We start from the raw sequence: 139737 nt of genomic DNA on the forward strand, positions 1-139737 counted from the left end.
TGGATCCGGAGGCTGTGGCACAGCGGGGGCTGAGGCACCCAGCGTGTGCCGATGGATCACACGAGCCCGGGAGCGGCGGATGCGGGGTGCGAGGGTGGGGTACCCCGGGCTCAGCGGCGCTGCGAGCTGCCGGAGAGAAACCAAAGCTCTGGAAGCAGCGGGATCCCAGCGTGGAAGGCGTCACCTTCCCCCGGGTGTGACTGGAGCGGTGTGTTGGGTGACTGAGGTGGCAGGGGAGCTTTGCACAAAGCACAAGGGGCCGTGTGGCCGCTGCCTTTCTGTGGGAGCTGCTCCTTTTTTGGGGTATCTGCTCACCCCAGTGCAGCCCCGGGGTCCCACGGGTGGCACCGCAGCGAACCCATCAGCGCCCGCACAACGGCCTGGGCTCGGAAAGGGAAAAAGAAGCAAAGAGGAGAGGAGTGTACCCGAGCTGGGGCAGAACGACCCCCGGGCAGCCCCTGCCGTGTGCCGGGGGCGCTCAGTGGGACCCTGCTCGGAGCCGCTCCCTTTGCAGCCGCCCACATCTGGCTCCCCGCCAGGCGACACAATTTTGGGGCGCTTCCCATCTGGCCACATCATTACCAGTGGCACCTCCTGGCACACGGGGCTGAACTTGGAGGGGAGGGAAGGCACCTTGGGGCCCACCCTGTTAACCCTTTCCTGGAGGCGGCTGGCTCGTTTCCAGGCTGCCCACGCTGTCCCTGGGCTCGGGGCCATTCCCCAGCGGGGCCGTGTTATTGCAGCAGGGCTCCCCGGCAAGATCAACGCTCCCGGCCCGGCCGCACAGCACGGCACAGGAATTCCCGGGGCTTGGCCGCGCTGTTTGCTTTCGGCACAACCCCGAGGCGCAGCAGCGCTTAATACAAATATTTGTGTGGGTAGTGGGAAAAAAATAATCCAACCAAATAAAAAAGAAAAGGAAATAAACAAGAAAAGGGGGAAAAAAATAGAAATGGAAAGGAAGAAAGGAAAGGAAAAAGCGAAAGGAGAAAGGAAAGGGAAGGAGGAAATGGCAGGGAAAAGATAGGGGAAAAGGAGAGGAAAACGGAAAGGAAAAAGGAGAGGAAGAAGGAAAATAAAGAAAGCAAGCAACCCAAAGGTCGTGCTGAAAGAGGCCAGAGGCGAAGGGACGCGGACCGCGGGGGGGTCACCGGCTGCTGCCCCAGCCCGGGGGTGGCGGGGGCCGGGGCGAGGCCGGCGGGGGCAGCTCCGGGGGAGGAGGCGAGCGCGGCCGTCGGTGCGCGTTGGGCGGAGCCCGGCCCCTCCCGGTGCGGCCCCGCCTCGCCCATCCCCGCCCATCCCCGAGCATCCCGCACCTGTTGCCGGCCGCTCCCCGCCGGGCTCCCCGCGGTGCCGCCCGGTGCCGGCATGCGGAGCTCCGGAGCGGCCCGCGGGCTGCCGCGGCTGCGGGGCGCGCCGTGATGGGCGGCGGGCAGCGGCCCCGGCAGCGGCCCCGGCAGCGGCCCCGGCAGCGGGACGGCGGCGCTGGCTCTGCCCGAGGCCGGCAGCCCCCGGGCCGTGCCCCCGGCAGCTCGGGGCTCCCATGCTCTGCCCCGCCTCGCCGCTCCGGGCCCCCGCGCCGCCGCGCCGATGCCGTTCTCGGGCGAGGAGCGGAGCCTGCAGGGGATCTACAAACCGGCGGGGCCGGCCGAGGGGCGGCCGGTCTGCTCCGAGTGCTACACCAACAGCTCCTTCGTCTACGACGATGGCAGCGCCCACAGGTACCGGGGTACCCACAGGTAGCGGGTGCGGGGCCGGGGAGGGTCCCCGGGGCTGCGGTCCTGCTGGAGCCCCTTCCCCTCCCGGGGGCAGCCGGCGGGACCCCCGTCCCCATCCCCACCGCTCTCCCCGTGCCCTGAGGCTGGAGGAAAGTTTCTGCGGCACTTCCAGGCCTGGCCGGGGTCCCTGCGAGTGCCCCTGTGGGCGCAGCCCCTGGTCGGGAGCTGCCCGTGTACGGGGAGGGGGCGCTTGGAGACCCCCGAGCAGTCACAGCTTGCACGGGAAGAGGCTCCGTGCTGATCCCTCTGCCGAGCCCAGCACGGACCGAGGCTGCGCTCCGGGGTGTGAGGGTGAGGCAGTGCTCGGCTGAGCCCCGGAGCCCCCAAAGCCGAGGGGCTAAAATACACCCAGGAAAAAGGCACATTCCCGTAGGTGCTGCCCAGCCCATTTTTGGGCTGGTTCTGTGCCAGAGTTACAATGTCCAGTGTGAGGGAGGGGCTGCTGTGTGGAGGGGAAGAGCTGCTTGAGGTCAGGGGGACTCAGTGCCACCATCCTCTTGTGCCTGACAGCAGCATCTGTTTCTCACAAGTAGTCCTTGCTGAAGTACCCCAATTTTTCCTGAAAAATGCTGTGTATTGTCATTGTTCTGATTAAATTTACTAGTATGGCTCTTCTGACTGTCACACTCATCAAATGCCAGCTGTAGTGTGCAGATGAATTGTGTGTATCAATTCATGCTTGGCAGATAAGAACCTTAGCTGGGTTTGTGCCCTGGGCTGCCCAGCTGGGATTTTCTATGTCTTCATTTGCTTGCCGTGATTTAGGGAAAAGATCTTTTTATTCCAAAAAACCTGAATGAAAAAAAAGAAGAAGCAGTCTGTTCTTTAACTCTCAGTACATTGCCACTGAGTGGGCAATTAATAAAATCCCCGAATATTGTTTTTTAGGGTTAAGACCCCCGTTATTACCTTCTCTCTGTCAGTGACACGATGCCCAGTGCATCCAAGGCTCCGTGGTCCCTCAGGACCCCCAACTCTGGGTAACACCACTTTGGGCACAGCAGGGTGGTGCTTTTCCCAGCCCTCAAACTGCCTCATTTTGCAGCTGTGCTTGTTGTGTCTGCAGAAATGACACCCTTGAGGAGGTTATTGTGTCTGTGAAGATCAGGGATCTGGTTGGAGACAACATCTCCCGGAGGTTTCCAGCTCCAAGTTTACGGGAAGATGAGGAGTTGCTCCTCATTACTGGCACTGCAGCCCTGCCCAGGGTCATTTATCCTCATCTAATGCACTACAAAATCCTTGCCCAAACGTCCTCCTGCCTGTCTCTTTCAATCTGGATAGAGGAACTTGGTTTCCTAATTATTGCTCTACAGCTCGATGTGTTTCTAACCCCCTCAGGCTCCGGAGAGGTTGAAATGCCTTTGCTTTCCATGGCTTGTCTTGCCTGCCCTTGTGCTCAGCCCTTTGCTGCCCTTCTGGAGATGTTAAACAAGCTGCCTGGAGCCCTCAGGACTCGGCAGTTTCCCCAGCTCAGAGCAGACTGGTGCCTAATGCACTTTTTCAGAGCTGATCAGTGAAGAAGCAGAAAAGGGCTCCTACAGGCTGAGGAGAAAGGGCAGGAGCACAGTGAGCACCATCAGGGCTGATCTCTTGTTTGCTTTCCTCTTCTGCAGCCCAGGCTGGGGGCTGAAATCCTGGCAAGGGATGATCATCCACATTTACCCACCTGCTGCCTCTCAACCTCTGCCTGCTTGCAGAGTTTCTCCCTCCCCTCCTCTCCAGGCTGCCGTGGGGTTTGTGCACAGCCCTTGGGCAGACCAGGGCTCAGCAGTCTGACACCATCCTCTTGTCTCCTCTCTGTCACTCCCAGGTGTGGGGCTGGAGGTGTGACGGCAGACAAGCAGAGCTGTCACCAGGGGTGTGTGAGAGCCAGGATAGAGCAGCAAAGATGTGGAACACGTTCACTGAGCCTCCTGCTAAATGTTCAAGGGACCTCAGCTGGGCTGACCCTACTGAAATAAGTGGAAAGCTCAATTATCCCTTCACTTAGCAAATCTAGAGCTGGTTTAAAAGCTGTTAAAGAGGAAAATCCATCTTCTCGGTTTCCTGAGTGTGGAGATGTGTGTGGGAACGTCTGTGAACTTCCTTCTGGCCCTCTTTATAAGGGGACAATGGTCTTGAAAGTCCCCCCCAGGCAGAAAGCAAAGGGTTAATTGTAAAAGCACTTGAGAGTTTGTTTGGAGAGTAAATACACATTTCTGGCACCCAGAGGGTACAAAGAGCCTAAATTTCACTTTTCTACCTCGTGGGAAATCTGGATAAATGTTTGCACAAGGATCCAGCCTGTCACTTTGGGGAACTGAGGATTTCCTCCGGCCAGCGGCTGCGCTTCCTTGCCCATGTAAGGGCACTGCGGGCACGAGTGATGGATGGGCAGCCAGATGGAAGGACTCACACAAAAATATCCTGCCCGAGTCAGAGAGAGGCAGGCATGGGTGGGAGGAGGCTCGGATTTTCCATCCCCTGCCTCCTATGGCTGGTCTGAGAAGGAGAAGCTGGAAGGCGGCGGCGCACCTGGAGCAGCTGCTTGGGAAGGTCATGGCTGTGCCTTAGACGTACGTGGCTTTTCTCCTGTCTGCTCTAAATGGATCTCCTGGGGGATCTGTGTGGCTGCTGCTGTTTGCAGCCCGTGGGAGCAGGGATTTGGGGGTGGGATGTGGAGGGAAGGTGGGTCCCAGCTGCTCCAGTGCCACAGAGGCTGAGCTTGGGGGCAGGACAGCAGCAGCCTGCCAGGCTCAGGATGTTCCTGTGCAATGTCAGCTCCAGGGGGCTGCGTTTGGCATGGGCTGTGCTCAGGGTGGTCTTACGGCCCTAGAAATCACAGCAAGATTTGGAGCAGTGACAGCCAAGTTAAAAATGCCCATAGGCACCTTCTGCCATGGGTTAAAACCTCTGCCTGAGTCCAAGGGCAGGAGAAAAGAAAAAAAGCATTGATTGAATGGGATTCTTGCCAAGTGTGAGCACTCATCCAGGCCCAGGATGGCTCTCCCATGGCTTCTCCTGCTAATCTTTAGATGAGTCCAAGGAACTGTCTCAGTTTAGCACAAGGATGGTCCCTGCAGCTGACAGCCTGTTGTTATCTCTAAAGTTTTCAATTTTCTGGAAATGAACGAGAAGATGCTTCTTTGGCAGAGCTTGCACTGAAGCAGACTCTGTAGCTAATTAGTAATCAGTTCCTCCAGGCGAGATTACTAGCCTGGACATTTATCAGCTTCCAGAAAGTCAGCCTTGTGGATTGCAACAACTGTTGCTTTGGCTGCCCATGGGCATCCAGGCCTTGCTGTTCCAGGAGAAATTGCCACAGGCAGCCATAGAACTACAGGGCCAAACATCCTGTATTTTCTGGGTGTTTGTGCAGCAGAGATGAGATCAAATTCTGCTCTTGTTTTCCTCAGGTGGTTAGGAAAGGGAAGTATGAGGCTCTGGACTGCTGAAGGGGAGAACCCACCAGCACACCAGGCTCAGTGGGAAGAGGTTTTGGGACCCTTCCCCACTGTTCTGTTCCTAAAAGAACTCTCAGTGTGCTGAATGTCCTCCTTAGGAGCTGCCCTTGGGCTCTGGCACGGCTGTGTCACCCTTCACTGGAGAACAGCAAAGTAGGTCACTGCCTGTGCTCAGGGCTCTCTCTGCTCTGCAAAAATATTTACAGCATCTATTTGAATCCTCCCAGTCCTCCTGCAGCAACCTCTCCCTGACCCCCACGCCTGGTTCCCGAGGGCTGCACGCAATTTGTTTTGGAGCCTGTGAAGGTTTCTCTTGCATCCCTGCCAGGCTGGGCTGGAGTGTGGAACATCTCATTCATCCTTCTCATGAATAAAAGCAGGCCAGGAGCCAGGCAGGCCCTGAGCACAGGTGCCTCTGGCCTGGTGTCCTTTGAAAGTGCCCAGTGGCAGAAACTGAAGGAGGGAAGGTTTAGATGGGATCTGAGGAAGAAATCCTTCCCTGGGAGGGGCTGGCACAGGGTGCCCAGAGCAGCTGTGGGTGCCCCTGGATGCCTGGAAGTGCCCAAGGCCAGGCTGGATGGGGCTGGAGCAGCCTGGGACGATGGGAGGTGTCCCTGCCATGGGAACGAGGTGGGATTTCCAACCCAAAGCATTGTTTGAGTCCTTGGCAGGGACAGAGGGCAGGACAGAGCAGCCCTTCCCAGGGCTGGAGGTTGTACCAGTGGCTGGCTGGATGCTTCCCTAGGGATTCACCTGCTCCCTCTTGAAGCCATTGGTGCTTTCTGCTTCCCAAAGAAGCTGGGAGCTCTGGGATGTGGCTGCTCTGGGACAGAACACGCTGCTGTTCCTCTCAGCTGCTGCCCTGTGGTTCCCCTGTGCAGCTCCTGTGATGTTCTTGCTCCCTGGTTCTCCTCTCTGATTTTATCTCCTTCTCATCACATCTCTTTCCAGGCTGGAGACTCTTCCTGATGTATTTGGCCTTGCCTTGCATAAAACTCTTTATAACCCACAGCTGTCTCTGGTGCCCTTCATCTCTGAGGAGGGGAGCCAGAAGTGTGTGTGTGACTCCATATTGGGCTTATCTGCAATGAAAATCCTTAAAATTTGGGGTTGTGACCACCACTGAGAGCTGTTTGCTTTGTGGCATCATCTGCTGTGACTCTGGCTCTTTCCTGAGAGCTGATTTGCAGACCTCTCTGTGCCTGTGTGGGAAGATGATCACACCCTTCTCCCTTTGGATCAGTTGGAATTTATTGATGTTAATTTTTGTCTGACATTTTATCACCAGGTCGGTCAGTGCCACTGTTTACAGTCTGGCTTGGCTGCACTGGATAATTTGCAGTCATCCCCATCCCTTCTGAGGCCATGCAAGGAGAGCCTTGTGGGACCCACTGATGTTTTCTTCATCGTTCCCTCTCTGTCTCCTGCCTTCCAACCCAGGAGACACCTTCCCTTCATCCCATCACATCCTGGCCTGGCAGGTGTGGTGACAAATCTGCCTCTTGGGGTTTACTTCGGCAAGACTTTGTATTTTTCAACAGTGTGAAAAGATTCTTCCTCCTCCCACGTCCCTCTATTATCTTCTGCTTCCATAGCAGGGACTGTTCTGCAGGAGTCTGGAGCATAAAGAAGTTTTTTTCTCCACGCTCCAACCCTTGCTGCTTGTGGCAGGTTGGGGCTAGGCAGAAGGGAGGATTTTCCCAGCAGTTTATTAGCAAGAATTAGCACTTTCCTGATCTTGAAGCCTTTTTATTTTCACATGAGCTTGAAAACTACTTGGCACTGACAAAGGTGGCAGAGGATGTAACAGCTTGGGGTGGGGAGGAGTGGGATATTGCCAGGATTGTGTCCCTTGGGATCACAGACACAGGCAAGAGTGCAGGGTTGGCCATTGGCTCTCCAGGAACAGCCCTGGAGGTTGTGGAAAGGGAATTGTTCTCTTTTTAGTTCAATAATCTGTTTAGGTTTAAGATTTGTGGTGGTGGGTTGGTGTGAATCATGAGCCTGGTGTTATCCCTGTGTGCTGCAGCACCTTGTCACTAGAGGCTGGGTGGTTTTCCTGAGGAATCTGGTGTGCACAGCCTCCAAAATTCCCAGTGGGACTGGCAGAGGGGTTGTTTCTCCAGCAGAGAGTCCTGGTTGCTTCATTTCTTGAGTACTGGGGTTGACTCAGCTTTTAAAAGAATTTGTGTGTGCTCCCAGAGCTGGGACAGGCAGAAAAAGAGGTGATCCCTTGCTGGGAAAGGGCTGGACACTCTGGAAAACCTGCTCCTCACAAACAGCTCCCACAGCAGAGATGGGACCTGGTGCCATCCATAAATAGCCCTGGGGATTGCTGAGGCAGGAATTCCTGGGCAGGGTTGGTGACCTTGGCTCTGCAGGCTGAGTTTGGGATTTCCCCTTCTCCAGAGGCTGTTCCTGGATGAGATGCTGGGAATGAGGCCCTCGGGGCCCTTTGCCCAAGGACGTTGGGATGGGGAGCAGAGCTGTGTCCTTTAGCCAAGCAGGCTCGGTGTGTTGTGCTGCAAGTGATCAGCTGAGCTAATTTGCATTTCATTTGCATATATACACAGTAGAACAGGCTGGTTGCAAGTTATAGAACCACAGAAGGATTTGGGCTGAGGGAACCTTAAAGATCATCCAGTTCCAACCCACTGCCATGGTCAGGGAACATTCCATAGAAATTCTTCCCCAATTTGCCCTAAACCAGAACAACCACGTAGCTCAGGTTGGTTCCACCAGACCTTGCACTACTCCAGGCTGGTTTTTCTTATTAAAGAGATGAGGAGGCCCCAGCCCAGGCCTGAGGAGTGGGAGCTGGTCCTTTCACCTGCCAGGAATGTGCAGGATTTGCTTTTCCTCCCTCATTTTCCCGGTGTTAGCTGGGCTTTGCAGTCACCAGGCACATCAGCATGGTGTGAAAGGCTTTGTTTCATGAAAGGCATGGTGTGTTTGCCTTTGTGCTGGGGAACCCCCCAGCACTGCCAGCCCTTCCAGAAGGGATCTCTGGAAAAAGGGGATGCCTGTGGCTCGCTCTCACTGGATCTCTCCCCCCTGGGAGGGCCAGCAATGGGAAATTTCACTGGGGCTGGGGATGCTGAGCTGCCACTCGTGTGCTCCACGTGCTGCTGTGGGGTCAGAGAAGAGGGAAAAGGCCTCCTGTGCCTCCTGAGCTCTACCCTGCCACTCAAAAACTTTGTGTACACGGGGCCAGGAGGGATGGGGGGATGTGGGGCTCAACTGCTAATGCAGGGCTGTCGAGTGAGAAGAGCGGCTCTGGACCTGGAAGTGACAATTTCTACTTTTATCTTCTAGAAAATAGCATTTGCCAGCAGGGAAAGGCTTGTGGAGCTTTGCACTGACTCACTCTTCCTGTTCATTTTCCACGTGGAGCTTTGCACTGACTCACTCTTCCTGTTCATTTTCCACGTGAAACACACAAAATGCTAATTTCTCCGTGAGGCCTGTGGTGCTAAATTGCCTGTGCTTGTTGGAAGCGAAGCGATGGATGGATTTGTCACAGGGCTCGGTGCTTCTGGAGAAGTTCTGAGCAGCAGCAGCAGCTCCTGACGTGGACAGTCCAGCTGTCTGTGGAGATGAGAATTTGGATGCAGGGATTTAATCTGGGAGACTGAGAGCTTCATACATTGTGAGTGCGTGTACATCGAGAGATGTGTGAGTGCATGTTCTGCAGCTGTTGTACCCAAAACCAGGACTTGAGCCAAAGCTGCTCAAGCTACATGGAAATAATGACTTGGGTGTTGGGATGGGCCTGTTCACTTCCCTCAGAGCTCTTTAAACTCTTTGAATCAAGAAATTATTAAATTATTAAACCCACAACCATTGTAGGAATGCTGCTGTCTCAATGAGTGGTGACCGTGAGTCCCTGTGAGACCTCTGGGGAGGGAGAGGGGATGGTGGGATGAGAATTTGGAGCTCTTCCTCAACAAGCCAGTTCAGAACCATCAATGACTTGGCTGCTGCTCACAGAGAGAGGTGCTGGCAGAGGAAACAGCTCTGAAAGGAGCACCCCAGCTCTTCCATGGGGGTGTCCCTGCAGGGCTGGGAGGGAGGGCGATGCCTGGGCAGGGGGATGCTGCGCTGGTGTGTGGTGGGACCTGTCCTGCACATGTGCTCAGCCACACACGTGTGCAGAGCTGCTGCCTTCCCTCCCTCCCTGCCTGCTCCTTGCCCTCTCCTCGGCTGTGCTGTGCCAGCTCTGCCACCCCTCCCTGCCAAAAGCGGTGCCAGCCCTGCTGCAGGGGCTCTGAGGGAGGGATGTGCTGCCTTCCAGCCCGGCTCTGGGGACCAAACCTGTGTCCCCACGCACTCCAGCCATTAGGAGACCCCACAGGGATGTCACTCAGAGGGGGAAAAATCCCCAAATCAAAAAGAGAGGGCAGAACAACTGTAACCTGGTAACCAGAAGAGCTGTGGGAGGAGAAACAAACACGAGATGATTGTATATATTTAAATAACTATAGGAAAAGAAAGGGCAGCATTTCCTGAATGGTTTGGTTCCCTGGAGAGGCTCGGAGAGCCTGGTGGTGGCTGGGCTTGCCGAGGATGGGCCAAGATGCAGGAGCAGACTGTGCAGCCATGGCTGGGTCAGGGAGGGCAGGACCTGGCAGAGCCCTCGCTGTCCTGGAGCAGCCTGGCCCCAAGGAGCCTCTGGAGGAGGATCCCAGCCCTTCAATGCAGATACTCTCACCCTGCCATGGTCTGGGCCAGCAGAGAGCAGCTGGAGGCTCCTGCCCAGCCAGGGCCTCTTTGCTGCCCAAAGCTTGGCTTCTGCCAGCAGATTGTGTCCTGTGTCGGTGCCAACAGCAAGAGAAAGGTCAGACCCCGTGTGTGATTCCTGCTCCACTGGTTCAGCCAGGAATTGTCCTTTCCATCCCCTTGGAGGTGACAGGAGGCACAGCAGCAGCTGCCCGTGGTGTTGCAGGGAGTGCTGGGTCCCAAAAGCTGAAGAGAAGTGGCTTTGCCTGAGGAGGGGATGTTGGTGCTGGACACGAGGCACTCGCTTTCCTGGCAGCACATCCAGACTCCCTGGCCATGCTCCTGGGGGAAGGATGGAGTTGGAACAGATGGCTGCCAGCAGGACCTTGTGCCTCTGGCTTGTTTGACAGCTTGGAGTGGGAGAGGAGAGGTTCAGACTGGAGGTTATGCAAGAACTTGCCCCAAATGTAATTCACCTGTTCTGTGTGCACACCCCAGGCCTCAGGAGGAGAGGAAGAGCGTGTCCTCCAGTAACTCCTGGTGCTGCCAGAGCAGAGGCACCACTGAGAGCTCTGCAGCTCCTGCTGGTGCCTGGCAGGTCTGGGCAGTTCCATCCCACAGCACCAGTGTGGGGTCTGGGATGACCCAGGCGGTTTGGGACTGGTTTGTGGTGGGAAGCAGGAAGATGCTCTGTGGTTTTTGTGGTGTGCAGCGTGCAAGGAAGCAGAGGAGGAACTTGGCTTGTGTCCTTCCTCTTCTTTGACAGACAGTTAAAAATAATAATGGAAATCCTAATATTCATTAAAAGAAGCTCCCTGTATGTGAATTTTCCTCTGAGGCAAGGCTGCCTCTTGGCTGTGGGGACCTGCCCAGCTCTGAGGAGCTCCAGTGGCACCACAGAGCCCCACTGAGCTCTGGTTTTGTGCCGGCATTTCCATCCCCGGGGCACGGAGCAGTGAGGCTCCCCTGAGTGTTTAGTTCAATAATCTGTTTAGGTTTAAGATTTGTGGTGGTGGGTTGGTGTGAATCATGAGCCTGGTGTTATCCCTGTGTGCTGCAGCACCTTGTCACTAGAGGCTGGGTGGTTTTCCTGAGGAATCTGGTGTGCACAGCCTCCAAAATTCCCAGTGGGACTGGCAGAGGGGTTGTTTCTCCAGCAGAGAGTCCTGGTTGCTTCATTTCTTGAGTACTGGGGTTGACTCAGCTTTTAAAAGAATTTGTGTGTGTTCCCAGAGCTGGGACAGGCAGAAAAAGAGGTGATCCCTTGCTGGGAAAGGGCTGGACACTCTGGAAAACCTGCTCCTCACAAACAGCTCCCACAGCAGAGGGAGCAGCGAGGGAAGGACGTGGCTGGGCCCAGCCCAGGCACTGGAAAGGTTTGGAGGATCCCAAGGCAGTGCTGCCCTGGAGCTCCTGTGTTTGCTGAGCAGTGCTGGGTCCTGCTGGGCTTCCACAGCTCCAGGGTTCCCAGGGCTGTGTCCCCTCCCCACGGCTGCGGGGAGCTGGCCAAGCTGGGGGAGAGACGCTGCCGTAGCCAGAGAGTGGAAGAGTGTTGAGGTTTCCATATGCTGATTGCAGAGCTCTTTTTTAGTGGTACATGGTTCTGGAGGAAGGAAGGAAAGGGATGATAAAAATAAAGCTGCAGATCTGTATTTAGCTATCAACCACTCCATAGTTGGTTTTTTTTTTTATTTATTTTTTTTGGTAGTATTTGAAGACTATGCAATAAATGAGCTTGTTCATGAATTTTTTATTTTATACCACTACAGCTTTGAAGAAGCAGCCAGGTTGCTGTGGTATTTCCATAGCTCAGGATCCCTGTGTCTGGGAGGAGAGGTTGTAAATCCTCAGTGCCAGTGTCAGGAGATTTGTGTGCAGTGCAGGAGCACTTTTCTCTAAGACGTCGATGTGCAACATCCCAAAGTCACCGTGCAATTGATAAAGACATTTTAAGAAACAAGTGAATGCAGTATTTCTTCTAGTGAAGCTTCATCCAGAATAAACAAATGTGCCAAAATTTTAAAATTCTGAATGATGTTGTATGCAAGAATAAGAGAAAATGCATTTGAAGTGTAGCTGCTACTGCCAATGGGAGAAGAAACTCAGATGCAAATAGCAGAAATTGTGTTTCCAGAGCTACTGATATAATTGGATTTTACTACAGCATTTCTAAATACTGATAGAGGACAGTGGTAAATATTTGCTTTGTTTCATGATCTGAGTCCAGGAGAGATGGATTCATTGAGCTGGAAAAGAATCACGTGGAATTAAAAAAGGCAAGCAGCACCCAAACCCCAAAGGATGAGTGTTTGATATCCAGGAGAACGGCTGGGAATAGCTGTGAGCATCCACAGCTCCCAGAGGGTGCAGGGTGAGGATGGCCCTGCCTGTCCAGACCCACAGGAGCTGTGGAGTGTCAGACAGGGTGGCAGCTGTGGGTAAAGGTGCCCTTTCCACATGGCAGGCTGTTTGTCCATGGCTGTGCAGCCTCTGGGAAAGGAAACAAGGTGCTCCTTTAAACAGGCACTTCATAATCACTGGAGAGCACTGGGTGTGACAGTCTCCTTCAAATGCAATTATAATCACCCCCATTTGGAGCCAGGCACCTGGCTCCCCACTTTAAACCATGCTTATAATAAGAGAGTGGATAATTTTTAAAAATTGCACTTTCTCACACTGAAATTTGAGTTTCAGAATGCTGTCCTGATGGCCTAGAAACAGCGTGTTTTGGCCTAATTCATCACAGTTAAGCTCTAAGAGGAAAGATGTAATTGTGGCTTCTTTTTATTTATTTATTTATTTAAATTTTTTTTGTGCTGAATGTTGAATCCTCCTTTGCAACATGAGCTAGAGGTGGTCAGCAAACTTTGGTATTTCTATGGCTTGATCCGGAGGGAGTGTTTGAGTTGACAGGAGTTTGGCTTGATTTATCTTAAAGACCAAGTTTTGGATCAATGAGTAGCATAGAATAACCTCCCTGGTGCCCAAGGCCCTGCACAGATGCATTAGTCAGTGCAGAGCCTTGGCTGCACCGTGCACATGGCAGCTAAAAGGAACTGAAAAGCTCTGAGGGGGATAGAATTAAGTGGCAAATAACATCAATGAGAACCATCTGAAGGGCTGGGCTGTCTTCTGGGGCTGTGTTCAGCAGAAATTCTGCATGCCGATTGCTCTTCTGGAAACTCGGGAACAACAGCTGAGCAGGACTTTGGAATCTGGTCAGCTGGGAGCTGATTTACAGGGGCGTGAGTTGTTAAAGATAGAAGATGATCTGAGGAGCCTCAGCTCCCATCCCTGCAGCAAATCCCTGGATATGTGCTCGGTGCCAGTTCAGCATCCAGCTGCTGGGAGCTCTTTTGCCTGTCTTTAGCTTGTGCAGGGTGTACTGGGGGAAAAGCTGTGGGAAGCTGCTGGGGATGAGTTGGAGAGGCTTTGGATGAGACTCTTGGAAGCAAGTCAGATGGGAGCTGGAGTCTTTCAGCTGTTTGCTGCCTCACACACCAAAGTTCCATGTGAGGGACAAGGAATCGGCTCAGAGGCACCACTTCTCCTTTCCAAGCCCTCCCTGTCCTCCCCTCTTCCCACAAAGAGCCTGTGAAACCGGTGCTCCTGTCATGGCATGGATGAGTTTCACTGATGGAGCCGAACCAGAAAGGATCAAGCCCTGGGGCGCTGCCTTTGGGGTCTCTGCAATCGATGGCTTTGCTGCTTTGTGAAGTTTCAGTTCAACCCCAGCGTGCTGTGATGGGCAGCTCGAGCTGAAGTGTGCAGCAGGGGTGTACCCACGTTCTGGCTGATAAATGTGCTTTGAGAAAAGAGACCAGAGAAAGCCCTTAACCCTCTGAAATAACCTCCTGAGAGCTGGTGGGGTTTAATCTCCTCTCTGCCACACGCAGCTGCCTTTGAGCCATCACCTTGTGTCTCTCCCAGGCACTGCCATCCCCCGCCCCTGATCGGAGGCACCGGCGTGCCAAGGGACGGGTGATGTATCCTCCCGGCCACGACACTTGGCAGCTGGACAGGCGACTGAGTCATCAGCCTTCGCGGTTTCTCATTTAATCCTGGGGTTGTTCAGATGATTTAAGTGCCAGCAGCCCAGAGAGGAGGTTGTGCTTCTGCTTCCAGCACGGTTGTGGAGCCATCGCCTCGCCTGCCTCTCATCCCTACTTTTCGTGGCGGGGGGAGGCTGGGGGTGGATCTGGGTTTGGCCGTCAGCTCTCGGTTATCTTGCGAGCAGTTTTATTTCCTCCCGGCTATTCGGCTTTTCCATTGGCTCCTCTTGCTCTCCGTCGCTCGCCTGCTGAGCAGCAAATGTCCTGTGCCCGGCGCCGCTGTGCGGGGCGCTCCGGGGGACCCTGCCCTGGCCGCCGGTGCTGAGCCGGGGGAGCCCCGAGCCACCCATGCCCCCGGGGGGAGCGCTCTGCCGGGGGGGCACGGCCGCCTGCCCCGCAATGTAATCGCGGCCGGGGGGTGCGGGAGCGGCGGGGCCGGCCCCGGAGGAGGTGCCGGGGCTGGCGGCGGGGGCGGGCGGGGCAGGGCTCCCCCTTGGCCCCCCCATTGCCGCTATCCCCTTCTCTCCCGCAGGCTCTCGTCGCCCGGCGGCTGCGGCGGCGGGGACGGCGGCGGGAGCCGCAAGAGCGGGGTCATTCTGGACATCGCCTCCCTGAAGATGACGGAGCTGGAGTCCGAGGTGCTGCCTCTGCCGCCTCGGTACCGCTTCCGCGATCTGCTGCTGGGGGACCAGTCCTTCCAGAGCGACGACAGGTTCGGGGCGCGCCGCGGGGACGGCGGGGCGGAGGGCGCGGGGACACCGAGCCGCCGGGAGGGACACACGGACCTGGGACTCTGCCCGAGCATGGGGACACGCACCTGGGGCGGGGGGACACGGCCGGGACCCTCCGGCAGCGGCGGGAGGGGACGCGGAGCTCTCCGCGGTGCTGCGGGGCCGGAGCCGCCCGGCGCGGAGCTCTCCGCGGTGCTGCCGGCGGCGCTGGGCTCGGAGCTCGGGGTACGGCGGTGACCGGAGCCTGCGGGCGCTGGGGTGTGCTGGAGCATCCAGCGGAGTGTGGGACCGCTGGGATGTGCGGCGGGTGGAGGCCACGGGTGCCTCAGAGAGCGGCACGGGAAACATCTGGGTGCTCTGGGGCGCTGGATGTGCCGGGAGGTTTGGATGTGCTGAGAGGTTTGGATGTCCTGGAAGGTTTGGGTGTCCTGGAAGGTTTGGGTGTCCTGGGAGACGTGGATATCCTGGGAGACGTGGATATCCTGGGAGATGTGGATGTCCTGGGAGATGTGGATATCCTGGGCGATGTGGATGTCCTGGGAGGTTTGGATGTCCTGGGAGACGTGGATGTCCTGGGAGATGTGGATGTCCTGGGAGATGTGGATGTCCTGGGAGATGTGGATGTCCTGGGAGATGTGGATATCCTGGGAGGTTTGGATATCCTGGGAGGTTTGGATGTCCTGGGAGGTTTGGATGTCCTGGGAGGTCTGTGTGTGCTGGGCCAGCAGACTCTGAGCCCTGTGGGCAGCTTGCTGTATCCTGCAGTCCCATCAGGGGCTGGCAAGCAGGAGAAAGGACCGAGGTCGGGGAGAGGTGTGGAACAGTGAGGGGCTGCTGGGACTCCACCGTGGGTGAAATTTGGGCTGACAACCATTTATTTAGGAGGGACGGCTGCTCCAGGCTGCTCTCGGATGCTGTGTTGGCAGCAGGGTAACTCTGAAGAGCTGCTGGGGTTGTGCTGCCGCTCTCCTTTCCCTGGGCTGACCAGAGGAATGGCCTTTCTGTGCTCAGCAGCAGCCTGCTGTTCCTGCCTGGCTGGGATTTATCCCCAGGCTGAGTGGGAATACAGGGAATGCCATGAGTGGCAAGAAAATTCCATGGGCAGAGCAGCTAAATTAAGAGGAACAAGCACCTTCCCTTCAACTCTGTTCATATCATAAATACCCAGGAGCTGCTGTGCTAATGGGGAACCAGATTTTTATCTTTCCCCACTAATTAATTGCGTGATGCAAACAGAGAGAGATGTAATTTTTGTTGGAAAAAAACCTGGTTAGTCCTTGACTAGCTGCTGTGTGCTTGGTACACCTGCATCAAGGCTTTTGTGCATCTCTCTTAAAAGATAATTTCTTTTTTTTAAATATGTACAAGTATCATGCAAAAAAAAAAAAAAAAAAAAAAAAAGAAAAAAAGAAAAAAGAAAAAAAAAAGAATTTGGCTTTGAGGCTGTGAATGTGGGTTTTACAAATGTTCTCTATAAGTGTTCCTAACTTTTATCGCTGCATAAAATTGATCTGGCTCAAAAATGAGTCTGTGATCCTGGAGGTTTTAAAGCCCAGATTTCCTTAACAGACACTTAAACATTAATATAGTTTTATGACACCAAGTGAGAAGTTAACATTAAATTCTCACTGCAGAAAATGTCTGGGTTTCAGAATGATTGTGATATGGCTCATTTGGTCAAGTTTGAAGGTTTAATAGTTTTCATATTTGAGTATTTGAAAACATCAGAAATATGGAAGATGGCAATTGCAGATCGTGTTCTTTCTGTATTTCTCTGGTTACACCCCTTAACCTTCATTTTCCTCTAGATTTGAGTCTTTCTGATTCAGCATCTCTCTTTAATTTTAATGCGGAGATACTCTGGGTTGTTTTGTTAATTCATTATCCCCGTTTCTCAAGAATTCATTAGCCTTGTTTCTCAAGATATCTCAGTTTCACTGGCTTTGTGCCTTTTGCTTGAGTTGCTTGATTTCCCCTTCGTCTGGAAAATACTGATAATTTCATTGCGTTTGGGAATGCAGATCTCTGAGCCCACATTTGCTGTTCACTGCAGTCCACTTGACTTCTCTGGGAGCTGAGCTGAGCTGTGGGCTTTGGGAAATGTTGCTCTTAGGCCTAAATTCCAGTCCAAGTCATTAATAATCGTGGGACCTTGTGGCTGAATCAAGCTCGCTGGAGTAATTATGACTAGTTGATTAGTCTGCTCCAAACCCACTGAATCAGGAGCTGATTTAGGCTGGCGAAGATGAGAAAAAGATGAGAAAAAGATGAGAAGCAGAAAGACTTTTTGGCTTAGCTGTGTTTGTGGATGATAAGCAGCTCAGCGTTGTGCTCTGAAGGGTTTTGTTACAGGGCTGAGGAAAATTCCCCCACTTAAACCCTGCGGGAACCACGAGTGGTAAAATAGAGCTCGTTGGACTCAGAGATGTAACACTGGAGGAAAACACCCTGATAATGCTGAATATCTCATTTATTTGTAGCAGGAATGCTTAAAACATTATTGTCTTGAGTATCTGCTTTTGAGCATTACCCTGGGATGAGTGTGCTGCGGGAAGTGAGGAGGTTTCTGGGGTCAGCAAAGACTAAAAGGATCGGAGGCCAAAGGGGAGCCTGGGCTTTGCTGCTTCTGGAGAATTAAAAGTGTTCCTGTTAGAGATGAATTAGTGCATCCTCGTCACAGAGGATGCTGAAGAGACACCAAGCCTGGGCTGAGGTAAGGGAATGAGGTAATGCTGGAGCTTGAGGAGATGAGAGCTCGTTGGAACAAGTAGATAATTAGAGAGCTGTGGTACAGCAGCAGGAGAGTAGGTCCAGATAACCTCTGGAACCAAAGGAACTGATCAGCGAATGTGAGGTGGAATGGGTAAATCAGGCTGCTCCTAATTTGCTTTTGTTTTTGCAATGTGAAAGATGAACGCAGTTGATCTGAGCAGGGCTTGCTCTTTGGCAGGTGGACTGATTGACAGGAGAATTAAAATAACACTTTGAACGTCCTGTGGTGGATGCAATAAATTGGCCAGGAAGCAGATAGGAAACGGCTGACTGGGAATGGAATGTGGGAGGAAAATGAATTTGTGAAACAGAGAGAGAAAAGCCTAATGACAAGCAAATCTAGAGTTGTCAAGTCCAAGTGCTACTTCCAGGATCATCTTACTCATCTTCGGAACTCACTCCCACGAGATGGTGGAAGGCTTTGGGCTTAGCTGTATTTAAATTCTGGGTTTGACATTTCTGCCAGGCAGGTCTTTGGGTTAGAGAAACAGGATTAGGTGTCATTCAGCTCCGAATTCCCAAAGGGTGCAAACTGCTCTCAGCACAAGGATCTGACTGACAGGGACTGGGAGGTGATTTTTCCTTTGGGGAGGGAAGGTTCTCTTTGGCAGCCTTGCAGTCGCCTCCGTTGTCTGGCATTAGTCTTGCCTGGTTCAGAAGTTTCTTTCCCATTTGGAAGGTGCTGTTCATGTCAATACTGGGAGAAAAATGGATTTGTTCTGCTTGCTTATGGCAGCACTGCACTTCTTATGTCCCTGATGCTTTGCGGACATGAAGGCACCCGGAGCCTCTGGGATACACCAGCAAAGGCTGAGCTTGAGATGCTGAGCCTGTAACCGAGAGAAGATGAAGAACTGGGGGCACAAACACTGCTGGGACATTTTCACATTCCTGGTGCTCTGGGCATGGGGATCCTCTGTCCATGGAGCTGGGGGAAGGGAGCAGGGGCTGAGCACAGCAGCCCCTCAGAGCTGGGGCTGCCAGCGAGGCTCCTGTTCTGAAGTGATGCTGCAAGTGCTGATTAAAGGCAGCTGAGAAAGCACATCTGCTGCATGGATAAATATTGTTTCATACCCCAAGCTGTGGCATCCCTTTGATGTTTGCTGTCCTGACTATGGCAGTTTTTGATCTCCTGCATTCTCTTTTCTTGGACAGTGCTGACAGCTGGGTTGGGGCACGTATAAAAAAAGCCCATAAATAAAATTAAACTGTATCTCAGAAAAGTGTCATTAGGAGCTTATTTGTTGCCTCATTTAAATAGTCTGAATGCTTTCCAGAAAATCATCGTCAGAAGCCACAGTCCTATTTACAGGAGCGAGAAGTAATGGATGTCACTTTGATTAAGTGCATTTTTCTGAGGCTAATTATCAGCAAAAAATCATTTTGATGGATGAGAATGTTTGGAAAAGCTGCTTGTGCAGAAGAATGCAGTAACTTCTCTATAAAATTTTAACATCTCCTATTTAAAATCAAAGATATTTTGGATGTTGCATAACCAAGAAAAGAGGATTTTGACAACTGGGGCCGATTCTTTTGAGTTTCTGTTTACAGTTTCTTTAGAGTCTGACAACTTCTTTGTCTGTGACCTGACATCTGGTCATCGTTTCTTTAATTTGTCACTAAGTGATGGCTCTGAATCTTAGGTCAGATTATGTTTGGCATGAGCAAAGTGAAGTGCTGCAATATCAGCCTTGGAGGATCTTTTCCCTGCAGTTTTCATGCTAACATGCCCCAAGTGACTTCCTCATCAAAATGCATCATTACATTAATGGAGCTGGGTAGTTTTGTGTTCCCGAGGCAGGTTCCTTGAATATGTCTGTGGCTGAATCCTCACTTCATTGCTATTTGATTTAATGGGCAATTTTCCTCATTTTATTTGGAAGATGCAGATGCCAATTTGAAAATTCCAATTTGTATCCAGAAGTTAGAGACATTTATTTCTGTGCTGGTGAGGTAATGGCCAATATTTTAAGTCAGTGCAAAGTCTGCTCAGGCTGTAGCATGTGTGCCAGTGAAGGTTTGTACCTGGAATTAGGAGATTCAGCTCTGGAGCCTGCGTGCCACAAAATTCTGCTGGTGAAGGCTCTTCATCCCCCAGCAGTCTGACCCCTTGCTTGTGGATGGATATTATTGCTAATATCCATTCCCTCAGCAATGGTGTTTAGACTCATTTCCACCATCCCTGGGTGCAGAATCTCTCAAGGGACAACTCAGTGGTGATGCCTGAACAAACCAAGTAACAAATTCCACTGGTGAAGGTGGTGGGATCCCATACAGGAGCTCAGGAGTGCCCGTGTGGCTAGGGGAATTGAATTGCTTCTCCTCTGCTTTTGCCACCTGGCAAAGCAAAACCAAACCAGTTATTAATTGGATTAGGCTGTTTCCCTGAGTCAAGGCTTTGTCAGGAGGTTTCTGTGTGACAGCACAAACAGGAGTTTGCCCCTGCCAGCCCAGCCAGCCTGTGCCAGGAGCCATCCGTGTGTGCTCCCCCTGGGGACATCGCTGTGTGTTCCTATTGGGGACATCCCAGCTCCTGCTGGGGACATCCCTGCTCCTGCTGGGGACATCCCTGTGTGCCCCTGCTGGGGACATCCCTGTGTGCCCCTGCTGGGGACATCCCTGTGTGCCCCTGCTGGGGACATCCCTGCACCTGCTGGGGACATCCCTGTGTGCCCCTGCTGGGGACATCCCTGTGTGCTCCTGCTGGGGACATCCCTGCTCCTGCTGGGGACATCCCAGCTCCTGCTGGGGACATCCCTGCTCCCGCTGGGGACATCCCTGTGTGCCCCTGCTGGGGACATCCCTGCTCCTGCTGGGGACATCCCTGCTCCTGCTGGGGACATCCCTGTGTGCCCCTGCTGGGGACATCCCTGCTTCTGCTGGGGACATCCCTGTGTGCCCCTGCTGGGGACATCCCTGTGTGCCCCTGCTGGGGACATCCCTGTGTGCTCCTGCTGGGGACATCCCTGCTCCTGCTGGGGACATCCCAGCTCCTGCTGGGGACATCCCTGCTCCCGCTGGGGACATCCCTGTGTGCTCCTGCTGGGGACATCCCTGCTCCTGCTGGGGACATCCCTGCACCTGCTGGGGACATCCCTGCTCCTGCTGGGGACATCCCTGCTCCTGCTGGGGACATCCCAGCTCCTGCTGGGGACATCCCTGCTCCTGCTGGGGACATCCCAGCTCCTGCTGGGGCCATCCCAGTGTGTTCCTGTTGGAACCATCCCTGTGTGCTCCTGTTGGGGACATCCCTGCTCCTGTTGGAACCATCCCTGTGTGCTCCTGCTGGGGACATCCCTGCTCCTGTTGGGGACATCCCTGCTCCCACTGGGGCCATCCCTGTGTGCTCCTGCTCCCCAGCCAGGGAGCACGGCCAGGCAGGCTCGTGGCACGTGCAGGTGCAGCCCTTCCTGGGGCAGATGCCAACAGCTCTGCTGTGCCAGCCAAGGCTGTGGACAGGACTAAATTCAGTCCCTGGATCCATCTAAGTCATGGAGAAGCTGCTGGGCAGGAGCAGCAGGCTGGACACACCGTGCTCCTCCAGAGAGCTCATTCCTGCTCCTGGATCAAATGAGAACGAGCATCCCAAGCCTCCAGTCATCCCCACAGCTCTTATGGAACACGGTGTGGCAGGTCTAGAGCAGCAGAGCTTTGAGCAGGGCAGGGAAACCTCCCAGGGCAGTGCTGGTGTTCCTAAATCTGCTGCTGGCCCCATTTGCCCCTGACACGGGGGAGTAACCACAAAACCCTCCTTGCACAGCCCTGCACAGTGTGGGCACCTCCTCTCCAGCAGCTCCTCACCCCTAACAGAGGCAAGACCAACATATGCTGCCACTGGATTCCTCAGCCCAGCTCCAGCTGGGATATACCAGGATGAAGGGCATTGGAAGCCTGAGGCAGCTTTATAAAATTGATTTGGGTTTTCTTCTGTTTGCAGGTTTTTTTTAATGATAGCATTCTTAATTGAGGTTTGTTTTTCCAGTTGTTCTGGAAGGCTGCAGATTCCCAACACTGTGTCTTAATTACAGTGCTGCTTGGAGCTTTTCTTAATTGATGTTTCCTCACAGCTATTGGTGTGCTCTTGTGTCTTCATCTTAAGGCAGGTACCCCTGGACATTAGCAGAAGTATTAGGGAAAGTTATGAAAGTAATAGAGCAAAGAAGAAATGCTGTTCTCTTGTAATTATAACTATTATTTTATTTTAAAAAATTGCCATTGCTTTTTTCCAGGGATATTGTTTTCACTGTCAGCAGTGGGCCCTTGCTTGCAATAAAAGTAAGTGCACGTAGCAGGCTGGTGGAATGAGCAGAGGTACCCCTGGAGTGCTGTCATGTATGGCTGTGCCTTGAGGAAAAGGAAGAACAACATTGATTTTCAGTTATTTAGTGCAATTTAACACTGTGGACTCAAATTTCCATCCCTCCCTGGGGTGGTTTTCTTTTCCCACTTATTTACTTTCCCTTTGGTTTCTTTTCTATTTACTGGGGAAACGGGCTTGGAAGAGAAAGCAGAGTTTCAAGGTGTTGAAGGTGTCTGAGTGAAGAGGAGAGCACGAGCAAGGGCTCTGCAGGTGCTCCGTGAGGTGAGCACGTTCCCAGGGCAGCCTAACCTTGGAAATTCATGGAAAATTAAACACATGGGTAAAATGAATTTTGTTTTCCTCCCCTCAACCAGTTGTACAGCACACACTGAACTGAAAAATGTCCTGGCAAGCGGAGTGCAGAGGGGTGTGAGAAGCGCTGGAGTTTTGGTTCTGCTGTGGTTACCTGGGGCAGAGCTCCCTCCTCGTGTTCCTGGTGTGCCACCAAAGCCTGGTGGGGCATCGCTGGTGGCTCCTGCTGTGGCCCTGGTGCATCTCTCTGCTCCTTGGAGCTCCTGTGCCACCTCAGCCTGCTGGGAAAGGGCAGGGAGCAGCTCCCACAGGAGAGCCAGGGGAGGTGGTTGGATGTCAAACCTTGGCTGAGATCTGCCAGGGTTTCCTTAGCATGGGGATGTATCAGGAGTGTGAGTCTGTGTCCACAGACCTGCTGATGTTTGTCAGCACAGCAAAGCTCTGTGCCTGCAGGAATCCCCAGGAGTGTTGTGCTGCTTTAGGTGAGGCTGCAAGGTCGGGCTGAGACCAAAGTGTCACCACTGCTGTAGTGACAGCACGAGAAACAACTTGGCAGCTGTAGCTGTAATTGCAGAGAATGCATTAAATTTTACTGCTGTGTTTTCCCACCACTTTCTCTCATCACAGTTGCATCTTTGTTCCCAAGGGAAATGATTTATCACTGTTCTGAAGGTGGTGCTCATTGCTTTTCCTCTGCACAACCTGTTCAGCTCCTGACTGTGTGCAGGGAGCATCAGGGCTCGGTCATCCCTGGCTCTCAACCTTGGGGGATACAGAGGTTCCAGTCCCTCTGTACCCAGCCCTGTCCTGGTGCCAGCCCTGCTCAGGTGTGAGCTGCTCTCCCTCAGACCCCTGCGTGCCCGTGGGAAAAGAGATCACCAGCACAGCCTGAATAACTTGGTTAGTGAGTGCTCCTGTACATGCTCCTGTGAGGCATCTCACCTCACTGCAGTCTGTGCAGCAGAGGGGCTTAGACAGGAATAAAAGGCTGGAATCTGAATCCAAACATCTCTGATTCTGAGAAGTCTCACCAACAGACAGGACCAATCCTTTACTGTCTCCTATTTTAGCACTGCTCATCGAGAGAGATGAGAACACGTTGCCAGTGAAGCCCTGCAGCGAGCGCAGATTTCCCTGCCATGCTGCATTTGCCTCTGCTCCACTGGCACTTGTCTGGATCCATAGCAGAGATGAAGGTGTTCACTGGCAAATAAAATACCTCATCTTGCTCCTGACTGACAGCTCAGAGTGGGTCACACAGTGCAAGGCTCTTGCCAGCTGCTCTTGGGTTGCCCTGCAAGGATTGGCACTGCAGCCTCCCAGTCCCCAAACCTGGAGATTTCTTCTATTATCAGTCCATTAATTTTCTCCATTGCTGCAATTAAAAAAAGATAAAATATTTTTCAGAAAGTTCAGAGTTTAAACTCCATTGCTACATCACACTTTGTATAAATTAATAGCATTGAATTTCATCGGCTCCGTGACCTCATTTCCTCTCTTTGTGAAGCTTTTTGTTGCTGTTTTAGCAAATCTATGGCTGGCTGTTTTACTGCAGGGAGATGATCAAAGTCCAGCCTGCTGGAGCAGGCAGGTCCCTGTGGTGACAGTCTGTGGGGAGGTGGCAGACTCTGCTCTCTGTTCTGTCCCCACAACCTCATTGACGATGTCTTAAGATCTGCCCTGCGTAGCCAGAGGGCTGGAAGGAGGTTTTCAGGGTTGCAAATCCCCTGGCAGGTTCGGCATTTCCCCTTTAATTATTCTAGGTAATAAATAATTGATAATGAAGAAGTTTGTGGTGATAGAGTTGAAACTTAAGGCCTTGGTGAGACAGAAATGCCACAGATGTTAGCACATTACCAGCAGATTAGAGGAATGTTTTCCAACATTCAGGATTTTCCAAACTTCTCAAACTCAGAAAACTTCTCCTTTAAAGCTGGAGTAGTGGGTGAAGCAATGCTTGCAAGCATTTTGAAGAGTTATTTTCTGTTCTAAAACGACATCAGCCATGTGGTGCAGGGGCAGACGTGCTCTGTGAGGGCCATCCTCGGCTTTCTGGGAGAACTCCAGGAGCTTTGAGTTGGCTTTGCCTCTCTGGACTTGCACCGGGGCCACAATTGCTTGGTCTTGCTTCTGTCCTCCTCCAGATAGACCATCTGCTCGTGTTCCTTCAGGAGACAGCCTGGAGCTGTTTGCTGACAGCCAAACAGGACATGGAAGTGGTGTTTTGGGAGAGGAAGGTGGGGAGCAAATGTTGTGGATGGGCACTTTTGTGTTCTGCAACTTCAGGATCATGTCCAGAGAAGCTACAGGAACCAGCATGGGACAGGAACGAGACAGGCTTCTGTTCATGAAACCATTTATTCAGCATGGGAACAAACTCAGATTCAGAGACACAGAGCCCAAACAAAGGCAGGGTGGGGGGTTTTGGAGGACAGAACCCTTGAGGGTCTCCACCTTTGAGGGTGGAGTTCAGGGTTAGGGACCACAAGAAACACAGCAAGGGAGAAACCCCAGGGACTCAAACCCCATCAGAACTCCTGGGGCACCCTTCACCAGGGGTCTGGGGTGGAACAGCTTCATCCAGGGCTCACACTGCCCATCCTCCAGAGCAGGGGGTCAAAATTCACACTGTCCGGGCTTACAGCCATGTCTCCACTTTAACAATGCTTATCTAAAACTGAATCTTTGCCTTCCTGAGGCACCTCACAGCAGAGCACAGCACCTCGGGGCTGGGACATCTCTTTGGTCAGTCCCAAGGGGCTGGGTGCCAGCCCTCAGTTTAGGGGTGAAGGTTTCTGCAGGCAGATGTGTTTTCTGCATGGCAGGGTGCCTCTCCCTGCTGTTTCCCCTGGGTTTTTCCCATGGAATTCCCTGTAGGCATGGAGAGGGTGCATCCCCATCCCCATGGCCTGGCTGTGCTCCCTGCAGCAGCGTGTGGGTGTGCAGCGATGGCTGACGCCATGTACAGGCCGCAGCCCGCCAGGTTCAGAGCCAGGCCAGGCCACGGGCACAGCCTGAGGGAAGGGAGGGAGGAAGGAGGGAATGTGGGCAAGAAGAACAGCATTTGTGAGGTCAGCAGGGTAACATGGAGTGAAACAGCCAGGAATTGACTGGGGGAGGTGACTGGCTGAAGTGTGGTGAGGGGGGACACAGCCAGGTGTCCCTCGAAGCTGAGAGCTTCAGCCACATCTTCCCTTTGTCAGCCACATCTTCCCTTTATCAGCCACATCTTCCCTTTGTCAGCCACATCTTCCCTTTGTCAGCCACATCTTCCCTTTGTCAACCCCATCTTCCCATTGTCAGCCACACCCTTTGTCAGCCACATCTTCCCTTTGTCAGCCACATCTTCCCATTGTCAGCCACATCTTCCCATTGTCAGCCACATCTTCCCATTGTTAGCCACATTTTCCCTTTGTCAGCCACACCCATTGTCAGCCACATCTTCCCTTTGTCAGCCACATCTTCCCATTGTCAGCCACATCTTCCCTTTGTGGCACTGCTGTTTTGATGAACTAAAACCTTGCCTGAGCTAAGGAATAATGAGGGTTGTTGGAGTCAGAGGTACAGAGTGTGTGCCCTTGTCTCTGGTACCTGGCTCTGACATCCAAGAAAACACTGAATTTCATCTAACACCGTGAAAACAACTGTTAGAGTTAAATAGAAAAATTAAAAGTGTGAGTGTGTAAATTAGAGAGTTTTCTTAAGTCACTGGGTGAAAAAGTTAATTTAGAGTTTAAACTAGTTTAGAGAACAGAAGACAAGATGGAGGATTTAGGGTGTTGTCTCTTGTCCTTCTTCCTTCTTCATCTTCATCTTCTAGAAGTTTTTGGGTAGAAATAAGTGATTGGATAGAGAATGCTGCAGTGCAGCACACAGGTGTTGGGTCATTGGGTCGCTAAGGAAAATAATTTACGTATCTATTGTTAATTGGGTGAAAATAAGTATAAAGATAAAAGAGTTATGTATTTTGAGGCCATTCTGTGCTTTTCAAGCCATTTTGAGCCAGGAGATGGTGGATTGAACTTGAGCAGAAAGTCTGGGGAAAACCTGCCAAGTCTTTTGATAATATATTAATAAACACAAGTAACAAGAGCCTAACGAGCCTTTGGAGTATCCTTCCTGACACAGAACCAAGATAAGTGAAACTCCCCGTGAGGGAGTATCCCAGAGGAACTCAGCCCTGAAAAGACTGAGAAGGAGCCACAAGGGTTGGGTTTGTACCTGCAGAAATATCCTGGTTTTGCTCGGTGGAGCTGGGCTCTGGTGAGCTGCTGGCTGCCCTGGTGCTGTGCCACCATGTCACTGTGCCACAATGTCACTGTGCCACCATGTCACTGTGCCACCATGTCACTGTGCCACAATATCACTGTGCCACCTTGTCACTGTGCCACCATGTCACTGTGCCACCATGTCACTGTGCCACAATGTCACTGTGCCACAATATCACTGTGCCACCATGTCACTGTGCCACAATGTCACTGTGCCACCATGTCACTGTGCCACCTTGTCACTGTGCCACCATGTCACTGTGCCACTGTGCCACTGTGCCACCATGTCACTGTGCCACCATGTCACTGTGCCACAATGTCACTGTGCCACCATGTCACTGTGCCACCTTGTCACTGTGCCACTGTGCCCTCATGTGTGGGGCTGGAGCTCCCTGGCACCAGGGCTGCTGCAGGGTGAGGAGCAGGGCGAGGACTGAGGGAGCTGGGGTTGTTCAGTCTGGAGAAAAGGAGACTCAGAGGTGACCTTATCACTCTCTACAGCTCCTGAAAGGTGGTTGTAGGCAGGTGAGGTTGGCCTCTTTCACCAGGCAGCCACTGACAGAACGAGAGGACACAATCTCAGGCTGTGCTAAGGGAAATATAGGTTGGATATAGTGAAAAAATTTTCACTGAATGAATAATAAAGTACTGGAATGGCCTGCCCGGGGAGGTGGTGGAGTCACCATCCCTGGATGTGTTCAAAAAAAGACTGGATGTGGCACTGGGTGCCATGGTTTAGTTGAGGTGTCAGGGCATGGGTTGGACTCAATGAACTTGGAGGTCTCTTCCAACCCAGTGATTCTGTGAATTCTGTTGAATTCTCTTGACTGTTCCCTCAGGAACCTTCTGCCCCTCAGAGAGGGGTTTGTGTCCCTGGATGGGTTCTGGGTGTCACACAAAGCGATGGAGAAGATCGCGGGCGCTCCCTGTGCTCAGAGCACACCTGCTGTCACAGGGGTGAGCCTCTCAGACACAAACTGTCCCTGTCACGGGGCTGCCAGTCTGTCTGTCTGTCCCTCTCTCTGCCCCGCTGCCATGGCTTTGCTGAGCAGCTTTTCACATTGCTGCTGTCACCAGTTCCTTTGTCACGGGTGATTTTTGCTGCTCCTCTGCCATCTCACTGTGGAGGGGCCCTCTGGAGGCCAGCGCACACATCACTCCTGTCCAACTCCTCCACAAATCCAGGCAAATTGGCATTTTCTTATGCTCTCCAGGACCCTCTGTTGTCACCTGTCTCTGAGCTTTTGGTTGTAGCTTTATGTGAAGCTGGCTGCTGCGAGGCGTCTGTCTCTGAGATGCTGGATACGCTGTCTGTGGGGTGTAGGGGAGTGAGGTGTGGGTCTGTCTGTGTCTCCTGTCCATGGGGTGTAAGGGAGCGAGGTGTGGGTCTGTCCACATCTCCTGTCCAAGCAGACACCCATGGCCACCCTGCTGAGGCTGGAAGCCGGGATCCTCCACCCAGCGAGGGTCCTGAGGGTCCTGCTGCCATCCTCCTCTCCACACCTCCCAAACTCTTGGAGTTTAACATGGATCTGCAGGTCGAATCCTCCCTTCCTCGTGTGATGCTGGCTCCTCTTGCCGTGTGAGGGACCCCCAGGCTCCTCCAAGCTGGTCCTGCTTTGCAGAGGGCTGGGATGGGCTCCTCTTGCCGGGATGGGCTTTGTCCCTCTCCTGCACGGCTGGGGATGGACACGGGCACTGCGTGCTCTCAGCCTCCCCTCCGACAGCAGGATTCTTACAAAAGCTTCACTGCAAGGTGAGGCCACCCCAAGCACATCCTCCGGTGCTGAGCGTGCCTGGCACCCGCGGTTTGCTGCGTTTGGCTGCGGTGATGCTCCCTGTTCCCACGGGGAGTTCCCAGCTCATTCCCATTCCCGGCCCGTCGGGCTGGTGTTTCCCCCATCCCGGAGCGCTGGGGCTCGGCAGGAGCCGTGGGGGAGGCTGCGGCTGTGTTTGGATTAGACACTGCCGTGCTTCCTGCAGCCCACGCAGCCTCCAGAGCAGCCGAGTGCGGCTCTGCAAATTTAGCAGCTCCCTCCATGCAGGGAGCTCTGGCTCTGTGGGCAGAGGCTCCGAGCTCTGCCTGCTTCTCTCCCGATGTGCCATCAGCAAAGTCATCACCGACCCTCAGCTTTGCCGCAGCGGGGTTCTGGCTCCGGATCGCTGCGAGAGGATTTGGGGAGCTGTGAAACCACCACAGCTCCCCAAAAAATCCCGGCTGCTGCTCGCAGCCCTCCGTGAGCCGGGTCAGGGCCGCTGTGACTGCAGCCCTGGGTGACAGGGAGCAGCCGGAGCAGGAGGCTCCGGGCAGGTATGTGCCACCTCCCTGGTGGCAGGAGCTGTCAGGGAAAAGGTCTCCTCTGTCTAGGAGAGAGGAATATTTCTGGGGAGCAGGTGGTGAAGATATTTAGCAAATGTCAGCTTGAGACCTTGCCATCCTGTGGGCAGGAGCGACATTGCTGAGAAATGTGTTATCCTGTCAGAAAAGCAGCAAAAAAAATCCCCCAGTGAAATGTTTACGAGCGAGGCAGGGCTTTGCCAAAAGTGGGCGTTTTTCCAGCACGGAGCCTCACGGAGCCCGAGCTCCTGGGAGCTGTGGGAATCCTGCTCCAGCTCACATCACTCTTACCACCAGTTCGAGCATCTGGCTGAGTCGCTCTGCCTTAGTTCTGAACGCCTCAATCACTCCCCAGAGCAATTTAACTCGAGAGTTTCACTGGCACAGTGGTGCTGCCTTGTAGGTGAGCAAAAAGCAGTTTAAACAGAAAAGGGTCCTGCAGATGGGTGCCAAATACAGCTTTTTGAAGCCAAAAATCTGCATAAAACTCCTTTCAGGCAAACTCTGCCTGTGGTGGAATTGCAGAGACCGAGGGAATCTTGTTTGCCCAGTGTCCAGTATCAATGTGTGAAGTGTGTAATTGTGTCTGGGCTGAGAGCTCCGTATGGGAGCACTGTTTGAAAATGTTCTCATTTAATAAAATGGGTGATAATTAGCTCTTAGACGAGGCTTTAATTGGAATAATTGGCATGGACACTCGTGTGTTAATTTAGTTTGGTGTTTCTAATGCACAGTCACGGTGTTTGTTCAAGGACAGAAGTGGGATTAGGTGGTGCCCGTATTTCTCAGCAGAAGCTGCAGCTGAGCTCTGGGAAGGCATTTATTGGAGGAAGCTGCTCAGTTACTGCTCTTGGAGTTGCATTTTGGAGATGGATTTGCTTCATTACAGTTTGATGCAATCACAACCACGCTGCTGAGTCGAGGCCTTCTCTGACACTTCAGTTCCCACTTCAGATGATTTAGGATTGGTCTTTGTGCTGATCTGGAGCAGCTCCAGCTCCTTGGCACAGGGGCATTCCTGTCCTGAGCTGCTCGCACACACGTGTGCAGGAATGTGCTCACTCGTGAGCCAGCACACAAGGAAGGGGAAGTTCATGTTCTCTATCCAGCCTTTCATCCCTACTTCTCTCAAGCCTCTCAAAATCCATCACTTCCAGGTCAGTAAATCAGCACCATGAGGTTTTTCTGTGTGGGGAAAGATTTTACAGTCTCTTTCCAGCATGGAGATGTCTCAAGCTGTCAGCTCAGAGCTGTTCTTCAGGGACTGCCATGAGTTGGATGCTCTGCTGCAGGAGCTCCTGCTCTGTGGGGTCACTGAGAGTGTGAGATGGTGACATAAAACCATTACAGCTCCTCAGCCTCTTCCAGAGCTGTAGTTTAACAATTTTTCCTTTCCATCTTCCTCTGAGATGCTTTTATAAGTTTGGTATTGTCACTTTGTTTGGCTTCTTCCCACACAGCAACTGCACTTAGAACTGCCCAGTGCTGATGGGGAGATTTATTGCCAGCAGCAATTGTGCGAAAATTGAGAGGAAAAACAATTTCTAGGCAGCTTTTGTTACGGCCTCTAATGGGAAATATTTCCTTCGCACTAAGAACATGTAAATGGTTTTAGTGCCGGATGCTGTGCTCTGTGCCTCAGAAATGCTCAGCCTTCCAGGGTTCAGCAGCACAAATGTTTCTGTTTGCAGACATGTGCCCACTGAGAATGCACAAGGGCTGAATTCCTTTCCAACGGTGAGAGTTTAAAAAAACACCACAAAAACTCTGACAAAGAGCAAAGCTTGGATCTCAGAGCCTGGGGAGAGGAGCGAGGGTCGGGATTTCAGCGGGAGGGAGGAGGCAAAGAAGGGAATGAATGCTCTCCTCTGCAGCAGGGAATTGTGAGAGACTGAGATGAGAGGCTGGGTGAGTCCGTGTCCTCTTCCCTTGCTGTGTTTGGATGTGCTGGTGGAATCCCCTGCTCCCTGTCAGAGGAGGATGATCCACAAGAGGCACAGCGAGTGCTGCAGTTCCAGCATGGGTTGGTGAGCACAGGAGAGCACCAAGAACCACTCTGGGACCTCACAGCTGCTTTTCCTGAGAAACTTTGGAGAACTGGAACAATTACCCAAATCTTTAATGCCCCTTTCCACCCCTAAGCTTTTTTTTTTGCTCTGTTTCCCACAGGCAGATTTTAGGGAGAGAAAGGAGTACAGCTGAACGTGCTGGTGAAGATATTAATCATGATATAATTCAATTTTAATTCCATTAGACACCTTTAGTGATCAGGGAGTTTCTCACTTGGTTTAATCGACTCTTTTCCAGATGATGAAGCTGCAAGATCTGGCATTTGTTATAAATGTCTGTTTATTAAACCATCTTTCGTCCTAAAAGCCTTTGCCTGGCCAGGATGGATATAAATGGAGAGGATGATGATGCCAGTTTAGTCTTTAAGGAGACACTGTGTAAAAAATTGCAGCCTTTTCTTTTTGATTTCTTTGTGTCTTTACATGAGAGATGAGAGCAGGCCAAGGCATTGTTTTGCTGCGCTTTTTACTGTAAATGTTCAGGGCAGCCAAGGTCTGTGAAACAGCATTTGCTGTCACACCAGCTCCTGGAGTGGAAATTCCCTTTCCAGCAGATGATTTGGTCATGGCAGTTGAACCAAAAGCTGATGAGCAGACAAGGGCAACGGTGGATAATATTTTAAAATCCTTTTGTGGCTTTAGCTCACCTTTGGCTCCTGCCCTGGCTCAGCTCTGAGAAGTGTGATGCACCTCTGGGGAGAATTCCGGAGGGTTTTGTGCAAAACTTCCTGGATCCTCTTCCCTCAGGGCCACAGTTTCACACATCCCTGCCTTTTTAATGCCTCGGGGCTGACCCCTGATTTTGGCTGGATGTGGAAAGTGAGACCCTTTTTGTCACATCCACGACAGCACCTGTGTGACTTGGGCATTGCAGTCACCTGACTGCAGGTGACACTGAACATATCACCTGGCTGTGAACACATCACCTGGCTGTGAACACATCACCTGGCTGCAGGTGACACTGAACATATCACTGGGCTGTGAACACATCACCTGGCTGTGAACACATCACCTGCCTGCAGGTGACACTGAACATATCACTGGGCTGTGAACACATCACCTGGCTCTGAACACAGCACCTGCCTGCAGGTAACTCTGAACACATCACCTGGCTCTGAACACAGCACCTGCCTGCAGGTAACTCTGAACACATCACCTGCCTGCAGGTGACTCTGAACACATCACCTGCCTGCAGGGCCTCCTGGCTCACAGCAGAACCCTACAGTGTGTTGTTGATGGGTAAGCAAATTTTTCCTCATTGAAGTTAAAATAAGAAACGTTCTTGGAGATCAATGGTCTGGTACAACCCCCTGTTCTAGTCCTTCCCACACAGCCTGATGAGGCTGTCACAGACTCCATGGAGTTCATGCCTCATTTCTGCAGCACACTGTGAATTCCTCTTTATGGGGACTTGCCATTTTCTCGGTCTTATATAATGCATTACAAAAAGAATGCTGAGAGAAATGAAAAAATGTATGGGAAATGGTACCTGGCATCATCCAGAGACCCTGGGGAGGGTTATTACCATGAGACATAATTGGCAGTGCTGATGGAGAGCCCCAAAGCCAAAATTTCTTCTTTGAATGTCAATCATCTTTTTTTTTCTTGGATTTTTTTAGAAGTTTTATGCAAGTTTTCAGATGCTAAAATTCTCCACATTTTTCAGTGCAAACCCTTAGCACCATTTAATAAGCAGACACTGCTCTGCATCACATTACAATTTCAATACTTTAAAAGCAAAGCTGCTGCAAGAACATCATGAAAAAAAAAAAAGAAAAAAAAAAAAAGAAGTCTTGGAATCCTTTAAAACTGCAGAGTGGGAATCACTCTGGCATTTTGCAAATCCCTGTGAAATTGCTTCCTGGTGAGCTGTGCCAGGCGGCTCAGAGGTGTTTGCAGCAGCGAGGAGCTGCCTGTGCCTCCGGAATGCCGCGGTGCCGTCTCCATCCGGAGCATCCCCGGCTCCTCCAGGCGCTCTGCTGCTGGGCACGGAACCAGATTCCAGAAGGGTTCGGGAGAGGTGCGTGGGGAGCAAGAGGCGCCTCTCCAGCTCTCGCCGCCTGTCACATCCCCTGGGAGAAGCTGGGGTGAATCCCGGGGGCGCAGGGTGTCCCCTGGAGCTGGCTGTGATGGAGAGGTGCCGCAGGGGCAGTGGCTGCTGCCTGGCCTGGGATGCCCAGAGCATTCCTGTCCTTTCTCCAGGTGCTGCCTCAGCCTCCTGCAGCAGCAGGACACCAAATCCCAGCCTCGAAAGCACCCGCGGGGCTCGGGCCCCGCGAAGGGAAGGGATTGCCTCGGTCATTCTGCCGTGGATTTGCTGCTCCTGCTGTGCCCCAGCTCGGGCACGGAGCCTCTCCTGCCCCGCTCCCCCTACGGGCATCGCCAGCGGCACCCGGGGGCATTTCCCAGGCGTCTGCGGATTCCCGCTGGGAAAGCGCTTCACAAATGCTTGAAGCCATAAACATTTATGGTGCAAAGATCATTCCTGCTGGGAGGCAGCAGCTGCTGGCAGGGGCGGGCATTTCCCCCCAGCTCCTCCCGGCCGGGTTTGGGTGCTTTGGGTGCTGCCCTGTTTCCTCCCCAGCTCCTCCCGGCCGTGTTTGGGTGTTTTGGGGGCTGCCCTGTTTCCTCTCCAGCTCCTCCCGGTTAGATTTGGGTGTTTTGGGGGCTGCCCTGTTTCCTCCCCAGCTCCTCCCGGCCGTGTTTGGGTGTTTTGGGTGCTGCCCTGCCTCCTCCCCAGCTCCTCCCGGCCGTGTTTGGGTGTTTTGGGGGCTGCCCTGTTTCCTCCCCAGCTCCTCCCGGCCGTGTTTGGGTGTTTTGGGGGCTGCCCTGTTTCCTCCCCAGCTCCTCCCGGCCGTGTTTGGGTGTTTTGGGGGCTGCCCTTCTCACGCTCACTCTCGCTCGGGGCCGCTGCCCAGCCCGGCTCTGCCTGGGGGAGGACCCGGCGCCGCTCTCGTTCCATCCTGGGAGATGAGAGTGACCCCGTTATGTACTCACCTGGAAAAGTGACTTGGCCGTGCCTCATTACTGTGCTCTGCCTTGAGATTTTCATGCTTCCCTTGCAGATATATATTTAGATTTTACCCGAGGGTTTTGAATTTCCTCGCTGGTTTGAGCAGCTGCGACAGGTACACACTTACCTTCCCTTTTTCCTCCGGCCATTTTAACCTGCCATCGGCTTTGTTAAGGAGCCGGGAAGAGACTGGGAGTCACTGAAAAGCTCCAGGGTCTCACTGCTCTGCCTGTGAGGCTGTCAAAAGCAGCCAGGAGCGGGAGCCGTGTCGGCAGCATCGTGCCTTTGTAGGGAGATTTGTTCAGCAGCTGCTCGGGCGTGCTCTATTTCTCCTTTCCCTGCTAAGCAGTCCCGAGTTGCCACACTGGGTTTGCAGCTTTCATGTTCGTCGCTGATGAGCCACACTTAGAGAGGTAAAAATGGCTTTGCAAAGGCTGCGATGACAGTTCTGGGATTCAGCGTGAGGCTCCAGCGCCGCAGTTACATAAAGGCTGCTCCTGCTCCCGGGGACCTGGCGAGGCACCCGGGGAAGGGGACCTGCCCTCCCCGCTCCCCGCCAGCCAGAACGAGGGGTTTTGTTTGGGAATCCCCCCGTCCATGTGCAGCGAGCAGGGCACGGCTGAGGGGCACCAGCTGAGCCCCGGCACCGGGAGCAGCCTCGTGGCTCAGGGTGGGAGGGAGGTTCCAGGACACTGCTCCTATTGCTGGGCAGTTCCTGCAGTCCTGGGCCCTCTCTCCTAAACCCTGACATTTGGAAGTTGTTAACATTTGAAGTGTTTCTGCAGAGTACACTGGGAAGAGGAGAGAAATCAAAGGCTCTTCTGGTATCAGCCCGTCCCCCTCTGGGCTCACAGCCTGCCTGCAAGCTCTGGATGTGTTTTCTTGCTTTACATAATTTTTCCATCTCTCTCCATCAGCCCAGCTCTTCAAAGGCTTCCTTCTGTTTCCAGCTCTCTTGCAGCTGCTAAATATGCTCTCCTTCGTGCTTTCCAAAGTGTTCCTCCTTCCCCAAAACTCCATTGCTCCAGTTTATTGGAGCAGTCTCCCAAACTCTGCTGAGGAATTGCTGGGTGATGCAGAAGCTGCTGCCTGGTGCTGTTTGGTTCAGCTGCCAAGGCTAAATAGGGAAAGTGAGGGAATAAAACACAGGCAGTGAATTTCTGCCTGTGCCATGCAAATCTTCCTGGTCTCTGCTGTGGCCCCACTTGGCCAAAGCTTTGTGCAGATGGCGTGGGATGGTGTCAGTGAATATCGCTGTTCCCCCGCTCCAGGCTCTTTCCTGGTGGGTTTATTCTTTGTCAGGTTGCCAAGGACCCCCCAGAAATGCAGTGGGGATGGAGCAGCCCCCCAGGCCCACCGTGGTGGGAGCTGATCCCCCAGAGATCCTTGGAGGTGAGTCCCCTCCAAAGGTGGCTGTGGCTGGGACTCCGGGATGGAGGGAGGGAATTTGGTACCATTGTGATTTTGGCAGGAACACTCAGCCCAACTGCTGTCCCAGCCAGATGCTGTGATGACAGAAACCCCTGCAGTTTGTGAACTTTTCCTGAAATGCTTTTAATGACAGTTTAATAATAACACTTAGTGCTCGCTACAGAGCTTCTCACCCCTGGAACCGAAGCGCTTTCCTGAGAAGGGTAAGGACCATTATCCCCCGTGCTCGCAGGGGGGAATAGCTGCTTTTATTTGTCAGCCTAATTATAACAAGTGGAATTAATCAACTTTTCATATGAATGGTGTTGCTTTTTAAAGACAAATGTCAGAAAGGAGTCCTAGAGACAAAGGAGAGCTCCAAGTGGTGTAGATCCATCTGATGGCTTCTCAGGGAACTCGTCAGAGCCTGTGGTGCAAAGGCATTAACCCTGCCAAGGCAGAGTGAGGAGGGAAAGGCGAGGCAGGGCAGGGCACGGTGTGGGTTTGCTGGTGCTCTGGGTCCTGCTGAGGGGGTGTTTCTGAAAGCTGCTGCTGCCCTGACACAACCCTGCTGTGTGTGATTCCCTCTGCCTTTCCCCTCTCCAGCTGCTCAAAGCCCCATTCCTTGGGAACATTCTCCCAGCTCCTGAGTGTCCCCTGATTCTTAGTGCACTCTGTGGAGTGCATGGAGAAATTCCATTGAAATAATTACTTTAGTAATTGATTAGTTTCGTAGTGGGAGGACTCAAAGAGGCCATAGCCTCTTCCTGTATAGTCACTGAGCTTTGGGCTTTTTCCCCCTTCTCTCTGTCCTGCTCTACGTCCTCCTGGTGCTCTCTCCAGCCTGCAGGGAAAAGGACAGGTTCTTGTTCTGAGCAGGGGAGTGGAGGCTTGTTTTGGCTGGGGCCTCTTGGTGTGGCAGTAATGGGCAGTGAGTAACAGAGCTCAGTGAATGCAGCAGGGAGAGTCCCTGAGCTGCTTTCTGTGAGCTGCCCTGCTGCTCACAGCCCATTACCCAGCAGATTCACCTCAAAAGCAGCCAAAATCCTGGGAAATCCTCCCATTATCTTTGGCACTCAGCTGCTGAGGGTCTCTGCTCGCAGGGATGGAGGAGGCAGGACCCAGCACCCCTGGGGACAGAGGGCACAGTCAAGGCAGGACACGTTTGCAAATGCTTTGAATTGCAAAGTGCAGCCAGGGCCTTCCCCAGCTCTGAGCATCTCCAGGAGCACCAGTCCCACAGCCCTGAGCATCTCCAGCAGCACCAGCCCCACAGGATCCGTGTCTCTCCCATGGGGATCAGTCCCTGAGCAGCTCCAGCAGCACCAGCCCCACGGGATCCGTGTCTCTCCCATGGGGATCAGTCCCTGAGCAGCTCCAGGAGCAGCAGCCCCATGGGATCCGTGTCTCTCCCACGGGGATCAGCCCCAGGACAGCCCCAGCTCACCTGGATGCTCCTCTCTGGGAGTGGCAGGTAGGAATCATCCTCCCCCCCAGCTTTCTGCAGCCCCCCAGGCAGGATTTGATCCTCTGTGTAGTTTAAATTTCATCTTTGGCTCCCCCAGCAGTGCTGAGCTCCTGCTCCCCTGCCAGGGGCCGTGGGCCAGGGAGGACCTTCCTCTCCAGGCTAATGGAAAAAAAATGGAGAGAAGTTTTTTTTTAATTGACTCGGGATCAATAGATAAAAGTATTTCCTAGGCACTTTTATTAATAAATACTTACATCCTTGCTGCCCAGGGAGGGTTCCTGGGCATCTGCTGGGTATTCTAATACCCACAGTCTGAGTTAATCAATGTATTGGTACTGAATGTTTGACTGTAAAAGCAGCTGGAGCTCTTTGGGTTCAGATCTCTCCCTAACTGTAATTCCAGAAGCTGATGGACAGTCAAAAATCCTGGCAGGGGGACCTGTTTTGTTGGGAAAAGAGTCCTTGGGGCACTCTTGAGCAGGGTGAGGGGATTCTGGCTGTCTCAGAGGGCTCTGAGGGTGTCCATGCACCACATCCCTGTGTGTGGGAGCAGCTCTGGCACTGCACATGGATGGAAAGGCCAAGTTCTACACAGAGAGGATGAAGCACCAACATTTTTTATTTTCTTTTTTTTTTTTTTTTTTCCTTTTTGGCAAATTTACTATTTTCACTGAGAAAAATGTCAGAGGAAAAAACATTCTGGTGAGGAAGCAGAAGCTCCTTTTTCTGTGATTTTAACTTCCCATTGGGACAGAGAACCATTAGTAAATAGAGAAAAAAAACATCAAATTTTTAGATTTCCTCAGAAGCTTGGACATTTCCAGCTCTGCTGCAGAGGGATGTTTCAGCTGGTGTTTTTTGTGGCTTGGCTGTAGGATCCTCGGTGGGATGGAGGGGTGGCTTTTGCAGGGCTCTGCCTGAGCCTTGGCAACCTCCAAACATTGGCAGCTTTCAAAAAGCAATTTTGCAGAGTGCCTGGTGACAATGTAGGGCATTCCCTGGTGACTCCGGGGCAGAGGTGGTGCGTGTGCACTTGGTGAAAAACACTTCAGCAAGAGGCTGTGCCAGGCAGCTTTGTGCATTTAGCTGAGTATTAGCAGCCCTCTGAAGTTTATCGAGCTGCTAATGTCATGCTGTGACATTTGTTGGGGTCCTGAAATACAGGAGGTGTTTGTGGCAGTAATAAATTACGTGGGACCTTGGTGTTATTAAATAAAGGGAGGTCAGGGTTGCTCTGCAAAGACACAGAAACACAGAGGGGCTGTGCAGGGAAAGGTGATTTTCCTAGAGCTGCTTGCCAAGAGTGTCCAGGGGTTCCTGGAGAGATAATAATGAGCATTAATGGATTTTCAGCTCAGAGTCCCTGGAGTTAACACTTTATTTGTATGAACACAGCCCCTCCTTAGAGCAGCAGCTCTGATAACGTTTCCTGTGAGGTTCTGACTGCTCATGAGCACAAGCTCTTCTTCCAAAGTGTGTTTTCCCCCCCAGGTTAGTTTTTGTGGGTTTGGAATGATCTTTGCAGAGCTGATGCCTTTCAAGATTTTTAAATACATTAGCCTGTCTTTCCTCAAGGAGGTCCTGCAAACTAAAACCTGGGGTTGTATCTCAACAGAGCAGGTTTGTTTGCCAGGAGATGGGAAAAACTCAACCTCTTCCTGTATCATCAACTACTTCTAATGGACAGGGTGATGCTGTATTATTAATAAGTTGGATATGTGAATAAAGGGAGTTTTGGCAGTTGGGGCTGAAGGCGGCCTGGATAAAAGGGAGAATATTTAACAATGCAGTTGTTGTGGATTCAATTAAGAGCAATGAAGAATCTGCTTCCTTCTTAATCTCATTTTCCAAAATATGCAATATTTCCCTGCAAGTGCTGCTCAGCAATTCCCAGCCATCCCTCTGGCCCCCAGCACAGCAGTGGTCTCGGCATAATGTAGATGCTGAAATGAGAAATCAGCACTTTGTAATGGCTCTCAAACTAAAATTAAACATCCATTTCCTGGCTTGCAGTCAGATGGTTGGCATTCAGCTGGCCCAGGGAGTGTTTCTGGACCAGAGGAATTCTTATTTGGGCTTTGATGTTACCGAGGTTGTGTTTTGTTGGTTTTCCCCTCCTGGATTCCCTGGGAGGATGTGCTGTACACACAAGGTGCTGGATGTGGAGCTCGCTGCCGTGTCCCCTGGGCAGAAGAGCAGAGGATGTGTCCCTGCAGAGCTGGCTCAGGTGACACAGCCACGGTTCTTTCTAGGAACAGCTGTTCCCAGCCAGAGGGAGCGTGCTGGGTCTACTGGATGTACTGGGCTGCCTTTGCTCGGAGCTCCTGCCTCTCTCCTCCTCCCACTGCTCTTTGTGACACAGCAGCACTCTGGCACTGTCAGGGCTGGCAGGGGAGAGGCTGCTGAGCTCTGGGTCTCCAGGTGAGGCAGGGATTGCATTGCTGAGGGGGGAATGTTCTCCTGGCAGAGGCACAGCAGAGGAGCTGCTCTGGCTCAGGGCAGGGCTCCGAGTCACTCTGAGGGACCAGCCGGGCTCGCCGAGGTTCTGTTCAGCATCGAGCGGCCTCATTTCCCCTCCAGGAGGAGAATGGTTGCTCAGACCCACAGCCCTGGCTGCAGTTTCTCATGACCTGGTGTCAGATCCTTCCTCTCCCTCTGGTTTTCCTGTCCTGGTTTGTGTTTAAGTGCTTGACAGAAAAGGCGACTTCATGGAGAGGCTGCTGTGGGCAGGATCTGAGTTCCTTGAGGGGCTCTTTGATCTGCTTTTTGTCACCTTCTGCACAGCACAAGTATGACAGGAGAGTTTATATTTTCTGTTAAAATTCCCCAGGTCTTTCCCTAATCCCTCTTCTGTTCCTGCTTCTGTGTGAGGGCATTAGTGCTGAGATGAATAACTTAAGCCTAAACCCCTTTCCACATCTAATCTCAAGCCTAAAATTAATGTTCCCCTGCAATTTGGAATACAATAGAATGTAGAATTCATCCAAAAAGAGACACCTGATTGCTCCATCCCAGTGGCTCTGTGGTCCAGGAGGATTTATCAGGGCACACTCCAACCCAAAGGGCTGACAGATTATATTCGGTGTTTGAGGACCACACCCTGAAGTAAAGAGATGTGGAGCAATAAATGGAAGAGTCTGAATCAAACCATGAAAGCAGAAAGGAATGACTTGGGTGGAAAATGAATGTATTGAGCTAATGAATCATTTTGAGGCAAAACAAGAAATTAAATGTACGCTGAAAGCTGGCACATTAAGAAAAGGGCTGCGGGTTTTTATCCAGTTTGCATTTCAAAATGCTGAAATGAAGTATGTCGGATGGTGAAATCCCATTAAGAAATAACGCTGTGAGAAGGGAAACCAGGATTTGGTTAACAGGAAATGAGGATTTTGCTTTTCCTCCCAGAGCAGCCGGGAACTGCCCTTGTGCCATGGGGCAAAAGATGGTTGGGTTCTGATCTCTGGGGCAAGAGCAGAGGGCAGAGCTCAGCGTGCCTGACAGCTCCTGGCAGGAGAGAGGAAACCAAGGACCGGCCTTTTCTCCCCAGAATTTGGCCCAGGACGGTGATTCTGGGTGTTCTGACAGCCTGGCAGGGGGATGGAAGGTGTGCTTAGGGCATGGAGCTGTGCCAGAGGGAGTTGTCAGCTTTTCATTCTGAAAGGAAAGTCCTTTGGATCCCAGAATTCTCATTCCAGGGCAGCTCCTGCCCTGCTCTCCCAGCCAGCCTTCTCACAGCTGCATCTCCCAGGCTCTGGGAAGACCCTTCCAGTCAATACCTTGACTTTTTTGTACAAAAACATTTAAAGGAATCCTGTGCTGGAGCCCGATTATTCACTTTGGTTTAGGTCACGGCATGGTGACCATCAGTGAATTTATTCTTTATTTCCAGCCTGTGAAGGGTCAGCAGGCTCTGCAGTGGGGCTGGGCCATGGGGCAGCACTGTGGGATGTGTTGGCAGGGCTTGGGCTGGGCTTGGCGTGTTGGGGTGACACCAGGAGCTGGGTGGCCTCGAGGAGCCACCTCTGTCCGTGGTGCTGAGCCCTGTGCCCCAGCCGGGCCGTGGGGCCTTCAAGATGTTTTTGGTTCCTGGCTGCCATCAAACACGAGCTGGAGCAGCTCTGGGCCGGTGGCATTCCCAAAACAGGGAAGGATACTCAGTCCTTTCCCCCCACTCCTTTCCAATCCCACCTGTGCACTCAGGTGTTATCTCCAGCTCAGCTCTCCCCCGGCCACAGCCAATTCCCTTTTCTGCTGGGTATCTCGAGAAATCCATGCCAAGAGTGTGGAAGGAGCAGCAGCTTTTGCTGTCACCTGCAGAGGGAAGAGTGGGTCACTCTGGGACAGGTAAGGTGCACCTGGCCAGGTGAGCGGGATCTGAGCCCTGCTGGCCACTCTGAGGGAGCAGCAGGGAGCTCCTCTCCGCTCGGTTCACAGCGGGAGCGTTTGGGAGGGGACCGAGCTCTGCTGCTTTGTGTCTGAGAGAGCCAAACCTGCTGAGTCTGTTCCCTGGCACGCAGTCTGCACGCTGCTCTGTACACACAGGAATAAGATAAAATAGCTTCCTCCTCCTCATGTTGCTACCGAAAAACAGCGATGGGGAAAGAAAATAATCCTTCAGCCCCTGCCCTGCCTGTGGTGATAAGAGCGGTGCAATCCTCCTTTTGGAGCCAGGCAAGGCAATTTCATTATTTAGCAAACAAAGCCCTTTCAGAGATTTCTGCATTGTGGACGTTTTCTCGGCGGTTTTGCACCAAATCTGTTGCGGCAGCAAGGCCAGAGAGTTTGCCTTGACTCCCCTCACTACCAAAATAAATGTTCAGGGCAGGATTGTTCCACTGAGCAGCCGTGACTGGGGAGAGAGAAGAAGGAAGGAGATGGTACGTGCCGACAGCTCTAAACTGATTGCGGTGAGGATTGCTATGTATGAGAGAGTTCAGGGGGGAAAGAGGAGGAAGTCACAGAGGCAGCCGAGGCTCGCAGGATGGCAAGAGCCAAGCTGAAGAATTCCCCTTCAGAGAGCAATTCCCGTGTCAAAACTGTCCCACCGGCGACGACAGAAGATGTCCACGGGGTGAGCCCCTTGTTACCGTCTCGGAGGATGGGATCCATGGGGAGTGATGTCGGACAAAGGTATTGCAGGACTGCAGTGGTGCGTGGGGAGGCTGGGTGGGGGAGGCAGCACCCTTTATCTTTCAAATGAGAGGGAAAGGATTAGTGCCTCCACGGGCTGGAGGGGTGGTGGATCAAATCCTTCGGATAGCCGCGTTAAAGAGCCACGCCAGCTCCAAAGTTGTGTTATGAAATAGGGAGCTGGAGCAGAAGGAAACTAGTTCCTTTAAATTTTTTATAGGTTCTTTTTTGATTTTTGATTTTTTTTTAATATGTCTAAAGCGTGTCTGACCATGGGGCTGCCACACACCACTGGTAACTTGCACTGCACCTTCCCTGTGCAGTATAAACCCCAAGCTTATTTACACTGCTAACACCACAGCACGCACTGTACATAAGCACCATGTTTGTATGGCAGGAGAGATGCTCGCCCCCCCCCATCTGAGCAATAATTTATTTGTAACTGCAATAAAAAAAAAAAAAGATTAAAAAAAAAAAAATGCTGGCATAGGAAATGCTGCAGCCTTCCTGCAAGCACACAGCTGAGAGCACAGCGAGGAAGGAGCTGTTTTTCAGGAGGATGAGAACGCTTTGCGCTGCACTGGGATTTCAGTGATTCAGAAGGAGCCAGGTCCCCTAGTTACGATGAGGATGCAAATGTCACTAATTCAGTTCTTGTTCTGTTCGTTCCATTTTCTGTCTCATTCTTCTCCTCCATCTACCCAGCCTTTCAGCCCATCCCTGCTGCCTCACCTGTGACTGTGTACTGTATGTCTTCTAGGATGTAATTTGGTGCAAATGAGCACGGTAGGAAAGCTCCTGCTCAGGGGGAATTTTACTTGCTTGGCTTTAGACTGGAATGAATTCATGCCTCAGCTTCTGCCTCTTGGCATATCTGGGGGGAGGCTGGCACGGAGCCAGGACCAGCAGCTGTGGTGCCCGCCGGGGAAGCCGAGGAGGGAGGTGTGTGCTGGGGAGCCCGAGCCGTGCCGGGCACATGCTTCAGTCTCCAGGTCTGGGAGGCAGAGTCCTGGCACACCGGGGAGCTGCGAGTGCATCCCTGGCACGCGGTGCCAGCGCTCCAGATGGCACCGGTGCCGGGGCTCTGGTGAGCAAACACTGGGAGCTGGTGGGGCGCTGCCTCTGCCTCTGCCAGGCGAGGGCTCACACGTGTGAAGGCTGAGAATGGGCATCATGGGGCTAAATCCCTGCAGCTGCTGTGGCCTCAGCATGTTTTGACAGTCTGGGTCTGCTCCCAGTGCTGGTCAGGCTGTTTGTGGTCTGGTTTTGTGCCTTGCTTTCATTGCTGCAAAAAACAGATACCAAAGCTGGACCTGTCCTGGGGGTACCTGAATCTCTGAGGGCAAAGCCTTTGGAGCGAGGCTGCTTCCTCTCTGTGCTCTTCCAAGTTGTGGTGGTGTCCCCTCAGGACAGGGTCAGTGCTCAAACCAGGTGTGTAGGGGCCAGAAAAATACAACTGGGAGACTGCTACAAACTCATTCCACTGATCAGCAGTGGTTAAACATGCAAGAGGGGCTTCTCCTTTTTGGCACCCAGGGGCCCCAGACCTTCATCCCAGGGCTGATCCTCCTTGTCTTTTGTGGGAGCACAGCATAAAGTAGGGATGCTGCAAGGATTCTTGGAGCAATTCCAAAAATCGCATTGCTACGGTGTTTTGGTGGACCCTCGAGAGGAGGTGCTGCATAAAGACCAAATTATCTGGGTTTCACTGGAATTTTAAGTGATTTGCTGCAGTCCTGTTGTAAGAGAATGCTGCTGTGAGGTAGAGAAGTTGGTGGAGCACTTTGACACCCCTGTGGCAGCGGGCAGAGCCCTGCAATCCCCACTGCCAGGATCTCCTCCTCCCCTGGGCACTGCGTCCCAACAATGAGCTGGCAATTCAAATTGAGATTTCTGCACTTCTCTTCCACTGCTGCAGCAAAGGCAGGGAGATTGGTTTGGAAATGAGGAACAGGGAGTTTGAGATGCTTCGTGTCTCCCAAAGCCAGACTCAAGCAGCGTTACCAAGTTAGCAGTTCCTGGGAGCTGGGAGTGAATTTCCAGGTGATGGTGGAAGGAGATGTGTGTTACAGGGTGTTCTCAGGATGCAAATGATCCCTCCTGGTGATTGAAGCCGGGGAAATTTATTCTCACCTACTTTATTTACCTCCTTACTCTGTCTCTGAGTCATTGCAGCATCTCAAAGCTTTTAGGGGTTCCCAGTCAAAACAGGAGGAAAGGATTTGAATTCATCTGAGGGAAAACCACTCCACAGCTTGGGAGTAAAAAGGGGAATTCAGGACTTCCCCTGGGCATTCAGGGCAGGGATATTTTCCTGTGTCTGGTGACCTGCAGGTGAGATGGGACCAGCCCAGGTGCCCATGTGGAAGTATCCTCCACCAAAGAGGCTTGGAGTTATTTCTGTGTGCCAGGGACTGCTGTGAGATGGGGATGGAACTGGGAGCCTCCTGTCCAGGGAGGGCTGAGCTGCAGAACAGTGACTGGAACCAGCCAGGTGTTTCCAGAGGCAGGTTTGTCCCTTGTGCTGGGGGGGGATTTGAGGGGGAAAGGTGTGAAGGGAAGCAGAGCTCCACAGAGCACTCTGTGTTTGGGCAGGACATGCAAACATCTGTTTGCATCTCATTTCACGGAGCACTGATCTCCCTGTAGCACCCGAGATGTGGGTTTAAAAACACAAATAAAGGTTTTTACAAGATAACCATGTCCTGTTTGTGCAGCTCTGCTGGAAGCAGGGGAAGCTCTGACCACTGCCTGTCCCAGGGCACGCTGTGACTCCGGAGGGATTGCAAACATTCCCGTTTGGTGTCTGCTTTGGACGCTCTGCCCCAGCCCTTGGCAGGGCTCTGGGTCCCCTCCCTGCCCTGTGGCCCCCCCGACCTCCTTCAGTTGTGTTTGTTGAGCTTCTGATAACAGAATTGTGAGCTGCTGAGGTTTGGGAGGGAGATTAGCATTGCAGAAGAGCTGGGATTGGAGAGGACCTGGAGGGCTCTGCTCCAAATCTGGACTGGCTTTAAAGTTGTCCCAGCTGGCTCAGGACCAGTCCTGCTGGGTTTTGAACATCTCACTGGACATTTCTCAGTTTCTTTGGGTGCCAGGTTCAGGTTTGATCATTCTCTGGGTGAATAATTTTTCCTTCACTGTATTTGGTACCTGTTCCCTCTTGTCCTTTCACGGGGTGTCCCAGAGGAGCCTGGCTGCTCCTTTCCCCTCAGGCAGCCCAAGGCAGCAGCTGGATCCTTCCCTCCCTTTCCTTCTCCTTCAGGCTGCTCCCACCCCCTGCAGCCTTGCCTCGTCTCTCAGCTGGAGATATTTTTGGCAGGAATAAATGGGACTGTGCTTCAGCCCTGTTCCAGTCAACAAGGTGGCTGGAGTCTCCTCGGTGGGAAAGAGCTCTGCTAGGCTGAGTTTAACACCAGGTTCCTGGAGGTAAAGCACTCCAGAGAGTGAGGAATTCACCCAAATGTGTCTGAAAATAGAATTTCTGACCAATGGATGGAACAGGCCTGATATTAACAAACAGGACTTGCTAAATGTGTTTTTTTTGCCTGACACTTGTGCACCAATGAACCACAGAAAAGTCCAGTCTGGCCAATGAAACCACTACAGCTGCTCAGTCCTTGCAGGAGCTCTCCAGGTGATGCTCTCCACAGGACACATTTTTAACATTTCTTTAACATAAGCTTTTTCCAGCAGAGCCCTTTCAGAGCCTCTCTCTGTCCTCAGCCAATGCCATGTGCTGGTTTGCTGCCTCAGCTCTGGGTGAGAGGCTTTTGTGCAGCAGAAACGCTGTGCCAGGAACATCCCCTGAGTGAGGTTTGCCCACCCCTGCCCTGCTCCATCCTTGGCTCTTCTGCTGCTCCTCTCCTGGCTGGGGATGAGGGTTTGTACTGGAGATGTGAGCAGGGCTAAGGCTGGAGGTGCTGGGATGCTGTGCTAGTGCTGCTCTCACTGAGAGGGGCTGTCAGTGACACTTTGGGAGGGAGGACAGGGGTCAGCATGGCTGGGGGAGCCCTTCTGGAGGATCTGGAAGGGAATCTGGGGGATCCAACAGGCTTTGCTTCTGAAGCACTTTGGCTGTGATGTGCTTTGCTCCGCTGGGCAGCCCTGGCTGGGTGTGTTTTTGGGGGTGTCTCTGGATGGAGGGCACTGGGTTTGTTTGCCTGCTGATCTCTGCCCACACTGCAGCATCTCCCAGCCTTGCCCTGGCCGTACCCAGCCCACGGGCTGCTCTCAGCGCTGGGTCCAAGCACCCAGCCCTCCTGTCCCTGGGGAGGGCTGAGCATCCCCCCTCCTGCCAGCCTTGGATGAGCTTCCCTTGGGCTCTTCTTCTGTCAGGCCGGTCCAGTGGCACTGCTCGGGCTTCTGGGTGTTTCTCTGGGGGCTGCTGAAGCTGCTATCAGGGTGGGATGGTGCTGGGAGCTCAGGTAAGGTCAGGGGATGGTGCAGGGAGCTCAGGTGCTGTCAGGGTGGGATGGTGCAGGGAGCTCAGGTGATGTCAGGGTGGGATGGTGCAGGGAGCTCAGGTGATGTCAGGGGATGGTGCAGGGAGCTCAGGTGATGTCAGGGGATGGTGCAGGGAGTTTGGGTGCTGTCAGGGGATGGTGCAGGGAGTTTGGGTGCTGTCAGGGGATGGTGCAGGGAGTTTGGGTGCTGTCAGGGGATGGTGCAGGGAGCTCAGGTGCTGTCAGGGGATGGTGCAGGGAGTTTGGGTGCTGTCAGGGGATGGTGCAGGGAGTTTGGGTGCTGTCAGGGGATGGTGCTGGGAGCTCGGGTGCTGTCAGGGGATGGTGCTGGGAGCTCAGGTGATGTCAGGGTGGGATGGTGCAGGGAGTTTGGGTGCTGGGCTCAGCTCTCATCACGGCACAGCTTGATGTGATGGTCAGGGCATGTCCAACTGCACTGGGAACGGAGAGAAGCACGACACAAATATCTCTTGAGCTGAACAGGAGAATGAGGTTTATTACCTCAGATCTTCTTTTATAGAGCGATATGTGAAAGTCCAGAAAGGTAAAACTCTTCCTGGTCAGTGAACCATCACCATCATCGGTCAGTGGTGTACAGCACCCCCTGACTAAGCAACACCTGCAGATTGTTGTGCTTTACCAAGGTCTCTTTAGATTCTTTCTCATGCTTTCCCAGGCCAGAGTGAGAAGCCTGTGTGACTTAATTTTACACAGGCTCTGTTCTCCCTGCCTGCTTTCAGCATCCACAGGGCCACACTCTCAGATGCCGCTGGCAGCACAGGGAGCTGCCATCCTTCACACCGAGCAGAGCCCTCCATCAGCACCAGCAGTCTCACCCTGGCCTGCAGAGTCTGGCCTTCATCCTGCTTCTTTTCCTTTCCCCAGAGCTGCTGGAAGTGCCCCAAAGTGCTGGAACAGCCCTGAGCTCTGCTCATCCTCCTGCTTCTGCAGCTGTTCCTGTGCACAGGGACAGTGCTGACAGCAGCGTGTCCCCTCCAGGGCCCGGCCCTGAGCTCCCTGAGCTTTTGGGTGTGTTTGTGGCTGCTCCTGTGCCTGTGGGGCTCCTCTCCCAGCTCCAGGCCCGCTCTGGCAGGAGGTGTTTGCCCTGTGCCACCCCAGGGCTGGGAGCTGAGCTTTGGGAGTGCTGAGCTCTCCTCCCACGGCTCGCAGGGAGCGCAGAGGAGCTCGGTGCCCTACATAGCCCTGACAGGCAGACACGATCCTCACCTAAGGATGCCACACTCGGCACTCACACTTGGGCTTCTGCTCTGTTTATTTTAGGCTCCTCATTCCCATCAGGTCCCATCAGGGCACAGGGATTAGCATGTTCCTCCCCCAGGGGAGGCTTTCCTGCTTGCTCTAACAGTGCATGGCCCTCTGAGCGGGCCATGAGGGTCCGTGCCACGCCAGGGCCTCTTATCTCACCTCCAAACTTGTCCACAGTCCCTCCCCCACAAGGATCAGTCACTTGTCAGGACTGCAGGGACTCATTTAGCTCATTAGCAAAGGCAGGAGCTGTGTCAGAGCATCTGCAGGCCCTCTTTGCCCAGGCTTGGCAGTGCCTGCCCTCTCCATCTACCTGAAAGGAGCTTGTAGCCACGTGAGATTGGTCTCTTCTTCCAAGAAACAATCACTAGGACAAGAGGAAATGGCCTCAAGTTGTGCCAGGGGAGATTTAGGTTGGTTTGGGGGGAAAATTTCTTTACCAAAAGGGTTGTCCAGCCCTGCCAGAGGTGGAGTCCCCATCCCCGGAGGGATCTGAATGATGTGTGGTTGTGGTGTTTGGGGACACGGCTTAGTGGTGTGCTTGGCAGTGCTGAGAGTATGCTTTGATGATCTTAGAGGTCTTTTCCAACCTCAATGGATCTGTGGCTGATGCTGGGAGAGGCACAACTTTCTGGAAGGTATCTCCAGGCCAGGCTGGACACTGGGCTGGGAACAGCCTGTCCGGCTGCAGCGAGCGCCGCTGCGGCTCTGGCACTGCTCCTGCTGCTTTCCAAACTTTATGTGTTTGAGTTGTGATATGGCTTTTGCAGAGGAATGCCAAGGAAAAGTACTCCTGTGATTAAAGCAGCACCCTGGGGAGGCAGCCGAGCCTGAGCTGAGCTGTCTCCTGCCCGGGCACCTGCTCCGGGGCCAGCAGTGGCAGAGCCTGTCCGGGTGGCACCTCTGCAGCTGTCTGTGAGCTCCTGGTGGCTTTTCCAGGTGCCCACCAGCACAGCTGGCTGAGTTCCTCCACACCAGGGGAGCTGGAGGCTCAAGTCCCTTCCCTGGGGTCATCTCTGCTCCATCCCCCAGCCGGGAAGGGGAGCTGCCCTTCCCTCCCCTCTCACACAGGTTTGTGAGCAGACGTGTGCCTCTTCCTCTCGCTTTCCCCTTCCTCTTGCTCGTTCCTTCTCCCCCTCTTTACTTTCTTTTTTCATCTCCTCCCATCTGTCCTTCTCACATCAGGCTATTTTGGGCTGAGTTTCTCACTGTCAATATGGTAGGAACCGTGGTGCAGCTCCTGTCTCTAGAGGATGAACACTGCTTTGGGAAGCCTCCCCAGGCTCTTACCTTGCTTGGCTCACATTCACCCCCCTGCCTTGACCCTCTCTTGAAGGCATTTTGAGATCAGGGTGGAAAAGCATTAAATCCTGCCCAGAGCCAGGGGACAAAGTCATCAGATTTAATACCTTTCCACCTCAGTCTTGAAATGCCTCTGAGCCTTGCAAGTGGTTATTAAAGCAGCCTGAAGCCAAGAGTGGTGTTGGCAGGTCATTACTTGTGTCTGTAACTTCCAGAGGCTTCAAGTCAAGGCATGAATTTTTTGTTGCTTTGTTTTGTCCATTTGGAAATGATGGCTGTAAATTGAATAGGAAATGCACCACCAGAAGTGAATTTTTAATGTCCTTAATTTACCAAAAATTCAGGAGACAGTGGTGAAGGCGCAGAGTTTGCTGGGAAGGAGGAGCAGGTCCCTGTGTGAGCTGGGCTGAGCTGCTGCTGAGCTTCTCTTCTCCCTCCCTCTGAGCATCCTGGAGCCCTTGAAACACAGGGACAGCATTTAGCCTCAAATTACCAGCACGAGGCACACGAGCTAAGTGCCACCCAGATCCTGCAGTGCCCTGGCAGAGCTGGGGGAGAGCTGGGGCTGGCTGCCTTCCCCCAAGAGAAGGGAATTGCTGCCCCATTTCTTGGGGTACTGGAGCCCAGGGGTGCTGTGCACATCCCTGCCCAGCTCAGCTTTGCTGGGAGGTGCTGGAGCCAGAGCTGAGGAGGCAGGATGAGGTGGAAGGTGCTGCTCAGCCTCCAGCATGGGTGGGCAGGTGATTGCTCTCTCTTTTACATAAGCAAGCTTTATTATGGCTTTGTTCTAATAATAAATGTGCCTTTGTCTCTTCACCTTCTAATAAAACCTTCCCCTTTTGTAAGGGGCTGCAGCTTGAAAGGTGGGGGCAGACCTATCTCTGAGGCAGCCAAGAAGTTCCTTCCCCCTCTGCTCCTCTCCTTTCTCCCACCCTTCCCTGCTCTGCTCTCCTGTCTGGGAGGTGCTGCTGGTGCCAGCCTGGCACCGTGGTTTGTGCTTGGCAGCACCAGGACAAGGGGCCTCAGTTTCCCCTGCCTGGGGACAGCTCTGCTCTCCCAGCCCTGGATCCTGGAGGGGAGCAAAGGTCGTTTCTCTGCCTGTGCCGTCCTTGTTTTCCATGGGAATGGGATGAGCCGAGGTTTGTCTGCTCTCGTGGAGCCAGATCTGGATGAAATAAAAAGGTCAATTTGAAGTAGATTATCTTAAACACATTAAAAGCCAGCGTAACCTTTCTGACTCCATTAAGTGGCTTTAGTTCTGTATATTGTAAATCACTATTAAAGCCTTTTTGGGATCTGGAAAATGGTTGTTTTCCAGATGAGATTTCAAATGATTTTTAGTTTTCTTCGAGAAATCTCTATATTTTCTCAACAATTCAACTGTTGGTGAGAATTTGGGTGCCTGGTGGGAAGCAGGAGAGGTTTCAGTGGGACACCTCAAATAATTTCTTCCCTCTGTGAGCAGCACAACAAAGTTCACTCATTTGGGAGCCAAAAGCACCTTTTTGTCACCAAAAAAAGGGTTATTTTATTGCATGTGCTTTAACCAAGGCACAGAGTGGCCAAAGCCACCCTTGGGGAAGTTCATGTCTGTCCATGACTTTAGAATCCCTTTTGTTTGTGGTGCCTCCATGTGAGTGAGGTGTTTATCTGAGGTGTTTATTCTCCTCCTGAGCCCGTGGCTTTGGGGGGAGGAATCCTGGGAATCTCCCTGGCTCATCCCAGTTCTCCAGAACCTTCATCTTCTGCAGGGCCCCATTGATCTGTGTGGTTTTGTGCCTTTGCTGCTTGGCTTTCAGGAGGGCTGCTGTGCAGCTGGAATTAGCTCCTGTTCCTCCACCCTTCCCGGCTGCCAGCTGGCACCAGATTAGGAGAAAACCAAATCATTTGCTGATTCTTTCCCCATAAACATCTCTGTGAGGCAGAAAAGGCCACTGCTCCAAACCAAAGGCAGGCGGAGGGGCCCGAGCAGCCCCTGCTGCTAACGTGGGATAATCCAATTTAGCTGGAGGGAGCCTGAGCTGGCAGAGCTCTGCTCTGCAGCTGGAGAAAATCCGGGATGCTGGGCAGGAATAAATGCCAGGGCTGCTCCAAGCACAGCCCAGCTGTAGAGCCACCCCAGGGCTCGTTCTTGCTGCGAGAGGTGGCACAAGGAACTGCTTTGGTGTCAATTCACTTCATGCTCCAGGAGGAGCTTTGCTTGCAGGAGAAAGCTGGAAATGAGCAGGGAAGCGGGGGAAGATGGCAGGAGGTGAGCCCAGAGAAGAAGAGGCTCTGGGGAGATCCTACAGCACTCTCCAGTACCTAAAGGGCTGCAAAAGAGCTGGAGAAGGACTTTGGATAAGGGCCTGGAGTGACAGGACAAGGGGGAATGGCTTCACACCGACAGAAAGCAGGGCTAGATTAAATATTGGGGATAAATCCTTCCCTGGGAGGATGAGGAGGCCCTGGCACAGGGGACCCCATCTCTGGGAATGTCCAAGGCCAGGCTGGACAGGGCTTGGATCCACCTGAGACAGAGGAAGGAGCAATGAGCTCCTCCCCAGCCTCTGCACAGACCAGAGCCCAGGAGTAGGAGCAAAATAAATCCTGTCCCAGGGAGGCTGCTCCTCGTAGCTGAGGGATGGATCAGCTTCCTCTGGGCTCCCATTTCTGCTGAAATGTGAATTTATTGCTTTTATTTAGTCTGAACTGTGCCGGAGTGCTGCAGACTCGTAAAGCAAAAGCAAAATGCAAGAAAAATCTTTATGGTCTGCAGCAGCCCCCTTGGCTTTGGTGTTTCCTGGTGTCCCTGGCTCACAGAAAATAAGGGAAGGAGAGAGGGCCCTGCTGGGACAGGGAAGGGCCCAGGCTCAGATGATGATGGGCACCCAGGGCCATCCCAGGGGTGTCTTGATGACAGCATCATTTTTGCAGGGGAATTTTTTGCTTTGCAGCTGTAATCGCTGTGTTTGATAACCCTGTGCTCTCTGTCTGTCTGTCTGTCTGTCTGTGGGATGTACAGTACACGAGCACAGGCCCTTTGCCTCCCACCCCCTCTTGTTTTTCTCTGTGATCTTCCTCCCCTTGCCTTGAACCCCTCATCACCCTCATCATTCCTCTCTATTATTTGATTTGATTTTTGGTTTATTTTTTATTCTATTTACTTTTCCCTTCTCTGCTCATCACTCATGTCTGTAAAAGCAGCCCAGGAGAGGCACAATGAGTTCCTGAAAGCACCAATCCTTCAAAGTCTCATTTCTCAGCGCCAAGTGCGGCACCAATTAGAGGCAGAGCAGCGACGCAATTTGTGAGAATCATTAAAAAGGAAAATAAAAAAGGCATAAAACAGGCACAAAACCTGGTTTTATCCATGGAGCCAAGTCCTTAAAGGGGCTGTAATTGGCAAAGCCACCAGAGCATCACTGGGAGCTGAGCAGGGACATGTCCCAGGCGTGGTGTGACCTCGGCTGAGAGCTCGGGTGGCCTCTTGTCCGGGCTGGCATTCCCGGTTTGGAACTGGTTTGGAACCAGTTTGGAGCCGGTTTGGAGCCGGTTTGGAGCTGGGGGCTGTGCATTCCCTCACCCTCTGTGCTGCTCTCGCTCTTAGGCCTCACGCCGAGGATTTCAGCGTGGATTCCTCCTTCTCACAGTAAGTTCTCCGCGGGCGTTCCCGGTGCCGCGGGGAGGGACAAGGGACCGTGGCTTGCCCTGGGGAAAAGCCAACCCTGCTCTCCAGAGGGCAAAATCCCCTTGGAGTTTGGGGTGCTTGGTGCACATGGTGAGCTGAGTTTTTTGCTGCTGAGCACAGTGGTTAACCTTGGCTCTAAATTACTGTGGATAAAGAGGGTGATCCATCCATGGAAGTGTTCCTGGATGGAAGGGGTTTGGAACAAGCTGGTCCAGTGGAATTGTCCCTGTCCCTGGCTGGAACCAGATGACCTTTAAAGGTCCCTTCCAAGCCAAACCAGTCAGTGGTTCCATGATTTTCCTGCTTTTAAGGGAACTGATAAACACAGTATTTGCCCTGCAGTGCTCTCAGGGAGTTTTGTATGGGAGCAGCAAATCCTTCTGCAGTGATTCCCACCATGGGGAGGATTCTCTGCTCCCAGGGACAGACAAGTTTCTTGAGGAAGAATTGATAGCAGCAAATTGGCAATTATCCATTAACGATGAGCTCCATGCACAGCCCTAATTAAACAATGTAGATTCATCAGCACAAGCAATTACAGGAGCAGACTCGTGAGTGTCAGTCTCCAATGTTGCAAAACAAATAGGCCAAAGGAAACACAGCCTGTCATCATCCCATTGCTGCTTCCCTTCTGGGGTTTGAACCTTTAGTAAAAGTGCAATTCTTTTACTGAGAAGCAAGTTGTGCCACTGCCCAGCCATGAGCAGCATCCAAACCTTGGGTGGGAGGTGCTGCCCATCCTGGGAGTGTCCATGGCCAGGTTGGATGGGGCTTGGAGCAGCCTGGGATAGTGGAAAGTGTCCCTGCCCATGGCAGGGGGTGGAACAGGGTGAACTTTAAGGTCCTTCCAGCTCAAGGTATTCTATTATCTTCAGCTTGAAGCCCTGAGCATGTCCCTGATTTCTCCATAGTTTGGTGCCTGGAAATGAGCTCTGCAACTGCTGAACACAGTTGGAGAGGGATTACAGCTGCCTTCAGGGAATGAGGAATCGATAAAAATCCCATTTCCATTGCAATGTCCTCCCTAATAAAAAATTATAAATATCTATATAATATGAACTAAAAGTCAAGCAGGAGATTTCTTTCACATCTCTTCAGGCCAGTGAAGCCCTTCCTGCAGTCTGTGTCAGCCCTTGTCCCACTGGCACACGAGGGTTTGTGGGATGAGTTCAGCGCATGGTGCGAGATAAATGGCCCTGGAGGCCAAACCTACTCTTGGGCAGGGTTTTTCCTGTTGTGACTGCTTGGAATTTGCTTTTCATCCCCAAAAATAAGACTGCAGCATTGCTGCTGGAGCCAGGATGACATTACCTGCACCCAGCTGGGTTTAATTTGCTGCAGAGTGGTTTGCAATATCAATTCTTTCTTTGGGCAAAAAAATCACGCTCCACGATAAAAGAGGAGATATTTTTCGGATTGATTCCCATGGTAAATGCATGAAACCTTGAAGAAATGAGTCTTTGGGCTTGAGGGCCAAGATGTGGCACAGCATCCTGGCTCCCTGGGCAGTGTTTATTGATGTGGGACTCGATTCTGCTGATCATGGTCTGTGAGGAGCCTCGGCATGTGCTGTGCCAGGGAAACTCATTCCTGGTGCTGCAGGGGCCAGTGGTGACAACTGCCTTTCCACAGGGCTGTGGCTGTGCCAGGGTGGCTGTGGCTGTGCCAGGGTGGCTGTGACAGTGCCAGGGTGGCTGTGATGGTGCCAGGGTGGCTGTGACAGTGCCACAGTGGCTGTGACAGTGCCAGGGTGGCTGTGATGGTGCCACAGTGGCTGTGCCAGTGCCATGGTGGCTGTGCCATGGTAGCTGTGACAGTGCCATGGTGGCTGTGACAGTGCTGTGGTGGCTGTGCCATGGTAGTTGTGACAGTGCCATGGTGGCTGTGATGGTGGCACAGTGGTTGTGATGGTGGCACAGTGGTTGTGACAGTTCCATGGTGGCTGTGACAGTGCCATCGTGGCTGTGACAGTTCCATGGTGGCTGTGACAGTGCCATGGTGGCAGTGCCATGGTGGCTGTGATGGTGGCACAGTGGCTGTGACAGTGCCATGGTGGCTGTGGCAGTGCTGTGGTGGCTGTGCCATTGTAGTTGTGACAGTGCCATGGTGGCTGTGCCAGTGCCTGTCACAGGCTGATGTGGGACCTGCTGAGCACCTCGGGGCCGGGTGCTGCTGTGATCCGTGAGGATCACCTGGGATTCTGGGATGAAGGGGAGAGCAGCTCCAGTGTTGCACCCTCTGAGGGATGTGAGATGAGAAAATTCACTAAAAGTGGGCAGATGTGCCCTGTTTGCAGTGCTTGGCCTTTTGGACCCTGCCAGAGGTGTCCCCAGTGCTGTCCTGTACCTCCCTCAGGACCTGAGATCCCCTCGAGAGAGGAATCCCCGCTCTCCCCTTCCCTCCCCGGATCAGCAGCGCTGCCATGGAGGGCTCTGTCCCCAAAGTGGGGACAGGCAGCCCCAGCTCCCCGTCCCTCCCTGCCTCCTTCGGGCTTTCCTGTTTGAAAACACGCCCGAGACTGGCGGCAGGAGCTGCTGCAGAGGGAGAGCTCCGCTGCCGGCCGAGGATGCTCTGGGGAAGCCGAGACATTCCCGGGGGCGAGGGGAGCGTGTCCAGCCGCCCTGGGCTTGTGGCACGGCATCGATCCTGCCAGGAGGGCTCAATCCAAGCATCCCCCGGCCCATGGGGCAGGAGAAGCCCCTGGAGCCGATCCCCGGCCCGGTTTGAAGCCGTTCAGCCCTGCCGAAAGCACAGCCTTTCTCCTCCTTTGAGTAATTGTTCAATTACTGCTTATTGAGCGCGGGGGCAGCTCGTTCCGTCTCTGCCTTTGGCAGGCGCCCAGGCTGTCTGTGCACACAGCTGTACAGCTATTCCCATTCCCACTGCCCTTCCCATTCCCAAAGGCTGCTCTGGGAGCGGCTCCGGGAGCTGGGCAGGGCTGGAGCTGCCCCCGTCCCCTGCTCACCCCGGAGGATGGAGGAGGATGGTGAACACAGGGCACAGAGCTCAGCCCGTGTCACCCATCTCTCTGTACCCGTGTCCAAACCCCCGTTAGCATCAGGAAAATGGTCGGGAAAAAAGGCAAAACGTCCCAAAGGGAATCAGGAGCTGGCGGGGTATTTCCAGCCCCAGCCTGGCAGGTTTTGTGCTTTATTCGGGAAGGATTTTGGCTCTGCTCAGGTTCCAGCTGGCACCGGCAGCTCCCGCTGCTGAGCACGGTGCCTTCAGAGCATCCTGCCCAGCGTCTGCTGCTCCTCAGGGTGCTGGGAGAGGAAATGCTGCAGACCCGCACTGCCAGCCCTGCTCCTCACCTTCCTCTGAGCTGGCTCTGGTAGCCACAGCCCATCCCCAGGGAGCCCAGGTGGGCCAGCAGCGCATTTCTGTAATCCCAGCCTGGCTGCAGCCACATTTCTGTGTGTTTGGTGCAGGTGGGTTTGCATGGAGGGTGCAGAGCTGCTCCCTGGGCTGAGCTGGAGTGGAGGGGTGAAGTGGGGTCTCACTTGAGCTGCCATGGCAGAGGTGGGTGCTGGCACCCGCCAGATTGCAGAGATTTCTGGGGGTTTACTGGTTTGTTTGTTATAAAAAAATTAATCTGAAGCATCTAGTTTGCATCCTGCTACATGATGGCAGAAAATTCTTGGGAAGTTTCCTGGGACTAGAAATTGTCCCAGGCTGGATGGGCATGGGAGCAGCCTGGTCTAGTGGAGGGGGTCGGAATGAGATGAGCTTTAAGGTCCCTTCCAACCCAACCCATCCTGGAATTGTATCAACACCAGCATTTCCCACCCAGGGGAGTGTGAGGGGAAGGAATGCAGCTGTGGGGAGAGGCTGGGGCTTTTTTCCTTACCAAGAGCCTTATTTATTTGAAGAGACATTTCTCATGGCAAGAAGTGTCTGATATAAAATCCAGCAAAGCCACCCTGGGAAGCCAAGTCCTTCTGCAGAAAGGAGCAGGGGGGCTCTGGGCAGGTCCTGGGGCAGGGCTGGCAGCTCCCTCCCTTGTCTGGGGATTTTGGGGCACTTTCAGCTTTCAGGCCAGGGCCAGGGACTGCCACAGGCTGTGGGGACTGGAGGGAGCTGCCTGTGCCCCACTGCTGGTGTAAGTGTCCCGTGGATGCAGAATTTGGGGGGTATCTCCACCTCCCCATCCCTATATGAGTTCATATTTTTGTGTTTTCTTCCTTTTTAAGAGAGCTGTCCCAGCTCCCTGGGGAAATGGGAAGTATGGAGCAGGGGCTGTGCTCCTCAGTGTCTATTTTAATGCCAGTGGGCTGAGATGTGCTCGTCCTGGCCTTTCATCCTGCACTTTTTCCAACAAACTATTGTGTCTTTTTTTGGGAACTCATCGTCTTACAACAAATTGCCTCTAATCTTAGATTAATAAAGTACAATAAATAACCCAGCGAAGAAAACGAAGTCGCTCAGGCATGATGAAGTGCATAATAGCAGTAATTACACTTCCAGGCAGAGGGGTTGGAACTAAACTTGTACCAGGATCGTTGTTTGCATGGGCTGGGGGGGTTCAGTGAGGGAGAGGAGGGGAGCTGTGGGCTGCCTGTGGAGCTGCTGACCCTTGGAGTGGCCTGGAATGGGCTGGCACCAGGATGCTCAGACAGTGGGGATGAGGTGGGAAGGATGCTCCAGGTGGGAAGGATATTCCAGGTGGGAAGGATGCTCCAGGTGGAAGGGATACTCTAGGTGGAAGGGATGCTCCAGGTGGGAAGGATGCTCCAGGTGGGAAGGATACTCTAGGTGGGAAGGATGCTCCAGGTGGGAAGGATGCTCCAGGTGTAAGGGATGCTCCAGGTGGAAGGGATGCTCCAGGTGGGAAGGATGCTCCAGGTGGGAAGGATGCTCCAGGTGTAAGGGATGCTCCAGGTGGAAGGGATACTCCAGGTGGGAAGGATGCTCCAGGTGGGAAGGATGCTCCAGGTGGAAGGGATGCTCCAGGTGTAAGGGATACTCCAGGTGTAAGGGATGCTCCAGGTGGGAAGGATGCTCCAGGTGGGAAGGATGCTCCAGGTGTAAGGGATACTCCAGGTGGGAAGGATACTCCAGGTGGGAAGGATGCCCAGCCATGGCAGCAGGGAGGGGACACTGAGCACCCCGTCCTGGCTGAGCTGCTGTGAAGGCAGAGCTGTCACGCTGTGTTTTGGGGTGGTAATAATGCAGTCAGAGTTTTGCCTGAATTTTATTTGCAGTTAACTTCCTGACAATGAAATTAAAGGGTATGTTTTAAATGATATCATCTCCTTCCCTCAGCTGGAAATGGAGTAGGAGCTTTGATACTTTGGGCTGGTGCTGCAGCCTGGGAAGAGCCATCCCTCATTCAGCTGTGGGGTGCTGGATTCACCTGCAGAGTGGGACCCCCACAGAGATCTGGGGCTCAGCCTTGGCAGGTTGTCTGCACAGGAACCTGTTCCTTCCACATTCTTTTATTTCTTCATTTCTTTGCAGTGTTAAACACCTTGTTCCCCCCTGTCAAGACATGGCTTTTTTGTTGCTTTGTTGTTTTTTCCAGTGCTCCTTCTTCCTGCAGCCATCAGGATGGATGAACACGTGGGTTACTTCTTCATAAAAAGTTAGATCTAATCATTTAGTCCTTTTATCCATCAGCAATTACAGTCCTTGTCTCGAGGTGGGCAGATCAGTGAACCATCTGTCTGGTGACAGAGATTTATTTTGCTGTTTGTTGCTTTGATACAAGACAAATGTCAGGCAGAGGAATCGTGCTCCCTGAAGTCTCCGGCTCCTCAAGGCGCTTAATCCTCGGGGACTCTGATGAATGGGGTGCTGCTGTTGGAGCTGAAAGCCAGTTCCCAGCACTTCCTGGGCATTTTTAATAAGGAGAAGGAGCAATTATCTTGCGTGCAGGGTTGTGAGCAGTTGTGACAGCTGATTTATGCCCTGGCACAGAAAAATGATTTGCCGAGTCTGGCTCTGGGAACGATTAATTTTAACACGTGTAAAGGCTGAGCTTGGAGGCTCTGCATTAACGCTGTTGGCTCCTGGAGCATCGTGCTGATGAGCCAGGGCTTGGAAATTCTCCTGCTCTCTCCCTGCAGTGGGGTCTGGGTTTGTCCCCCCTGCTCCCTTCTTGTGGTGACCACGGACCCGGTGTGGTGCAGAGCCCCTCTGGCCACCCCTTGTGCCGGGATGAGGATCCGAGCAATGAGGATCCCGTGAATCCCCTTCCCAATCCGCTGCCTGATCAGCTGGGCGTGAGCTCTCGGTGAAGATTTATCCCTCCCGATAAATCAGGATCCAGCGGCAGCGCTGAGCCGGAGCCGGGATGGAGCGGGATGGAGGGGGATGGAGCGGGATGGAGGGGGATGGAGGGAGATGGAGCGGGATGGAGCGGGATGGAGCGAGATGGAGCGGGATGGAGCAGGATGGAGCGGGATGACAGCGATTGTCCCCGGGAATTCGCTCACCTCCATCCGTGCCCGGCTCCGGAACGCGCCCGGTTAATGAGGGCTCCGTGACCTCTTGCAAGCAGTTAAAAAAGGATTAATAACAGGAGAACTTCCTTGGGACTTGCTGAATACAGCGGGTAGGGGAAGCGATTGCCAGTTCGCATTTAACTCCTTTATGGCCGGTAAGGAGCAGATTTTGGCTCGGTGTAAAGGCGAGGCAGGAGGAGCCGCTCGCGTTTCACTCAGCAGGAGCGGAGAGATTTGGGGTGATGAATAAATGACTTTACAAAGTGCCACGAGAGGCGGTGGCGGATGAGCTGAGCTGGGACCGGTTTTTCCCGCAGGCCCTTCATCCCCTATCCCAGAGCCCTCTGAGAGGAGCCTCCAGCCCCGGGGAGCTTTTCTCCCATCCCCACGGCCGTGGGCATCCAGCTGGGATGTGAGGCTGGCAGGGGGCTGGCAGGGGTCTCTGGGGAGGCAGGAGAACCCAAGGGAGGCGTGGATGGGGCATTTCCAGATTCACCTCCCTGGCAGGTGACTCCCTGTCCTGGCACCGTCCCCGTGCCAGGGGTCACCACCCCGGACCCCGAGCGGTGTCTGGAGTTGGTTGTCAGCTCCTGGGTTTTTCTGGAATGACCAAGTGTCATTCCATTGTGGTATCTTAGCAACAAAGGGAAATTTTCTCCTTTCAGAGCGGAATTGTTTCTTAGCAGCTTCCATGCTGAGCGTTTCTCCTCCTCAGGCAGAGGCAGGGCATGGACAGAGCCAGGACATCCTGGGGACCTTGGGGACACGGTCCTCGCCAGCTCCTGCTCTGCTGCAGCTGGAGCAGATGGAACGGGGGGAGGCTGCTCCAAGGCCGCCGCTTTTCTGGGAGCTTTTGGACGTTGTGGAGTGCGTGTGAAAGGAGAAGTTTGTGGCTCTGCCGTCACCTGGCTGTGTGTGAGCGAAAGCCAAGCCCCGGGCCCCCGGCAGAGCTGGCCCCGGGGGTCACCCCGGCTGCTTTGGTGCTCCCTGGGGCTCCCGGCTGCTGCTGCCGCTGCTTTGGGGCTGCGGGAAGCGCCGGGAGCCCGAGGCGAGCCTGGGGTGACCCGGCCGGGATCGGGGACAGAGGGGCTCCGGCTCTGCCCTGGCACCGCACTGACGGACCCCTCTGGGGGCTTTCCCCGCAGGGTGCAGGTCGAGTTCTACGTGAATGAGAACACCTTCAAGGAGCGGCTGAAGCTGTTCTTCATCAAAAACCAGCGATCCAGTGAGTTCTCCGCGCACGGACCGCGCTGGAGCCCTGCCCGAGCCGGGAGAGCCGCGCTCTGTCCTGTGCCATGAGAAGCCATTGCCATCTGCTGGTGGCCTTGTCCCCGCGTGTCCCCAGCCCGGGGACTCTGGGGACTCTTGTTTGGGTGTCCCCGGCCCGGTTTGGGGGGTGCTTTGCATGGGGAGGAGAAGCTGCCCCCTGCCACCTCCGCTCCCTGGGGACAGCGCCACAAGCTGCCTGGGAGCAGGGTGGGGGACACGGAGCAAATGTCCCCATCACAGGCTGGCTGCGCTTCCCTGAGGCTGTGGGGACAGCCAGGCCAGGCTGTGTTACCCACTCCCCCTCCAGCCACCGGGATTAGTCTCCACTTGACTAATGGTGTTTTTATTTTCTTTCTCTGAGATGTCATTAGCTGTCTGGAGGGGGCCTGCTCGTTAATTTATAAATTCGCATTTTCTATTCCTGCCTGCATCCTGTTGTCTTGTTAAAAAGCTGGAGCGCAGCACAGCAGGGCGCCCACGGGGAAGTTTTTAATGAAAATGTGATGAATTTCTCACTTGTAGTTTGAGTAATAACCCCGTGAACCGGCTGGGGAGGCAGAGTGGATAAAGCAGCAGCTTTTCCTGGCCATCCCTGCTCCTGCAAGCTGCTTTTAATGCGGTCAGTGCTGGTGTGGTGCCTTTAAATGCCTGCTAATGAGGGGGACACGCTCCAGCAGCTCCTCTCACACCTATCGGGGTCAGCAAGGAGCTGACTCATGGTTCTTTATTTCTGAGCTGATCTCTTGTGTTCTGACAGCGGGCAGGACACGTGGAGCCCTGGGCAGCCCTGCTGACCTGGGGCTGTGCAGAACCTGTGGGGCTGCCCAGGATGCTCAGGGTTACCCGGGGTGTTTGGGGTCCATGGGGTGCTCGGGGTGCCCGGGAATGCTGCCCCATCCCTGCTCCCCTCCACCACAGGCCTGAGGATTCGGCTCTTCAACTTCTCCCTGAAGCTGCTCACGTGCCTCCTGTACATCGTGCGTGTCCTGCTCGACAACCCCGAGGAGGGCATCGGCTGGTGAGTGTCCCCAGAGCCCCCAGAGCCCCCAGCCCACCCCAGGCAGGGCTCAGTGTGGGTGCAGCGGGTGTGAGGATGGGTTTTCTCCTCCCTGCTGTTAGAATTGGTACTTGAACAAAACTTCCCAGGCTGGGAGCCCCTGCTCAAACCCTGGGTGTGGGGGTATCTGCTTGCCCTGAGCAGTGCATGGTGGAAAAATTCAGGTCGTGTTCACTTCCAAATTCTGTCTGACTCTGTCAGGGGCCTTCAGACACAGGTGAGAGCTCAGTGACTCCAGGGCATCACCATGCAAATATTTCCTGAAGGCTGAGGCCCTTGACGACATAAACACTAAATCCCATTTAAGCATGTGAGAGGGAAATCCTCTGTGCTGTGTGAATCCTTGAGGTGATGGATGATTCCCCACATCAGCTTTGTGCTGGAATTCAGTATAAGCCTATTTTTAATGTGTCCTTGCTTCGTTTAGCTCATGTACAATGTGGGTTTGGTTTTTTTTTCCAAGAGGTTGGAGAATTGGTGATTTGATTTTCTCCTTGTAAAGGCTGCAGACTACCAGGCACATCTGCACATTCTGAAAGTGCTTTCGGACCTGTGAGAATGAAGCAGGGCACAGATGCTCACCCTTGAGAGGTTTAGCACGGCTGCAGCTCAGGGAATTCCATTTTCCTGAGGCTGGCCAGCAGGACCACATCCCTCACAGCGAGGCAGGGACAGCTTGGCTCGGTGCTGCCTGCCTGGCAGGGTGCTGGGGGCCCAGCCAGCCCTGTCCCAGAAGCAGCAGCTCAGCAGTTTTTGTTAATTGTAACCTGGTAATTCCCAGTTCCCAACTCCCTGCAGCCCTGTGCCAGGGAGGATCAGAGTTCCACAGCATCTCTGGTAGGGGCTGAAGCACCTGAGGGGTTTTATCCTCCAGTAATGAGATGTTCAAGGCTGCCTGGGTGAGAGTTTTCCTGTGCAAAGCCCTGGCTATAGGAATCAGGGTGTCTGGATCCATGGAAATGTTGTCCAGTGATCCCAGGGAGTCAATCCCAGCATCCCTGTTCCCCCACTGACTGCTTTTCCCTGCTCTTTCTCTCCCAGCTGGGAATGCGAAAAGCAGAATTACACAGCGTTCAACCAGTCCACGAACATAAACTGGTGAGTGTGGAGCTGCTCCAGGGCTTTGGCTCAGCTCTGCCAGGATGTGGGAGCAAAGGGATGGAGGTGGCTGCTGCTGGCAGCTGCCTGAGGCCAATTCTTGGTCGTGGGGCTGCTCGAGGGATGTGGAGCAGCATCCCAGAATCAAATCCATTGGCAAGAGCCGGTGTCTGCACCCTTGGGAGTGGCTCATTTCCAGTGCAGGGGCTGCTCGAGCAAACTGTGCAGGAGGGAGCTCCTGAAGCAGCCAGGCCTTGGGACTGCATTCAGCAGGGGATGAAGACCCTGGCAGCTGGGCCACAGCTTTCAGATCCCCTCTGGGCTCTCTTTGCAGGTCCCACATCTTTTGGGTGGACAGAAAAACCCCTCTGTGGGCCGTGCAGGTGAGCAGCCCTTGCTGGGTGTGCAGGAGCCCAGGGGAGCTGGGCTGGGAGCTCTGCCCCAGCTCTGATCCCCCCCAGGGGCTCCCCGGGGCAGGGGGGGCTCGGCGAGCTCTGATCCGCTGCCAACACCTGGAGAGAGCCCTCGGAGCCTCCCCTGTGTGTCCCTGCAGGTCAGCATCGCTCTCATCAGCTTCCTGGAGACCATGCTGCTCATCTATCTCAGCTACAAGGTGAGAGCCCGGGCCGGGAGGGCTCAGCCTGGCTCTGCTCCTCAGCAGGAATTGATTTCTGCAGCTTGGAGCTGGCTGGAGCTGCAGCACCCGGGCAGGATTTGTCTCAGTGATGTCTCAGCTGGCTCTGGATGTTTTCCTTTCTCATTCCCCCTCGGGCTGCTGGATAAGCGTTGTGCAGAGCAGAATCTCTTATTTTTTGTGCTTTCTCTGAAATTCAGACCTGTTTAATGCAGGTTCACTGTTTCTAGTGCCAGGCTGACACATCCCAAGTTTTCCTGAGCTCGGCAGGGTGACTCCTGCTCCTTCCCAGCTCTGCCGCCTCCGGAGGGAGCGGCACCGCTCCAAGCCAGACAGGAAGAGGCACAGGCTGACCAAAACCCCTTAAAATGGCCAGAAAAAGTGACCTTAACAAATGGCACCTTCTCAGGGACCGGGGGAGGGTTGGCAGCAGAGACCCAGACCCTGCGTCACCGCCTGCTCCGAGTGCCAGCCATCTGTAGCTGTCACTGTCACCCTCCATCCCTGTGCCAGGCATTGCTGTCCCCCGGTTCTGGGTGGCAGCAGTGACAGACAGAGAGATGTAGTGGCTGTGGAGAGGACTGAGGAGTTTGGGAATGTTTCCTGCTCCCAGTGTGTCTGCAGCCACCACTGCACCTCTCCTGGCCCACATTCCCCTCACCCAGCAGCGTCTGTGGCAGAGCGTGGTCATGTTAATTGTCCTCTGGCAAGTTTTTAAGCTTATTTAATTCTTCTTTTGTTTTGATTCCTCAGGGGAACATCTGGGAACAGATTTTTCGCATTTCCTTCATCCTGGAGATGATCAACACGGTGCCATTCATCATCACGGTGAGTGTGTCCCGGTGACATTCCAAAGCAGCTCTAAGTGTAGTAAGTGCTGTTCCTTTGGTGCTGAAATTAAGAAAAGTGGGTGTCTGGCCAAGCGGTATTTAAGGCTGGTGGCAAATTTTTCCTTCAGTAGTTGACAATATAATGACTTTCTCTGGAGTGTTATCCCAAAACCCATCCTCCCTTTCCTGCTCCACTGCAGCCAGCAAAGCAGGGCTGTGTTTGGTGGCAGCTTCTGCTCAACTTGGATTTGGATCCTTCCACACAGGGAGGATTGGCTGCTTATAGCTCTGCTTTTTAAAAGAGCATGGGTTTTTCTGCTAATAACCCTTGCTTTTTGTAGATATTTTGGCCTCCTTTACGGAATTTGTTCATTCCTGTGTTTCTGAACTGCTGGCTGGCCAAGTACGCCCTGGAGAACATGATTGTGAGTGTTCCCCTTTGTCCAGCTCCTGGGGGATGTGGAGGGCAGCAGGATCAGGAGGGGATCCTTGGCTGCCCCTGGGGCAGGATTTGGAGCTTGGTGAGTGCAGCTGTGCCAGGGAATGCCAGGCTGGGAATGCCAGGAGTACCAGGAATCGCTCAGTGCCTGAGCCAGTGGCAGGGGTGCTCAGGGGTGAGGTGTTCCAGCCATTCCCCTGATCCCACGGGAGCTGTGTCTCCCTGACCTGCTGATGGGAATGTGAATCCCTTCCCAAGGGCTAAACCAGGCTTGACCCTCAGTGGGGAGGGCACTGCTGGAGCCAGCAAGGCAGCAGTTGGTGCTTGGAGGGAGCTTTTCCCCCAGGCTCTGGGAGCTGGTGGGAGCCCTCCCCTCTGTCCCCAGAACGATCTGCACCGAGCCATCCAAAGGACGCAGTCAGCGATGTTTAACCAGGTGCTCATCCTGATCTGCACCCTCCTGTGTCTCGTTTTCACGGGGTGAGTGTTGTTCTCCATTTCTCTAAATCTCCCTCCTGACCCCGGGAATCCAGCTGTGCCCACCCCGGGAATCCAGCTGTGCCCATCCCGGGAATGCAGCTGTGCCCATCCCGGGAATGCAGCTGTGCCCATCCCGGGAATGCAGCTGTGCCCATCCCGGGAATCCAGCTGTGCCCACCCCAGGAATCCAGCTGTGCCTATCCCGGGAATCCAGCTGTGCCCATCCTGGGAATCCAGCTGTGCTCACCCCAGGAATCCAGCTGTGCCCATCCCGGGAATGCAGCTGTACCCATCCTGGGAATCCAGCTGTGCCCATCCTGGGAATGCAGCTGTGCCCATCTGGGCTGGCTGGCAGAGCCAGGCTCTAGCAGGGCTCACTCCTTCCCCTGCTTTGCCTCCTCCCCAGCTCACTGAGCACTGTGAGGGGGTTTCTATGTCAGCCTGATGATCCTCCTTTATTCTCGGGTTTTATCAGGAAGTTTTGGGTGAGGATGAGGGTGCTGTCAGTGGGAGCTGGGGGATGTGGGCACGGCAGTGCCAGAGCAGTGCCGAGGGCAGGGACAGCAGCTTCCCCCAGGGACAGGTGTGGGATGGCTCATTCACTCCCAACCTCCGGCCGAGCTCTTCCTCCCCCACAGGTCACAGCTCCTGAGCTCATTTGTGTAATTGGCCACTGGGGCTTCTGCTAATTAACTGGGCCCTTTACTCTGTGCATTGCCGACATCAAGGCTGTTTCTCTGGGCAGGGGCAGCAGAGCTCATCACTGGCTATTTAGCCCTGAATTAGGCTTTGAATTCTCCTCTGGCTCCCTTGGTCTGGCTTTGAGGCATATTATACCATTAAGTTGCTGAATGGAGAGGAAATGAGGCTTTTAGGCTCATGAGTTTTTGGCAATAAAGATGATGCTCTGGTGTGGATGACTAATGCTATTTCAGAGCTCAGTGGTGCTCCCAGCCCTGCTGCTGGATGAGTCTGGGGGAAGGGGGTACAATTTGGGAAGGCTTGGGTGACACTTGTGCCCAGCAGGACGGCTTTGAGCTGCAGGCTGGTGGGGTTCTGCTGCCCCGTGTCCCAGGCAGGCCCTGCTGTGATGGGGGTTTTCCCTTCCAGGACCTGCGGCATCCAGCATTTAGAAAGAGCAGGTGAGAAGCTCTCCCTCTTCAAGTCCTTCTATTTCTGCATCGTCACCTTTTCCACCGTGGGCTACGGAGATGTGACACCAAAGATTTGGCCTTCCCAGCTCCTCGTGGTGATCATGATCTGCGTGGCCCTGGTGGTGCTGCCGCTGCAGGTTAGACCCGCTGAGCTGAGGGTGGGGAGGGGCTCGGGGCAGCCCTGCCCATGGGGACATGGGGACATCATCTCCGTGCCCTCGGCAGTTCGAGGAGCTCGTCTACCTGTGGATGGAGCGGCAGAAGTCGGGAGGGAACTACAGCCGGCACCGCGCCCAGACGGAGAAGCACGTCGTCCTCTGCGTCAGCTCCCTCAAGATCGACCTCCTCATGGATTTCCTCAACGAGTTCTACGCCCACCCACGCCTGCAGGTGAGCTCCAGGCCGCTGGCCCGCGGTGCTGGGCTCGCAGCCTCGGACCCCGACCCACGGCGGCCTCTGTCCCGCAGGATTACTACGTGGTGATCCTGTGCCCCACAGAGATGGACATCCAGGTGCGGCGCGTGCTGCAGATCCCGCTGTGGTCGCAGCGCGTCATTTACCTGCAGGGCTCCGCGCTCAAGGACCAGGACCTCATGAGAGCCAAGTGAGCAGGGACACGCTGCACGTCCCCGGCCAGGGATGTCACCCCAGCTGTGTCCCCGTGTGCCTTTGCTGGGTCTGGGGTGGCAATTCCCGGGGTCACCGCTCTCTCTTGGCAGGATGGACAATGGAGAAGCTTGCTTCATCCTCAGCAGCCGAAACGAGGTGGACAGAACAGCGGCGGTGAGTCCGGCCGGAGGGTGGGGATGGGCAGAAGGGATTGGGGTGGTGTTGATCTCAGCTGTGCCCAGCAAAGGAGGGTGCAGTGAAGGGGCTGGGCGCCATGGAGAGCCTGGGGGATGGCACAGAGGCACGCAGCCCCTGTGGGCTCACCTTTCTTCTGCTGGTTTCCCATCAGTGCTGAATTTCAGGGAGCAGCAGGAGGAGCCCTTGCTGTCTCCAGGGTGCCTGGGTGCTTTGCAGTTCATCCCAGCTGTAGAAGCCTTGGGGAAAACAAACCATCAACCAAGTAGCTCTTGTTGCTCTTGTCCCTGTCCAGGACCACCAGACCATCCTGAGGGCCTGGGCTGTCAAAGACTTTGCTCCAAATTGTCCTCTCTACGTTCAGATCTTAAAGCCAGAAAATAAATTTCATGTCAAGTTTGCTGGTGAGTTGGAGCAGCTGCACAGCAGCTCCTGGTCAGCTGAGAGCCCTCCTGGATCGGCAGGAGGAGGAAACACCCAGTGCCCAGCACCACCCCAAAATGACCACATTCCCAGGCACTGCCAGCCAGGGAACCCATCTGTCCCCCTCTCCTCCATGATGGTCCCCTCTGCCTTTCAGATCACGTTGTGTGTGAAGAGGAGTGCAAATACGCCATGCTGGCCCTGAACTGTGTGTGCCCTGCCACCTCCACCCTCATCACGCTGCTGGTGCACACCTCCCGTGGCCAGTGAGTGCCTCCCCTGCCCGTCCCTGCCCTCCCCTGCCCCTGCCTGAGCCGGGAGGGGCGGCAGAACTGAGGTCTCTGAGCTCAGGGGGAGGAGGGTGGGGGTCTGGGATGGTTCTGGGGAGCACAGCGGGATCTGTGGCCCCCACCCAGACCAAGAGCAAATGCCCATATTGGAAGGGGACCACACCAGTGCAGCTGGGCTGGGAAGTGCCAACTTTCCAAAGACTGGAGATAAAAATATCTTTGCATTGGCACAGTCCTGCTGGCAGGAAGGCGAATTCACAGCACAAGCAGCCCCAGAGCCGGCAGGGTTTTTCAGTGGGTATATATCCAGCATGGCTGGGAGGAGCTCTGCCAGCACAGGAGAGCAGTGCTGTGTGCCCTGCACATGGGCCAGTCAGAAATGGTAGAATTTTGGGTAAAGTGCCATCAAAACAGTTATGAAACATCCTTGCCAGATGCCTCTCGCCCCATGCTCGGAGCTGTTTGCCAACACTGGCTCTGACCCCTCCCTCTGCACTCTGCAGGAGCCCTCATTAACTAAACAGGCACTTAAAACCCAAAATGAAAACGAGCTCATCCTCGGCAGCACCGACAGCTCGTGGTGATGTGTCACTGTCATCTCCTGCTGTCAGGCTCCAGGGCAGCTCCAGACATTATTGGTGCCCTGCCCTGGCATCTGGCTGGAATTCTGGGATGTGTGCCAGCTCCAGGGGGTCCCATCCCAGCTCCAGGGGGTCCCATCCCAGCTCCAGGGGTCCCATCCCAGCTCCAGGGGGTCCCATCCCAGCTCCAGGGGTCCCATCCCAGTCTCAGTTTCCATCCCAGCTCCAGGGGTCCCATCCCAGCTCCAGGGGTCCCATCCCAGCTCCAGGGGTCCCATCCCAGCCCTGGTGGACCCCTCCTGATGCTGCTGCTGTGGTTGCAGGGAGGGCCAGGAGTCCCCGGAGCAGTGGCAGCGGATGTACGGGCGCTGCTCGGGCAATGAGGTCTATCACATCCGCATGGGAGACAGCAAATTCTTCATGGAGTACGAGGGGAAGAGCTTCACCTACGCTGCCTTCCACGCACACAAGAAGTGAGGGCTGGGGGTGATGGGCAGGGGGGATCTGCATCCCTGGGGGGTGATGGACAGGGGGATCTGCATCCCTGGGGGGTGATGGGCAGGGGATCTGCATGTCTGGGGGGTGATGGGCAGGGGATCTGCATGTCTGGGGGGTGATGGGCAGGGGGGATCTGCATCCCTGGGGGGTGATGGGCAGGGGGATCTGCATCCCTGGGGGGTGATGGACAGGGGATCTGCATGTCTGGGGGGTGATGGGCAGGGGATCTGCATGCCTGGGGGGCGGTGGGCAGGGGCTGCAGGGCACTCCGAGCTCCCTTGAGCAGGGACAGTGCCCCGGAGGGGTTTTTCTCCGGCTGGGAATGCCCAGCCCCTGCTCCCGGCACAGGTACGGTGTCTGCCTGATCGGCATCCGGAGGGAGGAGAACAAAAGCATCCTGCTGAACCCCGGCCCGAGGCACATCATGGCAGCGTCGGACACCTGCTTCTACATCAACATCACCAAGGAGGAGAACTCTGCCTTCATCTTCAAGCAGGAGGAGAAGCAGAAGAAGAAGGGCTTTGCGGGCAGAGGCAGCTACGACGGCCCCTCGCGCCTGCCCGTGCACAGCATCATCGCCAGCATGGGTGAGTCGGGGGCTCGGGGGGCAGCAGGAGCCTGCAGCTCCTGCTCCATCACCTTCCCCACCTTTGGGCTCTCTCCCTCCCCCACGCTGGGTTTTATTTTGTGTTTTGCACGCTCCTTGCCCCTCACCGCTGAAAACCGCTTTCCATCCTCTCTCCCAGTCGTCTCACCAGTAAAATACACATTTCCTTGCACCCTGGTGCTCTCAGCAAGCTCAAATATCCTTATTAAACCTCGTGATGTCCATTATCATTAAGGGTATTTGCATAAATGCCCCAAGTCTGGATTTAGCCTTCAATTATTTCCAAGGCTGGAAGGAGAAATGCCGCGGGGCACATCCTAAATCACGTTTACGAATCCCAAGCCGAGGAAGAGCGTAGCTTTCTCTGCAGTGAGCGGTGCATTTGTGCAAGTGAAAAATACCATGAGTCATTACTTCCCTCTTGTATCTGGGGAGAACAAGTTTTGGAGGAGCTGAGCCACACGAGCACATTATATTTCAGGCAAATAATTTATGTGTTTGTACTCCTGAGCAGCAATTTGCATAGATTATCCCCCAGCAAGCCGCAGAGCGCTTTGCTGAGCGGTGTTTGTCACAGCTCTCGTCACACGGCTCCTGCACAGAGAGACCTTTGGCAAAGGTGATGAGAGGGACAGGAACGCCAGGAGTGCCAGCAGGACAGGAGTTTGGCAAGGCCAATGCCTGGGCTCTGCTTCTTGGGATGCTCCATCAATGCCGTGGTGGAGTCGCCATCCCTGGGGGATTTAAATGATGTGTAGGTGTGGCATTTGGGAACGTGATTTAGTGGGGGAATGGTTGTGTTCAGTGATCTTAGAGGACTTTTCTAGCCTTAAGGATTCTGAGTTTCTAAGGGCTGGAGCTGATCAGGAGGGATGTGGGAGGTGGATGAGGGCATTGCTGCCTGCCTGCCTCGCCCTGGGGCTGTCCATGGGAGGGGCAGTGCCAGGGCAGATCCTGGCTGGTGAGGAGCTGTGGGCAGGGCTTAGGCTGCAGGGTTCTCATCTCAGAGACACGATGGGAACTCCTGCAGAGCTCGGTTTGGCAGCTCTGGCAGCAGCAGCTGGGTGAGTGGTTCAGGACAGAGCCCAGGGGAGGTGCTGCACACAGCAGTGCCCGGCTGGAGGTCACTGCTGGGGCTTTGCCTGCACTCCCTGTGCCCACAAATGGTTGAGCACTGTCCTGATGGGACACTTGTGGTCGGGTTCTTTTTCCCCTTGGACTGAAGATTGATGAGAGAGAGGCGGTTTTCTCTTGTTCAGACTTGGTTGTTTATTCTTCTTTTATCTACATTACATGGATACAAGGTACAAGGAGCTATGTGCACTAAGACAGAGAGGTGAAAAATGGCCAACAAAGATCTTCTTCAAGGTCTTTTATATGTCCATTTACCCAATTAATAAATGCCAAGTAAATTATTTTTCTTAGTGACCCAATGACCCAACACCTGTGTGATGCACTGTGGCACTCTCTATCCAATCACTTATTTCTACCCAAAAACCTCCAGAAGAAGAAGAAAGAAAGGAAAGAGACAACATCCTAAATCCTACATCTTGTCTTTTGTTTTCTAAACTAGTTTAAACCTTTAACTTTTTCACCCAGTGACTTAAGAAAGCTCTCTAATTTATACACTCACACTCCTAGTTTTTCTATTTAACTCTAACAGTTGTTTTCATGGTGTTATGTGAAATTCAGTGTTTTCTTGGATGTCAGAGCCAGGTATCAGAGATAAGGGCACACACTCTGTACCTCTGACTCCAACAGAGCACCAGCTGGGCTGTCTCCTCCCTGCACAGGGCTTGAGGACGGGGCTTTTCTGACATTTCCCCCCCTTAGAGCGTGTTTGCTGTGCTCCCTCCCCGCCGTGTCCAGGTACAGTGGCCATGGACCTGCAGAACACCGAGTGCCGCCCTGCCAACAGCAGCAAACTGGCGCTGCCGGCCGAGAACGGCTCGGGCACGCGCCGGCCCAGCATCGCCCCCGTCCTGGAGCTGGCTGACACCTCGTCCCTGCTGCCCTGTGACCTCCTCAGTGACCAGTCCGAGGATGAGATGACACAGTCGGACGAGGAGGGCTCGGCGGTTGTGGAGTGAGTCGCTCCCTCTCCATAGAGACCTTCTTTGTCCGGTTCATTCCGGTTGGATCCGGTTGCATCTGTGGTTGCACCCAGTTGGTTCCAGCTTCAGAGACACCGGGACCATGGCACAGGGCAGGCTGTGGTGCCTGGGGGTGCTCAGACTCAGCCCCTCTTGGCTTTTCCGTGAGCGGTCTGTCCCTGCAGCTTTACTCATGGGCCATTGCATAGCAAAAACTACTCCTAAATATGTGTATTCAGGGAATTCCCAGCTGCTGCAGCAGAGTTTTGCACAGCCTTTGCCAGCATTGCTGTTGAAGGTTTTCCCCAGCATCTGAGTGCTGGATAAATGGAAATCTCTCCCCGTGTCCTCACACAGATTTCTCTCTGCTGCAGGTACGTGAAGGGCTACCCCCCAAACTCGCCCTACATCGGGAGCTCCCCGACCCTGTGCCACCTTCTGCCCGAGAAAGCCCCGTTCTGCTGCCTGAGGCTGGACAAGGTGTGGAGGGGCTGTGGGGGCTGCCTGGGGCTGAACCCCCCAGGATGTGTCCACTGACACGTCCATGTCCCACACACAGGGCTGCAAACACAACAGCTTCGAGGACGCCAAAGCCTACGGGTTCAAGAACAAACTGATCATCGTTTCTGCAGAGACAGCTGGCAACGGCCTCTACAACTTCATCGTCCCGCTGCGGGCGTACTACCGCTCCCGCAAGGAGCTCAACCCCATCGTGCTGCTGCTGGACAACAAGCAAGTACTTTTCCACGGGTCTTCTCCCTCACACAGAGCCCTCCCTGCCTTTCCATCTCGTGCTGCGGGATGGGAGGGATCAGCGGGGCCACCGTTGGCTACCTTGGCCCTGGGGTTTTGTGTCTGTCCTTGCCGCTCGGATGTGCTGAACCACCTCACTCTCTGTGGCTCTCCCCCCAGGCCTGAGCACCACTTTCTGGAGGCCATCTGCTGTTTCCCCATGGTTTACTACATGGAGGGCACCATTGACAAGTAGGTGTTTCCACGTGTGGCTGTTGTGCCTGAGCTGTTGCATTTACCCCAGCCCAGACTTTTCAGTCACCCCGTGAGAAGCCCCAGGGTCGGTAGCATAGAGCTGAGCCCACCTTGGGCTTCTCGGGTTGTCAGCCCCTCCCTGGGAGACGGGAGCAGGTGAAGAGCAGGCTGGGAGCAGCCTGGGCTCGCCGTGGAACCCCTGTGCTGCTTCCCTGTGTCGTTTCCAAGGGCTGACCCTGCGCTCTTCTCTTTGGGAACTGCCCAGCCTGGACAGTTTGCTGCAGTGTGGCATCATCTACGCTGACAACCTGGTGGTGGTGGACAAGGAGAGCACCATGAGTGCTGAGGAGGACTACATGGCCGATGCCAAGACGATTGTCAACGTCCAGACCATGTTCAGGTGAGGGCTGACCACTGCTGGGGACGACACCAGGAATGGTGCCGGTGCCTGGGGTGGTGGCTATGGACAGCGGGACACATCTGGGGTTGGGACTGCTGGAGGAAGCAGCATGCAATCAGCTGTTTCTGACCTCAGACAGGACAGGAATGACTGTGGTTTTCCTCAGGCTTTAAATCCTCTGAGCTGCAGGACAACAGATCTCTTTCCATTGCAGGCTCTTCCCCAGCCTCAGCATTATCACAGAGCTGACCCACCCCTCCAACATGAGATTCATGCAGTTCAGAGCAAAGGACAGTTACTCTCTGGCCCTTTCCAAGCTAGAAAAGGTAAGAGGAGGTCATTCCCTGCACGGGGGCTTGGGAAGGCAATACTGACAGTGACTGACTGCATTTGAGCTCCTCGAAGTCCTGTGCTTTTCCCATGTCCAGAAAACCCAATCATGTCTCACACATTTCCATGGAGAAAAAAAAAAATCCTCTTTTTCTACAGTGCAAAAATGCTGCCCTTGTTTCCTCCTGCCACACCCACCAGAAACATTACACCTGTGCACTCCCATTGCCATGAGTCCTCTAAGTTTCTGTGCAGTCTGAGCTCAAAATTCCCCTTCTTCTTGCAGAGAGAGCGAGAGAATGGCTCCAACCTGGCCTTCATGTTCCGGCTGCCCTTCGCGGCCGGGAGGGTCTTCAGCATCAGCATGTTGGACACACTGCTCTACCAGGTGAGATGGAGCCCTGCAGCTGTGGCTTCCCCTCTGCAGCCCCCAGGGAATATCTGAGCAAGCCTTTCCCTGGTTTCCTGCCCAAATGTCTCCCCAGTCGTTCGTCAAGGATTACATGATCACCATCACTCGGCTGCTGCTGGGCCTCGACACCACGCCGGGCTCCGGGTACCTCTGTGCGGTACGTGCCGAGTCCCCTTGGGCTGAAACCATCAGGCCGGGCTGTCCTGGCTCTGGTGGCATCTGTCACCCTGTGCAGGGGGTGGGGGTTCCCCTCTTCTGCAGGACTGGGGTTGGGGAGCAGCATTGCCAGGTCATTGTTCCCCTCCATTTTGGGGAACCTCAGTGCTACAAAAACCCCCAGAGCTGCCAAGGACCAAACCCTCAGTTTTGAAGGCAGAGGTCAGAAATTGCCCCTGGTTTTCTTGTGGAGTCCAGGTCACTTTTGGGATGGTTGTGGAGGAGCAGCCCGAGGTGCATGTGGGGGTTCACGTTTGTCCTCTGTTCCTCAGATGAAGATCACCGAGGATGACCTGTGGATCCGGACGTACGGGCGCCTCTTCCAGAAGCTCTGCTCCTCCAGTGCCGAGATTCCCATCGGCATCTACAGGACGGAGTCGCACATGTTCGCAACCTCCGAGGTGGGGGCACGGTGGGGCATGGGCTGGGAAGGGGCTGCTGCTGGTCCCAGCCAAGGTGGGGTCCAGGAGGCTGCTGGTCCCTGGGACACCTCGGACCTGGGTGGGGAGCTGAGAGCAAGGGAAGGGGAATTTTTGTGTTTACTTGGTTTAGTGTGGCTGTTCTGGTTCCCCAGCTGGATCTGCTGGGTCAGGGTCAGTGCCCATCTCTGGATGTTCTGGGTGCCTTGGGGAGCAGGGTGGGCACAGCAGGGCTGCCCCTTTGCTGAACTGACTCTTGGTTTTCCCTTCCTTCTCCCCTGCTGCAGCCCCACGACATCAGAGCGCAGGTGAGCGCCGCTGGTCTCCAGCCTCGGGCACTGCCTCCCTGTCCCTCTGCCCTGGAGCTGATCCCTGGGTGGCTCTGGCCACTGAGAGCCACCCTGTGCCTTGTGCCAGCCCTCAGCCCCAGTGCCAGCACAGCCCTGCCCGTCCCCATGGAAGGAAGATATTGACTGAGCCTCAGCGCTCTGGGAAAAGCAATCAGTGCCCTGATGTAATTAACTGGGATAAAGAGCAAGGGAGGGATCCCTCCTAAATACCTTCAGTTTTCAACTTGTAAGGAAGCAGTGACAGGGAGCTGAAAGTTGACATTTAATTAAATGCAACCCAGCTCCCTGAGATGCCTTAAAAGGCTTTACTGATAAATTCCTGCTCAGCAGTGGGGATTGCTGGGTCAGATGTGTGGCAGCACAGATGCTGTAAGAGAGGAGAGAGGGGGATCAGGGCATGGCTGTTCCTTGGGCAGATATTCCAGGGGTGATCCTGTGTGAGGTGTCAGGTGCCCACAAGACTCCCCTCTGCACTGCTTATCCAAGGGGAGCTGTGGCTGCCCCATCCCTGGCAGTTCCAGGCCAGGTTGGACAGGACTTGGAGCAACCTGGCCTGGTGGAAAGTGCTTGCCCACGGCAAGGAGTGGAACAAGATGAGCTTTACTCTCCTTCCAATGCAAACCCCTCTGGCATTCTGTGAGATCTGTGGTTCGGGCAGTGCAGAGGTGAAGTGCTGGGAGAGCCCATTTGGGTCAGAGGAAGGACCCCACCCCGTGGGAGAGATCCCACCCTGCCAGCCACCGGCCAAACCCTTCTTGGCCACCCCCCATCCCGCGTGACCTGCTGGGCTTCCAGTCACAGATCTCAATCAATGTTGAGGACTGCGAGGACACGAAGGACGTCAAGGAGCACTGGGGCATCAAGACGAGCCACCACAGGAACTCGTGTTCCAGCGACCAGTCGGAGCACCCGCTGCTGAGGCGCAAGAGCATGCAGTGGGCACGGCGGCTGAGCAGGAAGGGCAACAAGCACTCCAGCAAGACGGCCGAGTGGATCAGCCAGCAGCGCCTCAGCCTGTACCGGCGCTCCGAGCGCCAGGAGCTGTCCGAGCTGGTCAAAAACCGTATGAAGCACCTGGGCTTGCCCACCACCGGCTACGGTAAGTGCCGTTCGGCCGAGCTGCTCTGCGGTGGTGCCTCCCGCCCGCGGGCTCCTCAGGTAACCCTGCGCCAAGCCCGACCCCTGAGCCAGCCTAACCCCACGCCCGGCCTAACCCCACGCCCGGCCTAACCCCATGCCCAGCTTAGCGCCGTGCCGAGCCCGTCCCCGCGGGCGCCGCCGGGCGTGCTCCGAGCGCCGCCTCATTCCCCGGCTTGCTTGTGCTTGTGCAGACCAGCGGCTCCAGGCTGGGGTCCCGCCACGCAGACCCCCCTCCCCTGCCAGCCCCCCATCTCTGGGCTCTGGGATGGCTCCAGGCAGGAGTTGGCAGTGGCACGGTGACTCCTCGTGCCCGCCGCAGGACCCAGTGTCCCCACGCAGCCTTGGCACACGAGGCCCCGTTTGTCCCCCGCTTTCCGGCCATGCAGAGATGGTGCCTCAGGACAACCCCACCCCAGGTCAGCACAACCCGAGAGCCCCCGAAGTGTGGCAGGGAGAGGCCAAACCCCGTCAGCTGGCGCAGCCCCCTTTTGTTATAGACTTTAATCGGCCGTAAACTCTTCCGTGGAAAACCTTTCGGTAGCTGCAGGGCTGAGTTGCTTCATTGCGTGTGACGCCGGTGTGTGGCTGTGACAGCCACAGCGCTCAGGGTCCCTCTGTGCAGCCGCATCTCTCGTGAAGCTTCTGAGCTGCCCGTCGGTGCTGGCATCTGTGTCCCTCTGGACAGCTCCCACCCCTTGGTTATGACAAAATCTGTAGCCCACAGGTCCCTTTGTTTGGTTGGTTTGGTTTGGTTTTCTTTTATTTTTTTTTTTTCCTTTCTTTCTTTGAAACCATCCTGTGCTGCTGCTTGTTTGCTCCATCCTCCAAGAGTGTCCGTCCACCCCGTGCCGGCCCCTGCCCACACTCAGGCTGGCAATGAGCCCCAGCTGGGATGGGAACTGAGTTTTGGGGGTGGGATTCCTCCTTTCCCATCTTGGCTTTAGGCACGGGGAAGAGGAGGAGAAAATGTCCAGAAGTGCAGAGCAGGAGGGGTTTGGAGGGGGGCCCGGGGTGGTTGTGGGCACTGCCAGGGTCCCCAGGGAGCGAGGAAGGAGAGCCAGCTTGTGGTGGGATGCAGCGAGGGCAGGGACTGCCAGGCAGGGGCTTGCAGGGTGCATCCCCCCTCTCTGTTTTCCCCCACATTCCCGGTCCCAGAAGTTTCTGTTGTAGCTCCAGGGGGGCAGCCTGGCCTCGGTGAGGCTTGGGGCACAGCTTGGGGTCAGGTCAGGGCTGGCATCTTTGTCCTGGCCCATCTGGCAAATTTTGGGGAGCTCTGGCAGGAGAGGGGACAGTGGGGGGTACGGGACAGGGACACTGGGCACAGTGTGGGGACCAGCAGCTCCTTGGGCATCCCGTGCTGCTGGGACTGTGTGTTGTCACCACGTGTCACCGTCAGTGTCTGGACACCCATGGAAAAACTTTGCTCTGCCTTCTGCCCCTTTCCTTTTTCTTTTGCTCACGTTATCGCTGCAGCGCAGGAGCTCGTCTCTGATATTTGCCGAACCATGGCTTGCTGACCTCTCTCTCTCTCTCTGTTTATGTCTGTGCCTTTCCCTGTATGTTCTGTAGAGGATGTAGCAAATTTAACAGCCAGTGATGTGATGAATCGGGTAAACCTGGGATATTTGCAAGGTAATTCCCTTTCCCTGGGAGTCCCGCGTGACTCATGGCGTGCAGCGTACAACAAGATCATGCCAGCTAAGCCCAAACCTCACCCTTGCCAGTTTTCACCTTAGATCCCCGAGCTTTCAGCACTAATTTGTTGGGTGGCATTGGAAAACCGGTCAGTGTCCTGTGGCGTTGGTGCAAATGTAGGGCTCTGCCTAATCAGGGAGACAGAAACCTCAGGGACCCTTTTTTAGCTGCATTCCTACAGGGAAATCACAGCCCTTGGCTTTCATTAACAAAACCCTCCCTCCATGGTTCTGTAAGGTGGCTTTGGGCTGTACAGCCAGCAACAACTTGAGGAGGGGACAAGGAGGGGGACAAGTGCACCAGAGCTGCCTGTGCATGTTGTGATGAGATGCTGGAGCTCCTGCTGGGTCAGCCACAGCCCAGGGCAAGGCACTGCTTTAAAAATCCCTTTGCACCCCTTGGTTTGCCTCCCTGGACCCCTCTCCAGCATCAGAAGACCCCATTTTCTGACGGGGTCTGGGCTCAGCCCGAGGCAGCAACGGCAGCCACAGGGGCCACTGGTGCTGCGGCTGCCCCGGGCACCCTGTGGGGCTCTGTGGGACCTGCCAGGGTTTCCCATCTTTTTTTCACCTTTTCACCACGGTGGAACAAGCCCTGGAAAGGCTCCTTTTTGCTGCAGCAGCCCCAAGGTTACCAATGGCCCATCCCAGCTTCATTTTTGGCTTCACTAGCCCAGGCTTAAGGTGAAACGTTGGCATTTTCCTTCAAAGTGTGTCCTCCATCAGACAGGCAGCCCCAGCTGGGGCTCATGGAAGCCCCAGGCCAGCAGAGTATATTGCCAGGGCGGTGGAGGTGCAGCAATATACTCGGTGTGCAGGGCTGCTTGGGGTCAGGAAACTTCCATGGGGCAGGGAAAGCTGCCCAGAGCCAGAGCCCGTCCCCACCTCCTGTCACGTCAAACCCCGTGTGTCCCGTCGGGTCCCAGGGTCTGTGTGCCACCCCTGCCCCAGCATTGCCACCCCATCCCTGTCTCCCTGTAAGGCTCACACTGGGATGGCCAAAACTCCCCGGTGGCTCCGGGACCCTGGCACAGGCTGGGGGTCCCAGGCAGCATCACCCCGAGGGTCCCCCCGGCTCTGCGGCACCTCCTGTGCTCCCAGGGCTGCCAGGGATGTGTCTGGGCAGCGAAACAAAGCTCTGGCGTCCCCCTGCAAGCACCGCTGGCCCCGGGGATGCCCCTGGGCTCAGCCGGGGATGCCCTGGCAGAGGCAGCTCGGGAGGAAGCTGCTCGCACTCCTGTGCCGGGTGCCTGTGCTGCTGGAGCTGCAGCTGGGGGCTGGAGAGAAGCAGTTTCACCCCGTGCCGGGGTGATGTGCACCCGCTGTCATTGCTGTGGCAGGAGACCCTGGCTGTGCCCACCGTGGGGCAGGGCAGCCTCTGGCTGGGGGATCCCCCAGGCCAGGCAGGGGGGGACAGCAGGGACGGGATGCTGGGAGCAGCAGGACAGGCCACGGGGAGCGGCCCCAGCCTGGAGTTAATCCCATCCCAGTGGCCGGGTCCTGCTCCTGCTGCCCCCAAAGCAGCTCCATTTGCTCCTCAGAGGGGCCTTTCCAAGAGCCTGGAGAGGTGTCCCAGTGACAAGCCTTGCAGCGAGCTGGTGTCCCGCCGTGCTCCTCATGCTGCCCCGGTGTCCGTCTGTCCGTCCCCTCTCCGCCCTGTCCATCCACACCCCATCAGCCCGTCTGGAAATGGTGTCACCTGTGGCAGCTTCCACCCCTCCCCGGCGCCCGCAGCCTCGCACCCCCATCCATTTCACCATGATCTTGTTCTTGGCTATTTCGGGAAGCACAGGGGCCCCCCCGTCACCGAGACCCCCCGTTCGCCCCCGTGGCTGCTGCTCTTGGTGGCCCTGAGCCCCCCCCGGGAGGTCACTGAGGTTCAGAGCCATCCCCAAAACGGCATCGACGGCTCTGAACCTCCATGGAGGCGATTTCCCCCGGGCAGGGAAAAGCAGCAATCCGTGGATTAACCCCGTGCCTGGATGATGCTAAATTGAGTAACTGGAGGGGAGAGGGGGGCAGAGCGTCGGGGCGGCCCCGGGGGGGTTCAGCTGCCCTGAGCCAGTGGTTGGACTGGTGCTGTACCTGACACAGCAGGACTAACCTGTTCCCTCTTTTGCACTGAAACAAGGTAAGACAACTCACTTTATTCTGGGGGGGGAGTGGGTGCTTTGAAGAGTTACCTGTGCCAGTCCCCCGGGCCGTGCTGTGGTGGGGGAGAGCCTGGGGAGTGAGGAGGGAGGTGGCAGTGACGCTCTTGGTGCCCTCCCGGTGGCAGTGACATTGCCCGCGGCTTCTCCTGCTGAAGGGACCCATTTCCCTGTGGGAGTGAGAGCCAGGATGGGATCTGTCACCTCGCCTGGGGTGTCTGTGGGGGTGTCCCTCCCTCACCAGCCCTGTCCCTCCTCTTGCAGATGAGATGAACGACCACCAGAACACCTTGTCCTACGTCCTGATCAACCCCCCCCCGGACACGCGGCTGGAGCTCAATGACATCGTGTAGGTGTTACCTCCCCCCGGTGCCCCCATCCCATTGTTTCCCATCATTTCTCACAAAAGCCCTCGGGTTTTGCCTCTTTCCCAGGCCATTCCCCCTCCCTGTGTTCCTGAGCAGCTCCCAAACCTCCCCAGCCCCGTCCCAGCTCCCATGGGCGGCGTGGAATTTTCCTTTGGCCTTGGCCACTGAGCAGCCGAGGAATAACTCCCGATCATTTATTATATTCTTTCATGGCATTTACACGGACACCTCTTGTTATTTAACACCTCTCATTCAAACAACCGCCGTGCTCTGCAGACAGCACAGACACCCCTGCGTGTCCCGGCCTCAGTTCCGGGGGGTTCCAGCAGCGTGACCAGGCTGTGTTTGTGTCCCGCAGGTACCTGATCCGCTCCGACCCTCTGGCACACGTGGCCAACGACGGCCACAGCCGCAAGAGCAGCTGCAGCAACAAGCTGGGCTCCGGGAACCCCGAAACGCGCGACGAGACCCAGCTGTGAGCAGCCCCCGAGCCCCGGGCGAGCGCTCCGGGAGCGCCGGGGGAGGAGAGGACGGCGCAGCCCCAGGGGAAGGCGGTGCTGCCCGCGGGGCCCCGGAGAAAGGCGATGCCCAGCCTGGCCCCGGGCCCGGGAGGGATGCCCGGAGCCCCGGGAGCGGCGGCACAGCCGGACTCACCCACAGCCGCTGGCCGTGCGCCCCGGGGATTTTAACTTTTTATACCGATACCGCAACTAGTGAGAAAGTCTTCGCTGGTGCTGGTGGGACGTGGCTGAGCCCAGACGCCGATGACCCTGGGGGAGCGGGGCTGTGGTTGGTGCCGCCCCGGACGGTGCAGGTTGGTTGTTTTTATGGGGCTGGTAAAGATGAGAGTAAAACTGCACCGAAACCCTGCTCCTCTTCCTCCTCCTCCTCCTCCTTCACCAGGTGTCCCCCAGGGCACCCAAACTTCTGCTCTCTCACCCAACTCATCTTCTTCATGCTGGGTTTCTGTTCTGGGTGGCCACGCTGGGTGCTGGGGAAGGACTCTGGTGGCCGTGTGACAGCAGGATGAGGGGACCGAGGGGACAGCGGGACCGAGGGGACAGCGGGACAGAGGGGACAGCGGGACAGAGGGGACAGTGAGCTGCAGCCCCCACGGTGCCATGGCAGGGGCTGCTCTGCCCCCAGCACCTCCTGGCATCTCACAAACCAAACCACGCCAAGCCCAGGGGACCGAGCGCTGGGCCAGCTCTGTGGCAGTGCCCCCGAGCCCTGGGTTTGTGTTTGTGTCCCCTGTGCTGTCGCTGTCGCTGAGCTGCCTGGGGGATTCGGGCGTGCTTGGGCTGGGCACACACCTGCATGTGCTGCTTTGGTGTCTCCACTCCGGCCAGGGCAGTCTGGGCTCCAAGCCCTGCCTGTCCTGGCCAGGACCTGCTGTCCCTCCCCTCCCCACGGCTCGGTCACAGCGTTAAGGCAGCGGGTTCTGCCTGTCCCCCCCTGTCCCCCCCTGTCCCCCAGGGCCCCCTGGCAGCTCCAGCCAGCCCTGACTCTGTACCCCCTGTCCCCCTGTGGCAGAGGTGCACAAACCCCCAAACCTGGCACCACCACCCGATGTGTTCTCCATCTACTTTTGCACATTCTACAACATCATTGTGGAAAGGGTTTGTTTGACTGCCAAGTGAATAACTGAGTCCTTAACTTTCTATGTTCATATCTTACAATTGCAATGTGATTTTTGTTTGTTCTGTTTTTTAGCAAGGAGCTTGTAAAGCACAACATGGCCATGAAATCCCATCAGCTTCCCAGCTGAATGGTTTATTGCCATTAACATTCACTGCCCCAATACACCCCCAATCAATGTTTACAAAGAAAACAAACAAAGAAAAACCAAGCCAAAACCTGTTAAAATGTGTTTTAAAGAGCTGGGGAGATGCCCCAGCCTATGGGGATGTGCTGCCCATCCTGCCCATGGCCCAGAGGGAGAACAGAGATGCCCAGGGTAGGAGCAGTGCCAAGGCTGGTGTCTCCTCGAGAGGGTGTTGAGAGAGACCTGCTGTGCCTGGATGAGGTTTAGGGTCCATCTTTGATTTTTTTTATTGTTGTTTTATCCTGAAGTGCCAGGCAGGAGCCCCTGAGAGGTGGTGGCACATCCCAGGCTCAGAGAGGTACCACAGGTGCACCCCTCCCACCCCGCTCAGCTGTGGGCACAAACAGAACCGTCTTTAAAGCTTTTTGGGGTTGTTTTGATGGATTTTTAATGATTAGTTTTGTTTGGATAAGGCAGGCACATGTTTTATTTATTTCTTTTTGTAGTTTCACATGCCAAATCTGTCATTTCAAACAGAAAAAGAAGCTGTAAGGGAAAGAAGTGGGTGTGGTTGAAGTACAAAAGGACACGTGGGCTCTGTGTTAACTTGAAGCCTCAGGATGCTCAGATCATGGAGCGTTGATGTATTTTAAGTGTCTGCATTTAATATGGATCATTTTCCAAACCCCACTTCCCTTCCAAGGGAGAGTGGAACAAAGCAGTATTACAGGTTAAAAAAACCAAACCAGCAAACAAACAAAAGCCCAGACCCCAAATAAAGGTGTGATTATTTGCTTTTATTTACTGAGAACATACAATTTTTATGGTTTTTTTGTTTGTTTGGCTGTGAGCTGTGTGTGAGAGCACAGGGAAGCGAGCGCAGCTCCTCAGGTCAACCCTCCCATGGCAAAAAAAAAAGAAATTTCTTTTAAAAACCCTTAATTTACTTAAAATTTCACCCCTAGCCCTGAGCAGCCAGGTCAGCTGTGTGGCCAAATCCAGGCTCTGTGGTCCAGAGGCTCCACTGGCCGTGGTGTTGGGTCCCTCCTTCCTCAGCGGGCACACACAGCTCCCTTAAACCGAGGAGAAAATGATCCCAAGAGGAAACCACACCCCAAAAGGACTGAAGCCTCTGTGTGGTTTGTGATATTATCCAAATGCCCTCGATATTCCTGTATTTGATGCTTCTGTTTGTCCAGTGTACAAAATCCCTGCATTTGAAGCGGAAGCTCCGTGTACAAACCCTCGGCGTTCCTCCTCTGGTGTAAATTTCCAGCCTCCCTTCCCATGGGATGGGGAAAACCCTGTAAATACTCACCTGTGGGCAATGCAAGTCTGAGAACCAAGGGTTCATTTTTCTAATTCCTTAGCCTCAGTTACAATACTAATGTAAAAACAAAAGCAGTTTATTTTTCTAATGGTCCTGGAAAGGTCGATGCAGCGACAGAGTCGCTGCAAGGGCCCGCGGGGAGAGGGGCACAAGGAGCTTCCGTGGGAAGAGGAGAATGGTTATTGCTTCCAAGCATGGAAAAATCCCATTTTCTGGAGGAAATAGTTGTGTTGCAAGGCAGAGACCTGGCAGGCCCTGGGGGATGCAGAAACGAGGACATTTTGGGATATTTTGGGGTTTTCCAGCAACGGCTCCGGCGCATGTTCCGTGTCCACTAACGGTTTGATACGCTCAGTATGGACTAAATCCACATATCCTGCATTAAACTCAACTACTCAAACCAATGTTATGAGTATATTTATTTCCTGTTATCCCCCTTTTTATTTAACCTCTATAGAACAGGACATTTTTATTCCAAGCTCAGCTCCTGCATGGATTTTTATCAGCAACAGCAACTCCCGTCTTTCCTCTCGGAGACCGAATTCCGGGAGCTGCTCTGCTGGGATGCAGCCAGCCAAGGGGAGAGGGTTTTGTACAATTCTTGTGAAGATGCTTCACATTTCTGTAAAGATAAATGAAAATAAAAGAGCTGCATGCAGCAACAGGAGACACTGCTGTCTGATTTTTCTTTTTTTCTGGGAGTCTGTTTTACAATCCCTGGGAAGGTGTGGTTTAAGCTCTTCCCAACTTTTAACGTTTTAATTTCATTTTCAAGCTCTTTGTGCACACCAGGCACAAAGGGTTTGGTGTGGTAGAAGAGCTTTTAAAGATTATTTAATTTATTTATTAAATCCTAATTTCTGTGATTTAATAAATGCATTAAATCTTGTAGGAATTTAAGGGTGTTTTTTTAAATGATGTTTAGCCAAGTTCATGTTCTTCTACCTCCCAACACTTCAAAATTTGTCACTGGCTCCAAAGTTTCCAAGATTATTAGGAAAGGTCCCAACATTTCTAGAGCATGCTATGCTCACACAAAGGTTTTAGCTTGGACATCAAATGCAGGTAAGCAAAGATTGTTTTTATTCAGAATTTTAGGCAAATACTGTAAAAAATCTATTTATTTAAAATCACACAGAAGGACACAAGCAATATCCCTTAAATAGGAAGATAATTCTGGGCTGAACATGCACAGGAGGAAGTTGGAAGTAAAAGGGCACCAGGAAGCCAAGTCCCTGCTAAATTACTTTTTAATTATTGGCTTTAAACCAGACAAATCTGTACAAGGAGAACAAAATCCTCTTGATCTTCCAGGACATCCGAATTGCAATGATTACACCCAAAAGAAGGGAATTTTAACACACCAAGAGCAGCTCTCACTGAATAAAAACCCATCCAAGGCTGCAGAAAAGGATTTAATGCTCTGTACAAGGGCATTTCAGCACTTCCCAGCAGTGGATTCTTCACTTTTTCCTCCTTTTCCACCTTCCACAGCAGCAGACACAGAAAAGAAGAGGAAATAGTTCTGCAAAATGAACCAAAATTCATTCAAATATTTGCCCCAGTTGAGGAAAATCAGCTTCTAACACTGAAAATCCCTTGTAGCAGAGAAAAAAAAATCTAGAACACTGAAATATACATTAAAAATAATGGGGTTAGTGTGGCTGGGAAACAAAAAGGAAACCAAATCTGGGAAGGATTTTTAAATTTTGCTGTAAATTCAGTTTTTATGGTTATTCCCTGGAAGACAGAGTCAAAAGAAAGAGGTTTTCCTTTGCTAATATTTCCAGGTAATGCCACAATAATTTGGGGAGGTTTATGGGCTTCAAACCATTCTTTCAAGTGCCTCATTTGAATTTTAACAAATGCTGGATATTGAATATTTCATCATCCCTGCTGCACACACTTCCCCAGAGGTTTTCTTTTCCCCCCACTACAATAAATGTGTTATTTCTGCACAAGTTCAGAGGGATGGATCAGGAAACTCTGACAGGATTTCAGCACCAAGATAAAAGTGAATTTCTATTTAGCACAGACAAGCAAATTAAATCCACCCTGTAATTTTTGCAACAGGAATGTGCTCGTGCTCAGCACAGGCTGGAGAAGGAAGGGACATAAAATTCCAGTTCTGGAATGGCATTTTCTTTAAAATCTGGATTAATTTTTTCAAAGAAGAGCTGAACTTACCACTTGGAGCAGAAGAGTAAAAATGCACCTTTTCCTAGGCCCACAGGAAGATTGAAATCTTCAAACCCTCTAAAACCAAACCAAGCCTTAAACCTGCAACAGAAAGCTCAGGGAAATATTTTAATTTTAGAATAACATTTTTTTTAATAAACCTGTAATTATTTTTTACTTACTACATGGTGAGAGAACTCCAATGTCTGAGTGGTAACCCGGAATCAACTGGAAATTTTCAATGCAATGTGGAAAACGCATTTCTTTCTAATGGACCATATAAATATTCCAGTTTTGAACTGCCTTTAAGAGCTTTATACAATAAAGTTTCACTTATCTGAAACACACACCACCAAACCCAAAATACTCCCCAGATTTCTTCAGTTCTGCATATGAACAGCACTAAAATGGTACCAAATTTATCCAAAATCTTCTTTTTGGGATGATGTCCTTGGAGAATCCCGGCACAGCCTCATCCCAGGAATGTTTGGCACGTCCTGACCCCCAAACCCACCCCCCTCAGCCACCTGCCTCTCCCTCAACTGCTGAAAATTAATTACATTTAACCCTCTAATTAACTGCAAGCCACTTAATTGGATAAGCACAGCATGGATAACAGCTTAGTCCACATCCACAAGGACTGCTCCATCCCAGGGGTGGGAGCAAATTCCCAGGACAGCTCAGAGTGAACAGGAGACACCTCATTTGTTGCTATATTTAAACAATAAATTAAATAAAATAGAAAGTGAGGGGGTTTGGGGTGGTCTGACACTGCTCCAGTCATCAGTTCTGGGGATTTGTGGCAGGAAAAGCAAAAGGAATGGAAAATTCAGGTCCTGAGAACTCATTCCTGTCATTCTTACCTCAAACAGCCCCAAACCCCGGTTGTAGGAAGAGAAACTCCAGAGATTTCTACACTCAGCTCAACAGTTTTGGGGACAAAAATCAGCTTTATTTTCTTGCCACACTCAGCCCTTCCAATGTAGGTGAAAGCTTCTGAAGTAAGTTAGTATTTTCCAAATTCAGATTATTTTGGCTTGAAGTCTTCCCCCACCTGAGAGCAGGATGAAAATGAGACAAAACCACAGCGAGTACAGATGCAAACATGGAGCACACAGACTGATGGACAGGGCTGGAGGAAACAAAATTGCACTTGAAAGCACTTTAAAGATGCACATTCTTGGATTTGTTAGTAAGAAACAGAGGTCACAGACAGAGCTCCCACTTTCTCCTCCTCCTCCTCCTCCTCCTCAAAGGAAGCACAACCAGAACCTCTGGGAGCAGCTGGAGGAGTTTTTATGCAGTTCTGCTTGTTTGGACACAGCTAAGAGGGAACAACCTTGGCTCCAACTAATCCTGGGGGAAACCAACCCAAACAAGCAGCTTAAGCTGCAGATTGCCAAATTAATTCCATTTACCTGCAGGGATCACAGCCCCTGGGGCTGAGGGAACAGGTGATTGCCACACTTTTCCCTGATTTCAGGTATTTACACGGTGCTCTGGAAGGACAAAATCCCATTTTCTAAGCAAGGGTTTTTAGAAGTGACGCCAGTAGAGTTATCAGGGTCCAGATCAACCTTGTTAGTGCCACACATCAGGATTTTCTGTCCTTGGGAGGGAAGGGTTAAACATGAGGTCACTAAAACCAGTCAGAAATCCTCTGTATTCAGAATTCTATAAATTTAACCCAAACCTCAACACTAACTAGAAAATTACCAAATTTCTGTTATTGTGTGACTACACAGATGAAAGGAGCCCCAGCAGACAGATTCAAGAGTCTGATGAAATGGATCCTTAAACTATTTCCCAATTTTCTGAGAGCTTTTTGTCCCATTCTTGCCCACTGCAGTCAGGAGAAAAAAGCTCTTGTCACAAAGTTATTGCAGCTCCTTGCAGGTGAAGCTTTACCAAACAGAAAAGCACATCTTTAAAGTGGATTAGTTCTTGGAGGGGATGAAGTGTCACACCAACAAAAGTACACATGAAATAAAAAAGAAATCAGTTAATGATTTTTATTAAATTTCAGTGTTTCATAAAATAAATATGGTTTATAATATCAAACAGTGAGAAATAAAGCACAAGCATGAAAAGCATGGTAACAAAAGTTACACTCATGACGGTGTTTAATACTTAGCACTTTAGAAATCATAAAGCCTTTAATTATTTACAAGCAGCAAACTATCTAACATAATTTACAAAGTTGCAGCAGCCTAGTCAGGGAGTCCTGGGAGGGGAAAAAACACAGAGAGACTGCACTGGAAGACCTTCACTTCACTCTACCTACCCAGCACTTCATCCCATCCCCTAATTCCCCCTATGTACAATAACTCTGCACCTTCCATCATCTCCAAGGTCAATAATTACACTGGATTTAGAGCTCAGTTCCTCTCGAGGACAGGGCAGCACCTTCTGCACTCAAGAGACACAAATTCAAGTAACACTTCAAAGAAAAGTAAACATGTGCAAACCCAAGTCAGAACCTACAGGAGCTGCAGGTAATAAGTGTCAAACCCACAGAGCAGGAGCTCCTTAGCAGATTAAATTAATTAGGGAATAGCTACAGAAACCTACTTGGGAACCAGCTGGGGCCAAGAATGAGACATGGGAGTGGTTAAAAAAAAAAAAAAAAAAGGAACTGCAAATATACCCTGTTACCACAGACAAAAATTTAATCTGCCAAAACACAAAGACTTTTAAGGTCATAACTCAAGATTTAATATTTCAACATGAAAAGAAATCCAAGCCATTCGACTTATTTGGGCTTTTGAAACAAATGCAAATGTCTCTGTTTAAAAATTGCTTTCAAATGAGAAAAACAAATCAATATATATTAATTTATCACCCAAAATAAAAAAACATAACACACTCTTCATTGTAGAGCATGCTGCTCATTCAGAATAAAGACAGGACAAAGAAAGTAGAATTACATTTCATGATGTAATAAAAACATTAAAATCTGTGATCGTTAAGTGCACCATCGTACAGGAGTAGCGTGCTCAGAGTGGAAATGTTCTATACCTACCAGCATCGACCTTTATTAAAGCAAACAAATCTTTAGGACACTACCTGAAACTGAAATCAGTAATCACTGGGCTCCGTTCAGCTTGCCTTAAGTTTCAGTCAGGCACATTCCAGCCAGTAGCACCTGTTATGCCTCTTCATGATTGTATTCCAGAGATCTTTACATCTGTCAACAATTTTTTATATTTTTTTTTTTAGAAAAAGACTGGCTTTTGCAATCCTTGCAATGCTTATCTTACACAGATCCTGCAAGTAAACTCTGTTCTGAGCAGCACAAGTTGGGGCTTTTTTCAGAAATCTGAGAGCTGGACTTACGTTGGCAGTAGGTACAGTACAACAACTGGATGTATTCAACAGTTCCTCAAAAAGGTCTGAAAGGAAGATTTCCCTAAAGACTGATTAAAAAACCAAACCAAACCCAAAGCACTTCACCCAAGATCTGTTCAATCCTTCTACCCAAGTTCAGAGCTTGCCAACTTTGAAGAATGCCAGGAAAAAGGAGGGAATGAGGTGGAGAGGAAAGAGAATTAAATTATTCCAAATTTGTACCGATGAAAAGCTTCAAGTAAAAGGAAATCCACTTGTTTGAGATCTTGCTACATGCACAGTCCCTCATCAGCTGAAAGCCACAGTAGTTAGCATTGGGTGTAACAGCAGATTGATCATTCATAAAAAACACTGGCAACGTTCCTTCATCCTCAAGAACTTGCATCCGCGGTTCTCCGTCCCGAAGCTTCTTAAAAAATGTCAATGGTTCTGCACATTTCATACCAAACTGGAGGAAAATGGTAAACATGTCTTCTCTCAATGCAATCCCAGTGAGCCAACCTTCTCCCCAGGAGCTGGGTGTCATTTCCGAGTCTGGCTCTTCTTTGGCACCGCGGGTCGCTTGGCTTGCCACAAGTGGTTGTGGATGGTGAGAGCATCCACGCTCACTGACATGGTTTTGGCTGGGATCACGTTAAACTGTTTTCTGTCCGAGCTGTACTTATAGAGTTTATCAATCATTTTCTTGGTGATGCTCTTTGGCCCTGTCCCAGTCAGCTTGTAGATCTCCTCCGTGTCGGGGTAGTAGCAGTAAAGTGCTCGGAACTGGCAGCCGGCGTCACGGAACAAGATGATGTAGTGGTTGGCGTCGCATTTCTCCAGTTCCTGCAGCAAAAACAACCAGGTACAGGGGTTGTTCACATGCCAAGCTTTAAGGTGAATAGCTGTTCCTCTTAACATAATTTTTCCAGTCTCTTTGTAAACCTAAAACTGGAACTCTAAATAAAGGATCCACGTGGAAAGCAAAAAATGCTCTATACAGCCACATTTTAGGAAATGGAATTCACACAATACATCAGTGGGATTATGAAATCAGCATTACAGACCCATGTGATTGAGAGTGCTTTAATCATTTCAGTATTTACCTCTAATATTGAATTCTTATGTGGTTCATTCACTTTTCCAGCAAGACAGCAGTGGGATATAGCATTGTGAATAATAGGTTTGTTGGATTTGCTGCTGGGTTCCTTAAATAATTTTGGACCTAAAGAAGATAAACAAATCAAAATTATCTGCCTTACATTTATGAAGACTAAGATTTTAATTCAAAGTGTAAAAAAGAAAAAAACCTCATTCTTTTTCTAGAATTACTTTTAGAGCTATTAAACAAAACAAAATACACCTGACAATGTCTCAAAAATAACACAGAACACATCACAGGTTTTCCTGATCTGATATTCATAATAAATGAATAAAACAAACTAAAGAAAATCAAACTAAACTAAAACAAAGCAGGCACCTGTGTATTCTGCCACTGAAGCAATAGAAGATGCTGTGGAAGCGTTCTCCCAGTCTCTCTCTGTGTTTCTGCTGGGATTTCTGCTCAGAATGGGTAAGGACTCCATTGATTCAACTCTGGGAGGGAAATAAATAAAAAATTATATGCCAAGATTTTGGGGTTTGGGCCTGTAATCTGACATAAATGCTTCTGTCCTTGAGTGGAACATATTATTCTCCTTTATCCTCCCCAGAACAGTCAGATTCTCCTTGCTAGAAATCAAAGCAAAACTGACTCCTCTGGGAGAAAATAAAACAGAATTGCAAGTTTGTACAGAACACTGCAGCTGGCAGCCACATAAACCAGATGAATTCAGCAGTGCTGATTGTGCTCCTCTGTCAGTGAGGTGAAGCAAACAGCACCAAAACCCAAAACTGTTTCATCCCCCAGGACCAGAGAAACCCCAGAGACCCTGGCTGTACCTCTGCGAGGGAGTGCCACCAGAGTGAACACTTTCAGGCTCAGTTGTTGCTGCTGAGGCCAAAGACAGACTGGAACCAGACTGAGCACTGCTCAAATTATCAGCTACAAAAAAAGGAGAGAAAATGTCAAACACATTTGGTTATAGCAGATTTGAAACTCAAGGAGTGCAAACAAATCCAGATTCTTACGTGTGGAAGAACACTTGGTGCCTGAATCACTGTAAGATTCCTCACGATGGACTGACTTTGGCCTGGGTTTTTTGGGCTTGGATTTGGGCTTCCCAAGCCCTTGCTCCTCCAAAATTTGCTGCTGTTTTTTCCTTAGATATTCCTGCTTGATGAGTTCTCGCCGAGCCTTCTCCTCTTCTTTCCGTATCCGGTCCTCCTCAGCTTTGCGGCTGCCAAACAAACACAAGAACAGTGAATTCAGCATGGAACAACTTCCTCATCTTAAAATGAAGAGAAATTCTTTTTTTTTGTGCATCATTACCGAGCTTCATCCCTTTTTTGCTCCACCTCAGCCTCCAGCTGCTGCTTCCTCAGCCGAGCCTCCTCGGCCTTGCGCTGCTGTTTCAGAAGGAACGCTGCACGTTTTTTGGCCAGCTCATCCTCTGCCTTCTGTTCATCCTGCAAAATCCAAAGGGATGGAAATTTTAAGGAATAATGGACAATATATTAAGCTGGACATCACAAGGTTGCTGATGATTCCAAGAAAATTTGAAGAAAAACTATTACTTTTGGAAATCTTTACATTTTTAGAATTGGTGAGTGTAAATCAAAACCTCCTATTGCTCCAGACAAAATTAAGACAGTTTTAGTGTTCCCTTAAGTCTGTGAGGAGAAAAAAAGGGGCTCATCTTACTCTGACTTGTTTTAAAATATCTTTAATCATCACAAAATCTTCTAGACCTGCAAAGTACAATACAACTATGATGTGGGCCAGGATGGACACCACAAATAATCCCAGTGCAGTGACAGTCAATCAAAATTAATCACACTACAAAGACCCTGGAAGTTAAATTCCCTGAGACTAGTTTGACTTTCTTGAAAGAGAAATTAAAAGAGAAAGTATCATCATGTCAGCACATCTGCAGTATTGACAATAATCACTGCTAAGCACAAATTAAGACATAAATGTTTTGAGAGCAGATCTTTCTTTTTCCAAAAGTAATTGTTTTCCAGTGCAGCTTTTTTATATCCAAATATTGCAACCAATGAGGGCTGTGGTCCATCAGGAGACTGGGAAACACCAGTTCTAATGCTGGGTGAGTGTGTAACAGAAGCCAAAGAGAGAAAGGTAACACATTTACCTTGAAGAAAAAACCCACACCAGACTTCTGATCACCTTCACTAATCATATCCGTGGAGCTATCCTGGTTTTCAAGTTCTCCTTCATCTGGAGCTTTTAAATCAGACAAATCTACTTCAATGAGATTAGCCTTGCTTCTCAGGGGCTCATCCACTGGGACATTTTCTTTTCCTGAGCCATCAGAAGAATTCAACCCCGCTTCCTTGAAGCTGTTATTCACCTCTTTGCTCATTTCAGACAGAATATTTGCATCTTTGGAGGTGGAGAGAACAAGTGCCCTTTGATTGCTCTCATCATGAAGTCTATAGGTATCAAAGAAACACTTCTCCTGGGAAGCACTTCCATGATCAGGGCTGCTTTCCAATCCCCCTTCCGTGGGTGTCTTTGCCAAGCTATTGGGTGGGAAAGGTCTCAGATGTGGAAGGTTTTCTAGGCTGGGTGTTGGGGTTTTAACACATGCTGAACTCTGCTGTCTGTCCTTAGGGACTTTCAGCTCTGAAGGCCTTCCTGGGCGGGGAGTTCTTCCCTGGCCGAGGCGCGGCGGTTTCCGCAGGCTGTTCATTCCAGTCGGAGACAGGGGCTCAACAAAATGAATCGAAGGTTTCACCTTTTGGTCCTGAGAGTTACTTCTGGTTCCTGGGGATGGCACTGTTGGAGATTTCATGAGCAGCTCCTGCTGCTGGGAAATCTTTAAGATGGCCTGCTGCAGGGTGCTGATTGTTTCATTCAGCTTCTCGATAGAAAGATCACATTCATTTATATCTGCTTCAGTCACGTTGTCCTCTAGGAGGGCAACAGAAATAATTTTACTTTTTTCCAAATCGTGTATAGCCGCAGGGTCTTTTGGTTTGTGCTGCTCAGCAAAAGCCAGGCTTTCCTGCATTTTTACTTTTGCTACTTCTTGAGAATCGCTGAGCATTTCTTCTCTCTCCTCATCTTTCACAAGAAACTCCTCAGACTTGGAACCCAAAGAAACTTCATCTAAATCTTCCCCGTTGTGCCGAGAATATTCTTTAGCAAAATGTTCCGGTTTAAGGGGTTGTGGACCATCAGGAGATTTCCCTTTTTTAACAACATGCAGGAAAGCTGCCTTGCCCAATTTTAGTCTCTGCCTTGCTGATAAGGCTTCCATCTTCTTCTTCTGAGCCTCTATGGCCCTGCGTTTCTCTTCCAGCTGCATATGGAGCTGCACCAGCTCCGAAGCTAAAAGATTAACGTTGTCTTTGTTCTGCCTGCTGGGGCTCTGCTCTCGCTTTTGTTTCCACGTGGTCAGTGGTGCTGGGCAGCTTTCTGACCCATCTGGGGTGGTTTTTTGGGAACTGCTCGTGCTGGACTTGGTCTCGTAGCTGTTGAGCCTCTGCAGCTTCCTCTCTGCAAAGCTGGTCATGCGGACACTGCCGCTGGCCATGGACACGCTGCTCACCTGGGAAATGGTGCTCAGGCAGGGGCTGGAGCGGCCGCTGGCATCGTCCTTGTCCTCGTGTTCCTTCACCTTCATATCCTCCTGCAGCTTGGCAGATTCCTCCTCACCAATGTACTTAGTGACTATAGGATGGTTGTCTATGACCACCAAATCCTGGTCAGCATCTTCCATGTCCAAGAGATCTGGCTCTGAGTCCTGTCTCACCATAGTCCAGGCTGTATCCTGAATGTGCAGGTTGAGACCTTTCCCATAACTCACACTGACTTTACTCGTTACCTCATCATCAGGTTTAGCAGCATGAAGAAAGAATCCTCCAGTGGACAGCTCCTGAGAGGAAGGATCTAAACTGCTACTAGCCAAAGGTCTGGAAGCTTCTACACCTGCTTCCCCCATGGCCACTGCATCTGCAGAACTGGGATCTGCAACTGGAGTGAAATCAGAGCTAGAAATTGGAGTAAAAGTCCTATTGAGGTCATGCTCACCATGAGTGCTCGTCGCTTTCTTGCGGATCAAAGACAAGTGTCCTTCATTTAACCTCTTTGTTACAAAACTCCTCTGTTTCCCCTCCCCACACTCATCCTCTTTATTGATGACCTGTTTTTCCTTGGCTGGTTTCAGGACCGCAGGCATTAAAGGCTCCAGGTAAAAGCTCTCGGCTTTGCTGTCAGAAGGGTCGCTGTTTGTTTTTGGAGACCACGCTGTGGTGGCCACTATGCTGGGCACCCTGGCTGCTGCATTCTGCACCTCAGGCTCACCACGGCTTGGCCTCTCTTCAGATCTGATGATTGCAATGAGCTCCTCATCTTCATCCTCCATTTCTACGTTGTTCAGCAAGCTCTTGCCGTTAGCTTTCACCGATGGAGGGTGGGGCTGATTTTTGGGGGTTACATTGACAATGTTGGAAGCAAGACTGTCCTTGCTGATGGATCTGGCCAGGCTAATGCTGTCACCAGAGCCAGGGTCCACATCAGTACTGGCAGAATGATGAAGGGCAAATGGTGTTGGCTGAGACAGAGGCCTAGAAAAGATAAGAAGAATCTACTGACACTCAAGCACGACAAGGTACAATTTGTTGAAATAAAGACCAGATACAGATACAGACAGCTAAAATCGTTGTTGCATTTTAAAAATGCATCCTGCATCACGAGTGACCAGCAATACCAAGCAGCAGCTTCAGACACTTCCATTTCCAGCATTCCTGAAAATCAAATCTGACGTATTTTCAATTGCAAATCTAAAATCAGTCAGCTCTGAACGGGCACATTAAGAGAACACAAAATTAAGTGACTGTCAGTGCAGTTCTAGGGCAGTGATATCACATTACCACAATTAAATTGTCACAGTATCACTTCCTCAAGCAATGCTGTAATAAATAAATGCCTCCCTTACCTGGGTTTCCTCTCTGGCCATGCCAGAACTGCCCCTCGTGGCTGCCCATCAACGCGGGTCAGAGAATTCGAACGGTGCCGATGGCCTGAAAGGGTTTTTAATTGATAATAGTTTAGCAATGGTCTTTAAACCAGCACTTTTACCTCATTTAATAGCAAATATAGAAACAGAATCAACTCCTTCCCCAACAGATGGCAGCAGAAAACAGATTTGCTGCAGCTGCCACCAGACAGACACAGTCAAAGCCTGAAAAAGATTAAAATCCACTAAGTTTCTTAAAAGATCTTTAAGATTTACTCAAACTCAACATGCTCACCCACTTGTGTTATGGCAGTTTGTTCAATAGTAAATAATTTCTAGAAATTAACTTATATTTTAATTAATTTTTTTATTGACATTGACAGTCATTACCTGCTAAAAGGCAAATTCAAGGCAGACTTACCAGGGCTGTCTTCTCCCTGTAAAGATTTTTGTTGCTTTTGCCTCAAAGGCAGCAGTGGATGGGAAGGGCTGAAGGCAGGGCTTCCTCCTTTGCTACTAATTCAGAAAAGCAAAAATTAATGACTACAAAGAATTTATTCTTCTATAACCAGAAAAAATATCAAATTGTGAAGTTACACTGGTAAGTTACCCTTATCCTCTTTAAAACTTAATGTCATTGATTTTTAAGAAGTTCCTTAAAGAGAAGCTTTTCACATGTAACAACACAAAAATAAAGCTATTACCAGAAATTAAGCTTCTAAACACAGCAGATTTAAGATGTCGCTTACTTAAATAGTAAATTCAAGACAAAGGAAAGGCTGGAATAACTTAGAGGTCACCAGGAAATTTATGCCAGCTGAAAATCCTGCTCATTTACCTTCCTGCACATCACATCATGTTGAAGTTTGTTTTCACAGAACTCCAGAATGGTTTGGGTTGGAAGGGATCTTAAAGACCACCCAGTTCCAGGCCTGCCATGGACACGGACACTTCCCACAAGAGCAGCTCTCTCCAAGCAAATCCCTGTCCAGCTCTCTTGGAGCCCCTTTAGGTACTCTAAGGTCACTCACTTTGTGGCAAAATGACAACATCTAGCAGCACAAATCCCCAGGTTATCCAAAGAGAGGCAGAAACAGAAGGTGGAACAACATGAAGACAGACTCACAGGTAGTCAGGCTCCTCAGGGTGCAGGTAGTACCTGCTGCAGGCCTCAGGGGCTGCCTGGGCTGGAGGCTGCAGCTCTGCTGGGCTTGGGCTGGCAGGAGTGGCCAGGAAACTGCGCTTGGTGGCGTTGGAAATGGGGACAGGGGGCCGGCTGCTCTTCTGCTGCATCACTGCCTTGACTGGGCACAAAGGGACAGCATCAACACAACTCAGAGTAGCCAGGGAAGGAGCAGAACAGGACAGGATTGCAGAAGGGAGAATAAAAACTTTGTCTAGTCTTTATTTAAAATATCTGTATTCTGGTGAGCTTAATGGGAGTTACAATTAATGATTAATTAGTGGGTTTAGAGGGGGGAAGAAGCACCTGTTCAAAAATTATCCATTCAAAAAATCAGAACTCAAGTGGATGTAGGACTAATTTTCCTTCTACTTTACTGCTTTTTCAAAGATTCCCAGGAAGAATAAACCTTGGGTAGAAATAAAGCTTCCAAGGAAACACCACTAGGCAAGTTTCACTGCAATGTATTTTCTGAATAACATGCTATCAGTTATCTGTGGTTACAAACTTACCATCTTTTATTTCTTGGATATCTCTTGGCTGTACAAAGTCTGGTTTGACATTCTCAAACCACCAGAAGAGTTCTGCAATGAACACCATGACATTAGGCTGAAACAGAAAAAGAGGAAAATTACACCTCACATTGACAAAACATCCATGATTTACCCACATTTTATTGAAAAATATATCCTTTGTTATGTTTCTTACCTTTAAAACCAAAGGAGCATACAACATGTCCTCCAAGGTGAGGTAAAAGCATTTGTTTAGGTACTCATTTGAGAATTCTCTCAAAAGCTGAATGTTATAGAGGCTGTCTGCAATCGATGTCACCTCCTTCAGACAGATATCTGGGAAGGGGAGAGGGCTGAGTAAGTTCTGGCACTGTCCCCTCCACCCACTCCTCACAGAAACAATAAGAACTTTACAGGCTCTACAGCAGCACTGGATATTTACTGGCTACCTGTGACATTTCTCTACCTGCTCAGTACCTGAGGGACAGGAAAAGGAGGAAGAAAACCACAGAGAACAGTTTCAGTTCTGCATTCGCTTTTGAATCCACAGGGGATTCTGTCTATCACAAGGAAAGATAAAAAGGCTACAGAGAACACACATAATGACAAAATACAAAAGCAATTAAAACCAGACATCTTGATTTGAATATAATAAAGGGTTACTCCTAGGATTCACAGTGCTGGTTCCTTCTGAAAACACTCAGGAACTCTGAAAGGTACAACATATCTGAGAATTTAAAAACCATTACAAAATGTTGATCTGCAGAAGTTAATGCAACAAGGACATTGATTTATTAAGTAAAAAAATTCTGGGGAAGAGAACTAAAATTTTGCAATGCTCAAGAGTGACAATTTCTGCAGATTGAGAGAAACTATTTCAAAAGCTAGATTTTAAAATGCCAAGTTCTGCACTCCTACAGAAAAACATGAGAATTATCAGCTAACAGTTGTGGACATGTACTCCTTTTTTATGGTACTGAAACCAAGCTCAGTTATTTGAGCAAAGAAAGGCACATCATCTAAAACTGGAAAAGAAAGAATTCTTTTGTAGCTCAAAACATACAGAGCACAGTCTTCTAAATACAGTAAGGAAAAAACCAAGATCCAAGAGAGATTATTTTTCAGATGCAGATTCCATATGTGACCTGGCTCCAACCTGCCATATTCCACTATCTATTAAATGTGCTGCATTTTTAATGTATTTCTAGTTCAGCTTCCAAAGCCTGAAGTCTTTTATTCTTTTTTTTTTCCCTCAAAACCTTTATTCCATACCATCCAGTTTCATTTGCTCTGGACAATAATAGTGAATCACAGCTAGAAGAGCAGCACCATCGCTACCATCCTTCATCAGATCTTCCAGCACAGGGAAATAGGGTAACTGCCTGCTGGAGAGGTGGTCCCTTCTGTAACGCACCTACAGAGAGAAAACAAGGGCTCACATCATGCTGAAGAGGCAAAAAGACAAAAAAAATCAAAAAAGCAAAGAAGAAGGAATCTGTGTTAAGCACTGAAAACTCTTTTCGCTGGATCCTTTCTGCCTTGCTGCCCCAAGTCAAACCCAGCTGACAAAGCTGTGCTTTTCTCCCTGTGGAAGCCAGTCCTGAAGGAAATGGTGTTTCCCTTTTAATCCTAGAGTGGTTTGGGTTGGAAGGGACCTTGAAGATCATCTAACCCAACCCCCTGCCATGAGCAGGGAACCTTCCACTAGGGCAGGCTGCTCATCTGCCATTCAGTCTCCTGATGCCCAGGAGCAATCTGTGCTGCCGGATTCCTCGCTTCATTCACACATTTCAACTTATTATAATCAGTTCAACTCAAAACAATTCCACACAGATGTGTGAATGCAGCAGATCCAAAGGAAGAGACACGGGGAACTGCATGAAAACACTTAAAGCTTGGGAAAAATGAAACACAGCAAGAATTATTGTGATGGGCTGGTGATCTCTCATACCTTACCCACATCCATGGATTTGCTGTCATGTCCACAGACAGCAAAGTTCTCTCAGAGAGAACAGAACATGGCACATCTGTGTGCAACAAAGGTGTTGTGCAAAAATAAAACACATGGCCTTTTCCAAAATAGAGAGGAGGAGGCCTTGACATCCCCAGTAAAACTCTCCTTGATTTACAACAGATCAAAATCAAGCTCTGGTGCAAACCACCCCACAGCCCTCAGGGAATTTAGAGCTGCCAAAGCCAGTCAGCTGAAGAACAAATCTTGGCATTGCTTCTTGCAAGTTTTGCAAGTTCCAGGGTTGCTGTTTCCTGAGCATCCACACACTATGGGAGGCTGTGTCTAAACTGAGCAGCAAAGCAGGTGGGAAAGCAAAAGCAGAATGCACTGCAGGGCCTGGCAGAAACACCTGGCAGTGCTGGGAATACATCCCTTGGACACTTCAGGGCATGGATAGCACTGGGATTGAACAGAATCTCTTGTCTGCTGTGCAGACACACCAATCACACATTGAATCATCAGAGGAAAGCTGGGTTTTACCAACGGCATCCTACACTTCCCAGCCTGGGAAAGCTCTACACACACACACACGCTCCTAGGTGTCACTTTAGAATGGCACAGGCTGTGAAAAAATCTGTTCAGAGCAATGAAGATCACTTGGAGCAATGAGAACCAGTTTCTTCTCTTTATTTTGCACATGCTATGCTAATTTCCCCAAGGAACTCAAAGCTAGCTCTGCATGCTAATGCTATTTTTCCTGTCCTTTTCCCAGGTGCAAATTGGGTTTTTCCCCAGCCTGGAGCACTCCACGAAGATGTAATGGAATGGGAATCATACTGTACCACACGAGCATATTCCACTGGTTCCAGCATGCAGTGCGATAGGGCATGCATCAGATCAGGCTTACACAGAGAGAAATAGTGAGATACAGGATGGTGATTATTCAAACAAGAAACAAATCAAAGGCATCAGCAACATCCATTATGCACTAGAAATGTGGTTGTTAAGTCTGGTAGAGTAAGTGTGCACACCAAGATAAAGTGGTTAGCTTGAAAGGGTCAGCATTTATCCACTTAAAGTAAGCATATTAAAAAAAAAAAACTTCAGAAATTATTTTTCAGCTTTAATTCCTCCTGTAGTTAAAGTAGATACAAATATTTCTTTTCCAATAGGCTAAAATGGAATTTAAATCAACCATAGTCAATACCAAGAACTAAAATCTGTAAAGATTCCTTGTTTCTTTTGGTTTTGGTGAAAAGCTCCATAAATTTATCAAAGAGGGTTTTTATGGACTTAATTTAATTATTTTTTGCACAGCTGTTATTCTCTTAACCTTTCAGTCTTTTATACTGAAAATTCTGAATTCTTCCTTATTTTCTAAGCTGAGTGTCATGGTTTGTAACCCTCCTCCCCATGCATACAATGAATGACATTTGTATGCAATAATTGCAGAAATGGTGCTATTGAAATAAATTCTGTATTAAAAAGCCCCAACCAAACAAAAACCACAAAATAAAAAAGCACAGAATTGACAGAATCTGACAACTTTGAGAGACTGCAAAACCTGCCAGTAAACCATTAAAATCTAAGTGAAGTGAGACAACCTTTGTTTATTCCTTCCTTTAATTTCAGATATTTAAAGTTTTTACTCCAGCCCACAGATCTGGTTCAAACAAAAGGATTAGGAGGCTGCAGTGGGACTGAGCTCTCTGTGGGAAGGCAGAGAGATCCCAAGGAGGCTTCCTGATCACACCTGCCTTTTCCAAGTGCTCTGCCCTTTGGAATTAACAACTGAGATAACAGCTCATCTTCCCAGAGAGAAAATGAGTAACACCAGCTCCTGCAAGGGCAGGAGAAAGGGCATCAAAGCTAAGGAAAGCAAAGGAACAAAGGAAAATCTCTGCAAGTTGAAATAAATCCAGAAAACTCTGACAAAAGAAAGCAGCATTTCTAGAAGCACTATTTTGTTGGGTTGTTGGTTTTTTTTTTAATATATAGTGGAATTGATATTCCAATTTCACACTTTAGCACAAATTAAAATCAGTATTTTGTTCCAATGTGCAAACTGTCTTCCCTCCCACTGCGCCAGCTCCAGGCTCCTTAACTGAGCACACAGTCCCACCCAACTGGTCTGGCCAACCTCCTACCCCACCTCAGTGAACAGCAGTGCTCTGGCTCTGACAGATTTACAAATCTGCACCAGAGCAGGTGCAGGAGCAGTGTAAGAGCATTATTTAAGCACAAACATCTGAGTATCTTAACTATGGATTCCAAGATTAGGCAGCCGTTTAAGCCGCCCAGCTTTTCTCTCACCTCAGTGCTGTCATCAGCTCCTACTTACAACCAAACCCAGCAAATGCAACCATTTCAACTGATAATTTTCTAGTTTTTATTTTCTTCCTACTCCACCTCCCTCACTCCTGCAGTGTGGAAGCAATTTTGAGATGCTGCAAAGTGAGTATGCTGTATGCTGTACAGTATGCAAAAAGCACGTCATGAAAACAAAGCCTGATGACCCAAAAGCTCACACAGGTGTTTTTCAAAGAGCAGCTGAGAAGCATTGGAATGGAAGCAAACACTCTGAGGAAGTTTAAAAAGCCATGGTTTTGTGGATGACAACTGGTGTAAAAGTAGTTCACTTACAGGTACTAATTTCCAATACCATTTGGAAGGAGACTGCTCAGGAAGCAAGGAAAGGAACGTAGGAATAGGAAAGGAACATCAGCAATGCAAGTTAAAAGCAGTAATACTTAAATGCACTTCAGCAATAAACACTTTCATATTTCAGAGGGCTTGTAGCCTAGAAATTTAGATTTAAAGATACTAAAATGAGACCCAAAAGCCAACAGGGTCAAATAATTCAAGAGATCCCTTTAGACCACAGATCAACTTCTAAATTAAGCAGCTCTTTTTTGCCAAAGGATATTATTTTCCCTAAAAGGCACGTAAAAAACTTTTGCCACTAACATGAAAATTAAACAACTGTGCCTTGTTCATAGGTCACACTTTGAGTCCTTTGCCCAGTAATGCCAATTTGAGGAAAGAATATGTTATTTATAATTTATCTTAAGTTTTTATGAAACCACAAATTGTGAGTTCAGATAGACATTATGTTGGAGAAAGACCTATTTGACATTCTCCAGAAATGAAAGTGTGCTATATTTTGCAATATTAGTGCATTGTGATATAATTTCAAGGGAAAAAGCTGGAAAAAACTACAAACACACATATATAACATTTGAATGCCAAGAGTATCCTTGCTGGACAGAACCTGAACAAGTCCCTAAATACATATTAGATAAATAACCCATGCAAAAAGAATATGCCCCAAGAGCTTTCAAAATATATAACATATATTTTGTGCTGTGAAAGCTGAGTCATATTTACCCACATACAGGTGACACAGGTAATTTTAGTTGAAACAAGTTGTTCTCATCCTACTGAAACTTAAAGGAAAGTCAGAAGATACCAGTGGGCTTCAAAGGCGAGGAAGGGCACTGATGACAGAGACAAAACAAACTGCATGCAGAAAATCTCACTTTTGAGGATTGGAGCCCTCACACTTCTCTGACAAAGAAAATACTGATATTAAATCCATTCATCATCAACACACAGTATCACAACTGAAGATAAATTTGTTTTACCTTTTGATGCCCTGGACTTTCCATTAGTTGTTGTTTTAATTTAATCTCTTTCTCTGTTATCTCTCTCATTTTAAGGTTCACCTAAAAGGGCATAGCATGGAAAATTAATTAAAATATGCCTGGATATGTTTCCACAAGTGTCCTTCTTGCTCCTGTTACTTAATGGTCAATTCATGCTATAAACATAAAAAGTTCATAAAAAAACACAGTAGAGCAGTTTTCTAGACCAACTCTCTATCAGCAGTAGCTGAAATCACAATCCTGGGTTTGCAAAGACACATTCTCTTTGGAATGTGACTCTTAACACCCAAAAGAATTAGAGTAACTTAACTGCTGCCCTTGGAAAAATTTGAGCATTTCTGTTAAATATTCCATCTAGTCAGAGTTAAGTCCATCCTCTTATTTAGCATGAAACAGTGCTTCACTTAAAAAACACCACACCAAACAAAAAAACACCTCATAGCAACTTGTCTGAAACTAAAGAATCCAATTTTTACAGGTTTTTCTAAGTTAGTTCCTGATTATCTTCTTTATTTTCAAATGTATCAGCTTTATTCTTCCCTAAGAAAAACAAGTCGCAAAAGTAGAAGAAGATGATAGAAATGCACAAGAAAGAAAGGAAGACACTCATCAGAATCTGTTTTAAAAATCTGAAAGGTGACAAGAGAAGACAGGCAGGCTTTTCCCAAAGTAAATTTTACCTTGTTAATCCAGAAAACCATGGCATCCTCTAAATCATAGGGCAGTTCTTTTGAGGCACTGAATGTAGAGAAACGCTTGACACTGGCAACCACCTTCTCAATGCTGATCATTTCTACAGTGTAGGCCATCATAAGAGCATCAATCATTGCCATATGAGAACTCTGAAAGTAGGAAACAGAGAGGATTGGAAAATAAAATCCCTTTTAAAAAACGCTTTGTTCTAACTGTATTTAAAACAAAACATTCCTAAGGTTAACGACCTAGAAATTAAGAGTTCTTCATTCCATTTACTATTTTAAATAGTGTTAAATAAAAAGGAGATGATTAGGTGGATTTAATTAAGCTAACCATTTTGATTGGTGCAGAGCCCAGATCAGATTCAGACACAGGTGTATCATCGCTCTCCATGACGTAAATCCCCTTCCGAGACAGCGCCTGGATCACGGACTGGTGTCCCTGCAGAGCAGCCACCTGATCCCCCTTGAGGATGAGGCTGCAGACCCGGCAGTAGAGCTCGCTGGAGAGCAGCAGTTTGATCACAGGGGGTTTGATGTGCTCCTGCTCGTACTGATCGATGTAGAACGGGTCCTTCAGCTCCTCCGGGACGTTGTCTGCAATGGTGGAGAGAACAGCAGCACAGCTCGTCACCAAAAGCCATCGCTGAATGTAGTGACATGCACATTTTATTTATATTTTTATTTATATATTCACTGCTTAGATCCCAGCTTAAAATGGGTGGCAGATGAGCAAGGTTTAGCTGGATCTTCAAAGTAAAATCCCAAAGCATCCGTGCACAGCAACTGGACAAGTGCAAGAGGGTCTGGCCAGTCTCAAAACCAAGCCACCAGTTTTTGGATGAATTTTGGCAATTCAGAACAAAAAGACAGAAATGTTCTACTAAAACCTTGAATATTTTACAAACCAACCAGTGAGCTGATCATCCATTTTTTTGTCAAGAGCTTTAAATCAAACTATTGCAGCTTTCAGCCTTTAAATAATTCAAGCCTAGGAAGCAAAACCACTCCACTTGGATTAAGCAAGAACTTTAAACCAAGTCTAAAACTGAATTTCTTCTGCCTTGGCCCAATTTCCACAAGTTGTGTTAGGATTTTATCAAACTGAGTCTAGACCCTGAGTGCAGTAATTTAGAAGAAGTTAAAATTAGCAACACAGAAGCCTCACCCTTGCACACCCCCAGCCATAAACACATTTTTACTGCTCCCCAGCACAGCTCAGAGCTGGCAGGAGAGAAAGGCACTAACAACAACTAATATTCCAATCACTCTAAATATGTCCAAGACATCTCAAATCCATCCCTTACTCTATATCCCAAAATAAATCCTTCTCCTCATATTGGGTAATCAGCCTGGAAGCTATTGATCTTTGTAACAACTGAGCAGGAATAATGAGAGTCTGCAACTCCAAGAAAAATATTTTCTAGCCTCAAGTGTATTGTCTTAATAGAAGCCTGACATTTCCTAAATTTCAAATACAAAATTCTATCTAATGCTATCCAGTCACTCTGAATATCTTCCCCCAAAGTCACTTAAACAGTTCATTTTAAATATATACATCTACACTTAAAAGAATTATTAATTTGGCAGCATATTTACTTTTCATTCAGCTCATTTCCCGAATAATTAAATTTTCCCATTCCAAGAAACTCCTACCCATATCTCTGAGCTGCAAAATAAGCCACAAATAAATATTTGTATACTGCAGAGCACTTGATGTTCATAAAGAAGAGGAATGGAGACAGAGTGTTATTGCACGAGCCACAAGTACATCTCACTTAAAAATATTCAGCAAACCAGTGCTAATAGCTCCTGTTAGTCAGACAGTGCTGGCCCTCTTTTTCAGAAAGGGAAGAAAGTTTAAAATGTTTTCTGAAGTTGTTTTTTTTTAAATTAAAATTTAATTATTTTTTCCTTTCTATGACATTCAATGTGATTTTCTACTGAAGATGGTTGGAAGGGACACAATAAAAACCCACTGGCACTACCTAAGTAGCATTTGTTAACATGGCTGTCCATTTTTGTGAAACACATAATAAATTCAGATATTTTTAATCTTCTTAACATTAGTCAACCTGACCTAAAATCAAAGGCTGTTGAAAGCTCATTCCAGTTAATGGTCATTTCTATTTCCAAATAGAGAACTCCAGCTTCCATTTCTAAAGACTGAGGAAAGATCCAAAAATCCAAATGCAAAGCAGCTCATATTATTCAACATTTTAGTTCATTACAAGCAGCTACTCCTTTAACAACCAAAGACACGCTGCTTTGTACTAGAATTATTTGTGAAAGGAAATAATACAAGCTCATTAAATATCCATGAAGTTGTACATCTCTGGCAGAGCATTAGCACCACTCCAAATTTTAAAGTTTTTTTTTTAAAACAACACCAAAAAAACACAAATCCCAAAAGTCTGAAATCTGAAGCACTTGGATGAGGGATTTAGTCCCAACACCTGCTGTCCACCAGCTCCCAGGTCCTGCTGAGGTGAGTGCCTGGAATTGGGCTGGAATGGTGGATAAAGAGCCCTGAAATCCCTCTAAGACACCTCCTGCCCCACAGCCTGGATTTTCCTCTCAATTTTCCTTTCTCCACAAGGTAGAGAGACTGTGATTATTTTATAGACTGTAACCACAGCAAGGAAAAAGGTTTCTCTGCAACACTAGCATGTCCAGGAGGGAGCCAATCTATAGGGTTGGGGTCTTTACACACATTATTAGCACAGGAGAGGCCATGGGAGCGTGGTGCTGATCCTCCCACGTGACAGGAGCAGGCAGATCTCCCACATCAATTCCCAATTAAACCAGCTCCATTTCAATGATTTTGAAAAGCCTTTTCTAGCACTAAATGGATCTAGTTCTTAGTGAGGAGATTCCATGTCACAGAAATCAATATGTTTAAAAAAAACCCAAACAAACAAACCAAAACAAACAAAAAACAAGAAAAAAAAAACCCCAACTTGCATCGTGTCATTCAATCTGAAAGTCCAGCCAAAAAACCTGAAATCTTTTTATTTAATACTGAAGAATCCTCTAATTTCATGTTTCTGATCTCTATATAACTGCTTAAGGACTGAATGGATTTGGATTGACCAGGATTAAGGGTAGGGCTGGGTGGGAATAATTTTTAGTACCCAGATTAATAATTTGACTTCCTACTATCACAGGAAGTTATTCATCAACATTAATCCTTCCATAATTGCAATTTATTTCCCTGTAAACACTTGTCCAGATTCATTTTTTACCCATAGAACACTTCTGTCTGTCACACATAGGAAAATTCCTATAGCTGATTTATGTCCTGACTAAAGATCCACAAAAAAAAATTAAGATATAAAAACCACATCAAAGCTCAAGAGTGACAATACTAACTTTACTACTTCATTCAAATTTATTTCACCCTGGACATAATGGCAGGCACAAATAAATGAGAAATAAATGGCTGGAAAACTTGCAGTGCAAACAGGATGCTAAATAAGTGTATAATTCTGAGTTTGGAAACTTCCAAATAGAATTGATGTTGTGTACTCAATGCAGTTGTCTCAAATAGGGTAACACAGAACAGACAAAAAAGGGCTTTAATTGAGAGGTGTCTTCAATATTTGAAATCTGCATCTGAAAGTGCAACTGAAGACACTGATCTTACCTTTCACACCTGTAAGTTATCCTTACCTGCAGCACCCAGGGCTGCTCATTCCCCAACCCCCCTTAAAAAGGACAGAATTCCCACACTGCCAGAAATCCCAGGACTATGTTGTCACTTTTAGAACAATTATACCCCATCAGAGTTAGCCCAATGCTAATTTAAATCATGTGAGTGGACACACTCATGGACACTTTTTCTCCCCAATTTTTATGGATCTGACAAACCAAAGATGTCATAGGCTTTGTGTTTGCCTCACTACAGAATGTACCAATTCTCTTTTTGAAGAAAATGTCCCAGGCTTTCCAAGCCCCAGTTTCTATCAGCATCTTTTCCAACACCTTCCTTCCATGACCTACAACTGAACTTGGAGGTTAGAAAAGTTCTGTTCAGTAAAACTTGAGTTTTTACATATTTATGCCTCAGATTTTGGAAAAAATCAACATAAAAAATTAACTTCTGAGAAATTAACATCTAAGCTGTAGCTACAAAAATTTCTGCTCAAGCAGTTTAACAAATCATACTAAAGGAAACCAAATTAAAGAAGCCTCCAATACAATATTTTCATTCAGCCATTCTTTTGGTCTGTTCCATGGTATTAATGAGTTCTAATATCTCAAAACTTGTATAAACCATCAAGTACAAAATCCTTGAGAAGATCACAAAAAATAACTTGCAACAACTGTCAGAGAAACAATTATTGCCAGACTCCCCTTGCTTCAGGGGAAGGAGCATTTCTTTATCATTTCACTTACAAAAACCTGTTCAAAGACAATTGCCTGATTATGATTTGATAAAGAAAAATACAGCAATCTGAACAAATTTGACTTATCCCTCAAACTGATGGGGTGGATCCACCCCAGGTGTTATTTTATCTCCAGAAGCACGAAGAACTGGTTTCACATGGAAAGGGAGCCAAGCTGTCCTGGTAAACAGCACGAAGCTTATTCAGATTCTGAGTAGGATTTCGTTAGTATCAGTATCTGTTCCCAGAATTATTCAGCACTGGGTGAATGTCCTCCAAGCTGAGCACAAACTCCATCTTCTCAGCACTAAGACCACCAAAATATAAACATTTTGTGTTGGTTCTCATTATACCACTGAATTCTAAAGCCTGTAAGTGATCTGTAATAGGACACATGAAAATTTACATACAACAGGCAGGAAAACCCCAAGCTAAAGGCTTTGCAAACTGCTGGGAGAGTGACTGCACTTATTACCATATCTTTTGATCAAGGATAAAGCCACAATCCTGGATAAAGCAGAAGAGACAAAATAATAATTATGGAATCCTTCACCCCTGTAAACCTCACACAATAATACTCAGTGTTTATGAAACAGGTGCTAACATTAAAGAAACAAATGTTTAACTGTTAGTACTTGCTAAACACAACAGCTTTCTTAAAAGGATTTTTACTACCAACCTGAGAAGAAAGCTGACAAAAGACAAGCAGGGAATCCAGGGATTTAGGGAATTTAGCTCAGGAAACATCCTCACATTGCCTCTACCAACTGGTAACTGTGGGGAGCTATTACAGCACTGCAAAACCTTATTTAGCAAGTAAGTTCTAAGTATTCAAAGATAAAAAAACCCCAAACCTGCATTTCCCCTCCAATGCATTCCATTAGTCCTTGGTTTTCCTGCCTGCATCTTGCCAAAGGTTTCAGGCTACTGTCAGCATTAAGTCTGGAAACTATGTAAAGCTCCCAGCCCTGATAAATAAGTAAAACCCATCAGGTGCCTTTTGAAAAATCCTAATTTTGCACACTGTTTTACAGAACCAACAACATTTGCTCTGGAAAGGGTTGGAAAAGAATCCACTGCTCACAGCAGTCTGCAACACTGAGACACTTCCATATCCTTCAATACCTAAATTTTAATATTATAGCCATGATAATGGAAAACACAATTTCTACACATAAATTAGTGCCACATTAAATCTGCTGAGAAATCTGAATTTTTCATTGTCATTGTCTATTTTCCCCAGTGGTACCAACTAAAACCATCCTGAGTTTGTTCTTTCCAACTGCTGCTGCTCAGAGCCCAGCAGGGCTGAAGGGCCTGGTCCACTTCCCACTGCTCTGCATGGCCTCATTCCTGCCTGGCAATCTGGATCATTCCAACCACTGTGGAAAAGTGATCTCCCCATGGAAGGCTTGCCAAGCCTCCCCAGCCCTCCCACACTCACCCCCTGGGAGCTGAAGTTCCCCACACTCCGTGGCAGCTTCGCTCCTCAAACCTTTAAACATCAGGAATTCCAATTCCCTGAAGTGGCTGTTTGGTTCTCATCGAAGTTTGAGGATGAAAAAAGATAATTCTGGTCTAATTAAACTCCATTTCCTCCAATCACTGTCTCAGCTAAAAGGACTTAGAATCTGTCCAGGGTACAGAAGGTTTCCAGATGTGCTCAGAGCAAGAGTGATCCATGTCAGTACTCCCAGGTTTACTTTTGGAGATGGATGACAGCGAATGGAGAAAGGCCTTCCCTCATGACATCCTTCCCCTCTGCTTTCTGGAATTCACACAAACAGTTGTAGGACCTCCCTCTGGAGCCCATCTGTGCCAGCCAGGCATCCACCACAGCCAGGAGCTGCAGGTTTCCAGGAACAAATCATCCAGCCCAATTCCTGTGCAAGAATAAGACTTGTCTTGCAGTGTTTTGTAGCTGCTCTGTTGTTTGGCTACCAAAATTCTCTTTTCATGGCCAGAAGGTGAAGAAAAATAAATAAATAAAGGTGGACTGCATCATCTTGCATCATCAAATAAAACAAAGCCCAAACTAGGACTTCAAATTATTTGTCATGCATGCTCCCAGTGATTTGTCCTTGAGGAAAAAAAAAACAAAGGAGGAAGAATTTTCATATTTAAATGCCAGCTTAGAAGCTGAAAATTCAAATATCCTTTAAGAGCATAGAGAAAATACACTTGCAGGTAGAACCTGCAGGGATGAATAACTTTCAGTAACAGTCTACAACAGCATCAAATTCCTCTTCTTGACCCTTTCCACTCTTCACCACGAGCTCAGCCTTACCCAGATGAAAATGAAATCCACCAGAATTTGAAGGATTAAGGCACAAAATTATGTCAATTCATAAATCAAATCCAAATCTAACATTTCAGAAAAATATTCATTCACTTGAAAGCAGTTATGGAAACCTGGTAAGATTTACTTCAGAACAGAACTGTTTTAATGTTGCAAACAGATAAGCTTTTTTTGACCAAATTAACCAGAAATTAGTCTAAAATAATAAAAAGTCCTCAAACCCTTCAATCTGCATACTGAGATTTTAAATAATAAAATCACAATTGATTGTAGCTTCCCAAGACTCACTGAACAACATCCGATATCTTAAAACTAAAACACAGCCCTGAGAGATGACAAGTAATGTGTTAAATTCAAGTATTATTCAAAATCATATTCACACAGGAAACCTTCTTAAACCCATCTCTCTATGAATTAAAGAGGCTTATAAATTTCTAGGGATTGTGCAATGCTATTCCAGCAGTAATGGCTAACATGTGACAGCAACTTGCAGGAGCCATTTCAAAAATCAAACTACATTTCCACAGGCCACAGTCCTACAAAGACACACACGGACAGAAATCCTCACTCACTGGGGTAAAAATTACTTTTTCCTATTGTTTGTGGCATTTAAATGTTGTTATTTGTAATCTGAACAAGACTAAATGCAAGAAGAATAACTGGCAGAGGCTGCTGCAGCCAGAGATTGCAGTCCTGCCATGGGAAAAGCTGTTTCTTTTTAGCTTTTAGTCACAGGAAAGCCAAATACTTTTACAACCTGTGCAGTTGGGAGCATAAACAGACTTGCCATTAAGCAATTAACTGGTCCAAGAGGTTCAGACACAACCCTGAGTGCTGGAGCAGACACCACGCAGCAGCACAAGGCCACCGAGCTCCCTCTGCAGCGTAGGATCCGTGCCAGTCCCTTCCCATTTAGGATCAGCTTTCCTTTGAAACAAAGTCACAATATAAATAGTGCATCCCGAGGTCTGGAATAGCTGTTTTATCGTGGATCGCTAAAAAGTTTCAGGAAATGTTACAAACAATTCCAGTAACTGAGAAATATTTACATCAGGAAGTGACAGTTCTGTTCTTTCGAGTTATCAATGACACCCTCCCCAAATTCCCACATTTTCAGACGTCATCTGATCCATGGGGTTTGCCTCTTGTTGCTTGTAACAAAATACATTAAACACTGCAAACCCCAGGATTTTTTTTTGGCCCACAATCACCAAGATGGAAGGGGACACTGACAGGGCTAGAAATGTTTAAGAAGAAAAATAATTTATAAAAAATATTCCAACAAGGATTAATATTTAATGGCAGGAATGGACCACTTTTCTTCAGCCTTGTCACCAAGTAAGCCAGTGCTAATCCATTAAGCATATTATGAGTTTGGAGAATTAGACTTAGATTAACAGGGCCACCTCATTTTCCAAAACAAGACTCTATACACGTTTTTTTATTACATCTTTTGTTCTGGATAAAACAGACCTACTATCATTGCATCCTATTTCTTCATAATGAAGCTACTTAAACCCAAGATGTATCTTGTACATCAAGACAGATCTAGTTCAAGAAAAAAAGCTTATTTCAATAGTTTCCAGGAAAGCACTGTACAAATATACTCCAAGAATATTTATTTTTCCATGTTTGACAGTAAAAGTTTATGACAATGTGAGAGAAGGAAAAACTCTTCTATCCCCTACAACCTGCTCTTTAATGTCACAGCACCTAAACTACATCTGCTCATTCAACATTTCCTTCCATAAAAGAAAAATGCTGCTGAACATAAACGGATTATTTCTTAGTTCTGAATGTAAAACCACAATCTGACAGAAAAAAAAAGAAGTCCTGACAGAGCATACAAAGGGTATCAAGGTCCCAGCATCTGTTGGCCAAGACGACTAGACAAGGAAGAACCTAAAGCCTGGAGGGACTTGGGGCCTGCAAGCAGTGACATAAAGCTCTGTGGAACAAAGTCTGCTTAGCTAAAGCAAGGATTTAAACATTTTGAGGCAGGCAATTCTTGCCAAGCACCATCTGGGAGCGTTCACCATTAGGTTTGCTGATTCAGGGCATCTCACACAGTCCCGTTATTCCTGTTTAAGGTACCAGCAAAGATACAGTAGCTTTGAGAACACGCTGCCATATTATTGATATTTAAAACAAAGCCAAATTTAATTACTCCTGAAACAGCAGGGGAGACAGAAAAAGCAAGAACAAAATCAAGAGTGACTTTATGTAGAGGTGATCTTACCTATTCCGTAGGCTTTAGCACAGATCCATTGTAGATTAGCAGCTATTTTTGCTCTGGCTGAATCATAAAGCTCCAAAGGGACAATCTCAACTGCACTATCTGTCAGAGCATCCATTTTTCTTCTGGTACTATCTCCACCCGCACAAACATCAACATCCACCATCTAAAACAAAAACAAAAGGCAGAGACTTTTACACGAGCCGACGATTCTAAAGGCACACAGGAGAGGGGCTGGCCAGGCTGCACACAACAGGCCCGACATCCTTCGGGATTTCCATCGGGAAGGCTGATGTAGCGATTCCAAACCCACTCGTTAATCAAAAGGCATCGGAGCCCGGCCCGAGCATCCCTTTTTGTCAAGGGCAGGGCCTGGCTCGGCGAGCCCCCGGCCGAGGCAGCGGAGAAAGGCGCAGCCCCGTCACCTGCCGATGGGATAAAGGAAGGATGGGGCTCTCCCGAACAATGCGGGCAGGTACCGCCGCCCCCTCCCCGCCCGCGGGGCCGCGCCGGGGCAGGGGCAGAGCCGGGGCAGCACCTGCGGCTCCTTCCCCCGCCTCGCTCCCGAGAAGCAGCAGAGGCTCCGCGCCCGCACGCCCATGGCCGGGCCGAGCAGCGCCGGGGGCCGGCGGCGCCCCCTCCCCGCATCCCCGCCCCACCCCGGCGGAGGAGGAGGCGGCGGCGGTGGCGAGGGCGGGGGAGGCGGGGGGCGCAGCCCACCCGGCGCCGGCTCCGCGCAGGCCCCCGCCGAGCCCCCGCCGCCGCCGCTCCCCCCCGCCCGCCGCGGCCTGCAGGCCCCGCCGCCTCACCTTGTCGCGCTACCGCCGCCTCATCCCCGGCGCGGGAAGGGGGCACGGCGGTGCCCGGAGCCCCGGCGGGGCGGGCGAGGCTCGACGGGCCCGGCGCCGGTGCCGGTGCGGGAGGCACGGACGGAGCCGCCGCCGCCGCCGCCGAGGGGCCGCGGCTGCCACAGCGCTCGGGGCCGCGCGCGCGCGCGCGCATGCGCCCGCCTCCCGCCCCGCGCGCGCGCCCGCGCCCTCTCCCTCTCTCCGACCCGACCCCCCCCGCCCCCCCCCCCGCGCCCTTCCCGCCGCTCCCGCCTCGCCCGGCCCGGGGCGCGCGCGCGCGCTCGGCGGGAAAAGGGAGAGGCGGGAGGGAAGCGGGGAGGGGAGGCGGGAGCGCCTGCGCGCGCGCGGGGAGCACGGCCTCCCGCCGCCCGCGCGCGCCAGGCAACCGTTGCCATGGCGACCGCGCCCGGCCCGCGCGCGCGGGGAGCGCGGACCCGCCCCTCACGGCCCCGCCGCCCGCACGGCCCCTCACGGAGCCACAGCTCCGGCACACCCACACCCTCAGGGACCCAGAACCATCACGGACCCACAGCCCCTCAGGGACCCACAGCTCCGGCACACCCACACCCTCATGGACCCACAGCCCCTCAGGGACCCACAGCCCCTCAGGGACCCACAACCACAGCCCCTCAGGGACCCACAGCTCCGACACACCCACATCCTCAGGGACCCGCCCCACCTCACGGACCCACAGCCCCTCACGGAGCCACAGCTCCGGCACACCCACACCCTCAGGGACCCACAACCATCACGGACCCACAGCCCCTCAGGGACCCACAGCTCCGGCACACCCACACCCTCAGGGACCCACAGCCCCTCAGGGACCCACAGCTCCGGCACACCCACACCCTCAGGGACCCGCCCCACCTCACGGACCCACAGCCATCACGGTCCTCCTGCCCTCGCAGCCCTGCCGCCCGCATCCCCTACCCCATCTTGAGGGGCAGGTGGTGAGCGGCCAGGGCTGCCGGGGGAGCACCGGGGTCCAGCCTGTGGGAGTCATGATGGAGAAAGAGCCTCTTTGGTTAAAAATGGGGTGAATGAGAGTGACTTGGGCTGTGTCCCACTCCAGTGAGTGTCAGGCAGGTCGTGGCCCTCAGCCCCCAGCCAGGGGGAAGTTTGGGGTCTGCAGGGCTTTGGGGAATCAGCTCGTGGGCAGGAGGTGGAACCGGTGCTGCTGAGCCCCACACCCCATCCTCACCCCACAGGGTCACAACCCGCTGGCTTCTTCACCCAGCCTTCCCTCTGGATGCAGGGAAGCACAGAAATGTCAAAGAAACTGTCTCTCCACAAAAATCACCAGCTCTGGGAACCTTTAGGCACGTGATAGATTCCTCTGTACCAAAGCAGTCTTTTTCTTAAGTGCGGGAAGGGTTGAAATTTCTCTCTGCTGTCAGCACGGCTCAACAAAACATTGGGTTTGTAGCAAAAAGTACCAGCAATACTTTTCTTCATGGTATTACAGTGTCCTTCAAGATTTGCTGAGTTACTCCCTGCTCACCATTAAAGCACGGTTTTCAGGCCGAAGCCTCATTTACACATCTTATGTTCCTTGGCAAAAAGAGAATTTATTTCCCTGCTTTATGTCACGATTTGTAACAACAGCAAGAAATGTGTGAGAGGTTCAAGATGTGGGGTTTTTTTGCTGTTAGACACGCTCTTGTCTCCCAGCCCTGTCTAGCGGCCGCTGTCCTGCTGTCCGCAGGGCAAGCAGGGCTCACAGAGTCCTAGAATAGAATCATGGAATATCCTGAGCTGGAAGGAACCCGCAGGGATCACTGAATCCAGCCTGTGTCCCTGCACAGACACCCCACCCATCTTCACGGGCTCCCTTGGATGCTCTCTAACAGCTTTAGATCTCACTTATCTTGTGCTGCACAAAACTCTGGGCAGTTTTGGCCACCACTGCGTACCAGGCTCGTGATCAAAACCGGATCCTGCAGATTAGCTCACTTGACAAGTGAGTTTTAGGGCTCGTCTGAAAAGTGAAGCTGCATGATTGAGCTTCGAGCCTTTAATGCCTGTGCTGGCCAGATGAATTATCTTCATATCCATCTGCTGAAACTATGATTATAAGTTTAGCTGCACAACAGCAATAGCAGACTGACTTTATTCTACCTAATTTTGTTATGATTCTCATAAATTATTTTCCTGCTGCATGTAACTGGTAGATTATATGAATATTTCAGAATCATTAAAGATTCATTTGGGTCTGTCTTAAGATTCAATGTTTATTTCCCTGTGTCTTCTCAAAGTGCAAGGGGAGGGCATTCTTTATGTCACCAGGAAATACAATCTGGTGTCCAAAGGTTATTCCAGCTTCTATCACTCTTCCATATTGCAGGATTGAGTGCAATTAAAGTGTCTTTGCAAACAACTTGCTGGTTGTTTTATAATCTCTGTTTGAAGGGTTTGGTTTTCAACACAGTTGTTACAGGGTGTCGATTTGTGGCGTTATCATCAGAACAAACTGCTCTTGTTCTTAGATTAAGCATTAAGGCCCAATCCAAATCCCCTTGTATTTGAGAAGAATGTTTTCATTTTCGTGGTGGATTGGGCATTAGACCCACGGCAGGAACAGTACAGCCCTTGGAACAGGTGACCTGTATTGAGGGTGAAGGTGTAACCGGGAGAAAACTGACCTACTTCTTCATCTGACATATTTTTCCTTGAGGTAAAGAATGGATCCAGTTGTTAAATGTACCAGGAACAAAAATATGCTCAAGAAGGTGGCAGACAACCCCCACAAAACCAAGCCAGTATCACCCTGACTCCTGAAACACTTGGAATAGAAAAATGGAAAAAACTTAAAGGGGAGAGCTCTCCTTTCCCAGGCCTCTGCTGCATGTAGGATCCTGGCCTTGGAATTACCTCTTGCTCTGTCCTTTTTTCTCCTTTCTGCACCTCTTCCAGTCTGGTGTGGAATGTACTGCCACTTCTTCCTCTATGGAAATTCCCTGAAACTCTGCTATTGAGGGCATTTGCATGTCCTTAAGTGGAAGCTGAAATTGATGTTTTGGGAAACTTGGTAGGTGATGATGAAGTGGTTTGTCAAGAACTCGGCATCATCCCACACCAGCATCCTCAAACTTGTCCTGGAGATAAAAAGCCTGCATTTAAAGTGGGAGGGTCACCAGTGGATTGCTAAGTGTGTTTGCTTTTTCCATGAGAAAATAAATGACTCTCCCATATTCAGCAGCAACAAATTCATCTGTAATTTGTGTGCTGCTTGTTTCTTTCTGTGCTCCACTATTAAACATGCTCCAAGGCTTTTCTTCTGGAAAATCATAATACACTGCTTTTCTACATGAAATAACTTTCCTATTAGTCTCCTGGATTCCTCACGCACTGAGTGGGTGTACACGTGAACTGACACAACTTGTCTTCCAGCAGAGCTCTGAGGTTAATTACTAGCAGGCAATTCCTTTGAGAAATCACCATATTCACACATGAAACCCACTGCAGGTAACAAAGCTGGACCCTTGTGCTTGTTTTCTGCCATACTGGATAAAACCCTGGGATTTTGGTTTCTTCCACCATGTTTCAACTATCAGTATTGGGAGACTATGAGTAGAATAAGAGCATCACTTCCCAGAATATCTGATGTCCCCAAGAACAGCAGATCTAAATTAATGTTGTAAAAAAAATCTATCTTCTGTAAAAATATAAATGTGCTGTGGCCTGGCACTTAGAGGGTGAAGATAGGTCCTGGGTATGGTCCTGGGTATGTAGAGGAAGAGCTTCCACTCCTGGAATGGTTTGGGTTGGAAAGGACCTAAAAGATAATTTTGTTCCAACCCCCTGCAGTGGGCAGGGACACCTTCCACTACCCCAGGTTCCTCCACGCCCCACCCAACCTGGCCTGGAATATTTCCAAGGATGGGCAGCCACAGCTTGTCTTCAGCAGCCAATAAAGGCAGGTGGCTCTCTCTGGGAAGAGATTTTCTGCCTTCAGTCTTGCCCAGCAGCTGCTGCCTGTGCTCCACTCAAATGAATGAACATTTTTATCTCTTGTCCTTGCAAAACTTCCAAGACAGCCATGAGTGCTGGAGACGGCCCCAGCAGAGCAGCGAGCAGCTCATGCACACTCAGAGCCCTGGCTGCTTGCAGCTCTCTCCTTAGGGCTCTATTTTCAGCCCTGGACTAATTTTGAACCCTGCTGTAGCTGCTTCCCTGTGCTTAGTTCTGCAGGGCCTCGTTTGCCCCGGTGCTGAGCACTTAATATCCCCAGCCAGGATTGACTTAGAGCCTGGGCACACCCCGAGGTCACAGCGTGGGGCCAAGGCTGGCACTGCCTGGGGGGCAGAGGGGTCTCTCTCCTCTGTGCCCATCAGATTTGGTATCCTAAACATATGCACATACTACAGAGATCAAAAGAAAAGTTGCATCTTACTAGAAATCTCAAAAGGAAAAGGAGATGTGGTCAAGAAGACACTTAAAACATCTCCTGACTGACTGGAGCCTGGGTCCCATCACACGAGGGGGAATGGGGGGGCTGGCAGCTTCCTCATGCTCTTGCTGCTCTGACAGCTCCAAATGTCTTTTCCTCCCTTGTACAAAATAGTTTCCTGTGACAGTCCATCACGGAGCCAGCCTCAAGGAGGAGAGAGCAGGATATTATTCTTAGTAATGGAACCGTCACTTCAGTGCCATTCCCAACAGCACAGGAACAGTTTCTAAGGCACAGCACCGCTTGTCAGCAATTCCTTATCTCCAGTCCTGTGGCTCAGCAGGAATATGCAGTGGCAAGGCCTTGTGCATCAGGGAACCACAGGCAACGAGCAACATTTTTCATGTAAATAAAGAAAACAAATTATGTGCAGATAGTAGGACTCTATTTCATTCATGCTTCTGTATTATTTCAAAGGTAATGTAAATGCAACTCAGCTGTTATGCTGATGAGTGCAACAAGTTATTCAGATTTATTTCTTTTTCCGTTGCTTGGAGTGTTTGATGTGTATCAAACCCAAGAAACGGGGCGGGCAGGGAGCACTGGCAGCTCTGCTCCTCACAGAGAGGGGCTTCCCCCCAGCCAGGGACAAGCCCCATCACATTCAAAAGAATACTTGTGTTCAGCATTTATCTTCAAAGTGCTGTGCAAACATATTAATTAATGACTCTGTTATTGCCAGGGGGAAGAGCTGGCAGAGGGAGGGGTGACGGCTCACCCTGCCTGCCTTCCTTGCTGGGAGCCAGAGCTTCCTTCTCCAGCTGTGAGGAGCGGGATGCTCCATCCCCAGGCCTCCAGGTATCTCCAGCAGTTACAGCTCTGCAAGTGCTGCTGCTGCTGGGTTCTGAGCTCCTGCATCTCTAACAGGAGGGGGTTTGCCTGTAAGATATTTTTATCCATAAGATTATTTATTTTTAAAATCCCTGGACTATGTTTAGGAGGATAATGGGTCAATAGCATTTACAGCCCAGCAGGTTTTCCCAAGAGCCTCATCCCACCATGCCTTGTCATTCCTCAGGCAACCCCAAGCAGGGAGACCCCAGGGACGAGCTGGGTGAGCGCTGAAAGGGTTTTGAGTGTTGTCATGATCTAATTAATGAGCAAATTAGTTGTTTCCATCTTTCCATGTATCTTTGTATTCATTAAACCATTTTTAGCAACCACACTGGGGTAGTGCTCAAACAAATCAGTTTCAATGGGGACTGTTGATTTTCTTTTCCCAGATGATTTCTTTCTAAAATGCATTTTTTTGCTAGGGACACTTTGAGTAAAACGTTATTTACCAAAATTGCAGAACTATGCACAGACAAAATGACTTATCCTCAACTTTTTCACCACTTAAACATCGCAGGAAATCAATGAATAAGTGAAAGGTGGGAGAAACGAACAAGAAATAAAATCTAATCGGACTCCAAAATGCAACATCTTCCCCCTGCTCCTGTCTGTGCAAGGTTCAAGAGCCCAGAGTAGGATGGAACACACTCAGCATCGTCATCCCAATAAATGCTGTTGGGATTGTGGAGCAGTACAAATCCCTGGCACAGGAATAGCCTGGCATCCATCAGCACGGCACAGAGCCCTCCTCTTGCCATGACCTGGCACGTGGTTATCCTCAAAAACAACATCCTGATCCCCTGCTAAGCATTACCTTTGGGAATTCACAGCCAACTCAGCCAACCCTTTCCAAAAAGCTCTTACGACATGGTGATTTTACCAAAATGTTCTACATCCATCGCACAGAGGGAGGTGTGCAGGGAACAAATCCGGGGCCGCCTTGTTCCAGGTCCCTCAGGGGATGCACAAAGGCAAATGCTGCCTGCCAGGTCCTGGAAAATCCATCCCAGCCACAGGAGGGATGTACCTGATCCAGCATTTCCCATTCCCTGCGGCAGATTTGAGCTAAAGTCTTGCAATACAGGGGATATTTTGAGGACAGGGCTGTCATTTCTGGATTTTAAGGCTTCTTCCTCAACAAATATTAAACCTTCAGCCCGGGGCTGAAGGGCCAGCACAGAAACTCGCTCTGGGTGATTTTGATGTGCTTCAGACCAGCAAAAACAGCCTCAAAAGCAAATGAAAGCTCCTCTAATTCCCTCCCAGCAAGGTCTGGCGGGGGTGGGCAGTGGCTTCCCACTGCATTTTGCCTCGTTCCCATTCAGTATTTTTAGCTCCTGCTCTTCTGGTGGGATGCAGCTCCCAGTTCCCCTTGCTGCCAGCTCTGTGCCACAGCCAAAGCCTTCACCTGGCAGCCCTGTCCCCTCCTGCCCAGCCTGCAGAGAGGTGCCAAAGCAAACACTGCCCTCCTCACCCTCTTGGGCCCCAGCCAGCTTGCACGTGCTCCAACACTCCTAAATCTGCAGCCAGAGAAATATGGGAATGTACAAATTAGTCAGAGGGATTGAAACATCTCCATCCTGCTCATCTGGGTCTTATTTACAGCAAGGACTTGACGACTGTAAAATTGAGACTGCGAGCAGGAAACCAAACCATGGCAGAGCCTCTGATCCACCGGCAGCGAGCTCCAGCTGCTGGACCTCAGAGCAGCCCCCAGGACGAGGGGTGGGCAGTGGCCAGCCCGGTCCCCACACTCCAGGCAGGGATTCCAAAGCCCAGGGACACACGGTGTGTCCATCCCTGCTGCAGAGCTGGGCACAGACGGGTCCTGCATGCCCTGGGGTGCCCATCACCAGACACCCCCACAATCCCACCCAATGGCTTTGGCAGCTGCCGAGTTTGGCAGAGACGTGGGCAGGACACAGCCCCACAGCAGGGCGGGTCTGAGCGAGGAGAGTGACCACGACACCCTGAGCAGTGCCCGGGGATCAAACACAACATGGCTCACGCTGGCGCCATCCTGCCGGGACAGGGGTGACCCCTCTGTCCCCGTTCTCGGTGCTGCTCACTTGGGCCACTGGGTGTGGGTGCTGCCCACGCGTGTGGGGCTGTACGGCCGCGGTGCCCCTGTGCCATCCCAGCCCCCTGCCCACGCGTGTGGGGCTGCATGGCCGCGGTGCCCCTGTGCCATCCCAGCCCCCTGCCCACGCGTGTGGGGCTGTACGGCCGCGGTGCCCCTGTGCCATCCCAGCCCACGCGTGTGGGGCTGTACGGCCGCGGTGCCCCTGTGCCATCCCTGCCCACGCGTGTGGGGCTGTATGGCCGCGGTGCCCCTGTGCCACCCCAGCCCACGCGTGTGGGGCTGCATGGCCGCGGTGCCCCTGTGCCACCCCAGCCCCCTGCCCACGCCTGCTGCCTGCCCAGCACCCCCTGCCCCAGGCTCCGCTCCCTCCCGGGGGTCACGACTGACTGAGAGCAGCCCGCACCCCTCGGCTCTGGGAACGGGGGTGACGAGACCCCCAGGGCAGCACGTGGAGAAGGGGGTGCCCCCATATCCGTGGGGCTGGCACACCGGCTGCCGCTGCCTGTCCTGCTGGGCAGACACACGGCTGCTGTGAGACCCCCACCCGCTCAAAGCCCCCGGGGAGCAGCCCCTGACCGGGTGAATCCCTCCGGCACTGACTTACCGCTGGCCGCCGTCGACATCCTGGCAGCCTGGGGAGTCGCCGGGGGCTCTGGGCAGCTCCCCGTGGCATGGGAGCCCATGGCACGTCCCGAGGCTCAGCGCCGGGGGGCTCGGTCCCCTGCGCTGCCCGGGAAGGGCTGGGGGCAGCGGGGCAGCGCCGCGCTCCCCGGCATCGCCGGCATCACCACGGCATCACCACGGCAACTGCGGGCTGACTCACGCTCCTTCCCACTGACATCAGAGATGCGGAGGAGGGGGCCGGGGGCTGCGGGGCGATGCCGGGAGCAGATATTCCCGCTTTGGTTTTGGTTAAAGCCGGAAGGTTTTGTGCGGGGAAAGCTTTCAGATGCAGCCCAGCAAGGCAGTGCCACGCCGGGATCTTGGCTTTTTTTTTGCAGCAGAGCCACGGAGTCAGGAGGAGGAAGATGCTGGAGCTCTGAAAGCTGCCCAGCGCTGGTGGCATGGCGGGACTGGGACAGAGCCAGAGGGATACATGAGATCCTGCTCCCCCATACAGCTTTTGGACTTCAGCTCCGTTCAAAAACCCCAGCTTAAGGAAATTGGTTGAAAAATGACTTACTTTGGCTTCCCTTGGTAGCAGGAATGGGTGAAGGTCTCCTCGGAGGGGATGCATTGGGCCCCTCATGTTCAGGCACATTTCTCCTGCACATCTTCCCTCTGGAACACTGCCCTGCAGTGCCCAGCACATGGTGGGAGCTGAAAAGGGACCTTGCTTGGAAACCAGTCAGGAGCAGGAAGGAATGTTTGCTGGGCACACACACAGAGGGTTCAGGACCAACACAAACGAATGCTCTACATACAGACATTTTTCAGGGGGATTTGGCAGCACATTTTCTCAGAGCAGGGCCGTGCGGGGCTTCCTCATGTGCTGTCTGATAGCCACAGCCAGGAGCACTGATGGCTCCATCCCCTCCACTCACAGGCTCCCTTTGAGCCTGATGAGACAGAGGAGGTATTTTTAGTGGGATGAGAGTCCTGCACGGGGCTCTGGGCTGAGCAAGGGCAGCCAGTGATGCAGCAGCTACACCATCTCCGAAAAATAAACTTTTATCAACCTCCATGGGAGCAGTCTCCAAGGCACCACAGCCCCAGGCAACACCCCTCACCAGACCCCTCCTGGGGGCTCCTGGGCATCCCTCCTTCCATGAGGCTGGGATCAAGGAACCCAACACTTGGGGCTTTTATTTTTAGCCCAGCAAACTATAAATACAGGCCACGGTAACCCATGGGAATCTGAGTGACTGCTCAGCCTGGGAAGTGACAGCACCAGGGAAGCCCGTGGCTGTCAGAGCTGCACCACCAGGGCTCCAATGGGAAAGGTTCTGTCCTACTTCCAGACACCTGGGCTGGGTGGAAATACTTCAAACCACACATGGATTGGGCTGCACCAGGCACGGGGCTGCTGCTGTGGGGAGAAGGGGCTGCCAGGATGAGTGGGCTGCTGCTTGTCACTGACAGGGAAGGGGAGAGGAAGGATGGGGAAGGTTCACCAGAGGCCAAAGCACAGATTTCAGGGGGGATTGTACTTTTTTTCTTTTTTTGGTGAATGTTCCTGTGTGGGAGCAGGGGAGGAAAGTGCCTGTCTGTGAGGAAGCCAGGAGTAGGGGGGTACAGGCAGAGAGCACCCCGTGATTCATCCCAGGCAGCCTGGCAACCAGCTCCTGTGTAGGGGAAAACACAGATGGAACAGGGATGCTGCAACACCGATCCAACAGCATGGGAACAGCCAGCTGGTGTCCTCTGAAGGATGGTTTTGAAGGTCTGAACTATTCCCTTCTCTTGCACACTTCATGGAGGAGCTGTGTGGAGCTTCTGGGGATCCAGCAGCTCACAGTGCCTCACCCCAACTGAGGCCATGGGGACAGAGTGAAAAATTGAATCCCCTGTGCCAAGAAATTCAGAGTTGATCAAAACTCCTCTTCAGCCCTTGCACAGCGGGAAGGGGCTGAGGTTGTGCATGGCTGAAGCAGCAGGGTCAGCACAGCCCTGGGGCTTCACAGTTCCAGGAGTTGTCCTGCACAGCCACATCGAGGAGGAGCTCAACAAATAATTCAACCAAACTTGGGGTGCGTGGGAGCTGCTGTGGGTATGAGACTTCCAGGCACAGATTCCCTGGGGAGCAGCCTTTCCTCACGGGACAAACAGAGGTTCACAGCTACATAAATGTGGTTTATGCCTGAGCTACGGCTCATAAAGGCCAAGAAACCACATCATGCATAAGCAGGGCAAGTCTACCATGAATAATTCAGTCTCGGGGTGCAGCAGCAGCCGCACACCTGCACAGCCCCACGAGGTTCCAGCAGCCCTCACCAGGGATTAGGAGTGAGGCCTCTGGAGCCACCACTCGCACGGTGCACCCGGAGCCCCGGCTGGAACCAGCTCCTGCTCCACACGCGGCTTCCCAGAGTGGGAGAGCTCCTTATGCAACTGCTGATGGATGGGTAACAAAACCTGTTCGGGAGCTGGGACTCTCCCTGTGACACTGGGAAAGCTGCACTGCTGCATCCCAGGGTGCAGCATGCAGGGTTTGCATCCCACCTGCAGCTCACAGCGGGATGTGCTGCTGGAGCCCAGCACCCAGAGCCAGCAGTGACCCCCTGGCACCACAGCTCTGAACTCAGGACTTTTATTTGGGCACCGGCTCCTCTGCCAGGCATCTGAATCACAGCCCTGGCTTACAGAGCTGGTCACCTCTCCAGGTTTATTTCAGTCCAGCGTGGTCTGGTCCAGCACATCTCGAGTTACTGGAGTTCCCCGCCCCAGCTCCACCAGTGCCCGGATTCCTGGTGACACTGGATCTGCAGGGCTCGGGCTGTGTCCCAGCTCGGGTCACACTCGCTGGCACTCGGACCAAGCTGACACAAGTGCACTGCAGCCCTGCCCTCTTTCCAGCCATTTTCCAGGACCAACATCCAGCTCGTAAGTCCTACAGATGAAGCAAAAGCTTTTGAATTACAAGTGATTCCTCCCTTAATTCTGCTCCAAACCTAATTTCCCTCTACCAAACCATCCCCAGCAGCTTCCAGAGCTGCTGCTTCCTTTGGCCAATTCCTCATAATAAAATCAATTTTAAAAAAAGGCATGATCAAGCAGAGAGCACATGACAGGATTGTCACCAAGGGGACGGCAGCCTGGTCTGAGCTCACTGGGCTGTCAGGGCACAGGAGCTCCCAGGGGAAGCATCTGCTGCTTCCATCTGTTTCACAGAATCCCAGAATGGTTTGGATTGGAAGGGACTTTACAGACCATCTTGTTCCACTCCCTGCCACCAGACCAGGTTGTTCCAATTCCCGTCCAACCTGGCCTTGAACACTTCCAGGGATGGGGCAGCCACAGCTCCTCTGGGAAGTCACTGGGATCCTCTCCAGGAGAAGGTCCAGAGGAGCTGATGGGTAATTGTACAATATTCTGCTCCTCTTTAAGGGGCAGGGTGACCATGCTCACCAATTCATGGCAGAGAATGAACACAGGGAAGGAGAAAACCCAGCCCAAGCGCTGGGATGGCACCGGCAAAGCGCCCGTGGAGGGCTGGGAACGACTCTTGCCACAGCACAGCGCTGTCAGCAATGGCTCGCCTTGCCAACACCAAGCTGCTTCTCCACTGCCAAGTGCAACCTGTGCTTCCCTTCCCCGCCCTTTGTGATGGATTTGGGCCCTGCTGGAGGCGGCTCCCGGGCTGGAGCTGCTCCTCATCCCTGCTGGAGCACCCCAGGACACGTCCCTGTGCCGAGGGCGCAGCGGGAGCTGCCGAACACACGCCAATTACAGCCCATCCTGTCACTCACACTGCAGCACTTCTTCATTTTTAAGGTGTGGATTTCTGCCCAGACCTGCTGTACCAGTTTAGGTTCAGAAGTGTCATTATCTGATGATACATTCCAAGCTGCTTTAAGGTAATTTTTTTTTGTTTTAATTTTAAATTAGTGGCGAGCTGGACCTTTGGAATTGTCCTGCTGCTGAGCTGTGCATTACAGCAAATCTGAGTTAGGGCCTGACACCAAAACCACCTGCATTTAACACCACCACATTTTCCAAAGTGATCTGAGCAAGCAGCATTTTGATGTCTCACACTCTAATCCTCCATCCCTCACGAGACACAATGAAAATCACTCTGAACTCCTCAGCAGTTGCTGTAACTGCTAAATAAACAGGCTGCTGGCAGGTTCCTTGCCCTGAACATGGAAGAAAATGCTAATTAATTAAAAAACCCAACTGCCAAAAAAAACCCCAAATGCAGTCTACAGATTCTCTATCCTTTACAGATATAAGCTCACACATTAACACCATCATCAGTTGCCTCCAAGGCACCCACAGAGGGGGCCAAGGCTTGGAAGTGCTTCCCAGATCTCCCACAGCAGCGCTGGCACCACGACAGCCAGATGGGAATTTTGGTTATGTCACGTGCAAGTTGCTGCACCCCAGCAGCTGCTGCTTGCTGGAGCTGTTTTCCTTAATGAGGGTTCCCTTGTTGGGAAAGAAAAGACTTCAATTTGTCAGTCAACAACTGTCAAGATAAATCCATCTTCAATGGCATCGGAACATCCCAGGGGATCCCCAGATCGTGTTTCACAAAGCCCTTGCCATGAATGTCCCCAAGTGAAACTTCTGAAAAACAGAGAAGGAACTTCCAGGTGCAAAAGCAGCTGCTGAAGCAGGATTTGCTGCACAAACTCTGGATGATCAGATCTCATACCCCACTTTCTGAGAAACAATCCCAGCAAGGAACATCGAACAACAGGGATCCACAAACCTTTGCTGCTCCTGCAAATGATGGTTCCAAACACCTTGTAATAAATCAAAAAACTTTATTTTGAAGATATATTATAAATGTACAGCACACACAACATCAGTGTCTGGGGTTATGTGTGAGCAGGTTTAAAGCCTCAGCATTCATTCCAGCCCCGGCCATGGGTTTCCACGTCTCCACACAAAACAATTCCAGCCTGAACAGGTCTGGCTTTGCCAACACCTCCCTGACTTCCAGGAATATATTTCAGAACACAACAGCAACTGCTTAAAATGATCACAAATTAGCAGCATTCCTTGCTTTTGGCCTGGAGGATTTCTGCAGGGAGCAAATCCTGCTGGTTTTCCTGCTCAGGGAGAGGTCAGTGACCCACGCGAGCGTGGCCAGAATGAATCCCGAATTCCATAGGCTCAGGGATGTCTGCCCTAGTTTAAGCTTCAGAAAATTAATGTTACACCTTAGGAAGAGCTGTGCATGCCACACACCGGCATCAGAGCCAGATCAAAGTTATCCTACGTGGTACCTAATTGTTGTATACACAGGTGAAATGAAAAAGTGTGAAGTCAGTACCTTGCAATGTAATTTTAGTGGTTCTGCCTCGTGGGAAGTGCTGGGTAGCAAATCACATTCGTGTACAGTTCATTAAGCCATGATAAAAATATGCAAATTAAAAATCTCTACAGGCCTCTGTTACCTGCTGCAACAGAGACACTTGGGTTTGTGGGGCTTCGTTTAAAACGTGATCCAATTTCCTCCCTCTCCCCAGAGCACGATATAAAACTATACCCAAATTCAGTAAGAATTTAATGCATTTACATTTACTGAAGTTCACATGCTGCAAACAGGATCTGCATTGAAGATCTTCAAATCTAGGGCAAGAGGTCCTTAAAAAAACCCTTTTGCTACACCTGGATGTGGGGATGGAGGTGAGAACCACCATGGGAACATTCACATGGATGTAACAGCCCGTGCAGGGAGGTGGGATTGCCCCCCACTACCCTGCCACAGCCAGCACAAATCCTTCTGAGGAGGAGCTGGCCCAGAGAGGGGGATCCAGGCAGGATCTCCAGCCCCAAAGCTCCAGGACTCTCAGTCGGATGGAAATACCAGCTGGAAGCGCCGCTGTTCTGTTGGTTAATAGAAAATGGTATTTATTATCACAAGTAGAAAACCAGGGTGGTTACTTTGGATGAAATACCAGCTATCCTGTGCACAAGCCTTTGGGAAAACTGCCACTGGAGCAGAGATCACAGTCACCTGTGCCTCTCCCACAGGCAATGTTTGCTGACAGTGTCGCTATACATTCGTTTGGTGCGATGCTTATTTTGGTGTGAACGCCTAAAAAAAGTGATTGTTAACAGTCCTAACTAAAAAGGAATTCAATAACCACTAAAAAGTTGCTCAGATATGAAAATCAATCTCTGAAATGCGAGTTTGGTTCCAGGAGAAGAGGAAACAAAGAGGGGGGGTGGGTGTCAAGGTTTGGGTCGGGTCTGTGACAGGGGCTGCCAAGAAGCAGCCACGAGCTGGAAGTCTTGGAACTCGTGCAGGAGAGAGCCTCACACCTTCCCAGAGGAGGAATGCCCTGATGGCTGCTTTGGGAACTGTGCAAGTCAATTTTCCAGCTGCATGGAGAACACAAACGTCCTTGAAATGGTGCAAAGCCCAGCAGGGTCATCCCGTGTGACCATTCCCATGGAGGGATGCAGCAATCCTAAAGGAAGACTCATGTCCCTGCTCACCAGGAGAGGAGGAATGGCAGATTCTTTGGGCTGGACCAGGGAGAGAGGTTCAATAACAGAGTTACACTAGCTTGGGCTCACAGGTCAGGACAATCAAGGTCCAAGCTGTAAAGCAGCCACTGGTCTTTTTTCCAAATACATCCCTTTAAATGCTTCCCCCTAAAAAGAGAGTATAAATACGAAGCCCTGAGAACAAACTTCCATATAGTACATTGCCATTAAAAATATCAGTGTTTTGATGACACAATTTTAAGTTAGATATATTTCAATAAATAGCTGGCTACTTGCAAGAGGCCTGCAACATCAAAAGGTACAAAGTTGTCTGGCTACCAATGGGGCAAAGAGCAGGAACTGTAAGAATCACATTATTAGTCACCCACCACCCCATCCCTTTCCTGCTCCACCTCACAGGCTTCCAAATACTCCTTGACCACGTTAAGAGAAAATTAACTCTGACATGTCTGTGCTAGTTTGAGCTTGAACACCCAAGGTGCAAGCACAGGACCCGAGCCTGTCGATCCTCACTGCTGAGAGCACTTCTTCCTCACAAAACCTGCTGGTTTTATTTAAGAAAAGTCTATCCCATGTGTTCAGGGATCTCTCACTGCCCCTTGGAGCAGATCCCCCATTCCTGCACCCAGGGACAGGACAGCTCCTCACCAGGCAAAGCCACACACATTCTTTGTGCCCCATGGCTCCAGAGCGGTGACATCTCAATTTTTGCAGGTTTTCTAAAAACTGGGCCAATCTGTGCTTCTCCAAGCACAGTGGACTCAACTCCCCTCTGCATTTTCTGGGATGAAGCAGCAATCCCACCCCTGGGATGACAGGAGACAACCCGTGGTATAATTTAAGAATCAGCACCACTGATGTCTTGATCAATTCCTTCAACCTCAGGGGAGTTTTTGGTGGGTTTAAATCAACTCCTGTGCCTCACTGCCAACACCACACCTCCTAAATTCTGGTCTCCTTCAGCTTTTGGCCACTGCAAACTTCAGTTCCCACAAGCCAAGCTCTGTTAAAGCCATCCCAAACAACACTTCAGCTGTGGAAGTGTTGAGCTCTGGAATAACAAATTCCAGAAATAACCACATCTTCTCAAGCCTCCCAGCATCCTGAAATGCAGAATTCCTTTATCTCTACAGTCTCCCAACTGCTGCTGCTGAACCTGGGCATTCTCACCTTCTACCATATGAGGATAATTTGTTTTACAGGTGTTTCCCCCACACTTTATAACCAGTTCAGTTCTCTGAGCACTTTTATCCCTCTGAGCTCCACGGTCCAACCATGGACTCCTGAAATCAAACCCAGCATTTCCCAAGCCTTTACATTCTTCAAGGGCCAAAACTGCACCAAAGGATCTGTTTGCTAAGTCTGAACCTCTCCTTATCCATTCAGAAGCCAAAAAACCTCCCACCAAACTACAGGGTGGTTTTCCCCAACTTTGCCTCCTAAAAACACTCATTAAAAGGAATATTAACCAGAATCCTGACTGCAGAGAAGGACATTTCTCTCTAACATTAAAAGCTTCAAGCAGAAGAGTCTTCTGGTATTATTACAGACAAAAAGCTTCAGGAGTAAGCAAAAAAAAAAAGGGATTAAATAATCCAAACCATTCATAAGACCACAACATTCAGACACAGCTACTCATGAGTAGCTGTGCTGAGCTCACTGGGGTGCAGGATCAGGCTCCTGGCTTCAGTTACAGGACAAGGTTATAATTTCATGTCATGTTGTCAGTCTATTCTTAGCAAGAGCCCACAAAAATGGTTTTACTGTCCAATTTGAACAGAAGAAGCATCTCTATAAAGTTTGGAATTTCTAAATGTAGAAGTAAATATTTCAGCAGTCATCAACTGTAAAGCTTAATAAGAAATTACAAAATAAAAAAAAAAATAAAAGAATCCTGGGATAGTAAGACAAGATAAAATCTCAGGCGGTTTTGATTTCCCCACCCTTCATATTAATTATGAGAAATTGGCAACTTCAGTGCCTCAGCTGCATAACAGCACAGAGCAGATGCCAAGTTCAGGCCAAAACTTGTTGTAGGGTTTCGGGTTGCATCTTGCTGCATTTTTGTTTAAAAAAACTCCAACTGCACACAAATCCCTCCCACACCTCAGAGGTGACTTGCAGAGTTGCTCAGGATCTCCCTGTTTGACAGGACACCTTTGTGATGTTTAAGGACAGGGTCTCCTCCTGGTTTCTCTGCAAGATTTGTCTCTTCTGCCTCTTCTGCAGGGCTGTGAAGCACAAGGCATGGCAGGGATGATGACAGATGTCAATCACGTCTCACTAAGTTGAAAATAAACCCTTTTTTTTAGCAGACTGCTAAAAAAGTAACACCTGCAGAGCTCAGTCATAAACACCAGCTGGATATTCACAGTGAGTTCTGCTCTTAATAGCTCAGAATTCCTCTCTGAAATCTCAAATCACTCTTCTGGCAAAATAGGAAAGACCCAGCCTGACATTCTTGGTATGACCATGGTAAAAATAAGTATAAAGAAAACCCACTTCTAACTCAAAGACAGCAATTTCAAGCATGCTTTAAATACCTTAAACAAGATAAAAACCTGTGTGGTTCTGCTGCTTTAGAGAACACCAGCAACCCCCCCATGCAATTCAGCTGCTTTTTTTTTTTTTGTAAACAGAATAAAACTCCCACAAGCCCCTTGCCAAAACTGTGCACATAAAAATGGGGAAAAAAAACCACTATGTGAACATATCCCTCCTTGCAATGGGATATGGCAGAGTGTGAGCTTAGGAATTGCAGCCACTTGGGAATCCAAGTCTTGATGTGGTGAATTCTGGGGTGACAGAGATCCTGCACCTTTATGGTACCTGACAGAGAACCTCCTGCAAGGACAACCCCAGTGGGACTGCAACAACACTAACGCAGCAAATAAATAGGAAAAAGTAATGCTATTTATTAGAATTCCATCTCTGAATGATTCTGCTTAAATTAGAATGCCAGATAAACAAGCTTGGATAGAAATGTGCTTGCTTTCCCAAGATTTGGGCTTTTAAAAAACATTTCCTAAGAATCAATTTATTTATTTTTTTTTTTAAAAAGCGGTTTTTCAATTTGATAAGAGCCATAAATTAATACTGTATGGAGATGATTAATAACCTATGCTAGTGGTCAGTGACCTTTTGTAAACACCAGCCAGATCCTAGAAAAACTGGCCAGAAAACTGTCACAGGCCTTTTGAACGAGCAATATTTCTTTCCAACAATCAGATTCTTAAGTGTTTTCACAAAACCTTTTTCCTATTTTATTTTTTTTTTATATATATACTTTATTTTAAACCTAATACCTGAAAACATAAACAAATCCTCAAACCTCTTCCACTAACACTAAATCCACAAGGCAACTCACTCCTGTTGGCCGTAACTACGAAAGCTCTGGTGCGAGAGACCCCTTCCAGCCGGGATCTCCCCCCTTCCCTCCCTCCCTCTCTCCCTCCCATCCACCCCTTCCCAACCATCCAGGCACCCTCCCGTGGAAGTGGAGGGGGAGTGAGGGGCAGGGGGAAGTGGCACAGTGCACTGGCAGCTCCCTCTACGTGCGATTCAGTGTCTGGAAGATTCGGGAGATCTGTAACATCACCGGCCCCGTTTCAGGATCGTTCATCCACTGAGTGCTGTTCAAGGGGTTTTCAAGCATATCCTCGAAGGCTGCCAACAAACAGGGATTGCAACAGTTAGTCCTCCAGTGTTTGGGAGCTTTCAACAGCAGGACAGTGAAAAATAGCTACAGCTCAAAGGCAGTGCCCAGAAATGGTGGGGATACACGTTGTGCATTCCCAAGGGTCCACAGCCCCGATGATGCCACAGGCTTTGTGCTCTCCTCCCTTCTCAGCACTGAACTCACAGCAGTGATTAAACACTCGGCCTGGATTACAGGCCAGCCCACAAAACCTCAAGGACATGGGCCTGAAAAGGTAAAGCCTTAACAAATGTGTCCAGACCTTGGTCTCCAGGATGATGCCATGAAATTTATCCATTCCTGAACCCCCTCCTGCAGCTCCACTCCTCTGATCAAAACTTTTTCCACATCCCAGCCTGGATTTCTCGCACCAGTATTCTTTTCTTCCCTGGTACTTGACCAAGACAGCTCATGGGAAGCACAGTCACCCCTTGCCTGTTCCCTGTGCTGTCCTATGGATCCTCTGGAGAGGAAATCAAGCCAGCAGAAGCAGCAGCAGATGTGCCAAAGGCTGCACAGTGCCAGCACAAAGTGTAGCCCCTTCAGCCTCCAAATCTCAGCACTGTATTTTAATAGAGGCTCCTGAAGCCACCAGAGAAGCAGCATCTTGTTCCTCTTTCCTGATGTCTGGAGAGTCAGGGATGTCAGGGAGGCAGAAGGGAAAGATTGGCTGTGCAGAAAAATGACCTCAATTCTGAACAGGGACAGTAGTCCAAACATTAATATTCTGTCTTTACAATAAGCTTTGCTGTTTGTTTGCCTTTTTTGTTGTTTTCTTTTACTGTTTCTAGTGTTGACTCTTCTACTCATGCTGAAGGAACCAGACAGCCACTGCAAGAGCCGAACTCAAATCTGGTAGAGGAATGGGCCAGGCACTGATTTAAGCCCTTTGACAGCCACTGAGCTGGGCTCCTGGACATTTGGAGCCAGTCATCACAGAATGGGACTAAAAAAGCAGCTGCACTGTCACCAAAATGTCAGTGTTGTAAGAGCCTGGCCCAAGGTCAGGGTTAATTTTCCCAGGAGTGTCAGTGCACAAAGCTCAAGTGCCATTAGTGGGAGCTGGAAGTGCCCAGCACCTCTGAAAGGCTCCTCATTAATACCTTGCTCAAGGTCATGTAACTTGCCTCCAGGAAAGCCCAAAATAAAACCCAGATCTCCCCTTTTAGCACTTGAACTATTTTCTTTTACACAGACTCACAAGCTTAAAACTAAAGATTTATCGATATTCTGTAAGGAACTCATTAAATGCAAACCCTCATTATTAAAACCTGTGACATAAGCAATTTGCAGATGTATCATTAGTAATATATTCTCTGATGTTCATCCAAGCTCCACAAGCTCCTATAATGGCATTTCATTTTCTATTTATATTCTGAGCTGCAGTGTGGAACCCCTGTTGGAAATGAAGAGACCATTTGTTCAGAAATCAAGAGTGGGAAGGTTCTGCTCTTGAATTATTTAAAGACTTGCAAACTCTCCTAATTACATTTAAAGTAGTATTTTTAAAGGCTCTGTTGAATGAGCTGTGCACACAGCCTTTATTTAAAAGCATTGCTTCAGATAAGTTATGAAGCCACAGATTAAATGCAAAACTTTTTATATCTACATGACAGAGCCAGTCATTGTTCTGTGTTGTCAAAAAGCAATTCCTCAGGGATTTGAGCTCTGTCAGGCTCCTCAGCTGGGCAGAGGCTGTGCCCACAGCCTTTCTGACCCTGAGCACAAAGACTTTACCACAGAGCTCAAACCCAAGCAAGGGGAAGGGTGTTTTCCCATTTTATCTCCATTTTGATAGGCAAAGCCTTAGCTCAGCCTTCTTGTTTGGATACTTTTCCACAAGTTCTCTTCTGTCTCAGTGATCAGGTCTCACACACAGGGAGCTGCACAGCAGGAGACAGCCTTGTTTTTTCTGTGAAATAATCAGAGCTCTAGACAGACATTCCTGATTTTTCCCCTCGTGGCCAAAGGGAGCACACAAAAGGTCTCCTAAATCCACAAAAGCATTGCAGCCAGCAGCTATTAAAGTTCTGAGTTCAGCAAGTGCAATCCTGGGGAATTAGAATCATTTCTGGGACAGTCCCAAGGCCTGCTCTGGGTTCAGCTGAGCTGCAGGATGAAGAAAACAAACAGCAGAGCTGCTGCAAGTGAGGAAAAGGCTCCAGAGCTGCCCCTGTCCCCCAAAGGGAGCTGTCATCATTATCTCTGCTTTCATTTCCTGGCAAATCCAGCAGGAGCCCACACAGGACTTACCTAGTAGAGTTTTAGGGTTGGTGAGCCCTAATTGTACCACTGGGTTTTCTAAGATGGCTTGGAAGAGAGGGCTGTTGGTGTCAATGCCCTTATCTAAGTCCTCAGGAGAAGGTTTTCTGTCTCCCAGCAGCCACTCACACTGAAAGAAATCAGCAGGAACATCAGATTTCATTAGAACCAAAGTGTCTCTATTCAAAAGTTTTGCTAATGTGGCATTTTAAAAATACTTTTCCCTCACCCAGTTAAAGCCTGAGCTGTACATTTCTTTTCACACATTCATTTGTACCATCCAACCCAATATCCTCTGTCCAACAGCAGCCAGCACTGGATACTGAAGAGAGGATTCTCTGGCTGTCAGCTGTGTCCACAACATTTTCCTTAATATATAGCAGGGGACTAATCAATCTTGGAAAAACTTCCTGTTTTCTGATTCCAGAAACTGTGGAAGCATTGCTGCCAAATGGTAATTTACACTCTGCATGGCTTGAATCTATCCTGGATCATTTAGTCCTGTCCTAAACCAGTTATTCTTGGGAATACCTTCTCCTTTCTCCTGAGAGCACAAACTCTTCTGCAGACTGTGGTGAGGGAGTTTCTCAAAAGCTTTTTGAAAACCCAGCCTCAACCTCACAGAGCCCGAGCTCCTCTGAGGAGCCCAGACCCTCTGTAGTTATTCCAGTTGTGTATCCAGTTTCAAGGAGGTACAGAATTTGTGCTCCTGAATCTTCAGTAGGAGATGACTTTATGACAGATCAAAACATGATCCAGTTCAAGGATGAGAAGCATCAGTGGGACAGACCCTTGGAGCAGCAAGGGGTGGGAAGGATGTTGTACTCACAGCTGCATTTTGCTGGTTGTTGTTCACTCTGAGTGCATCCACCACTTCCTTTTCATCAAATCCCATCTCCATCAGGGCAATGACAGCCTAGAGCAGAACCCCACAGCTTAATAAATGCTACATTTAGAATAGAAATGAGAGCAATCATATCCCTTCACCTTCTGTGCACAGCTTCACGTGAGGTAAAACCCCCTCGTTATTTCCATATGCAGAGCACTCAGTAATTTTATTAGCAAAGTTTTCAAATATTCTATATCAAAAGTGTCTTTATTATGGAAGAGGAAAAAACATCTTAGGCGTGAAGGTAGTTCCTACCCTCAACACTGGAGGCTAAATGCAAGGCAAAGAGCAAGTGTACTTAGAAAAGAGAAGGAAAATGAGGGAAAAAAACCTCATTTTGGAACTCCTGTCACAAAACTCTTGTTCACATCTCACTGACAGATCAGCCTTGATGTGCATTTGTGGTTCTATTCACCCCATTTAATTTCTTTTCCCAAATTCATTACACTGCTGGTGAGTGTGATGGATTCAGACAAACATATCCAGACAGTGGCACGAGAATGTTTCATTGTTTAGAAATTGCACCTGGGCCATCAAATGCATTTGCAGCTCTTAACCCAAATCTCAGAAGAGCCAGTTGTAAACCCAAGGTGCCAGATGTCACGGAGCCCCTCCTGGAGTGCTCCCAGTGGGAGAACAACACATTGCCACTGCAGTTAATGCTGTGTTCTAAAAAAAGGGCAGCTTCTGTCCTTGCTGCAAGACTTCAACCTGCTGCTGGTACTTTTCCTTGTTCCCTAAAACAATCACGTTCTTCTGTCCCTTCCACAGACCCATGGAATGGTTTGGGTTGGAAGGGACCTTAGAGATCATCCAGTTCCAACTCCCTGACAGGAGCAGTAACACTTTGCACTAGTCCAGGGTTTTCTGAGCCACATCCAGCCTTTCCTACAGCCAAGGACCTACTCCTGTCCTGCCACCCTTGCATCCCTGCAGTGCTGCAGTGAAAACAACAATGCTGGGGTCTGGAGCTCACTTCAGTCCCCTCAGAGAGTTCCAGATGCCTTCCATGTAGATCCTGCTATCCCAGACAGTAATGCATTCCTTAGGTAAAATCCCTGAATTTAAACACTCCCTAAATACCTCCACTGAAATACTGCCAAGCCAGCACAATACCCATCTACCCAGAGGTCCCACTCATTTATTAACTAAACATTTATTTGCATTTCATGGTGCCCATGAAATCCCTCCCAATCCCATCAGTTCCACAGGGGATAAGCAGCACCCACCCGTGGGTCTGGACGAAACTCTCTTTTCCTCCGGATCTTCTTGAAGATTTCCGTCAGCTCATCCTTGGCCTCTTCCCCGCCCTCCTCCGAGCTGGGACCTGCAGCTGCCTCAGCAGAGGAGGCTGCACCTTCAGCTGGGGCTTCTGCAGGAGCCTGACCTGGCAGAGGAGCATCCACAGAAGGGTCATCAGCGTGTTCTATCAACCACTCCATGGCCTGGGTCACTGACATGCTGGAAAACACACGGGAACAGCGCGATGAGGAACGTGACGGCAGCGCTGCACGTGCATTCCTTCATTCCCATGGTGGATGCACCTGCAGGTTAATTAGCACCTGAAAACCCATAAATAAAGTTTTGGAGCAAATCTCAGAGCACCTCAGTTCTCTGGGCATCCACAATTGTCTCTGAATCTGGGAAAAAAGAGGCTCCAAGTCCAGCTTGGACCTGCAACCCAGATTTTAGAAGGCATTTCTGAGGGAGTCACTTCACTCTCTGCAGCATCTGCTTTGTTTCCCAAAGAAGCATTGGCTGTTTGCAACTGTGGACACAGCTGCCAACAAAGCAGGTTCCCAATTTGCATTGGAGCCACATCTCAGGTGCCAACAGCTCTGTTCCTCAGGGAGAGGGAGTGGAACACTGTGGTGTGACACCAGCACTTGCTGTGCAGTTTAACTGCTCCAGCTAAGGGATCCTTAGAGCTCCCAAACACGTCTTCCCAACCAGTAGAAAGGAAAGAGCAAACACAACAATTGTGCAAGGAATGTGTAATTCCATTTGACACACAGGAACTATTGCATGTTCATGGCAGGGAAAGCATTTGCCTATTTGGCATTTCTGTTACAACATGAGAGCTGTAGGACAGCAGGGGAGGAATTCTTCCTGAGATACTGGAAAAGTGTGACTGGAATATGTTGTGGACCCTAGCACCAAAATTTTTCAAGAATGGCCTAACAAAGCCCTCTGAGGAGTAAGGCAGTACAGCTGGCTGTTCTTGGGGCATGAGAATGAGAAGGGCTCTACACAACCTCCTATTTCACTGCAGTTGCTCTCTGGAATTCACAATACTATTGGAACTTTTTAAATACCAAGTATATTTCTACAGCTGAAGGACCAGTGTGGATGAGCTAAGTTTGCCCTTTCCTCTGTAAAATCTGACTTTGAAAGCTGAAGAAAATACAAGTTGGATACATGGAAACAGTGCCAGCCTGGCAGCCCTGTGACCCACAGACCTTGCAGAGCACATCCAGCCCTGATCCCCCTTCCCTGTGCCACCTGCACTGTACCTGAGGCAGCACTTACTGGAGTTAATGCTTTCTCCCACCTCGACTGAGGTGACCCACATAAGGAGACAAAAAAGATGCAAATCTGTGTTAAAGCACAAGCAGTCAGAGCCAGGCAGGTGCTGGAACACTCACTGGTTCAGCCGGAGGGCTTTGACAGCTCTGCTCTCTGGGAAGCCCATCTCGGTGAGCTGGCGCAGCGCGATCTCGTCCACCCTGTCCTCCTCATCCTCATCCAGCATGGCTGCACACACACAAACAAAACAGAGCTCACATTCACTCCAGGCTCACATAAACCCCTGTGTCAATGCAATGGCATGTGTTAAGTTCAACCCCCATTCTCTCTCCCATCCCTTCTTTTGTTTCTGCCCCCAGTTTGCCACCTCATCATGTAATTTGCTGCACTCAGCTCACTCTGGCTCAGATTGATTCTTCCAGGACAAAGACTTTGTCCAGATGTGCTCAAGATCTCAAACAAAAGGCCACTAACTCTCACATGACCACGAGATTTCCACACAATTAAATATATGAGAATCTTTGAAGATCTATTAAGCATTTCTCTAGAAATTAAGTTGGATCTGGCTGCAGCAGCTCAGGGATGAGCATTTCCTGCCAGCCCAAGAGCCACCATTTCTCATTTTACTACATCCTTGTAAGTTTTCAACTACTCTTTACCATCCCTACTAATTATTTTTAAATGGAACTTCTCACCCATCCCAAAGGGACCTCTTATATCCATGACTTTTATCCACAAGGTGAAACTTTTGCCACAAAGTTTTCAGCAACTTTGCTGCCACATCAGTGTCTGAACTTCACTCTGAGCCCAATTCCTATGCTCCAAAAACAAATTCCCAGGATTGAACTAGCAACTCTAAAGATATGTTCATACCATTTGCCTTCTTAAATAGTTCAACTGCATCAGGGTTCAGTGCTAGCAATTTCTGTGCAACTTCTATGAGAGACACTAAAATCTTCCGGAGCTCTGTCTGGAACTGCAAGAAAGGAAACTGTCAAAGCATTTAGACAGGAAGTTACCAGCCATCAGTGAATCTTAATGTATCTATTGTTAGTAACACAGCAGCAGCCTGGCCCTCTGTACACAAAGTTGCTTTATTAGGGCTTTATGTTCATTGTTTAGTCTCTCAGGAGGTCTGGGACTTTCCTGTGAAGTGTTAGATGGAAGCAAAAGCTCCTGGGCAGAAAGGTCCTTCTATTTCTACCACACCCTATGGGCAGTGGTCAAGGAAGGGAAATAAACCACAGGAAACCCCTGACATATTTAAGACTGAAGAAATAAATCCCCATAATTTCACATTTTCCAGATCTTGAATATGCTCTGAGGCTTTTTCCAAGCACAAACAAAACATTCTAAAGCATAATTTAGGACAGTATTTTATTATCATTAAATACCATGAGCCGTGTCTAACCCTTAAGCTATTTAATACACATTGCAGGCATCTGAACTTCTCTTATAGAGAAAAGAGAGCTGTATTTAATAAAAAAATAACACCTAAATGTAAACCAGCCTGTTTGGATATTGGTGTGTGAGTTAAGGCAGATGCAGCACTTACATCCCTCATGTTGTGGTGGGTCATGGTGCGGTCCACGCTGCGGGCAGGCAGGTTGGCAGTGGCTTTGAGGATGGCATCCTTGTCAGGAGCCTTCTGCTCCTGCTTCCTCTGCAGGGAAGAGAACAGGAGCAGGTTTCATAACCCATTAGCCACAGAACAGAGAATACAGCACAGAGGTTCATATTCCTCCCCAAGACACCAAGCAGTGCTCTGTCACTTGTAATGCCATGGATTAACAGCTCCAGTGTCATCCTGCAATTACAGAGCTCAGCTGGGCCTGTTGGGCTGCCCCACTTTCAGTCCTTACAGCTAAACAAGCAGGGAAATTCCAGCATAAAGAGGGACAGTGATGTATCCCAGAGAACTTGGAGGCCTCTGAGTTTATGTGATACATCAACATGCATAAACACCATCCTGACCCTCAGGAACAACTCCAATAAAGCAAAATAAAACAGTGAGGGGTAACATTCCAGCTCCAGAGGCTGGTTAGAGGGTCACAAGCCAAACAGACCTAAAGGCAGAAGACAACCTGACAGCAAGCCAACATATTTCTTTGGGTTTTCTAACAAGCTAAGGCACTTGCTGAACTGTATTTTAGTTATTAGACATTAGTTCAAAGATAAATCTATAACATTTTCACATTATTTTAAGGCACATGTTTTCAGAATGACAGTTAAAAATGCAAAATCAGCCTCTTTTAAGTTTGGAAGAAACAGAAAGCAATTCCTGTAGAATTTAACTGGCAGCATCTGCCTCTCCAAGGACAGTACATCACAGTAACCCTTCCACATATCATCAATAAAGCAATTAATCCAAAGTGTTTCAGTCTCACCTTCTCCTCTGCAACCACATCTGCCATCTTGGGGAGCAGCGTCGGCGCACGCTTCCTGACCAGCAGCAACACATCTGTGAGAGAAGGACACTGCCACAGGTTAGAGAGTCAGGGAGAGCAGCTCCTGCAAGACACCCCTCAAATTCAACTCTTCCTGGAGATGAATTTTGCATTAGTTCCATTTATTTAGCCTCCTATGTCAAAGCAGAGAGAAAAATCTTAAAAACGTGTGGGATTTGCCAGATGAAACCCAAGCTCCTCCTTCCAGACTGACAGGATTCAAAGCCAGACAATCTCACCTCTGTCCTGAATGTTCTCTTCCAACACTGTTTTTGTGTCTGTCAGCACCTTCTCAGAAGTAGCATGGATCAGCTTATGATGTGTCACAGTTTTGGGATCCTCCAAGCTGCCAGGAACACACTGCAAGAGACAATAAATACAGCAGATCAGAGATGCCTGGAGAGGGCTGACCTAGAGCAGAGGCTGGACAGAGTTCAGAATAAAGCAGGGATTTATTGAAAGGCCTTAAAGGATACCTTGGGCAGTACAAGAGCCTGTCCAGGGCTACCCCCAAGATGGACCCAAAATGGTCACAAGGTCTCACATTTTTGTAAGTTTTTATATATCAGGGTTAATTGTCCAATTACAGCTTCAGATTATGAATCCTGTTTTCTCTCTTCAGTCCACTGTTGTTTATGCTTTTGGGCCTGAAACTTGTAATGATTGTCACTGGTATCAAGCTAAAAAAGGAATTGTTTTGAAGACAGCTCACTAACAATACAAAGCTCAAAACCACACACCTAGAATCTGAAAAATATGAAAACTAAAACTTAGGGCATCATCAGAAAACAGAAATGAGGCTCCTTGTGAACCACTTGGCACTCAGGATTCTCCACACACAAACTCTGCATCATTTCTTGGCTTCTCAAGTGCTTAAGCCAGGGTCAGTACACATAAAGCTTTTTATTAAAGAAAGTGAGGTTTGATTTGTGCCTGTGTGAGTGGATTTGTGCATTCTCAGGACATCTCACTAAATTCTGGAAGTGCTGGAGATTTGGAGCAAAGCAAGGATGCTCCAGGACCCACTGCAATGTTAATTCTGATGACTGAGGTCCCTCAGAAACTGGTTTCACAAAATAAAAATGCAAATCTACCAAGAGCAGCAGTGTTTTACAGGAGGGAAGGCTGGAATGATGCATGTTCTCATTTGGAGTGTCCAAACAGGACAGACTCCCTGCTTCACCTCATAATTATTATTTACTCTCAGAGCAAGCAAGGCACTGCCAGCAGTGATTTTGGTTTATCTGACCTTAAACTGGGCAGTTTCTGCACCTTGTTTCAAGCTGAA

General features: G+C 50.6%; 3 protein-coding genes across 10 annotated transcripts in view; 1 reads left to right on the forward strand and 2 right to left on the reverse strand.

Moving 5' to 3' along the window:
• Positions 1-4216: 4216 nt before the first annotated feature.
• Positions 4217-83430, forward strand: KCNT1 (potassium sodium-activated channel subfamily T member 1). Of its 4 annotated transcripts, none has more exons than XM_058853857.1 (32): positions 4217-4336; positions 14528-14707; positions 60096-60175; positions 61138-61237; positions 62318-62374; positions 62709-62757; positions 62928-62987; positions 63762-63836; positions 64180-64263; positions 64663-64757; positions 65868-66048; positions 66137-66301; positions 66379-66515; positions 66631-66694; positions 67011-67119; positions 67296-67404; positions 68333-68482; positions 68856-69094; positions 70984-71200; positions 71582-71687; positions 71767-71939; positions 72120-72191; positions 72460-72594; positions 72809-72920; positions 73211-73312; positions 73410-73493; positions 73825-73953; positions 74259-74279; positions 75117-75420; positions 77031-77093; positions 79570-79654; positions 80032-83430. In XM_058853857.1, exons 2-32 carry the CDS (start codon positions 14613-14615, stop codon positions 80150-80152), a joined length of 3573 nt encoding a protein of 1190 aa, XP_058709840.1. In that variant the 5' UTR covers positions 4217-4336; positions 14528-14612; the 3' UTR covers positions 80153-83430. The 4 variants fall into 4 exon arrangements, with proteins under 4 accessions (XP_058709840.1, XP_058709841.1, XP_058709838.1 ...); XM_058853858.1 differs by having other exon boundaries at positions 70990-71200; XM_058853855.1 differs by lacking the exons at positions 4217-4336; positions 14528-14707 and adding exons at positions 41395-41806; positions 52427-52468.
• A 3514-nt stretch (positions 83431-86944) lies between these two features.
• CAMSAP1 (calmodulin regulated spectrin associated protein 1) lies at positions 86945-112263 on the reverse strand. Of its 4 annotated transcripts, none has more exons than XM_058853632.1 (19): positions 112098-112263; positions 111292-111454; positions 102700-102962; positions 102351-102512; positions 101650-101730; positions 100649-100681; positions 97324-97465; positions 96248-96387; positions 96052-96148; positions 95483-95660; positions 94778-94869; positions 94336-94420; positions 91525-93964; positions 90705-90841; positions 90404-90612; positions 90215-90317; positions 89754-89869; positions 89380-89498; positions 86945-89119 (listed from the first exon to the last, which is right to left on the reverse strand). In XM_058853632.1, the coding sequence occupies exons 2-19, from the start codon at positions 111452-111454 to the stop codon at positions 88817-88819; spliced, it is 4863 nt and encodes a 1620-aa protein (XP_058709615.1). In that variant the 5' UTR covers positions 112098-112263; the 3' UTR covers positions 86945-88816. The 4 variants fall into 4 exon arrangements, with proteins under 4 accessions (XP_058709615.1, XP_058709614.1, XP_058709617.1 ...); XM_058853631.1 differs by having other exon boundaries at positions 94778-94872; XM_058853634.1 differs by lacking the exon at positions 100649-100681.
• A 17256-nt stretch (positions 112264-129519) lies between these two features.
• Positions 129520-139737, reverse strand: part of UBAC1 (UBA domain containing 1) — a 13879-nt gene continuing 3661 nt past the window's right edge. The window contains exons 2-10 of one of the 2 annotated variants that reach the window (XM_058853541.1): positions 138689-138809; positions 138390-138463; positions 137558-137665; positions 136876-136993; positions 136122-136230; positions 134706-134937; positions 133417-133503; positions 132579-132717; positions 129520-130294 (exon numbers count right to left, since the gene is read on the reverse strand). In XM_058853541.1, the coding sequence (XP_058709524.1) occupies positions 130179-130294; positions 132579-132717; positions 133417-133503; positions 134706-134937; positions 136122-136230; positions 136876-136993; positions 137558-137665; positions 138390-138463; positions 138689-138809 (1104 nt within the window). In that variant the 3' untranslated portion in view covers positions 129520-130178. The remainder of the gene's footprint in view (positions 130295-132578; positions 132718-133416; positions 133504-134705; positions 134938-136121; positions 136231-136875; positions 136994-137557; positions 137666-138389; positions 138464-138688; positions 138810-139737) is intronic. The other variant, XM_058853542.1, reaches the window with a different exon arrangement.

Source organism: Poecile atricapillus, chromosome 20 (genome assembly GCF_030490865.1).
Source record: "Poecile atricapillus isolate bPoeAtr1 chromosome 20, bPoeAtr1.hap1, whole genome shotgun sequence".
NCBI classification, from domain to species: Eukaryota; Metazoa; Chordata; class Aves; order Passeriformes; family Paridae; genus Poecile; species Poecile atricapillus.

What these genes read in the sequence shown, in the direction of transcription:
- KCNT1 (XM_058853855.1), top strand. Translation starts at nt 41,658, where the DNA reads ATGGCAAGAGCCAAGCTGAAGAATTCCCCTTCAGAGAGCAATTCCCGT. An exon ending in CCCCTCTGTGGGCCGTGCAG is followed by an intron (nt 62,758 to 62,927) that starts GTGAGCAGCCCT and finishes GTGTCCCTGCAG; the next exon opens with GTCAGCATCGCTCTCATCAG. An exon ending in CTGGAGCTCAATGACATCGT is followed by an intron (nt 79,655 to 80,031) that starts GTAGGTGTTACC and finishes TGTGTCCCGCAG; the next exon opens with GTACCTGATCCGCTCCGACC.
- CAMSAP1 (XM_058853631.1), bottom strand. Translation starts at nt 111,454, where the DNA reads ATGGTGGATGTTGATGTTTGTGCGGGTGGAGATAGTACCAGAAGAAAA. An exon ending in TGGTTTTCTGGATTAACAAG is followed by an intron (nt 101,731 to 102,350) that starts GTAAAATTTACT and finishes ATGCCCTTTTAG; the next exon opens with GTGAACCTTAAAATGAGAGA. An exon ending in TTCAGTGGCAGAATACACAG is followed by an intron (nt 89,499 to 89,753) that starts GTGCCTGCTTTG and finishes TATCTTCTTTAG; the next exon opens with GTCCAAAATTATTTAAGGAA.